We start from the raw sequence: 144,179 nt of genomic DNA, 5'->3' as shown, positions 1-144,179 counted from the left end.
TCTTGCGTATTTCGAACTGCTGTATCTCCTTACTAATTTGTGATAGCACAGCGAATATACATACAATTATAGTACTCATTTACCTTTACACTTATGCATAACTACAGCTTCCTATCTCAATTTTTGAAGGAGCTATAAGGTGACTAAATTTAAGACTTATGACATTTTCTTGCGTATTTTGAATTGCTGTATCTACTCACTAATTTGTGATAGCCCAGCCAATATACAAGCAATTATAGTACTCTTTTACCTTTACACTTATGCATAACTACACCTTCCTATCTCAATTTTTGAAGGAGCTATAAGGTGGCTAATTTTGAGACTTCTTACTTTTTCTTGCGTATTTTTAACTGCTGTATCTACTCACTAATTTGTGATAGCCCATCCTATATACATGCAATTATAGTACTCATTTACCTTTACACTTATGCATAACTACACCTTCCTATCTCAATTTTTGAAGGAGATATAAGGTGACTAATTTCGTGACTTATGCAAATGTCTTGCGTATTTCGAACGGCTGTATCTGCTTACTTATTTGTGATAGCCTAGCGAATATACATACAATTGTAGTACTCATTTACCTTTACACGTATACATAACTACAGCTTCCTATCTCAATTTTTGAAGGAGATATAAGGTGACTAATTTCGTGACTTATGCAAATGTCTTGCGTATTTTGAACGGCTGTATCTGCTTACTTATTTGTGATAGCTTAGCGAATATACATACAATTGTAGTACTCATTTACCTTTATACTTATGCATAACTACAGCTTCCTATCTCAATTTTTGAAGGAGATATAAGGTGACTAATTTTGAGACTTATGCAGTTTTCTTGCGTATTTCGAATTACTGTACCTCCTCACTAATTTGAGATAGCCCAGCCAAAATACATACAATTATAGTACTCTTTTACCTTTGCACTGATACATAACTACACCTTCCTATCACAATTTTTGAAGGAGATATAAGGTGACGAATTTTGGGACTTATGCAATTTTCTCGCGTATTTCGAACTGCTGTAACTACTTACTAATTTGTGATAGCACAGCGAATATATATACAATTATAGTACTCATTTCCCTTTACACTTATGCATAACTACACCTTCCTATCTCAATTTTTGAAGGAGCTATAAGGTGGCTAATTTTGAGACTTTGACATTTTCTTGCGTATTTTGAACTGCTGTATCTACTCACTAATATGTGATAGCCCAGCCTATATACATACAATTATAGTACTCATTTACCTTTACACTTATGCATAACTACAGCTTCCTATCTCAATTATTGAAGGAGCTATAAGGTGACTAAATTTAAGACTTATGACATTTTCTTGCGTATTTTGAATTGCTGTATCTACTCACTAATTTGTGATAGCCCAGCCAATATACATGCAATTATAGTACTCTTTTACCTTTATACTTATGCATAACTACACCTTCCTATCTCAATTTTTGAAGGAGCTATAAGGTGGCTAATTTTGAGACTTCTTACTTTTTCTTGCGTATTTTTAACTGCTGTATTTACTCACTAATTTGTGATAGCCCAGCCTATATACATGCAATTATAGTACTCTTTTACCTTTACACTTATGCATAACTACACCTTCCTATCTCAATTTTTGAAGGAGATATAAGGTGACTAATTTCGTGACTTATGCAAATGTCTTGCGTATTTCGAACGGCTGTATCTGCTTACTTATTTGTGATAGCTTAGCGAATATACATACAATTGTAGTACTCATTTACCTTTACACTTATACATAACTACAGCTTCCTATCTCAATTTTTGAAGGAGATATAAGGTGACTAATTTCGTGACTTATGCAAATGTCTTGCGTATTTCGAACGGCTGTATCTGCTTACTTATTTGAGATAGCTTAGCGAATATACATACAATTGTAGTACTCATTTACCTTTATACTTATGCATAACTACAGCTTCCTATCTCAATTTTAGAAGGAGATATAAGGTGACTAATTTTGAGACTTATGCAGTTTTCTTGCGTATTTCGAATTACTGTACCTCCTCACTAATTTGAGATAGCCCAGCCAAAATACATACAATTATAGTACTCTTTTACCTTTGCACTGATCCATAACTACACCTTCCTATCACAATTTTTGAAGGAGCTATAAGGTGACTAATTTTAAGACTTATGACATTTTCTTGCGTATTTTGAATTGCTGTATCTACTCACTAATTTGTGATAGCCCAGCCAATATACATGCAATTATAGTACTCTTTTACCTTTACACTTATGCATAACTACACCTTCCTATCTCAATTTTTGAAGGAGCTATAAGCTGGATAATTTTGAGACTTCTTACTTTTTCTTGCGTATTTTTAACTGCTGTATCTACTCACTAATATGTGATAGCCCAGCCAATATACATGCAATTTTAGTACTTATTTACCTTTACACTTATGCAAAACTACACCTTTTTATCTCAATTTTTGAAGGAGATATAAGGTGACGAATTTTGAGACTTATGCAATTTTCTTGCGTATTTCGAACTGCTGTATCTCCTTACTAATTTGTGATAGCACAGCGAATATACATACAATTATAGTACTCATTTACCTTTACACTTATGCATAACTACAGCTTCCTATCTCAATTTTTGAAGGAGCTATAAGGTGACTAAATTTAAGACTTATGACATATTCTTGCGTATTTTGAATTGCTGTATCTACTCATTAATTTGTGATAGCCCAGCCAATATACAAGCAATTATAGTACTCTTTTACCTTTACACTTATGCATAACTACACCTTCCTATCTCAATTTTTGAAGGAGCTATAAGGTGGCTAATTTTGAGACTTCTTATTTTTTCTTGCGTATTTTTAACTGCTGTATCTACTCACTAATTTGTGATAGCCCATCCTATATACATGCAATTATAGTACTCATTTACCTTTACACTTATGCATAACTACACCTTCCTATCTCAATTTTTGAAGGAGATATAAGGTGACTAATTTCGTGACTTATGCAAATGTCTTGCGTATTTCGAACGGCTGTATCTGCTTACTTATTTGTGATAGCTTAGCGAATATACATACAATTGTAGTACTCATTTACCTTTACACGTATACATAACTACAGCTTCCTATCTCAATTTTTGAAGGAGATATAAGGTGACTAATGTAGTGACTTATGCAAATGTCTTGCGTATTTTGAACGGCTGTATCTGCTTACTTATTTGTGATAGCACAGCGAATATATATACAATTATAGTACTCATTTCCCTTTACACTTATGCATAACTACACCTTCCTATCTCAATTTTTGAAGGAGCTATAAGGTGGCTAATTTTGAGACTTTGACATTTTCTTGCGTATTTTGAACTGCTGTATCTACTCACTAATATGTGATAGCCCAGCCTATATACATACAATTATAGTACTCATTTACCTTTACACTTATGCATAACTACAGCTTCCTATCTCAATTATTGAAGGAGCTATAAGGTGACTAAATTTAAGACTTGTGCAACTTTCTTTCGCATTTCGAATTGCTGTACTTCCTCACTAATTTGTGATAGCCCAGCAAAAATACATAAAGTTATAGTACACTTTTTTCTTTACACTTTCACATATCTACAGCTTCCTATCTCAATTTTTGAAGGAGCTATAAGGTGACTAAATTTGAGACTTATGACATTTTCTTGCGTATTTTGAACTGCTGTTTCTACTCACTAATTTGTGTTAGCCCAGCCAATATACATGCAATTATAGTACTCTTTTACCTTTACACTTATGCATAACTACACCTTCCTATCTCAATTCTTAAAGAAGTTATAAGGTGACTAATTTTGAGACTTATGCAGTTTTCTTGCGTATTTCGAATTGCTGTACCTCCTCACTAATTTGAGATAGCCCAGCAAAAATACATACAATTATAGTACTCTTTTACCTTTACACTTATACATAACTACAGCTTCCTATCTCAATTTTTGAAGGAGATATAAGGTGACTAATTTTGTGACTTCTGACATTTACTTGCGTATTTTGAACTGCTGTAACTACACACTAATTATGATAGCCCAGCTAATATACATGCAATTATAGTACTCTTTTACCGTTACACTTATGCATAACTACACCTTCCTATCTCAATTTTTAAAGAAGCTATAAGGTGACTAATTTTGAGACTTATGCAGTTCTCTTGCGTATTTCGAACTGCTGTATCTGCTTACTTATTTGTGATAGCTTAGCGAATATACATACAATTGTAGTACTCATTTACCTTTACACTTATGCATAACTACTGCTTCCTATCTCAATTTTTGAAGGAGATATAAGGTGACTAATTTTGTGACTTCTGACATTTACTTGCGTATTTTGAACTGCTGTAACTACACACTAATTATGATAGCCCAGCTAATATACATGCAATTATAGTACTCTTTTACCGTTACACTTATGCATAACTACACCTTCCTATCTCAATTTTTAAAGAAGCTATAAGGTGACTAATTTTGAGACTTATGCAGTTCTCTTGCGTATTTCGAACTGCTGTATCTGCTTACTTATTTGTGATAGCTTAGCGAATATACATACAATTGTAGTACTCATTTACCTTTACACTTATGCATAACTACTGCTTCCTATCTCAATTTTTGAAGGAGATATAAGGTGACTAATTTTGTGACTTCTGACATTTACTTGCGTATTTTGAACTGCTGTAACTACACACTAATTATGATAGCCCAGCTAATATACATGCAATTATAGTACTCTTTTACCGTTACACTTATGCATAACTACACCTTCCTATCTCAATTTTTAAAGAAGCTATAAGGTGACTAATTTTGAGACTTATGCAGTTCTCTTGCGTATTTCGAACTGCTGTATCTGCTTACTTATTTGTGATAGCTTAGCGAATATACATACAATTGTAGTACTCATTTACCTTTACACTTATGCATAACTACTGCTTCCTATCTCAATTTTTGAAGGAGCTATAAGGTGACTAAATTTGAGACTTATGACATTTTCTTGCGTATTTTGAACTGCTGTATCTACTCACTAATTTGTGATAGCTCAGCCAATATACATGCAATTATAGTACTCTTTTACCTTTACACTTATGCATAACTAAACCTTCCTATCTCAATTTTTAATGAAGCTATAAGGTGTCTAATTTTGAGACTTGTGCAACTTTCATTCGCATTTCGAATTGCTGTTCTTCCTCACTAATTTGTGATAGCCCAGCGAAAATACATAAAATTATAGTACACTTTTTTCTTTACACTTATACATATCTACAGCTTCCTATCTCAATTTTTGAAGGAGCTATAAGGTGACTAAATTTGAGACTTATGACATTTTCTTGCGTATTTTGAACTGCTGTATCTACTCACTAATTATGATAGCCCAGCCAATATACATGCAATTATAGTACTCTTTTACCGTTACACTTATGCATAACTACACCTTCCTATCTCAATTTTTAAAGAAGCTATAAGGTGACTAATTTTGAGATTTATGCAGTTTTCTTGCGTATTTCGAACTGCAGTATCTGCTTACTTATTTGTGATAGCTTAGCGAATATACATACAATTGTAGTACTCATTTACCTTTACACTTATGCATAACTACTGCTTCCTATCTCAATTTTTGAAGGAGCTATAAGGTGACTAAATTCAGACTTATGACATTTTCTTACGTATTTTGAACTGCTGTATCTACTCACTAATTTGTGATAGCTCAGCCAATATACATGCAATTATAGTACTCTTTTACTTTTACACTTATGCATAACTACACCTTCCTATCTCAATTTTTAAAGAAGCTATAAGGTGACTAATTTTGAGACTTATGCAGTTTTCTTGCGTATTTCGAATTGCTGTACCTCCTCACTAATTTGCAATAGCCCAGCGAAAATACATACAATTATAGTACTCTTTTACCTTTACACTTATACATAACTACAGCTTCCTATCTCAATTTTTAAAGGAGATATAAGGTGACTAATTTCGTGACTTATGCAAATGTCTTGCGTATTTCCAACGGCTGTATCTGCTTACTTATTTGTGATAGCTTAGCGAATATACATACAATTGTAGTACTCATTTACCTTTATACTTATGCATAACTACAGCTTCCTATCTCAATTTTAGAAGGAGATATAAGGTGACTAATTTTGAGACTTATGCAGTTTTCTTGCGTATTACGAATTACTGTACCTCCTCACTAATTTGAGATAACCCAGCCAAAATACATACAATTATAGTACTCTTTTACCTTTGCACTGATACATAACTACACCTTCCTATCACAATTTTTGAAGGATATATAAGGTGACGAATTTTGGGACTTATGCAATTTTCTCGCATATTTCGAACTGCTGTAACTACTTACTAATTTGTGATAGCACAGCGAATATATATACAATTATAGTACTCATTTCCCTTTACACTTATGCATAACTACACCTTCCTATCTCAATTTTTGAAGGAGCTATAAGGTGGCTAATTTTGAGACTTCTGACATTTTATTGCGTATTTTGAACTGCTGTATCTACTCACTAATTTGTGATAGCTCAGCCTATATACATGCAATTATAGTACTCTTTTACCTTGACACTTATGCATAACTACACCTTCCTATCTCAATTTTTGAAGGAGCTATAAGGTGACTAATTTTGAGACTTTGACATTTTCTTCCGTATTTTGTACTACTGTATCTACACACCAATTTGTGATAGCCCAGCCAATATACATGCAATTTTAGTACTTATTTACCTTTACACTTATGCAAAACTACACCTTTTTATCTCAATTTTTGAAGGAGATATAAGGTGACGAATTTTGAGACTTATGCAATTTTCTTGCGTATTTCGAACTGCTGTATCTCCTTACTAATTTGTGATAGCCCATCCTATATACATGCAATTATAGTACTCATTTACCTTTACACTTATGCATAACTACACCTTCCTATCTCAATTTTTGAAGGAGATATAAGGTGACTAATTTCGTGACTTATGCAAATGTCTTGTGTATTTCGAACGGCTGTATCTGCTTACTTATTTGTGATAGCTTAGCGAATATACATACAATTGTAGTACTCATTTACCTTTACACGTATACATAACTACAGCTTCCTATCTCAATTTTTGAAGGAGATATAAGGTGACTAATTTCGTGACTTATGCAAATGTCTTGCGTATTTTGAACGGCTGTATCTGCTTACTTATTTGTGATAGCTTAGCGAATATACATACAATTGTAGTACTCATTTACCTTTATACTTATGCATAACTACAGCTTCCTATCTCAATTTTTGAAGGAGATATAAGGTGACTAATTTTGAGACTTATGCAGTTTTCTTGCGTATTTCGAATTACTGTACCTCCTCACTAATTTGAGATAGCCCAGCCAAAATACATACAATTATAGTACTCTTTTACCTTTGCACTGATACATAACTACACCTTCCTATCACAATTTTTGAAGGAGATATAAGGTGACGAATTTTGGGACTTATGCAATTTTCTCGCGTATTTCGAACTGCTGTAACTACTTACTAATTTGTGATAGCACAGCGAATATATATACAATTATAGTACTCATTTCCCTTTACACTTATGCATAACTACACCTTCCTATCTCAATTTTTGAAGGAGCTATAAGGTGGCTAATTTTGAGACTTTGACATTTTCTTGCGTATTTTGAACTGCTGTATCTACTCACTAATATGTGATAGCTCAGCCTATATACATGCAATTATAGTACTCTTTTACCTTGACACTTATGCATAACTACACCTTCCTATCTCAATTTTTAAAGAAGCTATAAGGTGACTAATTTTGAGACTTTGACATTTTCTTCCGTATTTTGAACTACTGTATCTACACACCAATTTGTGATAGCCCAGCCAATATACATGCAATTTTAGTACTTATTTACCTTTACACTTATGCAAAACTACACCTTTTTATCTCAATTTTTGAAGGAGATATAAGGTGACGAATTTTGAGACTTATGCAATTTTCTTGCGTATTTCGAACTGCTGTATCTCCTTACTAATTTGTGATAGCACAGCGAATATACATACAATTATAGTACTCATTTACCTTTACACTTATGCATAACTACAGCTTCCCATCTCAATTTTTGAAGGAGCTATAAGGTGACTAAATTTAAGACTTATGACATTTTCTTGCGTATTTTGAATTGCTGTATCTACTCACTAATTTGTGTTAGCCCAGCCAATATACAAGCAATTATAGTACTCTTTTACCTTTACACTTATGCATAACTACACCTTCCTATCTCAATTTTTGAAGGAGCTATAAGGTGGCTAATTTTGAGACTTCTTACTTTTTCTTGCGTATTTTTAACTGCTGTATCTACTCACTAATTTGTAATAGCCCATCCTATATACATGCAATTATAGTACTCATTTACCTTTACACTTATGCATAACTACACCTTCCTATCTCAATTTTTGAAGGAGATATAAGGTGACTAATTTCGTGACTTATGCAAATGTCTTGCGTATTTCGAACGGCTGTATCTGCTTACTTATTTGTGATAGCTTAGCGAATATACATACAATTGTAGTACTCATTTATCTTTACACGTATACATAACTACAGCTTCCTATCTCAATTTTTGAAGGAGATATAAGGTGACTAATTTCGTGACTTATGCAAATGTCTTGCGTATTTTGAACGGCTGTATCTGCTTACTTATTTGTGATAGCTTAGCGAATATACATACAATTGTAGTACTCATTTACCTTTATACTTATGCATAACTACAGCTTCCTATCTCAATTTTTGTAGGAGATATAAGGTGACTAATTTTGAGACTTATGCAGTTTTCTTGCGTATTTCGAATTACTGTACCTCCTCACTAATTTGAGATAGCCCAGCCAAAATACATACAATTATAGTACTCTTTTACCTTTGCACTGATACATAACTACACCTTCCTATCACAATTTTTGAAGGAGATATAAGGTGACGAATTTTGGGACTTATGCAATTTTCTCGCGTATTTCGAACTGCTGTAACTACTTACTAATTTGTGATAGCACAGCGAATATATATACAATTATAGTACTCATTTCCCTTTACACTTATGCATAACTACACCTTCCTATCTCAATTTTTGAAGGAGCTATAAGGTGGCTAATTTTGAGACTTTGACATTTTCTTGCGTATTTTGAACTGCTGTATCTACTCACTAATATGTGATAGCCCAGCCTATATACATACAATTATAGTACTCATTTACCTTTACACTTATGCATAACTACAGCTTCCTATCTCAATTATTGAAGGAGCTATAAGGTGACTAATTTTAAGACTTATGACATTTTCTTGCGTATTTTGAATTGCTGTATCTACTCACTAATTTGTGATAGCCCAGCCAATATACATGCAATTATAGTACTCTTTTACCTTTATACTTATGCATAACTACACCTTCCTATCTCAATTTTGGAAGGAGCTATAAGGTGGCTAATTTTGATACTTCTTACTTTTTCTTGCGTATTTTTAACTGCTGTATTTACTCACTAATTTGTGATAGCCCAGCCTATATACATGCAATTATAGTACTCTTTTACCTTTACACTTATGCATAACTACACCTTCCTATCTCAATTTTTGAAGGAGATATAAGGTGACTAATTTCGTGACTTATGCAAATGTCTTGCGTATTTCGAACGGCTGTATCTGCTTACTTATTTGTGATAGCTTAGCGAATATACATACAATTGTAGTACTCATTTACCTTTACACTTATACATAACTACAGCTTCCTATCTCAATTTTTGAAGGAGATATAAGGTGACTAATTTCGTGACTTATGCAAATGTCTTGCGTATTTCGAACGGCTGTATCTGCTTACTTATTTGAGATAGCTTAGCGAATATACATACAATTGTAGTACTCATTTACCTTTATACTTATGCATAACTACAGCTTCCTATCTCAATTTTAGAAGGAGATATAAGGTGACTAATTTTGAGACTTATGCAGTTTTCTTGCGTATTTCGAATTACTGTACCTCCTCACTAATTTGTGATAGCCCAGCCAATATACATGCAATTATAGTACTCTTTTACCTTTACACTTATGCATAACTACACCTTCCTATCTCAATTTTTGAAGGAGCTATAAGCTGGATAATTTTGAGACTTCTTACTTTTTCTTGCGTATTTTTAACTGCTGTATCTACTCACTAATTTGTGATAGCCCAGCCTATATACATGCAATTATAGTACTCTTTTACCTTTACACTTATGCATAACTACACCTTCCTATCTCAATTTTTGAAGGAGCTATAAGGTGGCTAATTTTGAGACTTCTGACATTTTCTTGCGTATTTTGAACTACTGTATCTACTCACTAAATTGTGATAGCCCAGCCTTTATAGATGCAATTATAGTACTCTTTTACCTTTACACTTATGCATAACTACACCTTCCTATCTCAATTTTTAAAGAAGCTATAAGGTGACTAAATTTGAGACTTATGACATTTTCTTGCGTATTTAGAACTGCTGTATCTATTCACTAATTTGTGATAGCTCAGCCAATATACATGCAATTATAGTACTCTTTTACCTTTACACTTATGCATAACTACACCTTCCTATCTCAATTTTTAAAGAAGCTATAAGGTGACTACTTTTGAGACTTATGCAGTTTTCTTGCGTATTTCGAATTGCTGTACCTCCTCACTAATTTGCGATAGCCCAGCGAAAATACATACAATTATAGTACTCTTTTACGTTTACACTTATAAAAAACTACAGCTTTCTATCTCAATTTTTGAAGGAGCTATAAGGTGACTAATTTTGAGACTTATGACATTTTCTTGCGCATTTCGAATTGCTGTACTTCCTCACTAATTTGTGATAGCCCAGCGAAAATACATACAATTATAGTACACTTTTTCCATTACAATTATACATATCTACAGCTTCCTATCTCAATTTTTGAAGGAGGTATAAGGTGACTAATTTTGAGACTTATGCAGTTTTCTTGCGTATTTCGAATTACTGTACCTCCTCACTAATTTGAGATAGCCCAGCCAAAATACATACAATTATAGTACTCTTTTACCTTTGCACTGATACATAACTACATCTTCCTATCACAATTTTTGAAGGAGATATAAGGTGACGAATTTTGGGACCTATGCAATTTTCTTGCGTATTTTGAACTACTGTATCTACTCACCAATTTATGATATCCCAGCCAATATACATGCAATTATAGTACTCATTTACCTTTACACTTATACATAACTACAGCTTCCTATCTCAAATTTTGAAGGAGCTATAAGGTGACTAAATTTGAGACTTATGACATTTTCTTGCGTATTTTGAACTGCTGTATCTACTCACTAATTTGTGTTAGCCCAGCCAATATACATGCAATTATAGTACTCTTTTACCTTTACACTATGCATAACTACACCTTCCTATCTCAATTTTTAAAGAAGCTATAAGGTGACTAATTTTGAGACTCATGCAGTTTTCTTGTGTATTTCGAATTGCTGTACCTCCTCACTAATTTGCGATAGCCCAGCGAAAATACATACAATTATAGTACTCTTTTACCTTTACACTTATACATAACTACAACTTCCTATCTCAATTTTTGAAGGAGATATAAGGTGACTAATTTTGTGACTTATGCAAATGTCTTGCGTATTTCGAACTGCTGTATCTGCTTACTTATTTGTGGTAGCTTAGCGAATATACATACAATTGTAGTACTCATTTACCTTTACACTTATGCAGAGCTACAGCTTCCTATCTCAATTTTTAATGAAGGTATAAGGTGACTAATTTTGAGACTTGTGCATCTTTCTTTCGCATTTCGAATTGCTGTACTTCTTCACTAATTTGTGATAGCCCAGCGAAAATACATAAAATTATAGTACATTTTTTTCTTTACACTTATACATATCTACAGCTTCCTATCTCAATTTTTGAAGGAGATATAAGGTGACTAATTTTGAGACCTGACATTTTCTTGCGTATTTTGAATTGCTGTACCTCCTCACTAATTTGCGATAGCCCAGCGAAAATACATACAATTATAGTACTCTTTTACCTTTACACTTATACAAAACTACAGCTTCCTATCTCAATTTTTGAAGGAGCTATAAGGTGACTAAATTTGAGACTTATACAGTTTTCTTGCGTATTTCGAATTGCTGTACCTCCTCACTAATTTGCGATAGCCCAGCCAATATACATGCAATTATAGTACTCTTTTACCATTACACTTATGCATAACTACACCTTCCTATCTCAATTTTTAAAGAAGCTATAAGGTGACTAATTTTGAGACTTATGCAAATGTCTTGCGTATTTCGAACTGCTGTATCAGCTTACTTATTTGTGATAGCTTAGCGAATATACATACAATTGTAGTACTCATTTACCTTTACACTTATGCATAACTACAGCTTCCTATCTCAATTTTTGAAGGAGCTATAAGGTGACTAAATTTGAGACTTATGACATTTTCTTGCGTATTTTGAACTGCTGTATCTACTCACTAATTTGTGTTAGCCCAGCCAATATACATGCAATTATAGTACACTTTTACCTTTACACTTATGCATAACTACACCTTCCTATCTGAATTTTTAAAGAAGCTATAAGGTGACTACTTTTGAGACTTATGCAGTTTTCTTGCGTATTTCGAATTGCTGTACCTCCTCACTAATTTGCGATAGCCCAGCGAAAATACATACAATTATAGTACTCTTTTACCTTTACACTTATAAAAAACTACAGCTTCCTATCTCAATTTTTGAAGGAGCTATAAGGTGACTAATTTTGAGACTTATGACATTTTCTTGCGCATTTCGAATTGCTGTACTTTTTCACTAATTTGTGATAGCCCAGCGAAAATACATACAATTATAGTACACTTTTTCCATTACAATTATACATATCTACAGCTTCCTATCTCAATTTTTGAAGGAGGTATAAGGTGACTAATTTTGAGACTTATGCAGTTTTCTTGCGTATTTCGAATTACTGTACCTCCTCACTAATTTGAGATAGCCCAGCCAAAATACATACAATTATAGTACTCTTTTACCTTTGCACTGATACATAACTACACCTTCCTATCACAATTTTTGAAGGAGATATAAGGTGACGAATTTTGGGACTTATGCAATTTTCTCGCGTATTTCGAACTGCTGTAACTACTTACTAATTTGTGATAGCACAGCGAATATATATACAATTATAGTACTCATTTCCCTTTACACTTATGCATAACTACACCTTCCTATCTCAATTTTTGAAGGAGCTATAAGGTGGCTAATTTTGAGACTTTGACATTTTCTTGCGTATTTTGAACTGCTGTATCTACTCACTAATATGTGATAGCCCAGCCTATATACATACAATTATAGTACTCATTTACCTTTACACTTATGCATAACTACAGCATCCTATCTCAATTATTGAAGGAGCTATAAGGTGACTAAATTTAAGACTTATGACATTTTCTTGCGTATTTTGAATTGCTGTATCTACTCACTAATTTGTGATAGCCCAGCCAATATACATGCAATTATAGTACTCTTTTACCTTTATACTTATGCATAACTACACCTTCCTATCTTAATTTTTGAAGGAGCTATAAGGTGGCTAATTTTGAGACTTCTTACTTTTTCTTGCGTATTTTTAACTGCTGTATTTACTCACTAATTTGTGATAGCCCAGCCTATATACATGCAATTATAGTACTCTTTTACCTTTACACTTATGCATAACTACACCTTCCTATCTCAATTTTTGAAGGAGATATAAGGTGACTAATTTCGTGACTTATGCAAATGTCTTGCGTATTTCGAACGGCTGTATCTGCTTACTTATTTGTGATAGCTTAGCGAATATACATACAATTGTAGTACTCATTTACCTTTACACTTATACATAACTACAGCTTCCTATCTCAATTTTTGAAGGAGATATAAGGTGACTAATTTCGTGACTTATGCAAATGTCTTGCGTATTTCGAACGGCTGTATCTGCTTACTTATTTGAGATAGCTTAGCGAATATACATACAATTGTAGTACTCATTTACCTTCATACTTATGCATAACTACAGCTTCCTATCTCAATTTTAGAAGGAGATATAAGGTGATAAATTTTGAGACTTATGCAGTTTTCTTGCGTATTTCGAATTACTGTACCTCCTCACTAATTTGAGATAGCCCAGCCAAAATACATACAATTATAGTACTCTTTTACCTTTGCACTGATCCATAACTACACCTTCCTATCACAATTTTTGAAGGAGATATAAGGTGACGAATTTTGGGACTTATGCAATTTTCTCGCGTATTTCGAACTGCTGTATCTCCATACTAATTTGTGATAGCACAGCGAATATACATACAATTATAGTACTCATTTACCTTTACACTTATGCATAACTACAGCTTCCTATCTCAATTTTTGAAGGAGCTATAAGGTGACTAATTTTAAGACTTATGACATTTTCTTGCGTATTTTGAATTGCTGTATCTACTCACTAATTTGTGATAGCCCAGCCAACATACATGCAATTATAGTACTCTTTTACCTTCACACTTATGCATAACTACACCTTCCTATCTCAATTTTTGAAGGAGCTATAAGGTGGATAATTTTGAGACTTCTTACTTTTTCTTGCGTATTTTTAACTGCTGTATCTACTCACTAATTTGTGATAGCCCAGCCTATATACATGCAATTATAGTACTCTTTTACCTTTACACTTATGCATAACTACACCTTCCTATCTCAATTTTTGAAGGAGCTATAAGGTGGCTAATTTTGAGACTTCTGACATTTTCTTGCGTATTTTGAACTACTGTATCTACTCACTAATTTGTGATAGCCCAGCCTTTATAGATGCAATTATAGTACTCTTTTACCTTTACACTTATGCATAACTACACCTTCCTATCTCAATTTTTAAAGAAGCTATAAGGTGACTAAATTTAAGACTTATGACATTTTCTTGCGTATTTAGAACTGCTGTATCTATTCACTAATTTGTGATAGCTCAGCCAATATACATGCAATTATAGTACTCTTTTACCTTTACACTTATGCATAACTACACCTTCCTATCTCAAATTTTAATGAAGCTATAAGGTGTCTAATTTTGAGACTTATGACATTTTCTTGCGTATTTTGAACTGCTGTATCTACTCACTAATTTGTGTTAGCCCAGCCAATATACATGCAATTATAGTACACTTTTACCTTTACACTTATGCATAACTACACCTTCCTATCTCAATTTTTAAAGAAGCTATAAGGTGACTACTTTTGAGACTTATGCAGTTTTCTTGCGTATTTCGAATTGCTGTACCTCCTCACTAATTTGCGATAGCCCAGCGAAAATACATACAATTATAGTACTCTTTTACCTTTACACTTATAAAAAACTACAGCTTCCTATCTCAATTTTTGAAGGAGCTATAAGGTGACTAATTTTGAGACTTATGACATTTTCTTGCGCATTTCGAATTGCTGTACTTCCTCACTAATTTGTGATAGCCCAGCGAAAATACATACAATTATAGTACACTTTTTCCATTACAATTATACATATCTACAGCTTCCTATCTCAATTTTTGAAGGAGGTATAAGGTGACTAATTTTGAGACTTATGCAGTTTTCTTGCGTATTTCGAATTACTGTACCTCCTCACTAATTTGAGATAGCCCAGCCAAAATACATACAATTATAGTACTCTTTTACCTTTGCACTGATACATAACTACATCTTCCTATCACAATTTTTGAAGGAGATATAAGGTGACGAATTTTGGGACCTATGCAATTTTCTTGCGTATTTTGAACTACTGTATCTACTCACCAATTTATGATATCCCAGCCAATATACATGCAATTATAGTACTCATTTACCTTTACACTTATACATAACTACAGCTTCCTATCTCAATTTTTGAAGGAGCTATAAGGTGACTAATTTTGAGACTTATGACATTTTCTTGCGCATTTTGAACTACTGTATCTCCTCACTAATTTGTGATAGCCCAGCGAATATACATACAATTATAGTACACTTCTACCTTTACAGTTATGCAGAGCTACAGCTTCCTATCTCAATTTTTAATGAAGCTATATGGTGACTAATTTTGAGACTTGTGCAATTTTCTTTCGCATTTCGAATTGCTGTACTTCCTCACTAATTTGTGATAGCCCAGCGAAAATACATAAAATTATAGTACACTTTTTTCTTTACACTTATACATATCTACAGCTTCCTATCTCAATTTTTGAAGGAGCTATAAGGTGACTAATTTTGAGACTTATGACATTTTCTTGCGTATTTTGAACTACTGTATCTACTCACCAATTTGTGATAGCCCAGCCAATATACATGCAATTATAGTCCTCATTTACCTTTACACTTATGCATAACTACACCTTTCTATCTCAATTTTTGAAGGAGCTATAAGGTGACTAATTTTGAGACTTATGACTTTTTTTGCGTATTTTGAACTACTGTATCTCCTCACTAATTTGTGATAGCCCAGCCAATATACATGCAATTATAGTACTCTTTTACCTTTACACTTATGCATAACTACACCTTCCTATCTCAATTTTTGAAGGAGATATAAGGTCACTAATTTTGAGACTTATGCAGTTTTCTTGCGTGTTTCGAATTGCTGTACCTCCTCACTAATTTGCGATAGCCCAGCGAAAGTACATACAATTATAGTACATAACTGCATCTTCCTATCTCAATTTTTGTAGGAGATATAAGGTGACTAATTTTGAGACTTATACAGTTTTCTTGCGTATTTCGAGTTGCTGTACCTCCTCACTAATTTGAGATAGCCCAGCGAAAATACATACAATTATAGTACTCATTTACCTTTACACTTATGCTTAACTACAGCTTCCTATCTCAATTTTTGATGGAGCTATAAGGTGACTAATTTTGAGAGTTTAGGATTTCCTTGATATTTTGATCATTTTTATCTCTTCTGTTTTACGAGTGTTATGTCTGCGTATATATGTAGAATCTTTGTGCTTGTTTACCTCTATATTTCCGCATAATTGCACATTTTTATCAATATTTTTGTAGTAGATTTAAGATGATGAAATTTCGTAGTTTTTCGTTTCCTTCATATTTGGAATTGCTGTGCAGCCTTTCTTATTGGCAATCCTTTATCATCACTTACAATAAGAACGCCAAAACTTTTACATTTACAGGAGACCTTCTTAAATAATTTTTTTTCTTGGTTTTTTGAATTTCAATTTTTAGATATGTTATTATTTCTTCTGTTAAAAATAAATTCTATTAAGATCACATTTAATGTAGCTTATTGGATGGTCCGAAATGATCTTTTACGGTAAGGAGGCTGTGCTAAAATTTTTAGGATTAAGGATTTTGATAAAATTTCTCTTCTTCGTACTTGCTCTTACAGAAGTAAGGGTTCGTGTTCAACTTTCAGGAAGTGGCTGTTAGCTTCCCTGTATAATTGAGCACATAGAGCGCGCGCGCACACACAACTAACGACTTCCTTAAAAATTTAATTTGGGTCAAGCTTGTCACATTGGTTACAGAAAACAAACCTGGAGAGCTGGAGAGAAACTTACAGCACGTGCGTCTCAGTACGTGCTTCCAGTCTCTACTTGTCTGTCACTTTAGAATAGTGATCAACTTAAAGGAATATCCCTTCCAAATTTAATCCTTTGAATCCTCTCGAAGGAGTCCACTGTTTTCATATTGTCATAGTGTTCGTTTTTAAATTCTTATCCTGCAATAACAGGGCGTGTTAAAAGAAAAATGTTTCTTTTCTTTTAATTAAATTTTTATGGTTCCATTTGTTACCACCGGCAGAATGTGCATGTACGACGTTTTATCTAAAGCCTAATTACTTTTTAAGATGACATACTGTTTAAGACAATAAGTATAATGAAAAGTCATTTTCTAAAATTTGAAAAGGTTTAAAAAATCACCAGTCGTGTATATTTGTTATTCAATTCTTGTACGTAGCTATTTCTAAGTCAATGCGGCAGAATGCTTTACAATGTACGAGATAAAAGTCACCAATTCATTTGACAGAACTAGGCTCAATAGCTTTGTTTTTTGATGCTGCACAGCCTGGACCAAAGTATTCCCGCCAATCATTGTGAATGTTCATCTTTTGTACTTTGATTATGTCGAAACTGGTATAACTACTTTTGGCCTTAGGTTCCACGGTAGCCGAGCGTTTAAGAGACTAGTCCCGCAATGCTAAGATGTATTGTTGGTTTAGTGGGTTCGATTCCCCCGTTCTAGGCCTTGGATTTTATTTAATGGTTAATATGAGAAATTTACAGTAAAGTATGTTAGGCGGTTAAGGGACTAGACCCGCAATGCTAAGATGTATTGTTGGTTTAGTGGGTTCGATTCCCGGTGTCTAGGCCTTGGATTTTATTTAATGTTTAATATGAGAAATTTACAGTAAAGTATGTTAGGCGGTTAAGAGACTAGACCCGCAATGCTAAGATGTATTGTTGGTCTATAACAAGGATGAGCAACACACGGCCCGCCAAGCATTTCTAAAATTGAATTTATTTTATCGACTTTCTCCCATCAATATATTGTTATAAAATTAATTATAATAAAATGGTCGTACATACTAAACCTATATATTTTTTTATGGCGAGTTACTTGTCGACGACGTTTTTAAACATGCAATACGAACGTGCCGCGTCTGCGCGATTTTTTTGTGACGAGATGCACACTTGTCGGTGACTTGTTCAAACATGCAATACGGACGCGATGCGTTTCGTACGAAGTTTCGTAAATTATTAATAAGAGTTAATCTATGTGCGGCCCGCCAAAAAAAAAAATTAAATTTAAATTGGCCCATTGATTAAAAAGGTTGCTCACCCCTGGTTTAGTAGGTTCGATTCCCCCGGTCTAGGCCTTGGATTTTATTTAATGGTTAATATGAGAAATTTATAGTAAAGTATGTTAGGCGGTTAAGAGACTAGACCCGCAATACTAAGATGTATTGTTGGTTTAGTGGGTTCGATTCCCCCGGTCTAGGCCTTGGATTTTATTTAATGGTTAATATGAGAAATTTATAGTAAAGTATGTTAGACGGTTAAGAGACTAGACCCGCAATGCTAAGATGTATTGTTGGTTTAGTGGGTTCGATTCCCCCGGTCTAGGCCTTGGATTTTATTTAATGGTTAATATGAGAAATTTATAGTAAAGTATGTTTGCTAGTTGCCTCCGTTAACGACACCTAGTAGTTGGATGTAAAACTTGCCTGAACTTTACATTATTTGGCGTAGTTGCTTGAGCTTTAGTGGTCTCAGAAAAATGGACGGTAACCTTTCTTTAGGCTTTCATTTTATTCACAATTCTGCTAGTTTAACTTCACTTAAGAGGTTATCTACTCATTTAAAAATTTTCTCGGGTGTCGTTTCTATGTTTCCATATTCTTACAATAAATCTATATTTTTTGAATACAAGAATTTTCTGTTTTTTAAAACTTATATTGATAATTGGCGAAGATCTATTTGGTTTTGGCTGCCTTACCCCGAAAAAGAATTAGTCTAATATTGTTATGAGAAGATATTGATATTGATATTGTTCCCCAATGCAGTGCTACCTTGACTTTCTCCTCAGTTGTGAGACACTCCTTTATTTTCTGGACTTCAACCAGTGACTCTATACTCATTTTGACATAATTCAGTTGACACAGTGTCAAGTGATTGCACTACTTCAGGGGATGGGGGAATGTTCACGTTTTGTGCAATTCAGATTGACTAGGTAATCCTGAAGATATGTGAGAAGACCAGAATGTAGGAGCTTGGATGAGAGTTAGGGATTTCCATCGAGTAGGAGGAATTTGGCTATTTTAACTGAATACCAGGAGAAAATGATACTGTGAATAAGCCTGAATTCCTGATAAATGGGGCCTAGGTCCTACGCGTTATTTGAGAGAACATCCGTCTCAAATAATAAAGAAACGTTTAGACCCCCCGGTAAAAGAATTAATCATAAAATAAGCCTACAGTTTGGATCAAATATTTCTTGTTTCTTATAATCTCTAAAAAGAAATTAAATCTCCTGATATTTTTCTCTTCGCTTTAAGGTGGACTACTCAAGCTTAAATTTAACTGGATTCCACTGGCTGTCCTTTTTTTTTTGCAGGTTTTCTTTTCCCTTTTCCCTTGTCCTTATCCTTTTTTTTATGTCTTGTAACTTACTCTACTTGCTCGTTTATATCCATTTCTGAGGGAAATTCGATAGAAGTTGAAAAGAAGATGACGAAAAGTAATTTGAAAATGTCAAAGGGCCAATTTTACCACTGGCAGACTTAGTTTTCCATCTAAATGTTCCTTTTCACATTTCTTTGCTGAAACATGAAAAGAGAAAAAATATATCTTTCTTACTTTTTCTCCCTTAATCTTTTACATTTAACGTGTTTGGCTGCATTTTTACTTAAGTCACGTACATTTTATATTAATGGCAACTCTCATTATTAATAATGGACTGGGAATAAATAAAATATCCCATTCGTGCTCCTTGACGAAACCATTCTCAAAATCTCAATAGGAGGCATTTGGATGTAGGGGTGAATTGATTTACTGAGGGAATAGTTGTCATTAACATCGGGCTTCTCCACATGAAGGCTTAATGATCAAGATTACAGTCATTTTAGGAATTTCGCTACTTAGCTGAATACCAGGAGAAAATGGTATTACTGTGAATAGTTCTAAATTCCTGATATTAGAGTGCATCAAAATATGTAAAGGGATGAGGTCTCCTGTAGGATTGGGTCGGTAAAGTTTAGTCCCAAGGTTTACTCCGGAGTCGATGGGTAATTTTTCCATAATTTTATATTTTCACGTAATGGTAAGATGCGTTTAATCTAAAATACCGTAATCAAAGGGTACGGCTATTCTTTCCGAAAGTCAAGCCGCCATTAAATGGTTGAACCTCTGATGGTCATTAGCTTGAAAATTAGTTTTGGACGTATCTCAGACTCACTAAATAAATAGTTATTTATTTAACAAGTGTGGAAAGTAGTACTTTTTTTCACACGAGGCAGGGTTTGCACGCACGAGCGAGCGAAGCGATGCGAGTGCAAGTGCAAATTGCCGAGTGTGAGGAAAATACTTTACACTAGAGTTAAATATTATATTTTTTCTGCAACCATTTATTAACTAATAAAATTAAAAATTTCATTTTTACAGTCTACAAAAAGTAATTTATTTATTATAAACATTTATTGTTATATTACAATTATTTACATTACTTACGTATTTACATTACTTATTACATTTTCTGCTGTTTCTTTTATTGATGGAGGAGTGTTTTCTAAACAGGCATCACTAGAATCCATTTTAAATTTCTATAAGGTAACACTATAACCTTTTTAACTGTTATAATTAAAAATATCTAATTATTTATTAAAGTATTATTTTTATTTCTATATTCCTTTCAATTTTTATTTTATTTTTTAATATTCGTTTTTTAATTATTTAAATAAAATAAATTTAAATAAGCTTATTAGAGTTTTACAGAAAATATTTATGTTAATAACAAAACTTCTTATATCAAGGAAGCACAATAAAGTTTTTCCACTCACTTGTGCGGAAAGTGACACTAATGGGAATTTCCCCCCACTAGTGTGGGAAGTTGGGCATTACACAGCTGATTTTAATTGAGTAATGAGAACTTCCCTACATGGTTGCAGAAAAATCATATTTATTCTACCGGGGGGGAGGCGGATGATGGTCTATGGTTATAAGCGTGGCTTTATAAGTGAGAGATCCCCAGTTTTAATCCTCGTGTAGCTACTTTTTATTTGTAAGAAAATATTTCAGCATCGTGTGCCCCCCCCCACCACAGAGTGAGCTCTACACCTTTAGGACACTGTGACAGAGAAGAGGAAACGGTCTTTAATGGACTGAATGATAGCGTTGCTGGCGATTAGAGCAAGAAAAAAAGGGAGGAAACACGTTAGACCTCTAAGAAGAAGGTTTCTTATATCAGCAAGGAGTAGTTGGTACAGTAAGCCTCTTTTGGCTGCAGGATCTAAAAAAACAAGAACCTCTAATCTGAATCTAAGCCTAAGTCTTGAGACTATTTGACCCAAATACTTAACCCGACATATTTACCATAAAGCGTCAAACTCTTCTCTGTTCTTCCTCGCCCTCCAGCTCATACACTGTTGATGGACTTAACTTAATTCCCTCAAAAGTTTATGCATTTACCTGTTCCCATTATTATTAAGCTTTCCCCTCCTGGATAATACCCAATATATGTTGGCACGAAAGTCAAACATAAACTGCGGGGTCCAGGGTTATTTGTCACAGGTGGGCTGCAATGTAAGTGTATGTGTGTGTTAGCTCATAATAAATGAGCTCTGATTTGTGTTTTGTTGTTGTGTGAGATGATGTAGCTAAAATGAGCTACACTAGTGGGGGGGGGGGAACAACGCGTGGTAGTGCAGATAGATGCATAGATAGGAGGTAACATGGCGTCCAAATCTGTACTGTAAACATATTCTCTTGTACGTAAAGTATGCACAGAGATATGTAGATAAACATAATAAAGCAACTCTCAAATTTATATAAATTTTGTATGCGTATGTTTGCATTGCGATACACTAATGCAATAAAATTTCAAACTGTAATTCCAGCGATGACACACTGCAAGTTATTTACATAAATTGTTGAAATTCTAATTATGAGAAATTTCAATAATAAAACACAATGAACCTCGGAATCAATTGTTCCGGTTAGAGAAAAACAAAAATTATAGTTCTTTATACTTTATATTTGGGGCATTTGAAAACTCAGTTGGTTGGCAACAAGAAATTTTTATAAATACAAATTAAGTTTTAATTTAAAAAAAAAGAATGTTTTTAGCTAGTTTTTCAATTCAAAATTAATTTCAAATCAGGCTTCCCAGTCTAAATTCAGGACCTGCATGCAATGGTAATTATCTATCGTTATGAACAGGAAACAATTCCATCATTTTTAGAATATGAATTAATTCCCTAAATAAATTAAATTTCACACTCATATGATTTCATTGAACAAACGTATGGTAATAAATATGTATTTGTAAATACAAAGTTTACACATTCTATTACAAAAAAAAAAAAAAAAAAAACACAGAAACACTGTACACATAGTTTTAAATATAAATACAATATATACACATGTACATATTGAGACAAAAGTCTGGAATACAAAGATTTGAGGATTGATTTCTCCTCCACCAAGAAATCCAGATGTATATACAATCCAAGATGGGAACTTAAATTTGATTAATACTTTTTTGTGAGTTATTTAAAATTCGTGTGATTTTGTTTTAGTGTTATTAACTAATAGTAAAACTTTTTAACTAATAGTAGCGGTACTATTTAACTAATAGTAGCGGTACTATTTAACTAATAGAAGCTGTACTTTTTAACTAATAGTAGCGGAACCTTTAAACTAATAGTAGCGGTATTTTTTAACTAATAGTAGCAGTACTTTTTAACTAATAATAGCGGTACTTTTTAACTAATAGTAGCGGAACCTTTAAACTAATAGTAGCGGAACCTTTAAACTAATAGTAAAACTTTTAACTAATAGTAGCGGTACTATTTAACTAATAGAAGCTGTACTTTTTAACTAATAGTAGCGGAACCTTTGAACTAATAGTAGCGGAACCTTTAAACTAATAGTAGCGGAACCTTTAAACTAATAGTAAAACTTTTAACTAATAGTAGCGGTACTATTTAACTAATAGAAGCTGTACTTTTTAACTAATAGTAGCGGAACCTTTAAACTAATAGTAGCGGTATTTTTTAACTAATAGTAGCAGTACTTTTTAACTAATAGTAGCGGTACTTTTTAACTAATAGTAGCGGAACCTTTAAACTAATAGTAGCGGAACCTTTAAACTAATAGTAAAACTTTTAACTAATAGTAGCGGTACTATTTAACTAATAGAAGCTGTACTTTTTACCTAATAGTAGCGGAACCTTTAAACTAATAGTCAAACTTTTAACTAATAGTAGCGGTACTTTTTAACTAATAGTAGCGGTACTTTTTAACTAATAGTAGCGGAACCTTTAAACTAATAGTAGCGGAACCTTTAAACTAATAGTAAAACTTTTAACTAATAGTAGCGGTACTATTTAACTAATAGAAGCTGTACTTTTTAACTAATAGTAGCGGAACCTTTAAACTAATAGTAGCGGTATTTTTTAACTAATAGTAGCAGTACTTTTTAACTAATAGCGGTACTATTTAACTAATAGAAGCTGTACTTTTTAACTAATAGTAGCGGAACCTTTAAACTAATAGTAGCGGTATTTTTTAACTAATAGTAGCAGTACTTTTTAACTAATAGTAGCGGTACTTTTTAACTAATAGCGGAACCTTTAAACTAATAGTAGCGGAACCTTTAAACTAATAGTAGCGGTACTTTTCAACTAATTAATAGTAGCGGTATTTTTTAACTAATAGCAGCAGTACTTTTTAACTAATAGTAGCGGTACTTTTTAACTAATTTTAGCGGTACTATTTAACTAATAGTAGCGGTACTATTTAACTAATAGCAGCAGTACTTTTTAACTAATAGTAGCAGTACTTTTCAACTAATAGTAGCGGTTCTATTTAACTAATAGTAGCAGTACTTTTTAACTAATAGCAGCAGTACTTTTTAACTAATAGCAGCAGTACTTTTTAACTAATAGCAGCAGTACTTTTTAACTAATAGTAGCGGCTTCTATGCTTTCAATATGTTGGTGAAAAATAAACCAAAAACATCTTGATATTTTTTAAATGTCGTATCATGGACTTCGAAACCATATATTTATTTATTTTCTTCCATACATTAACATTAATTTCAATGTCTTTTTTATCCTTGTACATCCGTTAATGTTTGTACAAAGTTAATTCCCTGTGTAATTGTACGAATTCCAAAATGTTAATATGGACTAACAATAATTACACCTGGTCCACTACAATCTTCACAATACACTTCCAAAGTTAGCAACAAAAATTTTACTTTCACCTTACAAAATATAAACCATTCCTCAATTCTAGATTTGGTAAATGTAAAGAATAGTTACCCGGAGGTGTGGCCTAATTCGAAGTGATTCTGATTCGCTGTTACTATATAACCCGCCATATTCAAATATAAATATAAAACTATTTCTTTATTTTATATTTACATTTAAATCTGGCGGGTTATATGGTAACAGCGAATCAGAATCACTTCGATTTATTTATTTAAGATTGATAATTTTATTTAAACCTCCCTCTATGTGGGGGCTTTGCCCCCACACCCCTGATTTATTTATTTATTAATGGGGGGCTTCGCCCTCCACACCCCTCTCCTAACCTACCTAGTCACCCTCAATTTTTTAATTTGAGTCACACGATTCATTACAATAATTACAAAGAACAACACAAAAGAAACTTACCTTATTCTGTGGAGTCCTTTTCCTGAGGAGGGTATACTTGGCGGACTCCCTCCAGAAAATCCAAACCAACATCCATACAAAATTTTAAAACATTCATTACTCCATCCTCACTCACACTACATTCATGCTTTAATTTAAAAAAAAAAACTGCAAATTTAAAACGCTCATGCTCATAAAGTTACAAAAAAAAGGCACCTCAAGTCACAAACAGGGCACTCGCGGGAACTGATAATACATTAAAAAGGAAGCAGTTGCTATGCAGTAAGTGTACTGCGCATGCGCGCGAAACATAAGAGCTAAGAAATTCAAACAATTATATACAGTACATTGGCGGGAAGTAGTTTAAAAACTCAACGGTAAGTGTGCTGTACTGCGCATGCCCTAAAAATAATCAGGCCACACCTCCGGGTAACTATTCTTTACATTAGCCCTAGATTTTACCAAACAATGAAAACGAAGGGAAACTCTGTCAATTATACAGCAGGTCTACCACAACATATTGGAGAAAATTACCAATCATAATCATGTTTTAAATATTTGGAGAGAAATTAAAACTATTCAAATGTGCCCGGGGGGGCTCTCCCCTAGGTAGTTTAATCAGCTACTAATCTCTTAAACTACAAAAAAAATTTGTTTTAGTTGCATTTAATAACTACTCCAAATAGTGAAGAATTTAAACTGACCATAAATTGTATTATTTATTTCCAGCGTACCCTGAACGCTGGCAAAGATCATCTGTCGTCCCTGCAGCGAAACTTCCCCACTTCACTGGATCGTGTTCATTGAGAGGTGTGTACAACGAATAGTGGACGGTAAATATTATCAAGATTCATGAATTATTATAAGATATAATAATATAATAATTGCATTGTCATCGACTAATTTTGTATTTTTATTTTTTCTAATTATTTTACTTTGTTTTCAATTCTCTCTTGTTCTGCGGTAGTGAAAGAAGAAGAGATATTATAATCGTCGGGCAAATTTTTGATGACGTGTTTTTCTCTGGAAATATCTCACTTCCTGTTCCGCTTGAGCTCTGGTTCACGTCGTCCAGCTGTTGCATACCCAAACCTAGTGTTAGGCATATCTCGCCAGTCCCCTTCGGCTCTTTCCTGTCCTCTTCATTCTCTCCAACAGTCCTCTCAACCTTGCTCGCTTCAACATTCCTTCCAGATCTTATAAGTTCTTCAGCTGCTGATTGAATTAGGACACTGAGTTTGAGTGTGCTATCTTGGAAGGTTTGAACAATGTTGGACCCTTCTGTTGTGATATTTGATTAATTTGTTTTCAGCTATTTAATTGGTTTGTACCAAAATGGAAGGAATGGCTGGGGTGGACACTTGGCCATGTTTCTTGATGAATTCTTGCAGGCTGTGATCTGTACCATTCATTATTGTTTTTCAGATGAACTCAGCTTCTAAACGGATTTTATATAAGCTGCAATAATAACCTTTTTTTTTTTTTTTTGGAAGTTCTGATCTTCTGATCTCTATATCACGTTGTATGGGTGTTATAATAAATAGTAAATGAGGAGCTGGTTAAATTAGACCCTTTCTTTTGTTCCTGAACCTCCTATTAGTTTGCTTTTGAACTCATGAACGGCTTCCGCAGTATAAATTGTTATAATTGAAATTAGTGGATTGTCGGTAATCTAAAATGTTGGCCTGGAGTTCTAGACAGAGCTAAAAAAAAATGAGGTGAAGTTATGTTTTAAGAACTCTTTTTGTAAAACTTTAAGTTGGATTGTAAACAGAATAAATTTCAAGTTCTTGGGCCCAGGACAAGTATACAGCGGAAGAACTTAGATTGGTTTTCCGCTAAGATTATTATTTGAGTTGTTGTGATAAATTTAAATCTAAGATGGTTCAAGACAGGATCTCTATTTTATAGTCTTAGACTCGCCTTAAGTTGCTGTGAGTAGCGATCCTTCTTTGAGGACTAACAATAATAAGTGCCCTCGTTATTGGAAGTAACAAGCTGCTAGCAAGCAAGATTTCTCTTTGAGATTTTCATGATGAGCCTTCAGAGTTTATCCACAACTGTCCCAGTAAATGGAGATACTGTTTCGAGTCCAAAAATTTAATAAATTTGTTCGATGATCATGGGCTGTACACAGACCGGAAGCTTCATTTTGGCAACTCGCTAATGATAAATAACCTGAAATAAAATGGAACAGATTTTTTTTTTTTTTTTTTTCTTAGTGTGGTTCCGTAGCCAGAGAATGAACCAATTACATTTGTGAACTACACCTGGGGTACTTGTAAATGATATTTGTTTTTAGGTACTGTAAAAGTAATTAAGTGTTGAATTAGGAGGACAGATGTTTCATTTTCCTTATAGAGCTTTTATTGTTTCAATTAGCAAGATTACTTTCTTATTACGTTCATTGTTAACATTTCTTCGCCAAAACAGAGAAAATAACCATTCTAAGGGATTTCATTTTACGTTTTCACGTTTTTTTTTTATCGATCGGAAAAAAAACGCATAAAATGCCTCAATTAATTTTCATTAGCTTTTATTTTCCATCAGAGAGCCAGAAACGTTCAATGATAAAATAAATAAATCTTTATTATAAATATGTGCAATAAATACAGGACATGAAGTGCCAATGAACAATACATTATAACCTTCTTAACAATAGTTTGGGGAAAGCTTAAGATGTGAAGGATACAGAATGCAGGGAAAAAGAAAGGAAAAACCTCCAGATAGTGTAGAAAGTTAGAGAATAGTATAAGTATAATTATTATTGGTTCTTAGGGTACTACCCCTAAGTATGGAGTATTGGTACAAAACTATTACATAACATAAAATAGCTGAAAACTAAAAATGAAATTATTTCTTACATAAAAGATAAAAAACTAAAGACAAAATAAACAAAATAAAAGACAACTAAAAGAACTAAAATTTATAAAGAAAAATAACAAAATGCTCTTTAATTTTCAATATTAATAATCAATTCTCTAATATTTAATGCAGAGACCACAAAGTAATGAGACTGTCTATAACTAATAAATTAAGTAAATTTTCCTCTTTATCGTGGCTCAATTTTAATAAATTCAGATAAATATTCATTCCTGGCAGATCTAAATGATGGGCATACCAACCAGAAAATGATATAAAGTGTCTGAGGCACCTAAATTACAGCAGTACAGTGATTGTCCACATTGAATCTGAAAAGACTGACTTTAAACAGAAATTCAGAGAATTAGTTATTTTTTTTCATGCGGGGTTTAACGTCCAACTACCAATTAGTTGTCATGGAACGGGGCTGAAGCTCCTGTAATTTACTTGAAACAATTTTTTTTCCTACAAATAAAAAGTAGTCATACGCGGGATTCGAACTGGGGATCTTCCTCACACAAAGCCAATATCTTGACCACTAGACCAACAACACCCGGGCCTCTCTTCCCATCTAATTCTTTCTAGGTCTAACCCCTAGTATATTAATTGCTCTTCCTTTTGCTACAATAAGCAGAACACAGTACTGAAAGGAGGCTGTGGGGTACCAAAGACTAAAGATAGTTTGCACTAGAATTCATCTTTGTCTCCTAAGTACTGTTTTCTGCATTACAATGCCATCTAGCGGAATAATTTGTAACTAATAAGTAATAATCTACACCTATTTCTCTTAAAACTTATTAAAATAAAAATTTGTGCCCATTTAACGATTGTGCTCTCTCTCCATCTCTTTTTCTCTCTCACTCACTCACACAAAATCGCAGGAAAATTATAGAAGTATAAGAAAAATTATGAATAAAATTGAATCCAGTACTACTGCATCTAATTCCACTCCAGCTTTTAGATATAAACAATCATATTTTAAGAATAATAATTTAAAAGAAAATAATTTTGATGGTGAAAATTCTCATAACAAGAGAAAAAGTCTGTGATTGATTCACATCAGGATTATTGTATTAAAAAAAAAAAAAACACTCGTAAGGCAGACAGCACTTAGATGCATTAGGAATGGATTACATTCAAGAGTAAACAACCAAAAGATTCACATTATTCTTAGGGCAACCCTTCTGCTGCTGTTACAAGCTGTTCCGTGATGAGTTAGGAAAACCCATTCCCTAATACAAACAAGCAAATTCCTTCTTACTTAGAATGGGTTAATTACTTCTACAGAAAATAAATTTACCCTAAGCTTTTTCATTTAGTAAGACAATAGATTTCCAAAATAAAAGAAAGGCTGGGTACAGGAAAACAGAATGAAAGCTCCCTCATGAAAAACTCTACAAGCTCTTCATCCCCTCTAACATCCGTAGTAAACCAATCAGCAAAGGGAGGGGGAAAGAATTATAACTTCAGAAGGGTAACCCCAATTCTAGTTCTCTGCAGTGTTCTTTTAGCAATTAGAGGATATAACCCCAAACTGCGTAAACTAAAAAATATGCTCCCAAAAGATTTTTGTTTTTTTTGGGGGGGGCATTATGGACTGTGCCCCGGGATATTTGCCTGTATTAGTTTGTACGAAAAAGCCTACTCGCCCCTATTTATTGCTCGCCGTAACTTTTATAACAAAAGTCGTCGATGCTTAAATCTTGAAACTTTTCCAAATATTTTATTTTCTAAAATTCAAAAAGTGCCCCACTTTTAATATTTTTTAGCCTTGTACAAGAGAAAGTAGATATCCCAGAAAAACTGGAAGAATTTCCCAAGTGCATTTAACACATGCACTCCACAATGATAAGTACACTAAATGTCAGCTGGCTGAAAAGTTGCACTGGTAAAAGTAGGTTTAATGTATACAGTTAGATGCAGTTAACAATTTTACAATTAGTTTTACCTCATTGGTCAACGATACTTAACACTACAACGGTACCCTAATAGATCTTTCATGTTGTAGCCAATCCTTTCTAAGTCAACAATTACTCTTTTTTTGCTGCAAATTTCAATTAAACAAAACGATATTGATACAGTGTAACTCTTTGAAGGTAGTAGGCACAATCAGCCTATTTTGGGTGCTTTGCCTAGAATTTGGACCCCGCCTTTTGCTCAAATGCAACTCCTAACTTCTTCTAAACCCAAGATTATTTAAGTTTTTTTTGCAGCTCAATAAAGTAGTGTATTATTTCAAACTAAATACATATTTTTTTTTCTGGAGGCGCCACGGTAGCCGAGCGGTTAAAAGACTAGACCCGCAATGCTAAGATGTATTGTTGGTTTAGTAGGTTCGATTCCCCAGGTCTAGGCTTTGCATTTTATTTAATGGTTAATAAAAGAAATTTATAGTAAAGTATGTTAGGCGGTTAAGAGACTAGACCCGCAATGCTAAGATGTATTGTTGGTTTAGTAGGTTCGATTCCTCTGGTCTAGGCTTTGCATTTTATTTAATGGTTAATAAAAGAAAATAGTAAAGTATGTTTGGCGGTTAAGAGACTAGACCCGCAATACTAAGATGTATTGTTGGTTTAGTAGGTTCGATTCCCCAGGTCTAGGCTTTGCATTTTATTTAATGGTTAATAAAAGAAATTTATAGTAAAGTATGTTAGGCGGTTAAGAGACTAGACCCGCAATGCTAAGATGTATTGTTGGTTTAGTAGGTTCGATTCCTCTGGTCTAGGCTTTGCATTTTATTTAATGGTTAATAAAAGAAAATAGTAAAGTATGTTTGGCGGTTAAGAGACTAGACCCGCAATGCTAAGATGTATTGTTGGTTTAGTAGGTTCGATTCCCCAGGTCTAGGCTTTGCATTTTATTTAATGGTTAATAAAAGAAATTTATAGTAAAGTATGTTAGGCGGTTAAGAGACTAGACCCGCAATGCTAAGATGTATTGTTGGTTTAGTAGGTTCGATTCCCCAGGTCTAGGCTTTGCATTTTATTTAATGGTTAATAAAAGAAATTTATAGTAAAGTATGTTAGGCGGTTAAGAGACTAGACCCGCAATGCTAAGATGTATTGTTGGTTTAGTAGGTTCGATTCCTCTGGTCTAGGCTTTGCATTTTATTTAATGGTTAATAAAAGAAAATAGTAAAGTATGTTTGGCGGTTAAGAGACTAGACCCGCAATGCTAAGATGTATTGTTGGTTTAGTAGGTTCGATTCCCCAGGTCTAGGCTTTGCATTTTATTTAATGGTTAATAAAAGAAATTTATAGTAAAGTATGTTAGGCGGTTAAGAGACTAGACCCGCAATGCTAAGATGTATTGTTGGTTTAGTAGGTTCGATTCCTCTGGTCTAGGCTTTGCATTTTATTTAATGGTTAATAAAAGAAAATAGTAAAGTATGTTTGGCGGTTAAGAGACTAGACCCGCAATGCTAAGATGTATTGTTGGTTTAGTAGGTTCGATTCCCCAGGTCTAGGCTTTGCATTTTATTTAATGGTTAATAAAAGAAAATATTAAAGTATGTTTGGCGGTTAAGAGACTAGACCCGCAATGCTAAGATGTATTGTTGGTTTAGTAGGTTCGATTCCCCCTGTACTAAGCCTTGGATTTTATTTAATGGTTAATAAAAGAAATTTATAGTAAAGTATGTTAGGCGGTTAAGAGATTAGACCCGCAATGCTAAGATGTATTGTTGGTTTAGTGGGTTCGATTCCCCCTGTACTAAGCCTTGGATTTTATTTAATGGTTAATAAAAGAAATTTATAGTAAAGTATGTTAGGCGGTTAAGAGATTAGACCCGCAATGCTAAGATGTATTGTTGGTTTAGTGGGTTCGATTCCCCCTGTACTAAGCCTTGGATTTTATTTAATGGTTAATAAAAGAAATTTACAGAAATTTCTGCCAGAGGAGATAATAAAAAATAAAATTTACAGGCAAAAAATAAAATAAATAATACATATTTTTCTAAAAGTTATTGATTTTTACAGTGCGAATTCAACCTTGACCGATAACAGTTGCATTTCATTCCTTAATAACTTTTACTGGCATCTTTTCTTGAATATTCACGCAAACCAATGTCACCGTTGAAGTTTTTTCTAATTCTATTTTCGTGTTTTAATTAAATAATGTTTAATTTTGGCGTTTAAATAGGTTGATCATAAAATGTAATAAGTTTTTATTTAATAAGGATCATTTACTAAGATTTAAGACTTAATTTTTGGCAACGTCTCGATGGAGTTTTTGGCCTGCAGTATTGTATCAGAATGTTTGTAATTTGTATACTTAGGGCTGAATGATCTAGCCAAACTTAAAGGTGTTTTATATTCCTAATCTATAACTTCTACTGCACTGTTGACTGGAGCCCATCACGAGTCAAGGCTAGATGCACTAACTGTAATGGTAAGAAAAGAGTGCAGGCAACTCTGTCCAAAAGTTGGTAAAAAAAAAACAAAAGTTTAATTACTGTCCAATCGTTCCTCATTAAACTAAAAGTAATTTATCTTTTATTATCTGAACAGACTTTAAACCAGTGAACAATGTCAAAACAAGGACGCCCTAAGGGACTAGCTGTTGGCATAGACCTTGGAACCACATACTCTTGTGTCGGAGTGTTCCAACAAGGAAGGGTAGAAATTATTGCAAACGATCAGGGCAATCGGGTAACACCAAGTTATGTGGCGTTCACTGAGACTGAAAGATTGGTTGGCGATGCTGCCAAAAATCAGACAGCAATGAACCCGGCTAATACTGTGTACGGTGAGTGAGTCGTCAGAATGTATTATAAACTTACACTGTTTGTGTCATGTTATATTATATATTATAATATATTATATATACCAAAAATTTAAATAATTAAATTTTGTTTTATTTTATTTTTTTTTTTAAGATGCAAAGAGATTGATTGGAAGAAGATTCGATGAACCGTCTGTGCAAGCCGACAGGAGATTGTGGCAGTTTACTGTGGCGGATAAAGATTCAAAACCTGTTATTGTTGTCACGTATAAAGGAGAAACAAAAGAATTCTTTCCTGAAGAGATATCTTCAATGGTAAGGAGAAACAAAAAAACAAAATAATTATTCCATTTACTGGGTATTGGCCTAGGAATTTGGTCTTATCAAATAGATTTTCTCTCGTAGTCTTATCACTTCAGCGTTTATGTAGATCAGATTAGATTAGATAATAGATGGGACGGGACCTACGCCCCACGGCACCGCAGTCACAAAAGACTTATTGTGCCTTCCCCTTTTTTTGGATCTTGTTCACGAAACCTTCCCTACTAAAGAGGTTGAGGACTTTCCCTACTAGTTCTTTTTTGCGCTACTATCTCCTTCGGCCTCAGCGTTCCAAAGGTTTCATAGCGCAAACGTTTCCTCCTCTTCCTGACATAATCTGCACAACCCACCTTGCGCAGATGCTTCTTGAACCTACCGTGCCTCTGTGAATAGGCCTGTAACCAGAGTAATCTGATTTCTACCCAAGCACAGGGTCTCTTTGGTTCTTTGCTTACACAGCCAAGGCATCATAGTCTTGCTGTGTTTAACCCCAGGACACATCACCCAGTTCTTTTCGTACTCCCTCCAGATCCCAGATCTCTGGAGAGCCGCACGAACTGAACCCCTGGTGATACCCAGGACAGGCTCCGGACCGATGAAAGGAGTGTTAGATCCATTCCTGGCCAGATGATCAGCTCTCTCATTCCCTTCAATACCCACATGACCCGGCACCCATTCTAGTCGAACTTTGTTGCATCGAGCCAGTAGTTCTAGGGCCTTCCTGCATTCCCAAACCAGGGAAGAGGTCAAGAGGCCTTCAGTGCAGCCTGGCTTGTTCGAAAAGATACGAATCTCCCTATTTCTAGGTTCCATCCGCAGGTTTTCCTCAGCACATATTGTAATAGCAAAAACCTCGGCCTGGAAGACTGTGGCATATCTCCCAAGAGATCTCTCAATGAGTACCTCGGGTTTAATCCCATACACCAAATGCCTCCCCTCCGGTACTGGTCCATCCAGTTCCCCCTCCATTCAGTCCTCGGTTTAATACATAGCGTTTATGTAAATCGCATTTCTCTTCTTAGGCTGGAAACATAGTGGAGCGGCGGGCAAAGCGGCGATGATAGCGAAGAGCAAAGCGGCAAAAACAAAAACTAGAAATAGATAGAGTTGCTCTATCTTCGCTTTGCTCGCCACTATGCGCGGTCACATATGTTTACTTGTGTTTGATTTCGCTGCTTTGCTCCTCGCTATCATCGCCGCTTTGCTCGCCGCTCCACTATGTTTCCAGCCTTAAGGGCCAGAACTCCATTTGCTACGCGTCTTTCCATCTTTAACATTTTTTTTTATGAAATGGCATTCCAAATGAACAGTTTGGATTTTCCTTATTTTCCTCTATTACTAAGAAACAAAAGAATCTAGATAAAAATTATTTCTCGTTTTCCACATATATTTTAGATTACCTGGATATTACCCGTACATAAGAAAAAGGAAAATGTACAATTGTAAAAAAAAAAAAAAATGATATCTCAAATAATCAATATTTTAATAATAGGTGCTAAGCAAAATGAGAGAAACAGCTGAAGCATTTCTAGGCAAAAAAGTGAACAATGCTGTGATCACAGTCCCTGCTTATTTTAATGATTCCCAAAGACAAGCCACCAAAGATGCTGGAGCTATTGCTGGCTTAAATGTGCTTAGAATTATCAACGAACCAACAGCAGCTGCGGTTGCTTATGGTCTGGATAAAATGGTAACAGATTGATTATAGTTTTTGGTTTTCTGTACTTTAAATATTCCAAAGTGCAGACTTTGATTTTTTTCTTGTCATTAAAAATAAAAATATTTATAGAAAGCTGGTGAATTAAATGTTTTGATATTTGATCTCGGCGGTGGAACGTTTGATGTATCGATTCTGACCATCGCTGATGGTGTGTTTGAAGTAAAATCTACTGCAGGAGATACTCATCTGGGTGGAGAAGATTTCGATAATAGAATGGTAAATGCATTTCTTCTTGAACTATAACTTAGTTAGAAACAGTGGTGTAAGATTTGCTTTGTAAATTTTCTTCTAATTATTTATTTATTAAATAGGTACTATTCTTTATTGATGAATTCAAACGGAAAAATAAAAAAGATATTACAACTAATAAAAGAGCTATGAGGCGTTTGCAAAATGCTTGCGAAAGAGCGAAGCGAACTTTATCTTCGGCTACCTCTGCGAATATTGAAATTGATTCTTTGGTTGATGGTAATCAAATCTTTTATTAAGTTAATCTCTTTAGAGAATTACTTTTATCAGACAGTGGATATTGATAGTGTTAAAAATAGAAAAATCTGGTTAAAAATGCAAAACCCAGTATTGATGTAAAATTAATCTTAGGATAGCTCCTACATGTTAACTTAAAACGAGGATCCAATAATTTTGATCAATTATATCGTTTCATGTTTATTTTCGTTCATATGGTTTGTTACAAGACGTTAATCAATTCTTTGAATGAAATTTAAATTAAAATAAAAACTGCACAATATGATACAATGAGTAGATCAGCTGAAGTATTGCACTGGGGTGCATTTTCTTGAGGAGATGGTAATACTCTCGCTGGATATCAGACCTGTGATTAGTCTGGGCCGACAGCGGCTTAGTCGATGAGAAGTTGTACGAGATGGAAATAAGAGAGTTGTGGAATTTTTAAGATTTGATCTCTTTTTTTTTTTGCATTAGCTGTTAAGCCATAGCCACTTATTATTCCTACCCGACCAAAAGTTGCCACCCCTGGCCGGTATTGGTCCCCCCCTCGCACTCAATCGTACCAATTATGCACACTAAGGAGTCTAATTCTAAATCTACACTATTACTATACAGCCACTGCAATAAATACTTTCATTCAAATAAATACAGTCATACCGGTAATAAATAATATATGTACATGCAAATTATATAATACACTCATACAAAACCGTATATGCTTTATAACACTCACACACATATACATACGCACACATAAGAATACTTTATAAGGGTGGAGTACTCGATATTCCTCCAACCCATTAGACTTAAACCTACAAGGAGACTGTGACTAGATATAAACGGACATCGACAATAAATTAATCATTCTTATATTTATAAACACCTAAAAAAGTTATTAGTTCTTGTAGAACTACTAAATTATCTGAAAATATAATACTTTCGTAATTGAAAGGACACTAAATATTTTAATATTTTATTGAAAAAGATGTTTCTATCCCGTGAATACTTATTACATGTCATGGTAATGTGTCTAAAATCTTCATTCTGTTGACATTGTTCACATAGAGGGGAAGGACACAGCCCCAATCTATTCATGTAGGCCTTACAGACTGCATGATTGGCTCTTAGACGACTTACCATCGTGACCACCTTTTTATCCACACTTAAGCCCTTAAACCACAATGTTTTTTTAAGAAATGGGTGCATAGATTTATAAAAATTGCCTTTAATACCGCTACTATACTTCTCTTGCCATTTTTGCACTACCAACTACCCTAAAATTCTTTTTAAATCTTCTATTGGCAAGGAAATGTAGTCTATTCTCTCACCGTTAACTGTTGCATCTTTTGCAATTGAGTCCACAATTTCATTGTTCTTCAAACCACAGTGTCCCCTTTACCCAACCAAAATTTACTATAATCCCATTTTCCTGTAACAAACTTACCGCGTCTAAAATGTCATTAATTATAAAATTATTTTCAAAATAGTTTCTCACGTTAGTTATTTTTATAAGGGCACTTTGGCTATCACTGATTATAGCAAAGCAGAAAAGAATCGCAGTCAATACAGCAGTATAGACCGATGCATATCCATGCAGGTTGGCCATTTGAAACAAATTTTTCTGTGGATCATAAAAGGCACATCCCACTTTTCCATTCAGTTTAGACCCATCTCTCTTCTTTCTTATCTTAGCATTTTAAAGTTCTTTAATTTACAAGTCACTTTTTCTTGTTTTTTTTTCTTTGTAGGTATTGACTTTTATTCAAATTTGAGCCGTGCTAAATTCGAAGAAATAAACAGTGATCTGTTTAGAAGTTCATTGGATCCAGTTGAAAAAGCTTTAAGAGATTCAAAAATACCAAAAAATAAAATTGACGAAGTAGTACTAGTTGGTGGATCTACTAGAATTCCAAAGATACAGACATTATTGACGGAATTTTTCAATGGCAAAGAGTTAAATAAATCTATAAACCCAGATGAAGCTGTAGCTTATGGAGCCGCTGTACAGGCAGCCATTATTTCGGTAATTTTCTGCACATTGATTGGATGCTATTTTTTTTTTTTAAATTATTTGTTAAGTTACACCAGCACTAGATACGAGGGTCGTTTGAAAAGTCCGTGCAAAAATAAAAACTACTTAATTTTTTGGGGTAAACCTTTTTTATTTTTCAACATAGTCTCCTTTTAGGCTTATACACTTCGTCCAACGCTGCTCTAGTTTGTTGATCCCTTCCGAATAATAGGATTTGTCCAAGTCTGAAAAATAGCCATTCGTTTCTGCAATCACCTCCTCGTTTGAATAAAATCTTTTTCCCGCCAGCCATTTCTTCATATTGGGGAACAAATAGTAGTCCGAGGGAGCCAAGTCTAGAGAATAGGGGGGGATGTGAAACGAGTTGGAACCCTATTTCCATTAATTTTGCGACCACAACTACTGAGGTGTGAGCTGGTGCGTTGTCGTGATGGAAAAGGACTTTTTTGTGGGCCAATCGTGGGCGTTTTTCTTGCAGCTCGGTTTTTCAAACGGTCCAATAACGATGAATAATATGCACCTGTAATAGTTTTACCCTTTTCCAGATAGTCGATGAGGATTATTCCTTGCGAATCCCAAAAGACAGTCGCCATAATCTTTCCGGCCGAAGGAACGGTCTTCGCCCTTTTTTTGGCGCAGATTCCCCCCTTGGTAACCCATTGTTTAGATTGTTCTTTGGTCTCAGGAGTGTAGTGATGTATCCATGTTTCATCCACAGTGACGAAACGACGCTTAAAGTCCTGCGGATTCTTCTGGAACAGCTGTAAACCGTCCTTGGAACACTTCACACGATTTCGTTTTTTTGGTCAAGCGTGAGCAATCGCGGCACCCATCTTGCGGATAGCTTTGTCATGGTCCAAATGTTGATGCAAAATATTATGTACCCGTTCATTCGAGATGCCCACAGCACTAGCAATCTCACGCACCTTCACTCTTCTGTCATCCATCACCATATCATGGATTTTATCAATGATTTCTGGAGTAGTAACCTCAACAGGGCGTCCAGAACGTTCAGCGTCACTTGTGCCCATATGGCCACTCCGAAAATTTTGAAACCACTTATAAACTGTTCTAATCGAAGGTGCAGAGTCACCATAATGTTTATCAAGCTTCTCTTTAGTCTCCTGAGGCGTTTTGCCTTTCATAAAGTAGTGTTTAATCAACACACGAAAAGTCTTTTTCGTCCATTTTTTGAAAATCACTCGACTTCCTCGATTCAAACGAATGCCAAACACAAAGAAATAGACCGATCTGGCTGAAACTTGGTGTGTTTTCTTCCAAGAGATGCTACTAACTAAACATAACCTCGATACGCGCCAGTAGTGCTATCTCTCTGACTTTGCACGGACTTTTCAAACGACCCTCGTACACTATTAGTAACAATGGCAATAACTGACACCACTACAAACTCACTAATTGATGGGGGAGGAGCTACCCTGTGATAACACTCTTCTAAGTCGACTCTCCAGGATAACCTACTCTCCTCAGAAGAGAGAAGAGTGGCCTCGCGAGGCCACTGGCTCGTTTTAATCGCCTAGGTGGAGGATCTGGATGGTGATGAGATGATAAATGGCGGCGGACAAGAGGGTTGGAATGAGAGTGCATGTTCTGGATGAAAACTTTTATAGCGAGTTCGAGGCGATCTGACCTACAAACGGAATTTCCAAGTCTGCGGTGGATAGTTAGATTTGAAACATAAAATGAAGCCATTTAACGATAGTGCGGAGAATTTTAGACTGAAGAGATTGAATTTGTTGAACCAATGATGATAGTAATTTAATTCTTCAAGCAACCCTTCCCTCTATTGGGGGGAAGGAACCAAACCTTCGGACAGAAAACTAATGAAGAATAATAACCACTTGCTGGGTCTTGAATTAAACTCAAGATTTGTACGATCTGAGATTTACAGCATTCCTAACAAATCGGAGAATAATCTTAAATGGAAACATTCTATGTTCTTCCATTTGCTGCTCCTTATCATGTTTTTTGATCTTGTCCCGATCATAAGCAGTTAACATAATTCATCTTCTATTAATTAAACTCTTTTGCCTCTTTAAAAAAAAACAAACACAAATTTTCCTTAAATTGCTTGTTTTTACTTTCTCTTACTAGATAAAATCCGCAGGAAGCTGGCTGCAACTTAGCGACCAAAATTCTTCCACAAAAAGTACCACTTTTTCTGAGATTTGTCTGAGATTTTGGAACTTTTTTTTTTGGTAAGATTTCGATTAACAATCAAAATCTATTCGTTCGAACACTCGGAACATTTTAAATGACTGATTTGCTAATGAGGCCAAAAAAAGGGGGTGGTAAAAGAAAATGATTTTCTCAAAAATAGTACCATGGATTTTCTTTTTCTTCAACTTCAACTTCTATTTAATACATTTTCCCTGGAAAATTCGAAGGACACTTCTAGGGGTGGATAGGGATTAGGTTTTCCTTTAAAGAATCATTTGAAAGTAATTTAAGGTTTTGTAATCTATATATTCGTATTTCTCGAAATCTATTTGATCTATGTTGTTGCAAAAAAAAAAAATACAGTTATCAAGGAGGATTTTCCTTATATTTTAAAGAAAATTTGGGAATTTTATCTTTTATAGAAAAAGAGAAAAAAATTGTCAAAGTTGGACGTTTTTCAACGTTACAACTTTTTCTGTGCACTTTTTTGACGATCAACCCTTATTCAAACTGTCCTACCGCGGCAGTTTTAAAAAGTAATATTAAGCGAGTTGAATTCTATTCATCATCTTTACTGAATGCATTATTTCCTTTTGTTACGATTTTATTAAAAAAAATATCTCTTAGTCCAACTGCCCATCTTTATTTCTGTCTTATTAGGACGTATATTTGAAAAACAAATGTTTGATATGAACTTAATAGATTGGTTCTTATCGTTTTCTTTGAACTTCCAACTAAGACTGTACAAAATCCAATTTTTTCCACTGAATAGTGATGGAAACTTATGGAGAAGCAGACATCGTTGCATACATTAAAAAAGGAAGATTAAGTTTGTTAGGACATGTGGAGAGGATGGTGGACAACCGCATCTCTAAACGCCTTCTATTATGGAAGGTCCGGAGGCGTCAGAATAAAAGGTAGGCCAAGAATGCGATGGCTTGATGACGTCGAGGGAGATTTGAGAAAGGCGGGTGTGCGAAGGTGGAGACTGAAGGCTCTTGATAGACCTCAGTGGAGAGCCTTGGTTGAGGAGGCTCTGGTCCTTTTAGGACTGTAGCGCCGAAGAGGAAGGAAGTGATGTAAACTCTTAATCCAAGTTAGTTTTTACTCCGAATAATCGAATTCGATAGAATTCATATCCATCTTTAGCTTTAGCTGCATTTAATACAATATTTTTAAGCGATTACCGTCAAGCATTACTTTCAATTCAGTCTAGAGAAGAGGTGAACAATATTGATCGATATCAAATTGACTGAAAGATTTTTCGATCTAATGTTTCCTCATCACTTGTATTTTTTATGAAACAGAACTCTTTAAGATCTAAGAATAAGAATAGAGATGTAGAGATTCTAGATTAGATGTAAGAGATCCCTTCTCTTCAAGGATCTCTTGCATCTAACTACTAAATACAGAAATAATTAGAAAAAAAACTTAAAAACAATAATGAATTTCCCTGAACAGGGTGATACTTCTGATGAAGTGAAAGATGTACTACTTCTGGATGTAACACCATTATCTTTGGGTATTGAAACGGCTGGTGGTGTGATGACCAATTTAATTTCAAGAAATACAACAATACCAACTAAACAATCACAGATATTTAGCACATATTCAGATAATCAACCTGGTGTATTGATTCAGGTGTTTGAAGGCGAACGAGCCATGACAAAAGATAATAATCTTTTGGGAACTTTTGAACTTTCAGGTGATTGGACGGTTCTGTTTTTATTATTTTTTTTTGTGGTAGTAAGAAAAATCGCAGTTTTTATCGATTGTGAATTTTCATTGGAAATAGTCGATTTGAGATCTAAGAAAAAATGGTTTTTATCAATTGATCTTTTTTGTAATTTAAAGAAATTCGTAAATGGATAACCTTTTAAGTAATAAAAAGAGAGTGTGGTCTTCTAAGAGTTTATTAAGAGAGTTCCGAGTAAAATACGATTTCAGTGTAATAAATAACAGTTGTAAAAACTGTACAGGTTTTCTCTCCATTAAAAAGTTATCCAATCTCTGATTTCTAAAAGTTTCATTTAAAAAAAAGTAAATATAAAGAAAGCGTAAATGCACTTTCTTACTGCATTTCTCAACTTCCACTTTATCAAGTAGTTTTTCCAACTTCTATTGAATCATATAGTTGTAAAACTTTTCTTAGTGCATTGGAAATATTTACTTCCTTGAAAAGATAAAATTCAGTGGCAGAAATAGAGAATTTCCAATTCATTTCTTTCAATTGAATACAGTTTTCTTGTTTAGGTTTCCCACCAGCACCCAGAGGTATCCCCCAGATTGAGGTTACATTCGACGTCGATGCAAATTGTATATTGAATGTGACAGCTGTTGAAAAATCCACGGGAAGAGCAAATACTATTACTATAACAAATGATAAAGGAAGATTATCCAAAGCAGATATAGAAAGGATGGTTAGAGATGCTGAAACATATAAGGATGATGATAATAAAGCTAGAGACTCGATCAATGCTAGAAACGCATTGGAATCATATTGTTATACTATGAAAAATGGAATTGAACAAGTAAGATTTAATTGGAAGTTTAATAAATTTCTTTTTAATGCTGAGATTAGTGTTCTGGTGTTAAGCTGGTGAGTTTGAGTTTCGTATTGGGAATGTATTCGAGGTCGATCTTTTGAATACAGAGAGTTCTTACTCATTCCTGAGCGCTACATCCTCAATTATTCCTTGCTGATAGTAACATTTCGAACCCAATGGCACGCTTCTTCTCCAATTATCTGCCAGTAACCTGGTACTAAAGTTCGAATCCAGTTTGCTACAGAAACTTAATGTAGGAGGTAATTATTTTACAAAAACAAAAGTCCTAAATACAGTCTTAGATTATTATTATTATTTTTTTTAAATCATTTATTTTAGTTACAATCAACGTATTTTGCGTTATAAGCAGCAATGATAATAATAAATAGCATTCACACATATCAGCGTGGAGAAGTTACCCAGAGCGGTAACACTCCAATATACATTCTAAATTCTACTGACTCTCTTCATCAGAGAGGAGATCGCGAGGCCACTGTCTTTTAAGACTGTCCTAGAACTGTTGTGTCTGGAAATGTTCTTGAAGATAGATGTTGGTACCAGTGGATTGTGATGTGTTTGAATGTTAAGATGGAATTCTCTGTATCGTGTTTTAGCCACTTGTGTTTGCACGAAAGTCTGTGTGAATGGTTAGATTGGTGACGTAGAAAAAAGCGTTTACTATAGAGCGAAGAACTGTAAAGACTGGATCCTTTGCAGATTTGAGCGTTTGGTTGAACCCCACAGTTCGATGCCATAAGCCCAGACTGGCTTTAATATACTTACATAAAGTATAAGTCATTTGTTGTCCAGAGTGAGTTTTGATCTGTTGTCGAGTAGTCTTTACAGTTGTCGGAAGCGACTGTTGAGTACTGTTCTCTTAAGTCGAGTATGAGAGAGTTCCATGTAAGTCTTCTGTCAAGGTAAAGCCCAAGGTAGCGGACTACTGGTTGACTGCTGGTAAAGGAATTAGATTGTAAAAGACAGGAGGAAGAGTGATGCGTCGAAGAGTGAAAGTAATGTTTTGAGATTTTGTTTCGTTCAGTTTGATAGCCCCATTTTTTGAACCAGTTTACTAAGGAGTCGAGGTGAGACTGAAGGTTTCTATGAGCTATTAATGGATCTTTGTCAGTAGATAAGATGGCAGTATCGTCAGCATAGGTGAGAAGAGTAGTTTGAGGATGAGTAGGTATGTCTGAGGAGTAGATTGTGTACAGAATGGAGCCTAGTATGCTGCCTTGCGGAACTCCAGCTTCAGCATGGCTGAATGGAGAAAGAATAGTTCCTACCTGTCAAGTATGATTTCAAAATGAGGAAATAGGTGGCTGGAAGGATGGTCTTGAGTTTCCAGAGAAGTCCCTTAGATTATTTATTTTCATATTTTTACTCCATGATACGTTTCAAACCTGAACAGAGCTCAGTCTAGCGTTCATTGTTTTAGAGGTTTAGAGTTTATTAAAGTTACGAAGCTTCGTTCACATCACATAGCCTAATTTGCTAGATATAAATTAACTATGAAACAAAAATATGAAATTCTTGAAGCCTAACTTTTTGAATCGGAAAAAAAAACCTGACGCTTAATTATCTGCTAGGTAAAGCGTCTCTCTCTCTCTCCATTATCTCTCAATTTAAAACGTAGTAAAACTTTTACAAATATATATTTAAAGTGTTTAAAAATTATTTTTTAAGGTTGCACTCAGAGGTAATGTTACATTAGATGAGAAAAATATAGTGACACGTAAATGCAATGAATCTTTGATGTGGCTAGAAGCGAATAAATCGGCCACAAAAGAGGATTATGAAAGAAAATTGAGAGAAACTGAAGCTGTATGCCAACCAGTGGCGACCAAATGTATGATGGATGGCGGGAGAAGCTCAGATACGGGAACTGCCGTCTCAAGTGGACCAATAATTGATGAAATTGAATAGATTAAAGAACAAGTGAACAAACCATCTGGATATCTTTAAATCAAATAAACATTATAGAACAATCTAGTTGAGAGTTTGTGCTTTAAATTGCAATTTAGTTAAGCACAAGGGGGCTTTCGTTTTTCATTAAATTGCTTTTTCAAGTCCCATAACATTAAAAAAAATTAATGAAAACAACAGCTTCTTATCAGCTTCTTTAAAATACATAGATAAATTTATTTCTGGCTGCAGTTTGAAATTTACATCTGTAATAATTGATTTTAGGAAGTAAATATGATAAGTGAGTAATCAGCTTGATTGTGTAATGGTTGAGGAGAGAGTTGGTTGTAGACGTTGATGGATAAATAACACTTTTAGTATCGGTATAAGACTTTATGTATTTATATGACTGACTGCCAAGGATTGTATACTTTACACTACAAGAACAGAACAGACTGACTGACGTGGCTAAAACGATGTGTACCACTCAAGTGTAAGAATTTGAACAGAATCACAGAATCTTCGAATCACAGAATTTCAGAATAGAATCCCTTTTTGACTTTCCTCTCGTTCTTATATATATTCGCCGAGCCTCCCTTCTCTGCGTCCGAGGGGGCTGTCTCTTTCTCTCTGGCTAGAGTGGATGAGTGGTGGGGTTTCACTACCCCTACGCTAGAGTGGATGAGTGGTGGGGTTTCACTAGTATGGATGAAGTATCAAATATTTGGTCGATGAACGATCTAATCAACTAGAAAAATTCTAAATATAGGTAATATGTCTTATTAATTGAACTGGATTTTTTTAAAAAACTATATGAGAAACAATTTGTGATACAAAATATTTCAAAATATAACTGTAATGAACTTTTTGAAAAAAAAAAGACACTTTAAAAGCTTCAATTCTAAATAAAACGTCGCAAACAACAAGCATTCTGAAAAAATATAGTGTAGCACAACTAAGGGCAGGTTGACAAGGCTAAAATTGCTTCGTTTAACCAAAATAAAAATCAAAGGAAATATTTAATGGCTTTTGTTTCATTGTAATTATATTTTACCTCTTGAAAATGAAATATAACCTTCTCTACTCTATTTGATAACTTTCGCTGTTATTCTTTTGATTTCAATTTTGGTTTAAAGAATTTTATTTTATTTTGAAACCAATCTTCAGCAGCTTCCACTCATTTGGACCCAAACAATTAACTGATACTGTTGGTTAGTATCAATATTTCTGATGGTTTAATAAGCAAAGGAAATATGTGGTAAGAATATATATATAATATATTTTTTTCTTACTATAATTTTCAACGTTCTAATTTCATTTTATCAAAATAAGAATTTGGGAGCAAATTTATGAAATGTTCAGTTGGTTTTAGAAATTTAAGTAAGATTTGCGGTGTAAAGAAAAAATGTATTAGTTAGAATCATGAAATAGTGTTAGTGAAAGAAAGATAGCTAGCTGTACTTTCACACCACAGATAGGCAAATTTGTCTTTAAAAACATTTTATTTAAATTATTTTAAGTAAACATTTCAAGAAAGATGATTTTGGGGAATATCGAGGTGCGGTCTCATAAATAAAAAACAAAATTTAGTAATCTTACTCAATACTCAAAAGTGCGAACAGATAACTTTTACTCTGCGTCGTAATTCTTGTCCCACTTTAAATTTTAACTCAATTCCTCTTCCTTCTGCTAATTTAGTTCGCTACCTTGGGATGTACATCGACAAAAGACTAACGTGGAATCCGCACACTAAACTGAAAAGACTAGAACTCAACCGACGAAACAAATTACTGTTACGACTAATTGGCAGACAATCCAAACTACCACTGGAACATAAACGACTAATATACAACAGTGTACTTAAACCGATCTGTACTTACGGACTTGAGCTGTGGGGTTCAACCAAACATTCCAATTCACAAAGAATACAGTCCTTCCAATCAAAAATTCTCCGACATATTACAAATTCTCCATTTTATATGTCTAACTCTACTCTCCATAACGATCTCAAAATCTCATACATAACTGACGAATCTAAATCTTAGTATAGAAAATTCTTTGACTCTCTTCCATTCTGTACCAATCCTCTTGTTCTAAATCTCGCCTCCACAACGATTCCAGATCGTCCTCCACGACGACTGAAACGCTGTTGGCCTCGTGACAATCTCCAGTAATGTAAGAAACTCCAGCGAGAGTGTTGCCGGTGGGCAGCTTCTCTCCTCAAGTTGATCCAGTCAGGAAGACTTCTTTTATCGTATTCACTTATTACGAATTCTATTCTTTGTAGATCGTGAATAGCAAAAAAAAAGTAATCTTACTACCTTCTTCAGAGTAATTGTAAAAAAAATGAGCAGTTTGTATGTTGAGCTAAATCATCAAAACTGTTGTCAGCACCCCGCACTCCGCACCACGATATTCCCCAAAATCATCCATCAACAACGGTCCAAAAAAAAAAGAAAACCCAAAGCCATCATTCCAAGAAATTTATTTCAACCAAATATCAGCTTTGACATAATTCATTTCAATGTGCTTATTTGATCTGTTTTGTTTTAAACGTTCTTTTTACTTCTGTTTGATGTCTACAATTAATTTTGTTTCTCTCTCTCTGTCTCTTCTTCTTATTTTCTTTTTTCATTCCTCTGTTTTTCTTATTTATTTATTTAGTTATTTATTTGTTTCTTTTGGTTTGGAAATTGAGTCATATATACCAAGTATTCTACCCAATTTTATTTATTTATTTATTTATTTTTTGTTCTGCTTTCTCAGTAATATAATATATATATTAAAGAAGTTTAATTGCAAGACAACTCTCAGATGGTCGTCCTGACCATGAGTAAGTCTGACGCCAGAAAATTTGTATTTTGTTTAAACTTTGTAGTACTTTAATAAAGACATTATTATTTTTTTTATTATGATTTAAGGCGCGTCAACAACAAAGGTTATTGGCGCCCGGAGCTTTTTTCAGTGCACTGCCGGTGATGGACCAGTGTTCTCTCATTTCAGACAACACTGGTCCATCACCGGACAGTGAACTGTAAGAAGCTCCTAGGAAGAGAAAATCTAAGGGTCAGCAGCTGGATTCGAACCCGGGACCTCCGCGTGGGAGTCCATTATTATTATTATTATTATTGGCTAATCTAAAGAATAGCTCCCCGGAGGTGTGGCCTGTTTATTTTTAGGGGGTGGGAAGTACAGCGCACCTACCGGTGAGATTTTAAACTACTTCCCGCCAATGAACTGTTTCGGATTGTGCGAATTTCGTTAACTCTTATGTTTCGCGCGCATGCGCAGTACACTTACTGCATAGTAACTGCTTCCTGTTTAATGTATTAATAGTTCCCGTGAGTGCCCTGTTTGTGACCTGAGGTGCCTTTTTTTTTTTGTAACTTTATGAGCATGAGCGTTTTAAATTTGCATTTTTTTTTTTTTTTTTAAATTAAAGCATGATTGTAGTGTGAGTGAGGATGGAGTAATGAATGTTATAAAATTTTGTTCGATTTTCTGGAGGGAGTTCGACAAGTATACCCTCCTCAGGCAAAGGACTCCACAGAATAAGGTAAGTTTCTTTTGTGTTGTTCTGTGTAATTATTGTAATGAATCTTGTGACACAAATTAAAAAATTGAGGGTGATTAGGTAGGTTAGGAGGGGGGTATGGGGGGCTTCGCCCCCATTAAGAAAAAAATCAGGGGGTGTGGGGGGCGGAACCCCCGTCATTAAGAAATAAATAAATCAGGGGGTGTTTAAATAGAAATATCAATCCTAAATAAATAATTCGAAGTGATTCTGATTCGCTGTTACCATATAACCCGCCAGATTTAAGTGTAAATATAAATTAAAGAAATAGTTTTATATTTATATTTGAATTTGGCGTGTTCTATAGTAACAGCGAATCAGAATCACTTCGAATTAGGCCACACCTCCGGGGAGCTATTCTTAAGATTTACCACAATTTGCAACTACAACTCAATAATTTGTGCCCATTCCCTCATTACTGTCTTCTTCCATACCATTTCATTTTTTCACAAACTGCATCATTTCTCTTAAACCTAGTAATTATTTCGCTAATTTTATTTGAAATAATCGTCCGAACGCTGGTTAACATAATTTTCTCTTTTTTTTTTTTATTAACCAGTTAATAAACCATTACCATTTTCTTAATGAAAATCCTGATATCTGGCGACCAGTTTTGAAGTAGGAGGTTATTCCTGGTCGACTGGTTCTGGTACCTGGTGTAAATTTTTAGAACTACTTACAATAATGCTAGTTTTACTCATGAATAATTTAACTTGCTACTCTTGTAGTTTGAATTATAGAAATGAAATACGTTTAATGTGTCATAAATAATTGTAAATGGGTTTCTTTAAGAATAATATTGCAAACCTTGAAATAACATACTTTCAGAAAGCTAGTATGTAGATAAACATAAACATTAAGAATCCTGAACATTAGTCGCTCAGCTTTATAGTTAGATAATTAGATATATTTTTTAAATTATTCAAATTAATTACTTATTTGAATATAATTCCTAATTCACTGAAACAAATAAAAGATTTTTCTTTATTTGCCAGATGTCTTTTGTTTTTTTTTAAATTACCACATCTGTTTTAGGATACATGTGAACTTTTATAAATTAGCCAGGAAATATTATGTCTGAACTTATTTTTTCGAAAACAAGGTCCTCCATCCTTTGTAAATAATTTACAGACGATACATGCGTTCATAATTTTTCTAAAAAAAAAAAACAGTTTAAATGGTTTTGTAAAATAAACAGGAACAAGAACTAAAAAAAATTGTGTTTATGGGCCATAATTCGTCTAAAAAGCATGATAGAGAATTATTTACTGAGTATGAATATACCAGATTGTCTCAGACCTTTCATATTAATCGATCTGATCTTTCATCAGTTAATGGCGATACATTCAGGGTAAGTTTTATTTTATTTTTTGTGATAATTGTTCTTTATTCTGTGGGCAAGGAATTGATTTTGTTTTTTTTAATTATCGATTATCTACAGCAGATAAATGAATTGGTAAGTTATTGAAGAGTATCTCCAATTCCAGTTGACCAATTCTAATATGTTTGCCCAATAAAAGGATCTTGTAGCTAAAGCAGAGATCGCAGCTTGTAAATCCATTGTAAAGCCGCCCTAGGAAGTCCCCTTCAACCAGTTTAATGAGTGCTAAAAATTCTCCCACTGGATATAGCGCCGGAATAGCATTAAACGCTACAAATCCATTTCTAGATGCCATAAAGACTATTTGTATAAATATGTACCCAGGCAGGACTTTAGTATCAAACTACAGAGAACTAACCGTAACAGTGACTGTTATTAAAGGAGGCAGTTAGAAAAATAGCTAGCAGATTACGATGCTCCAGGAGTATGAAGTACACATATACTAGCTAAACAACTTTTACTTCCAAGCAATGGGAACTTTAAAGTTAATTTGATTTTTTTACCCTTAACATCTGTTCCATCAATCTGATGTTATCAGTGGCGAATAGTGGTAACGCTTGTAGAAAGAATCGTTGATAACTGAGACACATACTGACAAATATGGATACTGGGAGGCAATTGCTGAAATCTGCTAATATCATTTGATGGCGCTTAAAGACGATGAAAGACAGATGTTCAGAGGCTATTATTGGATACCTAGTACATTTTTCTTGCATAAGGATTCTAGGGGATTAGGATGGGATTAGGCTGTGGCCTAAACATCAAATAAATGATACAAAACAAGTATTTTATCTTTGGAGCTGATTTTGTGACTTTTCCTTCTGAGTTATTATCCTTATTTTCCTTCCTAATTTGGCCTCTACATCACATCATCACTGCACTACATTTGTCTAGCTTTTCCTTGTGGGCTCGATTGTTAACTTTTCATTTACATTTTCTTTTATATTATTACATATTTTAGAATATTACTAATTATTATTATTATTGGATGATTGATTTATTGATTACTGTTACATTATCTTATAAGTCGCACTGGAGGAGCGAACAGACAATATAATTGTCCGGTAGGACAGTTGCATAAAGGTTGATCGTCAAAAAAGGTGCACCAAAAAGCGTAACGTTGAAAAGCACTCAACTTTGACAATTTTTTTCTCTTTTTCTATAAAAGTTAATATAGGAAAAACCCTCGTTAATAACTGTAATTTTTTCTTAATAACATAGATTAATTAGTTTCCCAGAAAAACGATGCCAAAAATGAGCAAAAATGGCATTTTCAAAAATTGTTCATGTTCTTGTTTTTACCTTCTTTTTTTTGTAAACTGTGTAGCGCCTAAACGCGTGAACCGATTTTCATGAATGAGGATGTAAAATCATGAAAATCTGTCCAAAACACTCGTAAAATTTGCAAACAAAATACTTAGATTAATGGCAATCTATCCTGAGCAGGAACTGGTATTAGAAGTATAGTATTCTGTTTAGAAATTTATGCTCCAATTGTTAACGATTAATATTCAGAATCACCTCTGATGCATTCTTGTGAAATTTGTATACTGTACTGACAATTTGAATCTTAAGATCTGCTAATAAGCTTGCATCATTGTTCTCAAAATATAAAATAATTTTTGACATCCATCATAGCTGGAGGTAATTGCTGAGATGTGGATTTTTTTTTTTCAAATGCAAATTGATGGTGACAAAAATTATATTGGCCGAAAGACCTGTATTATACAGTACACTTGCACACTTAATCAATTTTAACCTTGCAAAATATTTGTAGTTCATGTTAAAAAACAAAACCGACAAATCATGTAATAACGCCATAAGGTGATGCAATACTCTCATTTGTAACAAAGTGGATATACGAGGGTCGTTTGAAAAGTCCGTGCAAAAATAAAAACTACTTAATTTTTTGGGGTAAACCTTTTTTATTTTTCAACATAGTCTCCTTTTAGGCTTATACACTTCGTCCAACGCTGCTCTAGTTTGTTGATCCCTTCCAAATAATAGGATTTGTCCAAGTCTGAAAAATAGCCATTCGTTTCTGCAATCACCTCCTCGTTTGAATAAAATCTATTTCCCGCCAGCCATTTCTTCATATTGGGGAACAAATAGTAGTCCGAGGGAGCCAAGTCTAGAGAATAGGGGGGGGATGTGAAACGAGTTGGAACCCTATTTCCATTAATTTTGCGACCACAACTGCTGAGGTGTGAGCTGGTGCGTTGTCGTGATGGAAAAGGACTTTTTTGTGGGCCAATCGTGGGCGGTTTTCTTGCAGCTCGATTTTTCAAACGGTCCAATAACGATGAATAATATGCACCTGTAATAGTTTTACCCTTTTCCAGATAGTCAATGAGGATTATTCCTTGCGAATCCCAAAAGACAGTCGCCATAATCTTTCCGGCCGAAGGAACGGTCTTCGCCCTTTTTTTTGGCGCAGATTCCCCCCTTGGTAACCCATTTTTTAGATTGTTCTTTGGTATCAGGAGTGTAGTGATGTATCCATGTTTCATCCTTAGTGACGAAACGACGCTTAAAGTCCTGCGGATAAAGTAGTGTTTAATCAACACACGAAATTCTTTTTCGTCCATTTTTTGTAAATCACTCGACTTCCTCGATTCAAACGAATGCCAAACACAAAGAAATAGACCGATCTGGCTGAAACTTGGTGTGTGTTCTTCCAAGAGATGCTACTAACTAAACATAACCTCGCTACGCGCCAGTAGTGCTATCTCTCTGACTTTGCACGGACTTTTCAAACGACCCTCGTACATTGCTTTTACAGTTTTTCTTATTTATTATTTTCTAGGAAAGATGGTCTGATTATATGGTTGTACCGTTAATGGAAACATGGATACAATATTTTATCCGTAATGAATTTCATTATCAACTTAAACCAACATTTGATTTAGAAAGATTTGCACATTTGTACAAAGACCAGATCAGCCCGTTTATTGATGTTAAATCTAGAGGCATAATCAAGATTATTTTGGGTACAGATTTCTCTGACAGAATACTGGGAGTTAATCATGCAAGAGTGGTCGAAGTAATGCATTTGATTTATTTTATGTTATATTTTTTTTTACTAAGACTTAAAGCAATTCTCCTGGAAAATCTTCTAGATGTTGGCCGGTTGGCACAACAACCGTCACTTCCATTGGACAAAAGAAAGGTTTTCTTTTAAATTATATTGATTGAAAATGAGTAGAATTTCTTTAACTTTTCATAAATTGGATAAATTTTAAAATAGCTTTTCAGCTTCTCAGCTATAGATTTAATACCATTAATAAATAAAGGAAATTCGGTACAATTATATTTGTACTATAGCATCTGCATAAATTTCTGTAAAAAACAATGAAAAGTATACTGTTATTGGGTAGAAAGGAAAGCTTTACAGGTTTTCTTATATATTCTTTTCAAAGCCTTTCTTTTTGAATGAAATATTTATCTAATACATGGTATGTTTTTGTAGAATATGTTATAACGAATATTTGATTAGTCAGGGCACCACAATAGCCGAGCGGTTAGGAGGCTAGATCCGCAATGCTAAGATGTATTGTTGGTTTAGTGGATTCGATTCCCGGTGCCTTAGGCTTTCGATTTTATTTAATGGTTAATATGAGAAATTTATAGTAAAGTATGTTAGGCGGTTAAGAGACTAGACCCGCAATGCTAAGATGTATTGTTGGTTTAGTGGGTTCGATTCCCGGTGCCTTAGGCTTTGGATTTTATTTAATGGTTAATATGAGAAATTTATAGTAAAGTATGTTAGGCGGTTAAGAGACTAGACCCGCAATGCTAAGATGTATTGTTGATTTAGTGGATTCGATTCCCGGTGTCTTAGGCTTTGGATTTTATTTAATGGTTAATATGAGAAATTTATAGTAAAGTATGTTAGGCGGTTAAGAGACTAGACCCGCAATGCTAAGATGTATTGTTGGTTTAGTGGGTTCGATTCCCGGTGTCTTAGGCTTTGGATTTTATTTAATGGTTAATATGAGAAATTTATAGTAAAGTATGTTAGGCGGTTAAGAGACTAGACCCGCAATGCTAAGATGTATTGTTGGTTTAGTGGATTCGATTCGCGGTGTCTTAGGCTTTGGATTTTATTTAATGGTTAATATGAGAAATTTATAGTAAAGTATGTTAGGCGGTTAAGAGACTAGACCCGCAATGCTAAGATGTATTGTTGGTTTAGTGGGTTCGATTCCCGGTGTCTTAGGCTTTGGATTTTATTTAATGGTTAATATGAGAAATTTATAGTAAAGTATGTTAGGCGGTTAAGAGACTAGACCCGCAATGCTAAGATGTATTGTTGGTTTAGTGGATTCGATTCCCGGTGTCTTAGGCTTTGGATTTTATTTAATGGTTAATATGAGAAATTTATAGTAAAGTATGTTAGGCGGTTAAGAGAAACTAGACCCGCAATGCTAAGATGTATTGTTGGTTTAGTGGGTTCGATTCCCGGTGTCTTAGGCTTTGGATTTTATTTAATGGTTAATATGAGAAATTTATAGTACAGTATGTTAGGCGGTTAAGAGACTAGACCCGCAATGCTAAGATGTATTGTTGGTTTAGTGGATTCGATTCCCGGTGTCTTAGGCTTTGGATTTTATTTAATGGTTAATATGAGAAATTTATAGTACAGTATGTTAGGCGGTTAAGAGACTAGACCCGCAATGCTAAGATGTATTGTTGGTTTAGTGGATTCGATTCCCGGTGTCTTAGGCTTTGGATTTTATTTAATGGTTAATATGAGAAATTTATAGTAAAGTATGTTAGGCGGTTAAGAGACTAGACCTGCAATGCTAAGATGTATTGTTGGTTTAGTGGGTTCGATTCCCTCGGTCTTTAGGCCTTGGATTTTATTTAATGGTTAATATGAGAAATTTACAGTAAAGTATGTTTGCTAGTCGCCTCCGTCCACGACATCTAATTAGTAGTTGGACGTTAAGCCCCACCTAAAAAATTTGGCGATTACTTTATTTGATTAGTCGCTAGTGTAAACTCATTGCAACCGAAAAAAAATCGTTCCCTGCTACTATTTTAAAAGTTTGCTTTAACACGGACAAAACGACAATGAAACCACTGAAACGTTTTCAATTCATATGACTTTGGTTTGCATGAAAATGTTGTCGAATCTGCAAATGTGAAGAAATAGTTGTGGAAACAAAAAAAACAACATTAAAATTATCTTGAAAGTGGATCGCCTAGAAGAAAACAATGATTTTTAAAAAATTTGTTATCCTTATATAAACGTTCTATTTACAAAGACAATGATAAATAGTGCATTTTTTGCTTTTACATAAATAATTTCAAGTACTTTGGTTTGAGTGATGACTGTCGTTTATACATACTTTTCTTGGGCCATGCAGTGCAGGTCATTCAGCCGGTTCAAGCAATCGCAATCTTTTTTTAGATAGCAGATCTTATTGTCCGTCGTAGAGGATGACTGGCAATCTGAATAGATAACGATTCTGTGGAGATATTCCATTCAGTGTAGATAAATATTGTTCCATTTTTGGAAATTGATGCCTGTTTTTTTTTTTTATTTTTTAGATGTGAATAAATAAGAAAGTTTATTATTTAATATAAAATTCAAGTAGAAAGTTTAAAAATTTTGTTTTAAACAAAAACTAGGCATGGATGAATCGACTATCGGAGCTTGGTCATTAATAAAAAGTAAAACTCTTCAAGTAGATCAAGTTAATAACAAATAATCAAGTAAAATATAAAAATGATCAAACTATTCAAGTTGAACGAAAAAAAAAATAAGAAAATAAGTAATTAAATAATGTTTGTAAAGTAATTTCTTACAATCTTTTATTTATACGTAGATTAAAAAAGCGAAAATAAAGAATAGGTGAACCATTAAGAAGTAATAAGTTGTAATTTAAGTACTTAATTTATTGAGGATCTGTAATCTATACTTACATGTTTGTTGTACATTCTTTTTGTTGACTGATTCATAGTTTCAATAGGATGAAAAACTAATTGCCATTTCAGTCGTGATACATTTATTATGCCGAGCTTTCGACCTAGGGACTAGGTCATCTTCAGGGCTAGTTTACAAAGTAATATTTTTACATTAGAGGGTTGGTGTTTCTTCTATCTTGTCAGCCCATGAACAGACAAGACAGAAGACACACTAACCAACCCTGTAATGTAAAAATATTACTTTGTAAACTAGCCCTGAAGATGACCAAGTCCCTAGGTCGAAAGCTCGGAAGAATAAATGCATCACGACTGAAATGGCAATTAGTTTTTCATCTTATAAGTTTGTATTACTTATTTAATTGAGTTGGGGCCAGTTTAGGCTATTCAATACTTTTGAAAGGTCATAAGAAATGAATCTTACAGCCTGAGAACTGACTGCCCGAAAAGAAGAAATAATTAGACATTCAGCGACCAAGTGAAAAGTATTCTTTTTGGCTCTGTAATTGCATATTCTTCTTGATTGCTAGGATCCATAAGACTTATATTTGGGATTCAGCAATTCTGCTCTTAGTTTCAGCGACCAGCGTGTAACCACGACGACATGATTTCTAGGTAAATCGGTGCATTTGACATTGTTGATGAAGCAGTTTATGGTGGTTGGCAGTGTAAAGATTCGGAGGCTTGTCTTCCATCTTTTATAACATCTATAAAATTTGCCCTTAATCTAGAGATGATGCTCTCTAATTCAAACTAGGAGTAACTCAACTCAACTGTGGCACTACGGCCCGTGTAGGACCTTGGTCTCCGCCAGTACCTGGCCCCAAGCCTCTCTATACAAAGCCTTCCTTCTCCCACTGTCTTACATTTAGTTCCCGGGGAGATCCTCTTCCACATCACACATCCAACGCAGCCTAGGTCCTCCCGCTCGGTCTACTGCCTCCAGGGTGACCCTCCAGCGCTCTTCATGGTGCTCTCTCACTCTCCATCCTCTGCTTATGTACGCACCCATCGCAATCTTCCCTGTTTTACGACGGACACTAAATCTACTTCCCTGTACAACTCTTCTTAACTCCGCGTTTTTTCGGCACCTCCAGACTAGGAGTATCTACTTCTAAATTCTCAAAAGGTTAAATAAACTCCTGTCTTTTTTTGTTTTGTTTTTTTGTCAGTCACTCTTCCAATCCGAGAAAATAAAATTCATTTTATGGCGATTTTTAATTTATTTTGTAAGAGGAGATGAATTTGAAATGTCCTCCAAACATTTCGTAGTTAGTTTTTTTGTTTACATCATCTACTAAGCTATAAAATCATTTTAGTATTTCAGAAATGTAATCATCTCTTACATGCGATGTGTGGAACATGAAAATTTCTATCAGTTCGTGAAATGGAAGGAGCTTGGTTGTTCTCAATTTGACCATCATCAAAAACAGTTGGTCTACCATTTCGTTAAGGATCTGAGCTCCACTCAAGGTAAGGTAAGGGTCAAAGAAATAAAAACAAAAATATCAAATATTTTGAGAAAGAAATCTTTCGTTCATCTTCTTTCCACTTCAAATTTAAAGAAGTCATTATTAGTTTTCATGATAATCGCGGAAAACCTAAAAGATAATTCTCATTCATAGTTTCAATGAAATTACTCGTATTTCGTTTAAATGCAAAACTTCAGAAACTCATTTTTCCTTCATTTTATTATTATATGTGTACATGTTTTAAATGAATTCATTACACTAAATTGTTTGCATATTACAGCCAACCTGAACTGTCCTAGTAAAAGTTTAAATCTACATATTAGATTAATTGCAAAACCATTAAAAATGCATTTGAATGAAATTTGTCAAAACTGGCATTCTTCCCCCATCATGTGGGGAAGATGCCAGTTGATGCGGGGGAAGATGCAACAATATCTTAAGATATAAATTGAGAAAGAAAAAATTACAAATTTAATGTTAGGTAAACAGCAAAATATTCTCATTAAACACTGAGGGGTAGGAACACCGAACAAAAGACATTTTTTGTTTAATTTTTAACATTTTTTGCAATGTAAATTGTCTTTGCTGCAAATTTCATGTAGCCATCTCTTGCATGTTATGCATTGAAGCCAATCGCATTTTGGACCCTTCCTATCATAAAAATATCCTTTACACTCAATACAAAAATCATCGTCGTCCTCTTCAGTGTCACTCTCACCACTGGTCATTGCCACATTATCGGGAGCGGAGGATGCTGAAGATGAACTGTCCTTCCTTTTCCTTTTTCTGCAGTACTTTTCCCCCTTTTTTTTTGTCGGCAGAGTAGCCTTTCTTCTCAATGCCTCCCGTTTCACCACCGTCGTAAGGACTTCAGCAGTTTCTTTCTTTCTTCGAGTTTGTTTGGGTTTCTGAAATCTGGGGATAGGACTAATTTCTTCAAAAGAAGTGATTGCACCGCTGCTGCTTGTTGAAGCTATTGCCAGAGGTGCGTTAACTTCTTGTGTGGCATTCAAATTTTCTTTCATATTGTCAGAAATGGTATAAGCATGTTCTGGAATTTTTTGCGGATCGTATGGATAAATTCCGCGTGCAGAAAATCCCACGCTGCCATTTCCAACAGTGGCTGCCCTATTCCACGCGGCGCTCAGCAAAGACCCAAATTGAAGTCTGGTGATTCTGCGTCCCGGGTTAGAATGGATCCAGTTGTTAAAGGCCTGCTGCCAAAAAGTTTTGTCTTTGATTTCTATTCCCTATAACATGATATTAGTTAGTTATTCATTTTTATTTAATAGTTTTTAATGCTGGGTCAATATGACCCGAGGTGACGGCTCAAGGGTTAATAATATTAATGTATTATACAAAAACTATATTTCTGTGTCAGTAATTGTTTTATATTGATTTTATATTATAAAATATATCATTATAATGTAATAATGAATGAGAATCAATATGAAATTGAAACACTTCAATAGGTGGCATCTTACCCCAAGCACCGGAGGAAGACGCTACATAGGTTTATTTTTGTACTAAGGCTTCAATCATGTTGTTTCAAGCTAACACGTACTCACCAAGATGTACACGACACAAATATCACGGAATTATTACGTTTAATCTAGTCAATCCGTCACCAAACCTTAAGTATCGACAACGAAATATTATAAACATGGGTACTCACCAAGTTCAAAGAGTTGAATTTTCAGTTTAACGACGATTAAACTAGATATAAATAGAAAAACTCACAAGCACGGTATTCACAGTTGTTTACTACACACTTTAACGTAGGAATTGCTGTCATCCAGTTGTAGATATGCAAAATCTGACGATACTTGCATCTTCCCCCAACTGGCATCTTCCCCCCACTTACCTTATATGTATGCAGTTACTCCATAAAGTTGAAAGAAAAATCATCGTGCCTATTTTTCCCAAAAAGTACGGTTTAAGATAATATTTATTTATATAAATATATATATATATATTTTTTATTTCCAGGTTAGCGAATTGGATTTGGAGAATTGGCTACGTGAACATACATTTGTGGATAAAGTTCTGGCATGTTTATTGGATGTTTGTTTTTCCTTCCAGGAGTATGATCAAAATTTTCATCCATTAATGCCGTCACCATTGTCTTCTGCGAAAACAATACTTGATTTATCGCATATACTATTTTTAACAGCCTATTTAACGCTAGAACATAAAAAATTTTGGACGTGAGTGTTTATTTTTTGAATGTAAAATATTGTTTATGTATATTTATGATAATTTTAATTTTAAGTTCTTAGTTTAAATTTGTCTTAAGTATTTGTTTCATTCATTTAGTAAATATTCCTTGTTTTATCTTAGTAAATCTAATACAGAAGTTCTCACAACTCTAGTAGGTCAGTTTTCTTGTTAAGTTCAGTTGGCTCTTAATAATATTTAGATAATTATTTTCCAGCGGGAACCCCAATGGAACAAAGGTTTTTAGAAAAACCCATAGAACATAAAAATGGTTTTGAGTATTCCTACTCATTTGTATAAATAATTAAAAATTAACTGATTTTTTGCCTGATTTGCTTTTTGTAAAGCAGCTTCTTATCTTGTATTTAAATAATTAGCACATTTTTAATTTGCTGCTTAAATAGGTTTCTTTTATAAGTTTCTGTCCCTTCAAATATTTATTTATGTACATCTTTAAAGAAATGTCCTTCTCTAATTAATTTTATGCCGCTGATTAAGAAAAGTTACATTTTAGAAAATAGAGAATTGCAATTAGGAAAACTTTTGTCTTTGTTTTGCGCAGAATTTTTGAATTAAATTTGGGGGGGAACCATTTGTTTATCTCACTCTTCGTCTCTCTTGGAATGATTCTTTTTCTTCTTTCTCAAGAGATTAATTCACTCTCAAAGATTAAAGGAAGAAAAAAGTTCCAAAACTGTTAATTTAGATGAAATAAATATTATATAGATTGATTAATAATAATTATATAGATTGATATTCTCTACCCGATATCATGGCTTTAATTTTACAAAGTTTTCAATGGCAGTTAAAGATGTTGGGCCAACCCTTTTTATCGTAAAAGAAAAAAAAGGGCATTTATTTGGATGGTTTGCTTCAGAATCATGGATAGCTTCACCACAATTCTATGGTGAGTACTTATAAAAAGTCTTATTTTTCTATTCGTTTTTTAAGGTTAAAAAATAAGTAAATAAACATGTAGTATGGACAATAATTGTTTTTATTTCTCAATAGTTACAAATTGTGTAAATTCAAGTGTATTGTAAGAAATATTCCAGATGTTTTTACATTTTGTTATATTATTTTTTAAATATTAATTAGAATCTTCCTCAAACACCACACTGACGGTCTTGGACCAAGTGTTTCGTCTTTATTTTGTACACATTAAGTTAACCTGTTCTTTTCGTGGAGATGCATGTAAATTTTAATGAATCTTTAAATTTCGAAAGATAGATAGAAAAAAGATTATGTTTTCTTTTTCTTTCTTTTTTTTATAATGTGAACGTTGTAAACTATTTCCATAATAAAGACTTCTTTTTCTTAAATAAATAAAGTAAAATAAATAACAATTTTAGAGTGAATAAAATATTTTATTAAGGAATAGGCTTATTCAAATTACATAAATCATGCCTCTACAGTGGTCACCGCTAGACCTTAAAAGCCCCAATCTCAACCAGTTTAAGCAATTAATCCGTCCATATTCCCCTAAATTAGGAGCCGGGAGCGATTCCTGGACTGTTAACACAGTCTGATTTCAAGCGCTTATCAGGGCGAGTTCTTGCGAATTCTTCCCCTAATTCCTCACGTTTAAAGTGCAAAATTTTTCTTAAATATTCCATACTGTTTGAAATTAAAACACAAAACTAGCCAAAATATATTTAATTAAGTAAGGAAGTCTTCTCCTCGCAGACGAATTGTAATAAAATCCAGGATATCTGCAGGGAGAAGCTGTAATTATACAACACTATACACAGTTTTAGTATAAGACAATATAAACAGTGTATTAGTTACGTGATAGCTGTCAGTTAATGTGGTGTACGAAAGAAATATAGTTGAAGGCAAGGTTGAAGGTGCATGAAACTTATAGGTGATAGTTTAAAATCCTAAACCTAAACCGTCAGAAATAATTGAATTAGGACTTTTAATTGCGATTTTCATTACTTTGGTAATAGTTTCTTTTGGCTTTGTAATAATTGAATTATAATTATCCCTCTTTTTTTGAACCTACAGGTGATAACAGATGCTTCATTTTCAAATTATCCCCAAATATGCAGGTTTATGAGGCAAGCGGATATAATAGTAATTACATGTATCATAATTACAATCAACAAACCATTCCTAATGGATTTGTATGTAATATTTAGAAGTAATTGTAATTATGTATTTACTTTTTCTTTAAATATAATATATATTATTTATTTATTTAATATTTTACAGGGAATGGGAGGCCAGATAGGTTTCTGGGGAGTATGGCTTGACGTGAACTTTGGAAAAGGTCGATGTGAAACATTTTGTAGTACATTTAAGAATTATCATTGTCCTTCGAAATTTTCTGATTTTACTTTTGAAATTCTTGAAGCTTGGGCTGTCGACGAAGTTGCAGTATCGAAGATTGTAAGTTTATTCCTGTAATATTATTTATTTTTTTGTTAAGTTTAAGGCCTGTCCTAAACATTGGACCAGTTGATTCATCTGGAGCCTAGAACTTTTTTTCAGTACGTACCCCAGTCTTCGGACAGTGTTCTCTCCTGCAGTCAACACTGTCTAATCACAGAACAATGAGCTATAAGAAGATCCTAGGTACAGATCTAAAAATAAATCTAAGGGCGGGCTACTAGATTTTCAAACCGGCATCTCTGTGTGGAGATCCCTTTGACTACCCATTTTAATTATTATTGAACCGTTAATTAGTCTGGAATTAAACAAAGACTAAGGTTCCCTTCAGGAAATTATTAATAACATGTACTGATGACCATCTGAATGTTATAATCTTGCAATTGTTTTTGAATTATAGATGTCTCTGGGTTCTTCGATCACGTTTTGCGCGTTTCCTTCGGTAATTTCACTTTAGTACACGTATCATATATACCATATTTTTTTCTAAATAATGAAGTGCCAAAAATCTGAATTTTGATGACGAGAAAAATCCTTATAATAATAAAAATGTAGAAACGAAGATGCAGATTGTATGGAATGATATTGACCTAAGCTTTTGACTTTGAACAGATTGCCTAAACTGTAAAAAAGATGTCAAAATTTAGAAAGATCTTCCAAGACCTTGGTTCGGTAGTAAAGGCATCCACAGGCAAGCAATCCTTGATCGCCCATTAATTGTACTAAGTTCATGTAGAAAACAGGGTCTTCCTAGGCCCTAATCCCTAACCTATTCGGATTTTTTTTTTTTTTTTTTTACTAATCCTACACCCTAATGGATACCCTAATGATTCTCAGTTATTCATTCAGTTTTAACAATTGTAAATCAGTATTGTTCCAGCAAACAACGCTTGGATAGTAAACTATAGAAAAGTTTTTCTGTTTTTTTATAGCTATTAAAATTAGCTCATCCAACAACATTTTAAGTCCAGAGGCGCACGTTTTATTATCATTTTTTCTTACACTCAAAAATTTAAGATAGAAAGATAGACAGCAATATGCACAAAATAAGACGTCATATTAGCTTGATGGTTAAAGGCCACGATTATAAAGATATGTTACTGGGTTTGATTTATAATAATTAGTTTTACAATTAATTTTTTTTGTTTGTTTCAGTTTAATAATATTTGATTTTCTTTAATTTTCAGGAATCTGTGGGTGTTGTAAGTATTCTTTTATAATTAATTCTAATTTATAATTTAGATATTTTTTTTATGTTTCTATAAACTCCTTGTAATTAATCTTTATTTATTCTTTAACAGGGAACCGGGACTATTCTCGAAAAAGATCCTGCTGCAAAAGCTTTGCTGGAAATGACAAAGATGAAAAACTAAATGATAATATAATAAATAAAATTGAGTCTTCTACAGAATTTAAATAAAATTTATTGGTTGGCAATTTTACATAATTTATTAGCTGATAATCAGATGATGTTTTTTGCACATCATTTTTTTGTTCTCTATAATTGTTGTTACAATAAGTTCTACTGCTATTTTTTACTTTATTTTCTTTTATTGCAAATTATTGTATCAAGAAAGTCTCTTAAATACATTTGATCACATATACAGGGTGTTCATTTTAAGACGGCTCAAATGCATTTCTTGCTTAAACGGTTGATCTGAGCGAAAAATGGTAGAGGAAAAATTTGTTGTCCGTCACCTCTAGTTTCAGAATATGTGACTTGATTTTAGATTCCTGCCCGCATACGCGGCTGACGCGCGACCAAAAGTAAGGGTTCGCAGTTGACCCCCATTTTCATATACACAGTTTTATAGAGTATAAAAAGTTGTGAAAGAAACCGGAAACCGCAATTCGATATCTTCAAAATTAAAGGTGCTAGGGCCATTTCAAAATCTGGTATTTATTAATCATATTTCAATTTTTTAACTTGTTATCAAAGAGAAAGAAGAGCACGCGATAGGTCATTTTTATGTATTTTTTCATCCCCTTTCTACTAAAAATATTGCCAAGGCAGTAAAGCTAGTATTTTTCTTAATATCGGGAAATAAGTCGTTTTCCGAGGGATTTTTCTAGGAAAAATCAAATGTTAAGAGCTTTAGATGTTCTCAAGCATACACCAAATGACTAAAAATTAATTTTACATCTGTTACAAATAAAAAGGTTTAATAATTATTTGGTAATTTTGGGAGAGTTGCGTTTAATTACCAAAACAATTGGAAACCTCCTGCCACATATTTAAGTGATCAATATCTTTCATGTAAAGGATCAAAATTATTCCTTAATTTATCAAATAATGGCACTTTACACAACTTGTGAAGCATGTTCTGGTGCCTTCAAAGGTGGCTCCTCAGATACAGAGAGAGCAGTTGATAACCTCCTGGCTAACCTGGCTTGCGAGCCAGAGGAGACACCTTTGAAGGCACTTACTTCCCGATATTAAGAAAAATACTAGCTTTACAGTCTTGGCAATATTTTTAGTAGAAAGAGGATGAAAAAAAATACATAAAAATGACCTAACGCGTGCTCTTCTATCTCTTTTATAACAAGTTAAAAAATTGAAATATGATTTAAAAAGTCAGATTTTGAAATGGCCTAGCACCTTTAATTTTGAAGATATCGTATTGCGGTTTCCGGTTTCTTTCATAACTTTTTATAATCTTTAAAAATGTGTATATGAAAATGGGGGTCAACTGCGAACCCTCACTTGGTCGCGCGTCAGCCGCGTATGCGGGCAGGAATCTAAAATCAATATTCTGCAACTAGAGGTGACGGACAACAAATTTTTCCTTTACCATTTTTTGCTCAGATCAACCGTTAAAGCATGAAATGCATTTGAGCCGTCTTAAAATGAACACCCTGTATATTTAAGATACCCTGGATAGAAGACTTTATAAACAAACAAAAAAAAAAAAAAAAAAAATGAGCTCTCAAAAAACGAGCTCAAGGACTTGAAAGTGCCAACAAATATTTTATGTGAACGTTATTTTCCAAATTAATATTTTAAAACCTCGTGGTTTTACAGCTGTTGGGAACTGTGTTGTGTGTTTCATTTGTTCCTTAGTCTGTAGTTTGGAACGTAGTGCCACAAATTAAAGAAAAATTTAAATTAAAAAGTTATTTACAAATTTAATTTTTTTTTTTTTTTTTGCTTATAAGAAATATATTTACATTTCTATAGCAAGAGTTTAGCCTCTGCTAATGATAACAATAAAAAGAAATAGCTACTTCCACTAAAAAGATAAATACAAAATAGAAGTATGAAATACAAAATTAAAATCACCCCTTGTTACAATTATTTCTTTAAAAAAAAAAAACAAAGAAAAAAAATAATTAAAACGGTATATTTACAAAAATTAATTCAAGTTTGATTCGGCGGCGGAATTTCTTTATAGCTGTTGAATATAAGTTTTACCAATCTGTACCTCTCATCTAGAGCACCAGAAATGAAATAAAACAGACTGTTTAATTTATCTTTGCTGTCGATATCGAGTAAATTAGTGTAAACGTCAGAGTTAATGGAGCTTATGTACCTATTTAATAATCTTTTTCTAAGTGAATTGTAGAAAGGACATTCCAGCATAAAGTGAATAGTATTGTCACTTTTTCTTTCAGCACAAGTAAAACAAACCCTTTCATGGACAAATACATGGTTTACTCCTTTATGACAGATCCTAGGATACTTAGTACTGGCTACCCTAATCTGAGCTATCAGTCTGATTTTTGAAATATTACACTTGAGCTTAACATATGACTTGCCATTGGCCAAAGGACATATCAATCTATAATTGGTATTAAATGTAGAATTGAGTACCTCACTAATGTCTTTAGATAAACAGTTATTATAAAATTTAGAGTTGAGATTTTTCAGGTTACAAAATAGAAATTCGGCACTCTGTAGCTCCCAGACATCCTCTGCCCCTATAGAGTAAAGCATATCTTTAATGAAAACCACCCAGTTATAAGGGATGCCTGGATTATCCGACAAGCTCATAAGTCTCCTGTAACATATCTTCAAAAGTGAACTGTTATCCATCTGTAAAAGCTTCAGCCAAAATTTTATAGTTTTGTTAAAGATCTTAGTTTTAATCTGTGGACATTCGGCTTCAAGGCGAACATAACTGTTGGGTTTATTGCGCGGTAAATGTAGCAATAATTTTAAAAATTTCAGTTGTACGCGCTCAACTAACGTAAAGTAGTTCAACGCCCAAAGTTCAGAAGCATACAGGAGAATGGCAGAAATAATACTGTAGTAAAGAGTCATTTTAGACTGCCAGGTGTCTGACTTGTAGAATGAGAGTATGTTTAAAACTCTTGGAATAGCTATAGAGGATTTTGAGACAAAGTGATCGCAGGCTATTTTAAATTTCCCAGAAGATGCGAGAGGTACCCCCAGATAAATGAAGTTATTTCTAACTTCTATAGGAGTGCCTCTAAATGTAAAGACATTGTGCTTTTTCACTCTACCAGTTCTGTTGAAGGGTACTATTACAGTTTTTGAGGTGTTGACTACCAATTTATTCATGTCACAATATTCTGCTAACAAGGAGAGTTTAAATTGCACGTCAGGCCATGAGTAAGCTAGTATCGCCAGGTCATCAGCATACAATACCATTAACAAATCCTTGACACCATCTAGGCAGATACCCGATGCCCCCCTGAGTCTGAAAAAGTCCAGAACATCATACACAAAAAGAGAGAAAAGCAAAGGACTTAACTTTTCTCCTTGGAGAACCCCTCTATTAACATTTATATCTTCAGATTGCGCATTCTGTTGACAGATAAAGACCTTTGCTACATCATATATTTTTTTTATAACTCTAATAAATTTTGGGCTTACACCACACCTGAGCAACTTAAGGTATAATAGCTGGTGGGAGACAGAGTCGAAAGCCTTCATGAAATCAACAAAAATCACCCAGACTTGACTGTTAGGCGCCCTCAGTTGGATATTAATAGCTGAATTCAAAAGGAAAACAGCGTCCACACAGCTTCTGCCGGCTCTAAAACCAAACTGTTCATCAGGGAGTATCCTGTTAGATTCAGCCCAAGTAGAAAGCCGGGTACACAGAATTTTGGTAAAGATCTTTGTGACACAGTTCACAAGCGCGATTCCCCTATAATTTGTTGGTAGCGTAGGGTCCCCCTTTTTGAAAATAGGTATCAGTTTGATGAGACCCCAGTTGATAGGAAAAGTTTCATGGGCCCAAACAGTGTTCAATAGGTTTAGTAAATAATTATACCAATTCGCAGGAAGGGCTTTAAAGCATTCAAATGGAATCATATCAGGACCTGGGGCCGACCCTCCTTTGCTAGAATGAATACTGTTCATGAGCTCCTCCGAGGAAATCTGGGCATCCAAGACCGGGTCAGCTACTCCAAAAAATTCGTCCTCACTGAAAGAAATATTGGCACAAAATAATTCCTTATAATATTCTTCCCATATTTACAAATTTAATTTGCAATAAACCTTAGTATTTTGAATTATAGAAGAAAGTATGTACGTACTTTGACTAGAACATTGCAATAACGAAATTTTGAACGAATAAATAGACTACATTTCAAACAATATAAATTAAAATAAAACTGCTCTATTTTGTGGAGGTGGTTTTTGTAAATATGTGATTTAATGCACCACCTGTTAGTGAATGTGAGGGAATTGCACATACCCAAAAAAAGTCATACTTGCTCTTGCAGAATTGATCCTATTTTAATCTTTTATGCAGTCTTTGCGATTTACTGCTTTTTCTTTCTTTCGAATGTGTCTTTTAATATGACGAAAGTTTTACGTCCAAATTGTTTCTCTCAACAACAACGAATTTTTCTCCAAAATCACTTCATTTTCTTTGAGGCAGCTGGACACGTTATTCCACCCGTGAACCTCATAGACATGCCCGGCACTTTTTATAAATAAAGTAAATTACTGTGTGGTTTCATTTTTTTTTTTACGGAACAAACTGAATCTTAATTCATGAAATGCGCATTGCGAGAAGTTGTTTAATGTTGGGAAATCTTCGTAGATTTTCATTGCCTCTTTGATAGCTGTCAGCTCTGCCTTAAATTACTCATTATACTCAAGCAATTCCTAAAACTTCCCGAAATCAGCCACGGAATCACAAAATGTGCAATCAACATTTTCAACAGCTTTAGCGATTGAAATAGTGAATTCCATTAGTTCTATTCGTATTTATATCTTACCAACTCTTAACTTTTCATTAAGTTCTGAAAGCAAATCACATCAATCAGTGAAACGCAGATGCGTGTTATTCTCAAAAGGGCGAAAGCACTGTGAAAGAGCAGAAAGATGAGTTCAAGTAGATTTCTACAAATTATCACCTATCGTATTTTGTCTTTGTTCCTGCCACGTTGACTTAAGGGTCACCGCATTGACCTATTAAGAGATTTTAGGGGTATTTCCTTTTGTCCTCTTTATGTTGGAAATAATGGACTAGACGAGACATTAAAATATCATTCAGTTCATTAAATTGAGGTACGCACATAAAGAATTAGATTGTAGTTAAAGGCTGTAGAACTTCTAAAATTCTTTTTTGTAAAATGTTTTAAGCAAAAAGTTCGTAAAAATTGAAAGAATATCTCAAATATTTGATTTTTTTTTGCGCTATTCTTGTTACTAAAAATAACGTGTTGATATTTTCTGTATAAATACATACTCTTTTATTCCGGGCCAGATAAGGTTTTAAAAAAGCGAAGATAAGTGATTGAAAGTGTAAGAAGAGATCAAATTGGGTACTAAAAAGCGATATCTAGAATGCGCACTATTATATTTAATCTTATCTACATAATTACTAGTTTTTTTTTGTCGTATATTAAAAAAGATAGTTGTGAGATTAGAAATTAAAAGAAATGATCAGTTTCAACAGGAATTTTTGGTGAATATGTTTCAATATCTGTGGGAATTAGCGTTTTCAGGTTTGATTTTATTTATCATTACGCTGATATTTGCTTACTTTTATGGTATAAGCACCTACAGTTTCTGGAAGCAATTAGGTATACCTTATATAAAACCAAAGTACCCTTTCTTGGGAACTTCATATGAAACCGCATTCAGTTTGAAACCAACTCACCAGAAACAATTAGAATATTATGAACATTTTAAAGATCAAAAATATGGTGGAATTTATTCATTTACAAATCCAGTTTTATTCATTAGAGATCCAGATCTTGCAGAATCTGTGCTGATAAAAGATTTCAAATCATTCTATAATCGAGGTACTAATAGTGATCCGAGTTTCGATCCATTATCAGCAAATCTTGTCTATCTGGAGGATAATGATTGGAAAATATTAAGACAAAAACTTTCACCAGTGTTCAGTTCTGGTAAATTAAAGGCCATGCTACCACAATTGTCTGAATGTGCCGACAAACTAAATAAATGTGTAGAGAAATTTGTAGAGGCTGATGAACCATTAGAAATTAAAAAAATTATGTCTAAATTCTCTTTAGACGTTGTAGCTTCTTGTGCGTTTGGTTTAAATATTAACACAATGGACAATCCAGATTCAATATTTGTTAAATTAGGTGAGAAAGTTTTCCAGCCAAGCTGGAAAAACAGATTGAAACAAACGCTTACTAGTCAGTATCCAGAAGTTCTACGATATTTAGGTTGGAAAAGTTTACCACAAAGATTAGAAACGTTTTTCATTGGATTGGTGAAAAACACTATGGCTCATCGAGAACAGAATAATATTGTTAGAAATGATTTTCTGCAATTACTAATGGAACTGAAAAAACAGGACATGGAAAATTTGAATAATGGGCAAGTTGGAGAAGAAAAATCAAGTAAGTATAATAAATTTTACTGTATTTTACTTTGATTAAATCAGCCTTGCTTACGGGGAAAAAAAGTTAGAGAAGTGAAGTATTAAGTTGAACTTATCCTCTACAATAGTTAAGTATTTTTAATACTATATTTGATTATTTATTTTTGCACATCGACTTCCAAGGCTATTCGCTTATTTCTCTTCACCATTGGGATTGACACTCACTTCTCGCAAATTCTTTACGACTCGAGAAATTTGTGGGGGTGCTCGAAGTTTTAATCTCCAAATTTCTCTTGACATTTTTGTTTTTATGTGATTCATATTGAACGTAAATAAAATAATTTATGATTTCTTATTTAGTGATTATGGACGACAAGTTAATAACTTCCAATGCGTTTGTCTTCTTTGTGGCTGGATTCGACACGGCGGCTTCCACTCTGAGTTATTGTATGTTCGAACTATCACGTAATCCAGACATACAAGAGGAAGCTTATCAACACATATTAGAAGTATTGGATAAACACGATGGACAGCTGACTTACGAAGCAATTAAAGATATGACTCTTATTAGTCATATATTTGCTGGTAAGTTGTTGATTATTTAATTTGTATTAAACAATTATTTATATTATTTTAATCTGCAAAGAGTACAATAAAAAAAGAATTCCTCAAAGTATATTATGAAGAACTGACTTGTACGTAAATGTACTGTGTCGGAAGGTTATTTTTTAGGTTCTTGGATAGGTTATCCCTCTTCCTCTGCCAGGAATCTCCTGGCCAATAAGTTTCAAACTTCGGGGAGATCCCAAGAATGACCAGGAGAGACTTTTGGTGGATGCAGGTATTGTTTTTGAATACTCTGTAGTGGAAATTTTCGGAAGTTGAATTAGGACTCTTAGAAATGGAATGCTTAGATCAGTGTTTAAAGACGTTGAACCACGTAAGATTCAGAGCTGAACAAACGAATCAAGCAGCAGTCCTTATTGGTAAACAGCCTGAACTCCTTCACCATCATCAACCTCATCAATGTCATTCTTTGTTCCTATTTGTTCCAGGACAAAGAACTGTATTCCAAAACTAGAAACAATATTTTGTGTTTTGTTTCAGTTTTCTACAATGTCAGGCAAAGAATATATTTCCTTCACACAGACACACCCACTTAGATACTGAGAGTAATTTTTATTGTTACAGAAACTTTGAGAATGTACCCTCCAGGTGTGGAAGTGAGACGAAAGGTGACCAGAAGTTGTTTGATTCCGGATACTGCAATAACAATCCCAAAAGGACTACGAGTAGCCATTCCTTTGTATTCCCTACAAAATGATCCAGATTATTTTCCAGAACCAGAAAAATTTAAGCCGGAAAGATTTAGTAAAGATAATCGAGATAGTATAAGGAAAGGTACATACATGCCATTTGGTGATGGACCCAGAATGTGCATTGGTAAGTTGCATTTCTAATCCTGTGAGTGTGGAAGTTAATTTATTTTGATGAATACAAAAATCTCTACTGGTAATTAAAATTCAGTTTTCAGTAACATATTTTTTGTCGTTTATTTTTCAGGTAAACGATTTGCTAAACTTGAAATGCGTGTAGCTTTGATTAAGCTTTTATTAAGTTATAAATTTACTTTGAGTGAGAAGACAATTACGCCACTGATTTTTGACAGTTCGTCTTTTATGTTGGTACCTGTTGGTGGTTTGTGGTTAAATGTCCAAAGAAGATCGTAACTTAAATGGACGTGAAACAAGTTATAATGCTTAATTTAATTTACTGCAATTTAATGAATCTATTGTAGAAGTGAAAAGAAATAGTGTTAACAGACTACTTGGACGCCGCTCTAAGTTGTCCATAGAACTCTTAACGTTGAATTTACAATACTATCCTCAAATCTATGTGGATTTACGGACTAGAACTGTGGGTTTCAGCCAAACATACGGACAGTTCAAACATTTCAGTCAAATACTACTCCAACAGAAAGCTGTCTACGTGACTAACCTTACACTTTACACCGACCTCAACATTCCCTTCGAACATCAACTTGCCAAGACTAAATATCAAAAGTTTTATTATTGCTCCTTCTACTTGCACTAAATCCTCTCGTACTGCCTTTCGCCTCCTCTCTGCCATCCCTAACAATCCTCCTCGCCGACTGAATCGCCAGTGGCCCTGCGACTTTCTTGCAAGTCTGAAGACCTAAATATTATCAATATCCTGTAGAGAGTGCTACAGCTGGGCGGTTTCTCTCCTCCTGCCTTTCACGCATTCGCTAACCATTATTTAAAGTAATCCATTTTTATTGTGTGAAAAACAAGTTGACATGAATCAAAATGAAAACTTTTCCCGATTTTAAGCTTTGAAATGTGTAAACAATGTTTGTGCGTAAGTTAATGCTAATCAGTACGCTATAAATATAAGTTTGTGCTATTTGGAATCGTTATGAAAGCTTTTATTTGTAGTTGAATGTATAACACATGTTTTAGTTTTGTATTTTTAGGAAATAAACGCATAAAACAAACGCATTAAACCTTAAAAGCTATACGTATACTTTTACTTACATTCCACAAAAAATCTTTTTAATTGCGAAAACTTCAATTGTATATATTGCATACCTTTGATTCAAAATTCATGCAACAAATATTACAGATTGTAATCTAGAGAAAGTGGTGATGGTAAAAATGAAGAAGTTATTTACCACTTGAGAATTAAAAGAGTAACAACCGAATTACATTGACCTTGGACAAGCATTATCTGTTCATAGTACCTTAAATGTAATCTGTCTGGAATAAATGAAACAGTAATGTTAACGGATTCAAACCGAAAAGTTCAAGTATTGGTTATAGTGCAATGAAAATTGTGTTCTAGTGTTCTAGTCCTCACTGTAAACGTCTAAACGTGTGTAAGTGTCTGTTATCGTCCTTCAAACTAATGAAGATTAAACCAATGATAACAAATTATTATTAAAAGCATGACGAGACAACATTTTTTGTAGATAAAATAACAGTATAATCTTATCAATTTTGAACGTTAAGTGCAATAAAAGTGAGCGTATCATTTTTCACAATTACAGTGGCAGTCTGAACTGCGTTATAAACAAATATGTGGTGGGTTCTGTCCCAATATTTTCTAACTCCCCTAAGTTTGTTAGGACTCGTGGCATTACTTATTTATTATTACGGAACTAATACATATAATTATTGGAAGAAAAAAGGTGTCCCTTATATCAAGCCAAAATTTCCATTTCTTGGTAACACATATGAAGTAGTGTTTAGTTTGAAGGCAGTAATAGATAAACAATTAGAATTCTACAACCACTTCGATGGACAAAGATTTGGTGGAATATTCAGTTTCAAAGCACCTATATTATTTATTAAAGACCCAGAGTTGGTTGAATCTGTTCTGATAAAAGATTTTACATCGTTTTATAATAGAGGAATGAAAGTAGACCTAAAACTAGATCCATTATCAGCACATCTAGTCAATTTGGAAGACAAGCAATGGAAAAGCTTAAGACAGAAACTTACTCCAACATTCAGTTCTGGAAAACTAAAAGGTATGCACCAACAACTTGTAGACTGTTCGGAGGCACTTGTAGAATACATTTGTAATCATGTGGAAAAATCTGAACCAATTGAAGCTAGAGAAGTTATGGCAAAATTTTCCACTGATGTTATTGGTTCGTGTGCTTTTGGTTTGAATACAAACGCTTTGAAAGATCCTGATTCAGAATTTAGGAAAATGGGAAAGAAAATATTCCAACCATCATTTAAAACAAGACTAAGATTTGCAATGAGAGTTCAATATCCTCAACTTGTGAGTTTGTTACGATGGAAAGGAATATCAGAAACATTGCAGAAATTCTTTACATCATTATTAAACACAACTATGGAATTCAGAGAGAAGAATAACGTGTTTAGAAACGATTTTGTACAACTTTTAATGGAACTCAAGAAACAGGAATCAGAAAAAAAAATAAACGGAGTTCCGGAAACTGATCATAGTAAGTATCTTCTTTTTTTCAGTGTTGGAGATGAAATGTTATTGAAATAACAGTTTATAATAGAAAGGTGATTGTTGCCTCTTGTAGCATTCTTAACATGTCAGTAAACTTTAAATCGGCCTTAAAATTTCATTACAGTTTTATGACATCTGTTGAAAGTCGCCATTTTTTCGACGTTCCAAATGTTGAAAATCTGGAAATATAGTTAATCACCTGTCATATTGTTTTTCGAGCATTGAATTTAGCTGTCTCATACAATCGCCATCTACCTAAGAAGTACGGTACAATTTTAGAGTTATACCTATGCCTGCAGAACTCCCCTTAAACTATTTAGTAAAGTAGCGTAATTGTCTATTATTCAGGCGGGTATAACACGAGAAAGACGAAAAATAACAGTGAAGAAAATAGTTCGTCTCAACACTCTCTATTAATTGAACACTAATAACTTTAGGGTTAAGGACAAAGAAAGACATTAGATGTGCTTCATGTGGTTAAAATCTCTCACAAATAACCGCAAACAGAAAAAAATATTTGAAATCAAACAGAATTGCATATCCAAATGAAATAAAGTAGGCACTGGTAACAGCCGCCATTAGAGTCAGCTGGTTGTAACCTCAACAAAGTGTAACCTACACAAGGGCTATCCTAGCAGTCGTCTTATTAATTACCATTAACATTTATTTGAACGTATACCCCAACAATGTTCTGATGCTTTTTACATGAAATTCAAGATTTTTGCTTCCTAGAGTACTCCACAAAATGAACTTTCCTGGAAAAATGATTCAAATGGTCTCAATCTCTAAATTCAAATTTAGCCTCAAATGGGCATTTAAAGTTTAGAGAAAATCTTGCCAGCCATTTCAACACAAGAAACAGAAAACTATTGAAGGAGACAGAGACATCGACTATTTTCCAGTTATATTCCTAACGCTTTGTAATGAGTAAATATATTTGATTTGATGCACCACAACATATCTAAGTCCAGAAAAAACTCAATTTTAAAAAGACGACATGATCCAATAATACTTATTCAATAAGTACAGGTAAACATAAACATTTCTATTGAATTATTTTTCTTTGTTCACAGTAATTATTGATGATTCCGTCATTGTGTCCAACGCATTTGTTTTCTTTGTGGCCGGTTTTGAAACCACAGCTTCAACACTTGGGTTCTGTTTGTATGAATTGTCACTTCATCAGGATGTGCAAGAACAAGCGTATCAACACATTCTATCAGTGCTAAAGAAACATGGAGGTGAAATTACTTATGATGCTGTAAAAGAAATGACATTTTTAAATCAAATATTTGCAGGTAAATTTGTTTGTTTTAGATTTTCGCTTATCATTCTCTTCATAAATTCTTTGAAAATGACAATGTGAGATACCTTCTTATTTTAGCGACATTATTCCTTTATACTATTTGTTTTTATTATTATTATTATTATTGCAAGTATTTTTACTGCTTACTCATTTACTTTTTACGTTTTGAGCTCCGGTTTGTTGGGTGTAAGTTTTCAAACTTCGCCTTAATTTAATTTCCAAACGTATCAGCACATATGTACCCTCATTAGTGACTGATATGTTACTATTGCGTGTTACTTGGAAAAAGTTTAAACGCAATAGGTGATGTTATACTTTGAGATTATTAATAATATGTTATTGATAACTCTAGTACATTCTTTATAATCAAATAAATGTTTTTTCCTCGAAGAAGCTTCAAGTTGTTGATTATTTTGTGTTCTGTTTAAATTATTTCCCCTTTTGTTCTGATATTAATTAAGTTAGGATCTTTGACAACGTTTAGCTACTCAAATGTATTTCCTTTGTTTTTTTTTTAATTTTTTTCCTCAGTAATCTGTTGGTTGTTTACGTTGGATAATGTGGCGTGGCGTGCTGAACTGTACTTCTTTTTCTGTATTTCATATTTCTCTCGTGTACTATTTTTTTCTTCCGAATGCTGTGAAGTCTGTCCAGTGAATATTGATGTGCAGTTGTTGCCGTTTTATATTATCTAAGTCTTGTGTTTTTGTTTGGGCGTGTACTTCCCAAATTGTATCACTCGTTAAAAGACAATTTAATGGCTCTTAAGAGAGAGAGAAATGCCCTAACCATTATGGGACAATGGTACAAGTAACAGTTATACATCTATGAGTATGTAAGCAAATAGCATATCAAATTAAAAGAACCATTCGATCACAAAGTGTAACTTTAATCTCTATTCTACATAGTTATCCCAAAGTATGTGGTTGAACGGCAACTATTCACCTAAAGCATTGAATATATATTTCGATTCTGTAGGTAACTATTCCTCAGCTTCAAGCCTAAATACGAATAGTTTAGGTGGTATTTGCCCTCCAGTATAAAGTTCTCCTTCTACCGAGACTGAATTCCGTGTTATGAAATAGCTTTACAGTCTTGTAATTATAGTGCTAAATTACTATACCAGAAGAATTCATTCTTTTTTGAATTATTTAGAAGACCAAATATCCAGAAGTAGTGTCCAAAACGCTTTGGCCCATCAATTTTATTTTTGATATGTGATTTGTCCCATTTGAACTGTTTGTTCTAACGTCCTTTTAGCGTCCGTTCCAACCCCGGTTTATGGTAATGTTTTAATTGTTCTAAAAAGGAAGGAAATGTTATCTCTCTAATTACTCTATTTACATATAATCTCTCTACTCAAAATACACATACAGAAGTAAAAGAAAGCGTTCACTCAGTTATCAAGAAATCACCGCAACCATAAAGCAGACAAACTTAAAATTTAGGTATATAGGTTCCATTTGGATTCTAAGTGCTCGCTTAGAAAGAGTTTTTGAAAACGATATGTCTAACTGCAAAAATAGCCACATTAATTTGTTACTGCAGAAATACCCTATCATGCTACTGATCATACCCTAAACATTTTTATGGCTTGTCGCAATACCTGTTGAGTCCAATTACTATGAATATTAATTTATTGGGACGCTTACCTTGAAAATCGCGATAAAAACTTGAAGCATGAATTGCCTGCCTCTTCTTGTCCCGTAACGATAGGGAGAACAATTTTTCTTAATTACCAACCATTATACGAGGGTCGTTTGAAAAGTCCGTGCAAAAATAAAAACTACTTAATTTTTGGGGGTAAACCTTTTTTATTTTTCAACATAGTCTCCTTTTAGGCTTATAAATTTCGTCCAACGCTGCTCTAGTTTGTTGATCCCTTCCGAATAATAGGATTTGTCCAAGTCTGAAAAATAGCCATTCGTTTCTGCAATCACCTCCTCGTTTGAATAAAATCTTTTTCCCGCCAGTTATTTCTTCATATTGGGGTACAAATAGTAGTCCGAGGGAACCAAGTCTGGAGAATAGGGGGGGATGTGAAACGAGTTGGAACTCTATTTCCATTAATTTTGCGACCACAACTTCTGAGGTGTGAGCTGGTGCGTTGTCGTGATGGAAAAGGACTTTTTTGTGGGCCAATCGTGGGCGTTTTTCTTGCAGCTCGGTTTTCAAACGGTCCAATAACGATGAATAATATGCACCTGTAATAGTTTTACCCTTTTCCAGATAGTCGATGAGGATTATTCCTTGCGAATCCCAAAATACAGTCGCCATAATCTTTCTGGCCGAAGGAACGGTCTTCGCCTTTTTTGGCGCAGATTCCCCCTTGGTAACCCATTGTTTAGATTGTTCTTTGGTCTCAGGAGTGTAGTGATGTATCCATGTTTCATCCACAGTGACGAAACGACGCTTAAAGTCCTGCGGATTCTTCTGGAACAGCTGCAAACCGTCCTTGCAACACTTCACACGATTTCGTTTTTGGTCAAGCGTGAGCAATCGCGGCACCCATCTTGCGGATAGCTTTGTCATGTCCGAATGTTGATGCAAAATATTATGTTCCCGTTCATTCGAGATGCCCACAGCACTAGCAATCTTACGCACCTTCACTCTTCTGTCATCCATCACCATATCATGGATTTTATCAATGATTTCTGGAGTAGTAACCTCAACAGGGCGTCCAGAACGTTCAGCGTCACTTGTGCCCATATGGCCACTCCGAAAATTTTGAAACCACTTATAAACTGTTCTAATCGAAGGTGCAGAGTCACCATAATGTTTATCAAGCTTCTCTTTAGTCTCCTGAGGCGTTTTGCCTTTCATAAAGTAGTGTTTAATCAACACACGAAATTCTTTTTCGTCCATTTTTTGAAAATCACTCGACTTCCTCGATTCAAACGAATGCCAAACACAAAGAAATAGACCGATCTGGCTGAAACTTGGTGTGTGATCTTCCAAGAGATGCTACTAACTAAACATAACCTCGATACGCGCCAGTAGTGCTATCTCTCTGACTTTGCACGGACTTTTCAAACGACCCTCGTATTCATTCTTTTAAGATTTAATTTATTTTTATGATTTTTTTTTTTTCAGAAACCCTACGAATGCATCCACCAGCTAGTGAACTTAGACGAATTGTAACTAAGGACTATCTTATACCTGGGACCAAATTAATGTTGCCAAAAGATTCTAGAATTCTTATTCCAGTGCATAGTCTGCAAAATGATCCAAAATATTTTCCAGAACCGGAAAAATTCAAACCAGAAAGATTTAGCGCAGATATTAGGAAAGGAACGTATTTACCATTTGGTGATGGTCCAAGGATTTGTATAGGTTAGTTTAATATTTTCATCAAGCAATACACCGAATGAAGCAACCTGTCCTGCTTTAACCTTCTTTCCCACTCACCCAAAACTATTCGGAAAAACTTAAACTTAACTAACTAAAAGCACATAATTCATACTCTGTAGCAACATAACACATACACACACTCGACAATGACTATAAAATATTACACAAACCGACACAAGCAAACTTAAATCTTTTTGGCGGTGAAGTCTTTGATGTTCTATTTATCCAAACTTTATTAGTCCAATAAGAGTATTAACCAAATCTGAACTTGAAGAAAATAAGATAGGCAATAAACGGAGGAAAACAGAAATAAAGCTGGTTTTGCAGCATCTCTTATATCCTGACATTAATACTTAATATTTACTTTAGTAATTTACTTTTCAATCATTTTGTACAGCGTCTTCTTCTAAATTAATTTTATAACTAAACGACGTAGACTATGTCCTAATACATTCAAGAAACTTTTTTCTGTCCGCATCGAATTTTAGGCATTCTAAAATAATATGCTCTAGTCTGGACTGGTTTTCCGAAGTGAGTACAAAATAATCTCTGTTTATGGAGTAAGTTTTATTGGTCAGTGAATGAACTAATTTTAGATTTTTTTTACTCCTTAGTATTTTCTACCAAAATTTAAGTTTATTTAAATGTTACTCCCACATTTTGACGTAAATTAAGTTGATTGATCAATTACATTCATTGTTTTTAGGTAGAAGATTTGCAAAAATGGAAATGCATGTGGCAATGGTAAAACTTTTATTAAATTATAAGTTTTCGCTAAATTCAAAAACAATATCGCCACTTATTTACAATCCAGCGGCATTTTTATTGGTACCAGTCGGTGGAATTTGGCTTGATGTTCAGAAAAGGATTTAAATGTAAATATTGTTGTGGTGACAATATTGATTTTTGATAAGAATCTACAATATTTAGTAAGAAATGAATTAAATTTTACTATAATATTTCTAAAATTTGTTATAATATTATTTTTATTAATTTTATTTCTTGCGTTTGCATTTTTTCTCTTTTTATAATAATAAAATGTATTTAACATCAAAAGTATTTCTACATTTAATTACTTGTTGCGCTTAATAGTACCATTCCTCTTGTTTGCTCCTAATTAAATGTTTCTTTAAGTCGTAGTGTATGATTAAAGGGAAAAAGACAAATTCATCTCTAATTTTACAGGGACAGATTCTTTTTCTTCTTTTGTAAGTGAATACTCTTGAGTTTGCTATTCTCATGGCATTAGCCAAAGTAAATGAAGGAAACTATTATCTTCAGATTGATTTTCGTAGACAAACAGGACTTCATATTTACGATCTCTAGCAGAGCATACACTGATCACATGGAGGTGAAGAAAATATTCACAATGACAGCATTCCGCGTAAAAAGGGAACCTCAGTAGTGTTTCAGTGCATTGCAAGCTGGCATTCTTGTCTGGAGAGCACACAAAGTAGCAATCCGATACATCTTACTTTGTTATTAAAGATGTGGCCAAATCCTCCTAAATCGGACAGGTAAAAAAATTACAACCTTATCCAGAGAATGGAGAAGAAATGGTGGTTGCTGTTGGAAAATCTCGTTTATAACATACATCCGTTAATCTAGACTGTTCACTCATGTTATCTGGATTCGAAAATATGGACATTTATAGTACTCATTTTCCTTTACAATTGTGCATAATTTCAGCTATAATAAGGTAAGTGGGAATAACTAGTACATAAAAAGTCCTCGTTTTAGCCTAACAAAACCTAGGTTCTTGGTCATCTTCAATATTATCGATGTAATAAAATCGATAAATTTTAATGTCTCAAGATAGTTATTACAAATTGTTTGAGTAATCGAAATAGTTGGCCAGTTGTTCACTATAAATTGGAAGCCAAGTAAAAGAATGTAAATATTTTTTTCTTCGGGTCATTGCCAAGGTTATTGAAGGTAGTTCATCAACTATAAATGGTATTCTATGAAAGGTCAGGGGCTCTTCTTTGTCACTTATTTGGAGCATTTCCCTGGAAATATGGATTTTTGGGGGAGAGGAACTCGGAGAACTTCAACTTTAAGCACTAGTTCTAGATTTGTTTTAATTACTAGTTTTAATTGGTTATTTTATTTATTGGTTCGTTTTTAATGGTATTCTCCATTCATCAACACGTAATGTTAATGATAATAGTTATTTATGCAAGGCGCAAAAGAAAGAAAGCGCAGAAGCTTGTCCTTACAATATTCTCAATAAATAATATTGGCATAATTTAACTTATCATTGTTTTTAAGGCGAATACAATCTAATAAGAATTCAGTTGTTTTTTAAAACTGAATAGTTAGTGCAGTTTGCATTATAAACGAAAATATGTGGTGGACTCTTCAGCATTTTTTGCTGTCTTCCTTTGCATTGCTATGTGGTCTATTAGGAGTACTTTATTATTTTGGAACCCTTACGTACGATTATTGGAACAAGAAAGGTGTACCCTACATCAAACCAAAATTTCCATTTCTTGGTACAATTGCGAAAGCTGTGTTTTGTTTAAAGACAGCAATGGACCAACAACAAGAAATTTACAATTATTTTAAGGGCCAAAGATATGGTGGAATATTCAGTTTCAAAACACCTGTATTATTTATTAAAGACCCAGAGTTGATTGAATCTGTTTTGATAAAAGATTTTACATCGTTTTATAATAGAGGAATAAAAGTAGACCTAAAACTAGATCCATTATCAGGACATCTCGTCAATTTGGTGGATATGCAGTGGAAAAGTTTAAGACAGAAAATTACTCCTGCATTTACTTCTGGAAAACTAAAAGGTATGCACCAACAACTTGTGCAATGTTCTCAGGAACTTGTAAAACATATTAACAATTTTGTTGAAAAATCTGAACCAATCGAAGCTAGAGAAGTTATGGCTAAATTTTCTACTGATGTTATTTGTGCTTGTGCTTTTGGTTTGAATTCAAACACTTTAAATGATCCTGATTCGGTATTTAGGAAAATGGGACGGAAAATATTCCAACCATCTTTTGCTTCGAGATTGAGATTAACAATTAGGAGGCAATGTCCAGCAATTTTAAATCTTTTACGTTGGAGAAGAAGATCTGAAACGATGCAACGTTTTTTCAAGTCGATGATAAATTCGACTATGGAATTCAGGGAGAACAATAACATGATACGAAATGATTTTCTACAAATATTAATGGAACTAAAGAAACAAAGAAATAGATTAGCAGAAAACGAAGAGCACAGTAAATATTAATTTTTATGTTTAAGTCTAGTCATTTCTCAATATATTTTTGGGTCAAATGTGTGTTATTAGTTTTGAGATGATCTATATGGTTATGAAACTGTTAATGGGACAATCATTCCTAGAATCCTCTTGATGAACTTGCTTCACTCCTCTTAGCCATGGCAAGTGAGGAGGAGTGAGTTATTACCAGGCAGTATTTATCTCTTATTGAAGGTATCTTCTTCTTTTCATTATTTCCTACAGAACCTGGGGGAGTTGTTTCATTCCAGGGAGTGCTACAGGATCTTACCTTCTTCTAATAGGGGGTACAATGGATTTAATTAAAAGTCGCAATGTAAAATACCCTGAACAAAATTTATAAGGGTATTTCAAAGTAAAATTGTACTTAAAATGTATTAATTTTTTTATACAAAGAATTTTAAAACGCATTCCATTTTTTTAAGTTCTATTGTTATGAAAAAAAAGTCCCGCAAGGGGTAACTGTTGCATGCAGTTACTTGGGGAGTAACGACTCCACGGGCACCCCAGTTCAGTACACCATGCACACTCCTTACAGCAGTTTACAATAAATCTACATTCATACAAAAAAACACAGCATTCACAGTTTAGGGTTACCTTCCCTATGTTTCAATTTTTCCTATTTTAGGGTGGAGTGGATGAATGGGTATCGCTCCTGTCATACAGCATCACACAGGCCAATTACCTGCTTGGCTGAGAGTTACCCATCATCTTAAGTCTATCTCACAGCTAGGTGGTAGACAAGGTCATGATTATGATAACAAAAATAAATAAATAAATAAATCTTTCATTCAAAGCAATACGGTTAAAAAAAAACTTATTTATTTCTTTCATAAATTCATTCTTTTATTTATTTATTTTTATACAGTGAAGATTGACGATAACATAATTATGTCCAACGCACTTATTTTTTTTGCGGCTGGTTTTGAAACTACTGCTTCTACGCTCAGCTATTCTTTGTACGAATTGTCACTTCATCAAGATATTCAGGAACAAACATATCAGCATATCGTATCAGTACTAAAGAATCATGGAGGCGAAATTACGTATAATGCTGTGAAAGAAATGACTTTTTTACAGCAAATATTTCAAGGTAAATTTTCTTATAAATTTATAAATTAACTTCTGGCTATCGTGTTGTGGCTTGAATAATTGGTTTCATGTTTTTCACCTTCACTTATTTCTCATAAGAAATCGTTGGACTAGTGTAATTTTTGAATTTTAAATTTACACCGACAAAATCCGAGCAATGTTCTTGCAATCTAGCACTTGCATCGAATAGTATCTTCAGATTCACTGATGTCAAGAGCTCCTCCAGTGACATTTAAGCTAGAGTCGAACGTAGATTTATTTTATGATTTCTCTTAGAGAATTCTCCATTTCAAATTTCCCTGCTGATTTAACTTTCTCTGACTTCATTATGAAGGAAACTGAAATCCATTCACTTCACTATTCACTGGGTTTGTTCTCTTTTGTTAAATTTTTATTTTTATTTAAATTTCTTTCGTCCTTCAAAACAAAAAAGTAAGATTTCCTTCATTGTATTACAGCTGCTATTTCATTTTACTTTTTTGTCTCTCTTTACATTATACAGAAACTTTAAGAATGTATCCTCCACTAGAAGAACTTAGACGAATTGTTACAAGTAATTATGTATTACCTGGGACGACATTGATGCTGCCAAAAGGTTCTTCAGTAATTATTCCAGTGTACAGTCTGCATTATGATCCAGAATACTTTCCAGAACCGGAAAAATTTAAACCAGAAAGATTTATTACAGAAAAAGGAAATATCAGGCATGGAACTTATTTGCCATTTGGCGATGGCCCAAGGATTTGTGTAGGTTAGACTAGTGGATATTCTTGAAACATTTTTAATGTTCATTACATCTAAATTCCAGAAAACTAAAAGAAAGTTATTCCAAAATTTTGAATATTAACTTTGATTTATAATTTTCTTATTTTTTAAGGTAAAAGGTTCGCAGAAAAGGAAATGCTAATTGCAATGATCAAACTTTTACTAAATTATAAATTTACTCTTAATTCGAAAACACAAGTACCATTTGTTTATAATCCAAGAGCTTTTTTTTTGACGCCATTTGGTGGAATTTGGCTTGATGTTCACAGAAGAATTTAAAATTTGTTAATTTAAATTTATACTCATGACAATTAAAGTTTTTTTTTTTTTTTTTAAAAAAAAAAAAGGGTTTTACTTCAAGGTAACCATCCAAATGTTAACGTACTGCTGATTGCTTCTACCTTATGGAATCATAGCGTCCTTATCCGCAATGTATACTTCGGGTTACGAAATCTCATTTAGGGGATCCTTACTTACTGCGGCATTACAGGGAATATAAAAGCTCGCCAGAGAAGGAAGAGATATAGTTCAGTCCTTTCAATGACCAAACGTGTAAAATGTTTGAGCAAAAAAGACTAATCTATGTGCATACAGAGAACTTACGCGGGACAAGCTTTTTAATTACTCTTACGCGGAACACTTTAATTGACAAAGTGAGCTACGTACCCAACACATTATCTAGAAGAGACTCCGAAGTACGATTCAGAGCTCTGACTGAGCAAGACTATCTGAACTCACATCTACACAAAATATTTAATCATAAAGAATATACATATATGATTAGAAACTCAATGATGTACTGGGATAACCAGAGGTTGAATGACTATCAAATCGCAAATTGAAACTTCAACTTCTGATTACGATAAGGAAAAGTTAAGGGAGCGTTTAGCAAAACTATCGGGCGGTGTTGCTGTGCTTAAAGTTGCTGGAGCAACTGAAGTAAGATTTGAGGTAAAGTAATACTTTTCGAATAATAATAAGACATATTATATTAAGTGACATTTAGTTTTTTTAAAAATGATCTGAAAGATATACAAATTTGAACAAATATAATAAAAAAGTATGTTTAAAATGCTAAGCCACTCTTAATTTATTCTAAAAATAATGCTTTTTCGGGAGAGAACGATGCCCTTAAATTCTCTTATACCTTTATATTATAGGTCTTAAAAATTCAATCATTTTTCTCATTAACATATTATGTCAGATTCAGTACAACTCATGTCATTTTAGAGGTTGTAAGTTAAAGTTTGAATAATGTCTGGGTAATATCTGCGCCATATTAGGCCCATTCATATTACCTGTAAAGAAAACTGTAATGTTAGGTGTTTAAAAACCTATTTATATTGTTTAAAATTTACATCGTTGAAATTTACAGAAGAAAACCAAGATATTGTTTCTTTATAAGCACTCATCACGTCTTTTCACCTTGGCAACTTTAATCTTCATTCTTCGGGTGATTCTTAATTTCAGCAAACAAGTTTAAGCTTCAAACATCTGTAAAGGAATTATGCACAGAGGAGTGACACATTGATGTAAATCTTTGAATATTGATTGATTCATTTATTCATTGAGTCTGGAAACACAAGAGCGTTGTGGTGAGAAGTTTGACTTATAAAATCTCTTATGAACACACTCTACTTTTTCTTAAGACAATTTTAACCTATCCATTTTCTTAACTGTTTCACAGTTACTGTTTCGGCATATTATATACAGAACCTTACATTACGTTGAAATGACACTAGATAGAATTATACCCCTATCTTTTCCCAAAACTGCTCCAGAAAGAATGCTCTTAGAAAAATTATACTGTAAAATAATATCTCATGGATTGAGTCGATTCTAGTGCGTCGTGAAGAGTCAGTCGTAAGTCAGAGAAACTTTTTCTGTGTTGTCTAGAGTTTTTCGATGTTACTACTAAAGATCAGACTGCAGCCAAAGCGATTTCGGTAAAGTGGTACTTGCTGTTTGAGAAGTCTTCACTCTTTAATTATAGTGTCCTTTGGTGTGACAAAATCAAAATACAAAGCTTTCTGCGTTTCGATTCATTGAGTCACAATGAATTTCAAAAATTTGACATTATCTGCAACTTTCTTTACATGTAGCAAGAGAAAGTAATAATTAATTAAAAAATATTTACTGTTAAGAAAAAAAACTTACCAAGGAAGAATGGATTACAATTCTTCATGAAAAACTTTTTGCTGAATACTTTTAGTAACAGTATCCATTAAATTTGTTTTAAAACCATTATCACTCAATAATTTCTTAAATTCATCCACATTTTGTAACCTAAAATTTTAAGATTATGAAAACAAAAAGAAGGGAAGAATGTTTACAAATTAAAGTAAATATAAGAACTAAAAAACGCTATTTTCTATTGAAAAAGAAAAAAGCTTAAAACTATAAGGAATCTTTTTGTTAGGTTTACAAAATAAAATATAAACAAAGATAATAGAAATTAATATTTTAAAAAAAGTCGAAGTTAAGGTGAAAGTAGGAACAGGGTGGTATTCGCTATTCACCAAAGAAATCATAGCCTTTCATTAAAGATAGAAATCAGGAATGGAAAATGTGGTACTAAGGCAAAATTGTAGGGAATACAACGAGGACAAGGTATGGAATCAGCACTAGCCTTAATGTTGTGATTATCCTTAAGGAAAACGAACTAAGATGATGGCACCGCCCTTACTTTGAAAGAATCCAGATTGCACACACGAATTTAGATTCTGAAATATTTTGTAATCTGATTTTTAACTTCTAATATCTCATTGCTACGATAGTCGATGCCAGAAGGAAACAAAAAAAACAGAGCGCCATTTGAGGAAGAGTTATGAAACGAATGTGGAAGGAATTAGTTCTCGAGAAAGACCAAGGATTACTTGGGAGAAAAGTTTCAGAGATGAACCAAAGTACCGTCTTCAACTCATCAAAATTCAAATTTGATTTCTAAACTCAGGCTCAGGTGTCTCCATCAAAACACTGATCATCATAATTCTTTTTCTTACAGCATACTAAACTCTTTAAATCAGTTATATTTACATTGCTTTCTTCCGATGCTTGGCTTTTGAGATACCTCTCAATTTTGGAGTATTATCTTGTGCTGACTGTTTTTCGCAGTTTTTTTTTGGAATATATTTAACCATGTCAACTGTTGGTAAAAGTTTATCAATGTCCGATATAGAAAATGGATCAGATCGTTTTCCTTTGCCATTTTTCTTGTCTCTGTTTAAGTTTGCATGAGAAAGTTGAATTTCTAAAACGAAAAAAAGGATTAAAACATCTATAAACTGGATCATACATCATAAAATCAGAGCTGTTGAGTTTTAAATCTAAGTCGATAATAAATATATAGACTACAAACATGGTAACGTTTTAATAAACTAAAATTGAAGTTAAATTCTTCTGATTAAAATGGAGTTATAAGTGAGGAACATTTGTCTGGCCTGCAGTGAGCTTATGGATTAACTGAGAAATTATTATTTGTATAGCACACGCCGATGTTGTCTTTGTTTTTTTATATTTAACTATTAATTTATTCATAAGGGGCTTTTAAATCACGGTCATTCACAGTAAAATAATGGTCGACAAACATCTCTACAGCTTTGATCTATTATAACTAGTGTAATAAAGGCAACTACTTACTTTTAAGAAATAAATTCCTTCGCAACGTCCTCTTATCAGCTTTTGTTAAATGAATATCTCCTAAGCTCTTTTTAAAAGATTTCACACTTTTGGATATTGACCGTACGGTTTTAATGCTCCTTGAATCTTCTTCATCAACAAGGTTTTGATTCACTTCATCAATGTTTATTTTTACATCTTTAAAGACATCATCAGGGATGTCAATGTTTAATCCAGACATTCCTTCTTCATTAATTAGCTGATTATTGTTTCTTTCTTCATCTTTTTTATTAGAACTAAAATGATATTGTGTACGTTTTCTTCTAACTTTTCCCATGTTTTGTACTATGATTGTCACTCAAGTCTGTTACTTTCGAAACGATATTCTTATACCACACAAATCATAAAAAAATATTTTATACACAAACTTACAACAGGTTACACTGTTACCTTCCTTGATTAATGGCGGCTGTTTTCAAAAGCACAGTCGTAGGATTGTCCTGAAAACCTTGCACATGCTTATTATTTCAATCAGTAGGGCTGCTCAAGTTAGATTAGTGAACAAATGAGGTAACAAATGTCTCTTTCCATAGACTAAGGGGAAGATGTATTGTAGAAGGAAACAAGGCGTGCGGTTTTGAGGGAAATTACCGGATTCTATTAAACTAGTCAAAGAATAAGATATTCATCATGAAATTCCGAGCGAAACTGGCAGAATGGATGAACATGAAGAATCTTGCTTGTAAGTAAATGTTGTTTAGATAGTCCAAACCGAAAAATTCACTTTTCTAGCTTGTCATTCTTATGTTTGTTTAGTTTTAGCAACAACTTTATCAAAATTGACAAAAACTTGTGTGTTGAAAATGACAAAAGCACAATTTACTTTGTTGATTTGCGAAGAGAATTCCTCGCCTAAACAAATCTTGCTGTGGTGTGTTATTGATGCCCCGCAGTTTTTCAATGAATATGATGTTGAAGGTGTGACACGGGATGATAAGATTTTTCTAGAGTTGCCCACAGGTATTTTACTTTTAAAAGTAATCAAAACGCAGTTATGGAAGTTATAAAGGTGACTGAATATGACATCCCTATTTCTCCCCTTGTTTTTCTAGAAATGTTGTCTTCATCTTTAAATACTTTGAAATCTGGAGGAAGTAACATTATCACTGTAAAGATCAAACTTACTGACAAAATGTCACCGTGTATTACTATCGAGATAGAATTGGTGAGTCTTAAAAATTTGTTGCATGAGATTACTCTTCAAGCGGAGAAATTAATGTCTCCGGTATTTATTGTAGAACGAATTGTACTTTGAGTAGAAATTTCTTAAAGATAGTAAACTAGTTGAGTACACAATTTCATTTACAAAGCAGAAATTTATTTATAAGAGCACTAATAATTACGCAAGTTGCCTAAAACAATAGATTTTGTTTTACCATATTCATTCCGGCGTTTTAGTCATCATAGAAATGGAACTAAGTGCTACTGCATTTTACGAATGTAATTTTCATGTTAGTGGTGTTATCTTCAGCTCCACTTTTCTAAAGGATAATCAAAACTTGTCCTAGAAATCTTTCTTTTCATTAAAAGCTCTCTAAGGTGGTGATTTCTTTTTTGGAATGTTACCATTCTAATGGTTTTAGGTGTTCACTTTTTCTGAGTAAAGCTCAATTTTAATCTAACGCAACTTACATTTAGAAAAGAAAAACTTCGTAGAATCAAATTGCTTTTTTCTAGAAATGTAGGCATAATTAATCGTAACAGTGTCGTTGAATAATTTCATGATTAATGCTAGCCAGTAAGCATGCAGAGTATCAATATTAAATAGTGAATTTTCTCCTTTTGCATTAGCGTAGCATTAAAAATCTTTTATTTATTTCACAACCATTTTTATTAAGTGACTTTCTTAGGTCATAATGCAATGTTGAAGTTGTAGAGCACAGAGTACGGAATGACAAGAAGCTGTGTTCATGATATACCAGTACGAATCATCCATATGGATTATTGGAAAGAATTTAAGGATCCTCCTGCCGTTGATTATGATGTAAGTTCTTGGATTAAAATTGAATTTCAGTATTTATTTCTTTCAAGTTAATCATAATGCTTCTTTTTCTCTGTTAAAATTAACAACTTACAGGCTACCGTTGAGATAATTAACTTAAAGAAAATAAGAAACGTAATTGAAAGGTTGAAGAGGCTTTGCCCTTTTATAAAAGTTGGTGTATCATCGGAACGTATGTTGTGTATATCAGCTGAATCGCAAGCAGTTTCATGTGTTACACTCTTCAAAAATTGTACATTGATTAGTCATAAAGGTATTGTCTCTAAATCTGTATAATTGTAACAAATATCGTAACTAATTTTACATAAAGCTGAAAAAAAAGAAGATATTCTTCTTAAAGATAGTTAAAGTTTATAATTATTTACACTAGACGGGTGAAATAATGATAAATTGAACCCATTCATGTTTCAGAAGGAGAAGAAGAACAATGTTTTCGGATTGATGCTAAACGTTTGTGCATGTTACTGACCTGCGAACAGTTGAATTCTCGTAGAACGCTTCTTCATTTTTACAACAATGTTATTCATTTTAATTTAAATTGTGATCATTTTTTCATCCATTTCCATGTGGCCACAACTGAAGAGTAATAATCTTGACTTTTTGTTCATATTGTGGATATATACTTTTTATCTTACAGTATATGGGAGGGAGTAGTTCATTACCTGTATCTTACACATTTTTTTTTCTTTAATGGATTGAATTTTCTAATACCCTTGAATGGAGTATTAATGTTGTACCTTTAGCGAAGCTATTCATTCTTTCCATAAACTGGTATATGTAATGTTCTAATCTAGAATAAAATAATATACTTGAAGATTTTGGAAATCACATGAACATTATCCAACCTGTCAAAAGAACCTCGTTTATTATTAATTCCTTTCATTAAGAAAGAAATGAATTTAATAAAATAGTTGGCAAGGGGTATTATTGATTTATAATTTTTTAATTTAAGGCACGCAATATGTAAGGCCATTAGCGGCAGGTGACTTATCAGTGCATTGTATTATGACATTAATTTTTACATTGAAACCGTTTAGAAGAAATAAAAAAGCAGTGAATATCCTTTATCTTTATCGAATATCTTTTGTTTACAATTTCTTGTTGCTGTATAAAGTTTGTCTTTAATCAACACAATTTGTTTTTTGTTGTTAGTGCAATAAGCATAAAGAGAGTATTGGTAATCCTGTCAAGTTTTCCATTACGATTGGAAAATTTCTTTTAGAGTTCCTCTGAGTCCCGAAAAAAAAAAGAAGTTTTTAGAAAATGGGATATGCGTACGAATGTGAACAAAATTTCTTAAAAACTGAAGAGTGCAGGATGCTGAAACTTTATATTTAAAATGGATCATATCAGGAGACCTGACTACAACTTGGCGATCAAAATTGCTCAACTGGATGCCATTTAACTGAATGGATTTATCCCATTTTTGGACATTTTCTTAACAATGGTTTCATTAATTGAGTTTCTTTAAACAATTACAATAATTGTCTGAAAATTTAATTTGAATAATTTTCCCAGAAATATACGATGAAGGGTACTTCTAGAGATGATAGGCACCCTTTTAAAGGACCATCTGAATACGGTTTTGTACCCTAGGAAAGTATGATGGGCCATTTTTCTCTTTTCTTAAGTAACATTTCAGTACAGTAAGCAATTTTTACATGTTTTATGTCTTTGATTATGTTCCAAGTTCTTAGAAAATTGAAAAACTACGCGAAGTATTGTTACACAATGAATTTTTCACATTTTTACTTGAATTAATTTTCTAGAAAAAGTTTCTTATTGGGCTTAAAATGTTCTTATAAGTCAACAAGAATTGAGCTAGAGAATGTCTGGTAAGAGTTAGCACCAGATTTTAAATTATAACTAAGCAAAATTAGAAAACATGATCAGAAATCATGGTTTTTTCAAAAATAATATTAAGCGAAGAGAGTTAAGAGAGAGAAAATAGTGAAGGGCATTCATTGACTTTGTTTTGAGTTTTCCTTGACCAGCTTTCTTATTTATCAAACGATAAGTTAACTTGCTTCACACCTATTATACAATTTACTTAATTTTTTTTTAAAGAATTAAATTGAATGCTACAACTGTATATAATATATATTTTAGTTATATATGTATAATATAACTTAATCATCTGATACATAATTTCATTATATTTTAGTCCAGTATTTTTAATTTAAGAAAATTTGACAATTTTTTTTTGTCTTCCTGAATAATCACTGCAGTTATATTCCTGTTGTTCCTAGTTAGCGAAATATTGTGATCGCATTAAACCTTTGAAAGTGAGTTTTGCTCCGGACATAATGGTTTTCAGTTTTCCTGATTTTTTTTAGATCAAAGTCTGCACTCTGTAAGAGCAAGATGGTGACAAGTTCATATCCTTGCACAGAGATGTTGCTATTAATGAAATTTTTGTTTTTGTTATGTATCGCGCAATAACGAAATTGTTTTGTCGAATATTTTGTCTTTTCTAGGTTCCTGGGCATCAAGTGAAAAAAGCTAATGAGTTAGAAAAGTTTTGGTTCTATAGAACAGCTAAGCGCCTGTGTTGTCCCAACAGCTATTAGGCTACTAAAATCAAAAAGGAAAAGAATTACAAGATATGAAAGTGGGATGGTGTAAATTTAATTCTTGTACTAGTTGAAGAGATTTATACAGAATGTTGAGCATATAGTTACCCTCGAAAAAATCAAATGGAATATGAAGCTTCTAAGGGATACAATATTACTAATTATTGGACTTACATCAGTGGTTGGTCAGTAATGTGGGACTGAAGAGTGAATAGAATCTGTTGCGACTTCCTTGGGAAATGAGAGTATTTGGAATGGAAGTAATTAAGAGGGACAATTTTATAAACCTGTCTGTGGCCACTTTGTGCCACGAGGTTGGCTGTTTAAAGGTAACCAATAAGAAAACTAGGTAAGAGGAGTTTGATTTTGAAAATTCATTTTTGGGGATTCGCAGGCATTATAGGCTATAAGCCTAAACTCTAAAGAAGTTCCACTTCATAATGAAGGATTTCATCTCTTATATTTAATCTTAAGGGGCTTAAAAAGCCCCCTTTAGATAAGGATAACTAAACATTATCCTTTAAAAGAACACTGTCTTGCTACTTAAAATTATTCGGAAACTAATAGTAGGCAATTTTTCAGTTAGAACTTTAAATAAAAGTAAAGTAAAATTATGCGACTATTTTATTAGGCGAACTTTGAGAGTCTATCCACCAAATTAGTCGTCATTGACGTAACATATCCCAAGGCTAACTTGGGAGACAGCATAATGTTTGGGGTCACTGAATTCAAACAATTTTTTTCGTTATTGTATTTTGCTGATACTAAGTCGAATAATATAGACTTGTTTTACGATGTTCTGTTCTCAGACCAGGATATATTTTAGTCATACAATTAGAGCTGTATTACGATCATTTTTCTTTAATTTTTTGTCAAGTTTTTCTTTCTTTGACATAACATAAAAAGGTGATACATCAATTTCATTATTCTATAAATAAATTAATCACCTAAAAAACTTGCAAAAAAAGTACCATTTTTATTCATAATCCAGTAATTCTTATAATTGTTACCAAATTAACCATTTTTTACTTTCTCTTAGTGTACTAAGTAAGAAGAGAAGATAGTGAGGGAATTTTGATTTGGAGTTTCTCCACGAAATATCCATCTTGATGTCCCCTGAGTCCACAAAAATCGTTTTTACAAATTAAACCTAAATTAAAATGAAACTTAAAATAGTTAATTTCAAAATTAATTTTTAAATATTAGTTTTTGTTTAGTTATTAGTATTATTCCTAGAGAGGATGCAATATAATTTCTCTAATAAAGTTTGGGAGAAAATAGGTCAATCGGAAGTTACACTTTTTCTAAATAGATTTTTCCGTTTTTTAAGATTTTCTGAAAAACGGCTCCTACAATTTTCTTTAAACTGCCTGTGCTAATGGCTTATATATGGAACTATAAATACCTTAAAACCTCGAAAAGAATATTGTGAATACTCAATTACAAAAATTTGGCATGATCGCAGTAAGAAAAAAAGGTATATTATCAACTACAAATAATAAATACACTAGAATTAGATTCATAAAGCAACAATAATAAATAAGATCTAAATTTTACGCTTGAAAACAAAGGAGAATTGTTACAGACTCCGTTAATTGAAAATAATGATTAAATGAAGCTTTACGAAAGCTATATTGAACTTGAAGTCCAGCAATTACTTAATTGGTTTTCTAAAGATATAAGCCTTTGATAAAATTCTATTTTTCTTACTCACTTTTGTTGTTGCTTTTTCACCAGAAATGGATTTGAAGCGCATCGAAAATTCTCTCTTGATATACACCAAGTGCATAATAAAAAGTGGTTAGTATAATAAATCAAAACTCTGGATGTATCTCTCATCCTGCAATTTTAATGATTAACTTCAATAAAGATTTATTATAATGAAGAGACTTTTGAAAGATGCAGTCACTTTCCTTAAAATTTAAATTAAATGTAAAATATTTGTATTCAAAAGCGAAGAAATGTTAAAAAGAAATCTTTTAAGAGATACACCTGAAGTTATTTTTGTTGTATTTCCGCCAAACACTGGAAGTAACAAGCTTACCTCACTTCACCGCTGTACCTGGAGGCTCTTTGATCTAGTTTATGAATAAAAACAGGAGCTTAAATTTGTTCCTTTGATTCAAATCATATTATCAGAGTAATACATTGCTAGCATTCAGGAGTACTTAGTTTATTTTATCTAATGTCTCTTTAAATAATATATTTCGTGTATTTTAAATTTTGTTTGCAATTTTAATTTATATAGTTTTCAACTTTTGATGATTGGAATACAAATTATATAAATAAAATTGAAATTAAAGTCATAGGGCTTCTTCATAAGAGTGTCCTACTCGATAATCATTGGAAAACTACAGAACAGTGTAAATGACATTAATAAGTTCTATTTTAATGGGATCCCTAATATTCGATGATGGATAAAGTGGATCGGCAAAGTTCAACTTTTCTTTGTTTAGAACATTTGTATAGATGTCTGCAAAAATGTTTGTTTTTCAATGTGAAATTTGGTAATGAAGAAACATAGTCTAGCTAATGTGTTTTTGAATATGTTATTCGTAAACTTTAAACTAGAAGTTAAAATTTATTGTTTGTTTAATCAAATTAATGCTTAGTCAAAGAGATATGACATTTTTAATTAAACAAAAAGGATTGAAATGTATTCACTCAGATACATTGTAAACAGCCGAGTATGGAAACTTATTGTGAGTAATATGCCAAGTAAAGATTGTGGACTAGCCACTTTTATTAGCATCTCTTTGTATCCCAGACTAGCAAGACGAAAAACGTTTACACTATCTCCCCCAAACACTCAATATAATGCGAGCCTGCAGAGGTAGTTGATGTGTGCAACTATTTGGGTTTAGCGTACCCACAGGCGAACTCGAGCTCATCACCATACACACACACACACACACATATATATTTATTTTCTACACGTACACACATCTTACAGATTTACAGACGCCCGAATTATAAGCACAGTCACTGACACTTTAGCGAACCAAAATAGGTCTTTTATTGGTGGTAGTAGATTTGGCTTATAGCCACTTTCTTTACGTCAATCAAATCTAATGAAGTTGAAGTCATCTGGACTTGTTCTACAAGGAACTAGGAATTAGGATCCCTTGAGTAGGTTTACCGCAAAGTTTTTCTATTTTTTTCATCTGTTTCGTAATACTAAAGTTGTTAAGAGTCAAAAGTGTGATTGGATTGCCATTCTCTTTCCTATTATTCTTGTATTTTCTTCAAAATAGTTCGATGTCTGCCGATATTCGTGGCATTGCAGTTTTTATTCTAAATTTAAATGTTTGAATGAGGTTCATGATTTTTATTACCTTTTATTGAGCATTTTCTACGGTAAAATTAGTCTTTTAGTTTCTAAAAAATTTTCCGACTGATTTCAAAAGATTTTTTTTGGAGTCGTCATGTTTTTAAGAAGGCTTGCGTCCAGTAAAACCAAGTTCTAAATAGGAAAATTAAAAAGTTCATCAAGCAAGTAACCCATATGGAAATTAATTATGTTTAAAATCAATATTACAGCCGAAATGAAGATTCAAGGACACTTTTACTATTCCTTAATTTTATTTTGATATTTAAAAATAATGGGGAAAAATATAGAGAGTACCAAAAAAAACCCTCTGAGGGGGAAAAAATGCTGCAATTTTCCAATTAAATGGGTAATAAGATTGAATACCCAATGTGAATGTAGAAATTTAATTATGCATTGCCTACGTCTGGGTTGGTCTGTACTTTATGAATGAAATTTGAAAGACTGGGAGACTTCACAAAGACCATTCCCCCCCACCACTCTACTCATGGCTAGAGAAGGAGGAATGGTTAAACAGAGCGCTCCTAGTGTACCACGAATCAACCATAAACATGTATTGATTCCTCCAGCTCTTTATTCACCGTGTTAGGATGGTATCTCAGCTCAAAATGTGTTGCGGCTCTTGTGAATAGCGCGGTACTTTACCCGCTTTTAGTTTTTTTCTATTAAAATTAAAGTATGTTCACTTTGTATTTGATACTTTTAGTTTTTTCACCTTCATTACTGGCCCAGCCAGGTAAGTTTTATAGTTAATCATATAATAATTATTTGTGTTCTACATTTGTTTTTTACAAATACGCATTTATAAAATTTATAAAAAAAAAATAATTCACCATTTTCTCAATATGTGCGCGTGTAGACGCAAGATAGCTGACCCGCTTTTCAGTAGGAAAACATACCTTTAACTTAGTGTTATAAATTGGTTTATTTTTAATAACATTTTATTTATTTTTATTTTATCTATTTATTTGCTACTGATAATACAATAGAAAATATCTATTGACGTACAGTATTGAAAATCTTGTTCTAATATTGAAGTATGAATGAACCATATGTCTCATATTCATAATAATCCTGTTGCATATATTCTATTATTCATCTTAAAATTTCGTATATTGCCTTTTTACGTAAATGTTTTAAAAAAAGAACTTTAATAACACCTGAATGTTTTTTTCTTTCCTCTTCAGTTTATAAATTTAGATATTTTTATTTATGTTCAAACCATATTTTTTAGAAGTTATCAAGCCTAGTCAACTGTACCGCTGTTTCCTTTTGCTGATAACATTTTTTTTTCTGAGATAGAAGTACGAAATAAAGCAAAACTATTTATTTATTTATTAAATTTAATAATTATAAAAAAAATTTTGGCAAAACTTTTCTTGACTAAATCTAGTCGCAATTTATGTAAATTTTCTTTTGAACTTATAATCTTACACATGTCCATTTTAATATAAATGATTAAAAAAAAAAAAAATTCCACGGCAGTAGCACTTGCGATCAAGCGTGTTTCTTTTCCAAATTTTAATTTTGTATTAAACTATACGTTTCCCCAGAACCGCCTTGAGAAATGGATTTACCTGAGAATATTAGAAGTAAAAGTCATTGACCTACAAACTACCGAATATCATTGGAACAATTTTTGGGAAAATTGGCTAAAAACCATAAAATTAGATCCGTGAAGTGGTATAAACGTTCAAATGTTTTGTTTTATTAATTTAGAATTTAATTGCATATTTACTATCAATATAATATAGGTAAATGGGCCGCTAACAGTATACTTAAATGATATTTTATAAGGACACTTAATCCCAAGAACTGTCTTAACAACACTTTTATATTACTTTTGAGAGTTACCCTTTTGAGTAACTTCTCTAGCGTATTTACGAGCTACTTAGGTGACCCGAAGTTAAAAAAAAAAAAACGAGGATTTTGACCGAATGACCTTATAGGCCAAGCGATAAGCAGTTTATGACCTATCCACCTGTAAGCGTGATGCTTATTTAATCACGGTAGCTGAGCGGTTAGAGGCGAGGCCCCCCGCAATGCTGGTGTATATTATATATTATGTGCTGTTAGGTTTGATTCCTGAACTAGATCATGGATTTTAAATTGTTCAATATGAGAAATATATAGTAAAGTATGTTTGCTAGCCGCCTCCGTCTCCACGACATCTTATTTGGTAAGTTGTATGTATGTAAAGCGAGCTTCAAAAAATGGATATTACTTTGCTTTAACTAATTTTTATTTTTTCACTCAGTTACTTGGTTTCATAGTGTGATGGGTTACCAGCATTGTTTGGGTACCAGATTTGATGTTGCATCTAGAGTAACTTCTAACATATCTTGAAGTTTTTCATGTAGAAAAGTCTCTTGGGTCACAATTTAGTCTATTTTCCAGTAAAAGAGTATTTAAGTGGGTTCCCACTGAAGGGACTGTTGCACGGAATGTGGATTATACAAAACAATCAAAATAGTAATTGATACCATTTCGTGTAAAGTGTGAGCCTCAGAAGCCCATAGAATCCTAGCTGAAATTGTGGATCTACGGCAACCATTATGTAACACTCTGGTGCAAAAACAGTGTGGTCACTACTTAATCTTCTGGTTACAAGTCCCTGCTCCGCTAGACATTGTGAGGGAAGCATTTCTTCTCGGAAAAGAGTCCATCGTACAAAGTTTGGTGAATGGATGCAATTTTCTTGCTTAGTAATTATTATACTATTGTCAAAAAATTACGTTGATTAGATTTTCTTTATACTTCCAAGGTGATTATTGCGTTCATTACCTGTTTCTTAAAACACTCAAAAGTATGGCGGAATACTCAGTCGTAGGTTGACGTCTATTCCGGAAACTCCGTTGGTATCCTCTTGATTCATGTACAGCATTATCATTACTGAAATCATAAACCCAAATATCAGCACTGGATGTAAAACACGTCCTAAATTGAAGTCTTAACAACTCGCTGAAATTCTGATAGTAGTAAAAGAAACCATTTTAGGAAAAAATGGTTTAAAATTCAAGACAAATTTAAATAAAAACACTTGGTATTTTTCGAACGTTTTCAGCGGGCAGAAATTGAGTTTGAATGAAATGTTAGATACTTACTGATTTTTGTATCTTTTGTCGTTTTTTTTATCAACCCTTATACTTCACTGTTTAAGTTTTTTGTTAAGGTTGACACCAGACTTATTACTTCTTTCTTTAGAGTAAAAGAGAGAAAAGTAATGAATTTACCACTGTATAAATTTGTTACTTAAGTTTGAAAAGTTGATAAAAAAAGTTGTAAGGTTGAAAAAGGATTCAAATTGAAAACTCCCAAGAGAAGTATATAAAGGATGGTGCAGGGATTAGGGAAATGTGTTTTTAGGGATTAACGGCAGTACTGCCTCATGTACTCTGTTCCACTTAGTTTTCTCTTCTCAGTGCTATTTCTCTTTTTAAATCAAATCTTTCTCTGCTTAACATTTTGTCGAGAAGTGTAATACTTTTTACTTTATTTCAGCTTCCATTTTAACTTACACTCGGTGAATATTTAATTCTTTATCAAGTTTTAGTAGCGTAAGCGCCTTGTAATTTTAGCTGCAATAAGTGATACAATTAAGCATAATGATATCATTCTTGAAAGGCTAGGTTTAACTATAAATTGTTAGTAGCCGAGCGGTTAAGAGACTAGACCGGCAAAGCTAAGATGTATTTGTGGTAGTGGGTTCGATTCCCGGTCTAGACCATGGATTTTATTTAATGGTTAATATGAAAAATTTATAGTAAAGTTTATTTGTTACTAGCTTCCGTCCATGACACCAAATTTGGTTGTAAAAATGTTAGGCATTACTTTACTTTCTATTTATCTATCACCAAGTCTACGGCCAGAGAGCATTCAACGATGTGCGGGTAGTCCATGGCCCCGCATAGTCCAAAAAGTTGAGATAAATAATTTTATTGATAACGCATTATTCTAAACAAACTTTATCACATTTGGAGTGTTTTTATCTTTAAACTTATTTTTCGTATTATGATGTGTGCTTATTTTCCTTTCTATGTTTATGCTAGTAGTCTGCTCCATTCAGCTTACAAGCTGTAAGATCCAGTAATCTCATTACAATCTCTCTCCTCAAGGCTCTTCTGTTCGTTTCTTCAGTTAGTTCCTTCCGATCACTGTACTACAACGTATTCTTCCATGTATCGTATGTTCTCTCTTAGCGTCCACCTGGTGTCGTCCATTTATTCAACGTACCTAAACTATTTTAACTTTTTGCGGATAATGAGATCATTCAAACTGCTTTGAATATCTTCTCCTTTTTTTATTTCCTTATAAAGACATATCTTAAGTTATGTGCCCTGTTTTTTTTCTGGTTTTCCGCAAGCAAAATTTCAGAAATCCAACTCAGAGAGCATTTATGGATCTTAATTTATGTCCTCAGAGTATACTGAAAGGGATCTCTATTTGTGTATCCATTCAATAGAGTTGCTTTGGTCCCAAATGGAGAGCGCTTTTATGGCTTTTTTACTTTTAAAATTTTTGAAAGTGTACTTAATTGCCTATTTTTTTTTTAAGGCGGGCTTTACGTCCAACTATCTAATTAGGTGTCTTGGACGCGGGCGACTAGCAAACATACTTTACTGTAAATTTCTTTTTATTAACCATTAAATAAAATCCAAGGCCTAGACACCGGGAATCGAACCCACTAAACCAACAATACATCTTAGCATTGCGGGTCTAGTCTCTTAACCGCTCGGCTACCGTGGTGCCTGACAGTGTAGTTTATTTCTGTTTTTACGTTGAGGCACACTCTTTCTCCAAAGCTTAAGAGTCCCTACCCACTTTTCCCCCTTTACTCTGCTCATCGTGCTTAAGTTGCGGCGGCACTGACTTACCATGTCAGAGGCCATTGGGTACTTGTGGTATTTAATAAGAACGCTCGTATAACCCACCGTGTCCACCCTCGCATACCCTTGTAATGCCGCCTCATCGAGCCAGGAACCTCTTATTTATATTCCTCGTGTAAGTACATAATAAAATATTCAATCGTGTCGTTGTAAACACATCAATTTTTTAATAAGTATTTTTCTCCCCCTTTACGTCAAATAATGCTAAAGATCATTTTGCTAACTTATGTACAGAAACATATTTGCTATTTGAACAAACTTTTATTATTATACACTTAGCATTGCCGCAAAAATATCATTCTAACTTCCAACAGTCACGTAGTTCTAGTTTGTGTGTCTTTTTCATGGGTAAGTCATAACCATTTACTCGAATAGGGGAGTAATTAATTTTGCCACGAATATTTTTAAAGAAATCATCTCGGCTAACACTCAAGCGAAATATTCAATTTTTAAATTCTTTGCAATCGTTTTTTTAGTTATGGTTAGATCTAAACCACCGATGTGTAGTAACATTCAAACGCAGTCCATTTTGTAAAATCCCATTTTTTGTTTTGGAACTCAGGGTACCTCAAAAGGATGTATTATCCGTTGAAAATTCAAATTAGAATACAGTTACAATCTTTTTTTTTACAAAGTGTAAGAGAAAGGAAAACACAAAAAAAAAATAGTGATTTATCCTTTTCATTATTAAGGTGAAAAGTTGTAAAATTCATTACAAAATGTCCTTGGACCAAGTTAGAAATAGTCTAGGGCATTAAAAAAATCGAATATGTCCACAGAATGGTGAAGCGGTGCTTTTGCCTAAATATTTTTCTAAATTTAATTAAATTTACCGCCCTATAAAAGTAGTTTATTTTCACTTTACCATCAAGATTAAGTTTAGTACTTTAACTGGTATAAAAATGTCCAATCCTAACAAAGTACCTAGTTTTTTTCCCCATGTTAATGGAACTTTTACTTTAAATTTATAGTTTTTTTTTGCATTAAGTTAACAAGCGACTGTCAAACCTGTCACCTACAGGATTTATTATTTTATTGAGTAGAGGATGTTTTTAGTTTACAATGAAAATTTATGTTAGATTTTTTTTTAAAAAGTTCTATCGGATAATCTATACTGTTCTTGTCATCATCAAATTCAACATCAGATGTTGAAGCGCTTTAATTTAAATAAAAATCATAATAAATTAATAATAATAATAAAGTGCCTTTATTAGAACTTTTACAGAATTACATATTTTGTATTATTAATTCGTAACAGACAAATACTCATGGTTGAAGAACCGTCTGAGGGTTGTCCCTACTTATTTTTACCCTTCTACATGATGAAAGCACAATGAATGAACAATTAAATAAATATAACAAAACAAAGAAAAACAGAAACAATAAAAGAAAATACAGAAAACAAAATATTCTTAAATACAGTACACGACATATAATAAATAATAATCAAAATTAAGGCCACTTAATATTTCACTTATTTACTGGATAGGGATTCAGACACATTTAGGTGGTAAAGATACACTTAATAAAAGATAAAACAGTTTAATAATTAAATTCTTTCACCAGTTCGTATCTACCAGCTCGTATATGCCCATGCCGCTTTACAATAGTTTACCAAGCTTTTCCAACACTTGCCATTTAAATAGTCCATAAACTCCAGCTCATTTAAACAATCTTTCTTAAAATATATGGACCTAAACTCTCTTAATATTGGGCATACCGCTATAAAGTGAAATACGCTTACTTCTCTGTTTTCTAAATTACACAGAGAACATAACTTGTTTTCCTTGTTGAATACGTATTTATTGAGATATAGCGATTCTCCCCTAACTTTAATTATCCACCCAATGGAGCGAGCATCCAAGTTATTGCAATGTACTAAATTGGGTTATGGGTCCAACGTTTTATAAAGTATGTGATGCTGACTTTTTATGGCTAAAAGCTTGTATTTATTAAGTAGGCCATTCTTGATACTTATGTTAAAGTTGATGAAATCAGTGAACGAGATATTATAGGTATCACAGAGTTTTTACCCAATCCTTATACAGAAACAATTTTCTCGCAATGAACACTTTCATCAAAATATTTGGGTATCGATGTGCCGGTAGGGTAAGACATCTCTTTACATATTTAACATGCAATTTTACTGTATATAGGAATGTGGGCAGTACATTGGTTTCGAGATATAGCACAAAGTCAGGTGTATTATGCGGTAGGTTAAACGTTTTTTTGACAAAAGAACTTAAGAAGAATCTCCACTTGATTATAAATCATAATAAATTACTGGAGACTTAAGGTTTTAGTATCATAAAAAAAAATGAAGCTATTGCAATTGCCAGTAAATAAACAGTTTAGTTTCAATTATATTTTAGTAAATATGAACTTTGTTGTTTTACTTGCATAACCTCAAAAAACGTGTGAAAATGAATTGGAACGTAAAGGAAATCAATTCAAGCATCTAAAAGCTATTGATATACGAAATGGTGAGGCAAGTTTACAATTTATCGTAGTAAAATCGGGAAAAAGTATAAATGAAGAATAATCAAATTGTAAGAGAAGAAAATGAAAATTAAGTAGCACTTACAAATGAACTTTGAGAGTATAAGGGCAAAACAACTTTAAAACTTTTGGTCTTACTAGATTTGATGAACTGAAGTGGAAATTGGCTAATGGATTACATGAATATTGTAGGATAAGAGAGGTTACATTACTGAAGAATGAAAACAGTAAAGATACAGCCCGAGATTGATTGGTACCCAACGGACTCAGAAGGTAATTACAAACTTGTTGAGGCTCCTCTGAACACGAGGATAATGAATGTTCTCAGCGTAACGAATAGTTATACAGGCTACAGTTTTGCCTTTTGTAAACTAAGTAGGTTGTAACTTCAACTAACTCTAAAAGCACTGCGTGAATGTTTAACGTGTTGTGGGGGGTCAGTGTGTAGATTAGATTTTATGGACTCCTATATAAGCCAGCACGACCTATGGAGTCCATTGTGGGTGCTTTAATTACAACACCCACACTATGGACTTTCTGTCTAATTAGTCTTTAAAAGGTAAAGCAGGATAGGAGGCTTCTGGGTGGCTTTGAAGGAACCGTTCTCTTCGTAGAGTCAACAACAAAATCCTGTTGCTCTAACTCCTAATTGTGAAACACGAAGTTATTATGGATATTTATGAATGTTTTACAACTAGTCTACGAAGGGATCGAAGTTAGCACCAAATTCACTGTATAATAATAAAAAAAAAATCGATTAGAATCTTTTGCACGCAACTGAGTCTGCATTCTAAAACGATCTTTAATTACCACACGTAAAATACATTGGTTCTTGTCCGCCATATTGGTTGGCCATTTACAGTGGTGACATAAAAATTCTGCCCAAGTTTAATCCAAGAACGGAGCCAGTTATTATTTCCGTGGCAGTTATGAACAGTAATCAAAGTTCAGAGTACTCCATTATTTTTAAGCAACAACTGAAACGGAAGCACCCAGAAGTAAGCAAAACACAGCATGTTCAATGTGGAATGTACGAAGGAAGGCAGGATAATTTATTTTAGAAAATAATGCTGAATGATATTCAACATGGTCAAAACAGCTGTTCCGCCCAAAATTTGTAAATTAATTAAATTGGTCTAGGTTGAATTTAAGCCTAAGGCTGAAACTCACTCCTGAAAAAAAAAAGCATTTGGATATCAGAATTACACCCAGATTCGTGTGTGTCTTTCTAGCGTGAATTCGGCGATGCACAAATTGCGCCGTAGTTTTCAACATGCAAACATACGGCACGTAAAATATTAATTATCATGAGCAATTATTAATTTAGACCAGGTTTAACTTTGTATTCTTTTTTTATTAATTTAAAAACCCTTGATTACTCTTCTTCTTCTTTATTTACTTAGTATCCAGTCCATAATAACATTAAATAAATACTTTACAAAATAGAATGTACATAAGTAATAAACAGTATGGTCAGAATGGTGGAGCTTGATCTTATAGCATAGAAGTAAGTAATAAATTAATACAAATAATTGATATTTAATACAAGAAAACTGTAGTTTCGTTTCACAATAAAAAAATAAATAGTAAATAAAACAAATATCTTCGAAGAACTACTAAAAATTAAGTCAAAAGCTTTATTAAAAATTTGATTAATTCTAAATTAAAAAGATAGCTTGATTTAAAATAACGTAATGAACGAAAAAACAAGAATAAAGCTCTGAAGAAGAAGTATCCTAAATCTAGAAGTACCGATGAGGAAATACTTTTGAAACTTTGATAACATTGCGGTGCTTTTTTGTACTAGAATAGAAATAAGTAAAAAAGAAAAGGGTCCCCCCGCGCAAAAAAAAAGTTATTGAAGTGAAATTATGACCTAGGCCAGGGGTCGGCAACCTATTTTAGGAAGAGAGCCGTTTCTCCTAAAATAATTTTAATAAATCTTACCAAGAACCGCAAGGATGATAATGTAAACAACTCTGTAGACCATTTGTACTCACAAATTATTATTTTATGATATTCAATACCATTTAAACGTTTTATATATTTATTTTCACATATTGCAAAGTAAATAAACAAATAAATAATAACTAAACCTGTGTTTGAATGAAAATGGCGGCAGTCCTATATACTCGTATGTGTATGTACATACATAACTTTGAGAAGATAAGTCGCTTCTAACTCTTTTACTTGAAACAACAAACTATACGTCACAGCCAAAACACTGGTGAAGACGCCAAATTGTCTTGCGTCGAAAGCGAATTAAAACGTACATAGAAACATCCGACGACGGCGCCAATCGAGAGCTTCCGACGGACTGACTACAGTAACGACGCGTGTCACAGGGGAGGGGTGCGGTGATAAGCGAGTACAAGTGGCTGAGAGATAGAATCGGTGCCTAATCCTCGTTAATCGATTCAGAACGATTTTTAAATGTTTTTCTTTTTTTTATATATAAAATAAATAATATTTGCGTATGGAACTAAAGAGCCGCATGTGGCTCGCGAGCCGTAGGTTGCCGACACCTGACCTAGGAGAAAACAAAGGAAAAACTTAATTTAATTTTCATACAGTTCACAATATTACAGGCAAGAACTTTTTAATTAAAAGGCATACACCTAAAACGGCTTCGAAATTAAGGCCTAAAAAAGCTATATTCCTACGGTGCAGGTAATAATGAACCATCACCAAACTTTTCCCCTAGGATTTTTTTTTTGTATCAAATCTCTATTTTCCTATTTTCTGCTCCAGGTGTAAACAAAGGTTTTGTTAAAAAAAAAAAAAAAAAAAAAGTTAGCATTGTAGATTCATTTTTATGAAAACATTTGGATGAATTCTAAAAACTGAAATGCTGTAAAACTTCTATCTCTGGAATAGCGGACACATCAAAGAATCATTTGTCATTGTTCAGGCAAAAATATAAATGGAAAACTTTTTTGGGAAGGGAAATGATGAGTAATTTCTCATCAAGAAAGTTATGATGATAAGGAATTGTGGAAAATGGAAAATTATCAACAGTGTGTCAGGTAATGTTGGCGTCAGATGCTTTCAATGAGCGCTATCTATCGGAGCAGATCTCTTGCTCGCTTCTCTTTACCCAGAGTTTAAAATGATTTCAAGTTTTTTTCCTTTAAAAAGTGAAACGTGATGTTAAAATTAGCTAATATTGCAATGACAGACCGATAGCAAACAAAACTAAGTTTTTAAATAACAAAAATAGAAGCTTATTGACTAGACGAAGTTTACTGAATAAACTTTTGAATTAGTTTGCAGTGCCTCCTTGATAATTGCTTGTATAGCACTACCTTTTTTTTTAGTTGACTTCTTCTTTCTTCCGAGTTTGAAGGTGGCTTCCTCAATTGTGATCTTCTAACTTCTTGAAATTTTGTAGAAACAGACTTTTCTTCTATAGAACTTCAAGATTAGCTGTAGTACTCAAGCTGGGGCAAACTATATCCATTTCTCACAGGTGGCTGCTATTATTTATTTTATTTGTTTACATTCTTGCGAGGCCTGGGTTGTACTTGTTCTCAAGAAGGTTAACTGGGGAATTGTAAACTAGTTTAAGTTTTAGAAATTTATTTGCAGGAAGCTTTTATTTATTCTGCCTTGAATTAGTTTGCTTTCTTTTTAATGGAAAATAGTGGTTCAGTTGTAGTAGTTGTCACCAATCTCCTCAGTCACCCTAAGTGAGCTTAAGTCTGACCTCAATTCAGGCAATGATTCACAGCAAAGTTTTCCAAATAAGTGAGCTTGAAAATCAAAATTGATTAAAAGTTAACTAATGATACTTTTGGTCACAAATTAATGCAAAGGTAAATTACTAGATTTGTATAAATCTTTGTATTTTTTAGTTATACAGTAATGAAGCTTACAACGTAGCTAATAATGGTCATTATATTCTGCATCTAATAGCCAAGTTTAGAGCTTTTGTGAAAAAAAATAATTACAGCAGGTTAACCGCTATTAAATAGAGTATTTTCTGCATTATAATTTAGAGAACACGTAACAGTAAACAATAAATGGCCCTAGAGCTATTTTGAAAATATTTATTATTTTTGTTTTTTAATATTTAAGGCTAATTGTTGGATTTTATCGCAAAGAAATACGAGCCTACAGCGCCTAGTAATAGGCAGAAAAAGTGTAAAGTCAAGATAACCTACTAACTAACTTTAAGCAGAATTTTTCAAAATAGAAGAAAAATAACTTGTAAAAAAAGCAGAGCTTATTTAATAAGCTTCCCAAGCTTAATTTTACTCGTCGCCTTCTTATTCTACTCCAGATAACTCCGCCTTTTTTAAGCAAATATTATGGCTAAATCAGGTGAACTGATCTGCTCTGCTGAAATTCTTTTTCTACTTAATATTTTGCAAAGTATTCATTTATTTTTTATGCCTTTCATTTCATTTTCTTTTCACTGCCTGTTTTTCCAGCCTTTACTTGCATTTTCTTGAAACTCGATTTTCATAATAACTTGGAAATTTATAGAGAACCATAATGGAAAATATTTCTTTTCAGCTGAATAGGCCAGCAAATTTTCAAAGAAGGGGCAGTCATCTGAATATTTTTATAAAGGAATCAGACTGAGTGATTGTCCCAGCATCATCACAAATAATTTTGTTTGAAGTCTAGATAGAATGAATTAGTTCAAGTGAAAAATCAAATGTCAAATTCTCTTCGGGCGAATGTTGCTTTTTTGGACTCTACAATTTTCTAAAATGAAGCCGCATCTTCAAAGAGTTTCTCTGACGGTCACCACTGGAAAACATCCATTTCACTGAAGTTATTGAAGCCTAATAAAGGAAATTCCTAATACCTTTTTTTTGTTTTTGTTTTCAGGCGATTGGAACAAACATATTTGATCGTACCGAACGCTTTTCTTTATTTTCTTAATTTTCTTTAGCTACCCAAGAGTATTCACAAACTTGATGAATTTTTCTTGTGTATAAGAGACTTCATGAAGATCTATTTTGGATCCTTTGAAGATCAGTTGTGACAAAGAAAAAAAAATTTGCTCCTGGCCTAATAACAGCCTATTTTAGTCGACCTATAACACTCAGCCAACTTACAAAGAGCAGAGAGCAAAGAGAAAAGAAAAAAAAAAAAATGGTTTTTCAACGTATTTAGCTAGATTTAGCTGGGCTCATAAAAAAAAAAAAGTCCAGCTTCATTCATTGATCTTGCTGAAGAGAACTTTATTTACAAACTTTTAGAGTTTTTCAACTTCGCCAAAACAAGTTTCCAGACTTTTAAAGAAAAGTGACTTTTTTTTTTTGTTGTTGTGATTATGTTTACCTTACCAAGTTGCGTTCTAAATACATACCTTTCTCATCAATATCTGTGTTACATTGAAGGCTAACCGCTTGTTTAGGTTATTTGCTGCAGATTCTTTATTACCGCTCGTTTGAAATTATTTTGTTCTTTTACATTATATTTATATTTTGAATTAATATTTGAAATAGTCTATGCTTGGTTTTGCCTTGGAGTATTCCTTTGCCTTGGAACTTAGATTATTAGAAAGATTATTTTAAGAAGAGAGCTTATCTGAAAATGAAGCAAGATTGTTTACAGAAGTACACTTGAAAGCTGCTCCAGGCTTAGATAACATTTCTACAAGGTGTAAAAAAAAAATCTTGGCGTTTAGTATGGAACAGTCCTTTAGTCAAGTTTTGACTGTATTTGTTGATTTAAAAAATAATAAATAATTACTTAACTCATTCTTTAATTCAATGTGATGCACTCTATGGCCTTTTAGCTTAACTAAAAGATGAAAAATCAATAGCTACCAAGATAAAGTCAAACCATTTTTTTAAAATGTAGTTTGTCTATTTAAATATTCGTAATAAATATTGTCTATTACAATGAAACATTTCTTTTTTCTTGAATGAATATGAATATCAAAGAAAAGTTTAGTTTTTCTACTTTTATGGTTGTAACCTAGAGAGGAAAATTCTTATAAATTATTCCTATGTAGGCGTTGTTATATTTATTTATTAAACATGGTGGAAAAAGGTTTAAAGAGTATATAAATTTGAAATGTGTAAACAAATGTTGCTTTATAAGGCCTTTTCCCATTTATAAAATGGTTAAAAATAACGATGACCTGTCAGACTAATAAATCCATACTATTTTAGAATCTTAGATTAGTTCTAATTGCTCAAAGGTTACCTTCTTGCTTCAACATGAATAAGAAATTAAAAAACCCTCACTGAAGTGGCACTTCATAAGAATGATAAGTCTAAAGCATTTTTTTCCCCGAAAACTTACAAACAAAAGTTACATTCTGCTTTACAAGTGTTAGAATTTAAATTCAAAGAAACCTGACAAGAGAGCTTTCCGAGTAAATGAAAGGGGTCACTTCCAATCAGCAAGTTTCTTTAGTCAAAATTTCAGCTATTTATTCAGCTATTTTTTTTGTATTATGTAAGTGCTAAATCTATAGAATGCCCTAAAAACAAAGTCTCAGAGCATTTAGAATGGCACAACTCCGACAGTTGTCATCGAAAATACTGAAAAAATAGATTTGATGGATTGTTTTTGAGCAAAACCTTGTTGTACCATTGGTCAAGCACTTTGATAAGACCCCTACAAACTACAATCAACATTTAATTGGGAAACATTTCAAACTAATACTGATAATAAGACTTATCTCCAACTATAGTTTGAACTAAGCCTTCCCAATGCTTACCGCTTCCAATTATACTAATCTAAAATCCCCCGACTGTACTAGATAAAGGAAATTCTATTCCAGCCATTTCACCCATGCCGCAACCCACTGATCATCTATCGCTACTGCTGAAAATATAAGGCGTGGCCAAAAGCGAAACTTCTATTAGAGACCATCTACTTCAATAATGCAGATATGTAGTCAAAAAAGGCTGTCTAATGAGTGTGTACTTCGTACAAGTGTCACTTGAGTGTGCTTGTTGGATCTTTGCGACTAGTTTTATTTGTAGTATTGTTTTGAATAAATATGCATAAGGTGGGAGGAAGACCAGGAGATGGATAAAAGAGGAATGTGGATGTAAGAAAAGAGTTTAGGCGTACACAAATCAATGATGTAGAGCAGCGGTTCCCGATCTTTTTTTCATTTGTGTACCCCTTTACCTGAGTGTGTATATAAATAAATAATCGTATTCTTGATTTTACGTATTGTAACTATAAATTAACAGCAAAACTATCTGTATATTATGTGTCTTGTTCCTATTAAAAAAATCATCTATGAATAGGTAACCATTTCAAACCAATAACTATTGCAGGGGTCGTAAATTGAAAGAGCAAAGCGTCAATAAAGGAGAAGTAAATTATATGCGGGCCATGTGTAATATTAGTCAAAACTAAAGCGACATTTTTTCGAATTTTTATATCTTACGCCATAATAACTTCTTTTTTTTTTTGCGTACCCCTAAACAATCTTTCACGTACCCCAGGTTGGGAACCGCTGATGTAGAGTATTAAAGAGAACAAACTATCAACAGAGGTTGTATTAATGCCTCTGAAAATGAGGAGAACATAAAGGAAAAGAGCTTTGATTTCTGAGAGAATCAGGAAAAGAGGTACGCTAAGAGCTAAGTGATGAGAGGAGGAAATAAATGCAGAAAAGAGGGCTAGATCGTGAATACATTAGAAAACATTATGAACTGCGAGAAAAAGAGTAAATGCTTGTATACTTCATGCTTATAAATGTGTATTGGCTTTTTTTTTTCCATGTCTCACAAAATTTTATGAAAGGTGCAAGATTCTATTAGATTTTGTGATTATATTTTGAACTTTTATTACTTTTCTATAGATATAAAACTCTTTTCACAAAACAAAGTTCTTTTTTTTTGAAAAAGAAGTAGAATGATAAAGAAAAAAGGGAAATAAAAGAAAGAAGAGAGAAAAAAAAATGAGAAAAAAAGAGTTATGGATGAAATTGTGGCTGTAGTGGTTTTGAATGTGTGCTACATCCCCCCATTGGGAGGGGGAAAAAACCCCCCTCTTGTAGCCCGTAAAGTGGCCCTGAGTCCTAATATCATTTCCCAGGTGTGTGTGTGTGTGTGTGTGTGGCTGCTATCCAACTTCATTTCACCTCCGTAACTATCATTATTATATTTCCCCACTAACTCTGGACACGGGATACCCGCCTATAAAACTGTGGACTTTTATTATCGCTACGTTAATAATCACATCACATTGCGTCGCATATATGTGAAAGGTCACATGCTGTCCAATCTTTTAGGTTATTATAGTAGTTACTCATTTATTATGGTACTTTGAATTTTTTTTTTTTTTAATTGGTTCAATTCAATGAAAATAAAATTTTAATTTAAGTGAAATAATCATGATCAAGTTTGTTTCTAAAATTTGCCGGACTTGGGGGGGGGGATAAAAAAACGAGGGCCTCTGAAATTTATCAACTTGTGAATGTTGTGAATCTTTAATTAATTGGATTGAATTGAGAAAAAAAAATATATCTTGGACACACTGGAGGCTGTGCTGCATTTAAAGCCAAAAAATAGTGTCAGAAAATCAACATCAGAATCTATATGAATTGTGTGTAACTTACTGAGTGCTATTTGTATGTGGTTAGACTGGGATACCCTGTAGGTACGCAAAGTTGGCTGAAGAAGTGGCTAATTCTAGTTCTCCCTCCTAAAGGGATACAACGAGTATAATACAAAGTTTTTAGCAAATACCATCTGACGTTTAAAATTACTAAAATCCATTTTCAGTTTCGTTTAACTGGAACAGTTATCATATTCAGTTCAATATTAATTAATAGCATAAAATGTGTAATTAATTCGAAAGAGAGAAAGAAAGAAAAGAAAGAAAGAAACTTTTATTTTGTCCTGGGACAATATCCCTTAAGGACAACAAACAAAATTTAAATTACAAAATTAATTACAATAAGTTCTCTATAAGTAAAAGCAATATAAAAGTAAAATTATTATAACAAAAATTACATTGAAATGCACTTAATTTATAGATATAAAACTAAATAATAAATTCTCTAATGAGATGCGTCTTCTATGAAGGACCGCATTAAGAAATCATACAATGCATTTTTAAATGAAGCTATTGTACTTTTATGAATTAATGTAAGAGGTAAAGAATTCCAGAAAAGAGAAGATTGCACAAGAAATGAATTTTTATAGGTAACTGTTCGATATGGAGAAATATAAAATTTGAAATTAGCAGTTCTGGTATTTTTTAAATCTAATTGGGCCTTCCTAATAAACAGATTAAATAAATATTCAGGACGTTTATTTTTTAGAAGCATAAACAGAAACCTTCCCAATAAATACTTCCTTCTATACTTGACATTCAGCCAATTAAGAAAAATAAAATGAGGAGTAATATGCTCATCTCTTCTTACATTTAGAATAAAACGAACACAGGAATTTATTGACCTTTGTAATTTTATGTTCAATTCAGCTGTTAAATCATTGTACACTAGCGAACAGTAATCTAAATGCGGAAATATAAGTGTAGTAATCAGCTGTTTTCTTAGCGAAATAGGCAGAATATTCCTATTGTATTTAAGCTGGCACAAAGTTTTAGAAATTTTGTTAGATATGTCACCAACATGATTATTCCATGATAGAGTACTAGTAATAGTGACACCCAAACATTTGGCAGAATCAACATAAGGAATAGAAGCCTGATCTATTGTTATTTTTGAAATAGAACTCATATCAATATCGTTGACATATCTGGCACTTCCAACAATCATGGCTTTGGTTTTAGATACATTAAACTCAATACAATTTTGTTTCACCCATTCATTAATTGAATAAACATCGGAATTGACTTGGGCTATACCCTGTTCTAATTCAGAGAGAGAGAGAGAGAAATGGATACATTTTAGATGGATCAAATTTCAGTTTAGTTCAGTTGATCATTGAATGTTCATATTTTTAGGGAAAATGAAAATCTGATTGGTTCAGAAGACAGTGTATCTCAATTGTTTAAACTTTTAAATAATTATTTTGAGCAAAAAAGTTGTGCTTTGCATTAGTAAGTTAAATTTTTTTGCGACAGTTAGGGTTTTCTTGTTCCTTATTGTATTATTAATATTTAAATTCCAAAAATCTGTTGATGTTTGATTTTTGATAAGTTTTAGACTATTTTCCTTACTTTTGGCACTTCAGTTTGTGCTTTGGGGATTATACTTGCACTTTGGTTTTCTTGTATCATACATGTTTTCAGCATGATGTGAGATCATAACTAATATTCTAAATTAAAGGCCCCTCCCAAAAAAGAAGATTTCTTTTTTCTTTAAAAATAATTAAAATTCATTTCATTATTTTTTTTTTTAATCATTTTTATTCTTATGATTTTTAGTTAGTTACAAGTTAAAACTTTGTACTAAATTAACATGTATTTAGTTTAATTTACTAATGTTTGATCTTGGATAACATTTTAGGTTATAAGTGTGATGAGATCACATCACCTTCGTGTTGTTTAAAAAAATACAAATAAAACGTTGGACCCATTTTCGTGAAAATCGCAAAAAAAAGAAAAGAAATAGTGAAAAACTGTTCAGTAAAGCGGCATTTTCATTTAATTGATTTTATTTTAAAGGTGATTGTCCCCCATGGTGATATCTAAATTCAATACTGTACTTACAGTTGTTTGTAATTTTTCGTTTTGAGTTTAATGTCACTCATTACCCATCTCACTTTGTAAATAGCAATTTTTTTTTATTCAAAACATTTCTTGCTTCACTCCCTCTTACAAGATGTAAGAAAGATTAAAAACAAGTTCAATGTGAGCAAAAAGTAATAGTAACAAGCTTAGAGTTCTGTTTAAAGTTAAAATAATTAGGAGATTTAACACGATTTTTAGAACTTTCTCTGAAAAAATACTTCAGAGAAAGTAAAACAATTTATTACGGATAAGAGAAAGTGAACAAAAAAGAAAAAAATAGCGTAAATTAATGTGACCTACTTTATCACAGAATGGAAGGCAAAAAGCGACGTGATTTTAATATTTATAAGCAATGGGTTTTTAAAATCACATTCATGTGATGTATCACGAAGTATTTATTCTCTTCACATGTCAAATCATCAGAATAAATCACTTGACGATTCTTGATTACAATGAACAAAGCAAACACATAAATGGTCGATTTAAATATGTTTTATGGAACAGCTATTCTAAGTTTTAGATGGGAATTGTCTATAAACAAGGAAGTTATATGTTTCAGTCTTCCAAGTAGAAGTAGGGAAACCTTTATCTATATGGTACTTTTGGAGGGAACGAGGTGGTTCCTTAACTTGCAGAACTAAGTACCAATCAGCACACATAGTTAATGTACTTCACGGCACGAGCTTCCACTCAAGTTTCTGATAAGTATTAGGATTCTATTTGAAATAAGTAAAGATAGATTTAAATTCAATTTTAGAACACAATTTGTCACTTTCAATCTCTTAATTACTGTAAGGGAAGTCATGTAATCGTTTCTCATCAAAACATTTAGTTCTTAAAATTTATTTTTTTGCAAACCTAATATTAAGCCAAAACTTAATAACGGTATAAACACAATCAACCCGCATCATTAGTGTGGGAACACCTGGATTTTTTTGCACTTGTCTCTGGAAGTCAATTATAAATTAGCAAGATAATGAAGTTATTGCCCTTTGGGGGTTTTTAAAACTGAGTTTATGCATTAAACGCGTTTATCAGAACGTTATACGAGGGGGTACCCAAAAAAAAACCGGAATTATTTTTTAAAAGCTATTTATTTACAAATTTTTTACAGAACAACCTTATCCCCTTCAAAATACTCTCCATTACAACTAATACATTTGTCCCACCGGTGCTTCCACTGTTCGAAACATTTTTTGTAGTCATCTTTAGAAATGGCTGACAGCTCCTTCTTCGTTTTTTTCTTGACCTCTTCAATGTTGTCAAATCGGTGACCTTTCATGCCCTTTTTCATTCGTGGAAATAAGAAAAAGTCGCACGGAGCCAGGTCAGGCGAGTAAGGTGCGTGGGGCAGCGGAACCATGCCATTTTTAGCCAAAAACTGTGTAACAGAGATGGCTGTGTGTGCAGGTGCATTGTCGTGGTGGAAGAACCAGTCTCCTGTTTGCCACAAATCGGGTCTTTTTTGGCGAACACTATTGCGCAATCTTTTCAAAACTTCCAAATACAAGGTTTGATTGACGGTCTGACCTGGGGGGGGGGGACAAACTCTGAATGGACTACGCCTTTGGCATCAAAAAAGCAAATCAGCATTGTTTGATGTTTGACTTGACTTGACGACATTTTTTTGGTCGGGGTGAAGATGACGTCTTCCATTGGCTCGACTGTTGCTTTGTTTCTGGGTCATAACCATAGCACCATGACTCATCACCAGTAATGACCTTTGACAGAAAGTCTGGATCAGTTTCAAGCTGTTGTTTCAAAGCACGACATGTTTCAACTCGATGTTCTTTTTGATTGTCAGTCAGAACTCGAGGAACAAACTTGGCAGCAACCCTGTTCATCCCCAAATCTTCCGTTAAAATTCGCTGAACCGAGCTCCAAGATAACCCACTACTCTCTGACAGTTGATCAATTGTCTGTCGACGGTCTGTGAACACCAGCTCTCGAATTTTTTCAACATTTTCGTCGATTCGGGCAGTTGATGGACGTCCAGAACGAGGTTTGTCATCAATCGACATGTCGCCATTTTTAAACCGAGTAAACCACTCGTATACTTGAGTTTTTCCCATAGCGTCATCTTTGTAAGCTGTTTTCAACATTAAAACACTTTCAGCAGCATTTTTGCCGAGTAGAAAACAAAATTTCAGAGCTGCACGTTGTTCACTTAAACTTGCCATCATAAAAAACGAAAAAAGAACAAAACAGCGCTGGTAAAAACAATCACTGCAGATGAACAGAACAAGCCAGGCAGACAACACAGGCAGGACGGAACTGGCAAGGAATTGCGCTATACACGTCTAGCGGCAGAAATGCGTACTACGTAAGCTCCATGCGCGGCAACGCAATTCCGGTTATTTTTGGGTACCCCCTCGTAGTTTAATTCAGTCGCAGGAACTTCAACTTGATATTTGGTACCATGTTCGGATACCACCTTTCTAATTATAATTGACCCAGTTGTTAGATTATGAGTTCTTAACCTCAAATTGTTTTTCAAAGAGAAACTAATCAAAATTCAAATTCAAAATTATCTAAAGCGTTTCTTATCCGTTGTTCTCTTAATGCCCTGAAGTTCTTTCTGGTACCTAGGGCATCTATAAGATCATTCCAGGATTTGTCAAGAATCTCCCGCAACTGACCTTCTGCAGGAGCCTTTCTGCTTTCGACTCTTTCTGGTTCTCCGTGGGTTTCAATCTACGCGTCCTCCCCTCGGTTACTGCGTCCGGCTTTCTTTCCTCAAGGAGTGCTATAGTTTATCCATCTTCTTTATTAATTGTTTCCTATAAAACTATAAGAAGAGTGCAAGAAACATTCTACCAGGTCCTTGTTCAGCTCACACCTCTTTCTCCGAACTCATTCCTCCTTATTTTATAATGTACCGCCAGAAAGAATTTGTAAGCCAGTCACTTTGTCTTCTCCTTTAAGAATCGCGTAGTTTATAGATCGCATGTCGTTCAGCCGTTGCCAAAGAAGACAAATTTCGTTTTGCATGGTACAAATTAATCTTGATAGTTTCCGATCACTATCAGAAATAATTCTGGTTTGAATAGTTTTCATAGTTCCTTTAAAGATTCAAATAGGAAAAGTGGTTGCCACAGAAAGATAAACGTCCTTCCAAAAAAAAAAAAAAAAAGGCAAATCTACTGCGACAAGAAAGATCTCTTGCGACTCACTGGGGGTGCCAATGGTTTGTTATGTACAAGAGTGTAGAACGACCGTTGGGATGAACCCTTGCTAACATCAACTAACTCAGCAGGCAAAGTGCATTAGAGTTGTTTAAGACTATTTCCGATATTACGACACAATCCTGTTCGCAATATTTCTAGAGTAGATTCATTTAATTGAAAATATTTTTCAGTTTTTAGTGATTTTGCAAACTTTTTCATTGATTTTCTTTACAATTTTGAATACTTATTACATGCCTAAACAACTATTTTTAGACTAGTTGTAAGTTGTTGGGGGTTCTAAGAGAATGGTGAATTTAAACTCTATCCCTAATCTATGCCATTTCTGAGTTCGGTTCTAATTTCTATAATGTAATTATTGTTTAAACCAAAATACTAATAGAGGTTCAACATGCCACCCAGAGAATGCGCTGCTTAATGTTAGGTCACATGTGAAGTTTTAGCACTGTAATTCTTTTATAAAGCCAGGAATTATAACTTACGACTTTAGACTAATATTTTGTTTGATTTTTTCGAAAGTTGATTCTATTAATTCATTAGGAATAATTATAATTCAAAGCATTAGATCACAACGGCGACGTTTTGTCCTGAAGCACAAAAACAATACACATTTTTATTTATTTTTTTTAAATATTTCTTATTAAAGATTATTTTAATATTCTTATTAATATTATCCTGATTGTAATAGAAAATGCTTAGATTTTTTTGATGGATATTTGACCAACATGTTTTTTGAGAATTTCATTTACAGAATGGATACGCCAAGTCTTACTAAGTTTTTTATCGCGATCTACTCTTGTACTTTTATAATTACTTAAATTATTCATTGGGAAAATAATTGATTCGCATAAATTTGGAATTAAGTAGAGGTGTTTTAAATACATTGTTATTGGGAAAATTCTACAAGAAAATATTTTAGTTACAATCCCTTGTCATCTTTAATTTAGTTTAATTAATACTTTTCTCTTTATATTTCTTTTCTCCCACATTGATTAATTTTTCTTTAAATGCTCTGCTTTTGACCATGGAATTATGCATATTTTTCTAAGTTTTCTTGCACAATTTTAGGACTAAAAACTGGTCCCTGCTTTATCTTCGTGACCTTTACCATTGCTACTAGATTAAGTGTCATTTGGTGAGCATAGTGCGTGTTGTGGCAATGATTAGTTTCTGTTCATAATTTCTGTTATCTGATTCCTAATAAAATACATTTAATATTTCAGCTTAGAAATTTCTCTTCATGTCAAAATATCAAAGTCTAAAAGTACTCTCAGTTAAATCTTACAAGAATATTTCCTCATATTAATGGAATTCCTAGTTATGAAGTTGTGTTGAGCTTGTTCTATTTAAAAAAAAAAATGTCTAGGTAAAGTTCAATATTTTTTTTTTTTTTAATTTTGCGTGGGCAGCATATCGTTAGTAACAAAGTTGCTGCAGTTATCGTGACATAAATTGAGCTTAGCTACACTGTGGTATTGTATTTTTTTTTTTTTTTTTTTTTTTTTTTTTTTTTTTTTTTTGGCGCATCAACAGCTGAGGTCATTAGCGCCCGGAGCTTTTTCCAGTGCACTGCCGGCCTCCGGACAGTGTTCTCTCGTTACAGACAACACTGTCCATCACCGGACAGTGAGCTGTAAGAAGCTCCTAGGAAGAGAAAATCTAAGGGTCAGCTGCTGGATTCGAACCCGGGACCTCCGCGTGGGAGTCCAGTATGCTAACCTCATAGCTAATCCCTTCCCTGGGTATTGTATTGTTGATTTTTTTTGTTTTGTTTTGCATGTCCAGAGAACTTTAATGTTTTTAACTCTTCTTGAAGAGGGGGAAAAATATGGTTTTCTTCAAAATCAATTACACCCAATACTATACCCCCTTTTCTATAGGAGACACAAGAGATAGATTTATTTTTAGGAGTGGCACTTTAGAGGACATCTACCTATCCTCTTTCTCAGAAGTGACCTTAGCCCGTTATTTTCCGTGAAAAATGTTGCAAATAAAAGCGATAGATCCTTGTGTCCACAATTAGAGAGCTCCAAGTTTAACGAAAAATCGTAGGCACCATTTTCTGGTCAAAATCTCAAATTATTGAAAAACCTTTTCATTAAGTAGCACTTCCAATCGATTACCTTGGGTACAACCCATTAAGGAAAGCCTAACAATCTTCCTCTCGCATTAATGTCTTTAATTTTCCTGGTGTTTATAAATTAAAAGTTACAGATCCAAATATTTCTGGAAGTTAGAAATAATTCATCCAAAACATAACCAAGAACATCATTAACCAAATCTTGGAAAATAGTGCTCCTATATCCAAGATGAATCACCTTGAAAGATTTGGTATCAATTATTTTAAATTCATTTTAGATTAAATCGTGACTTTCACAAAGCTATTAAAAAACTGAAAATAACTTTTCTATTCAAAAATATTTTACTCATTTAAAGTTTTTAATGAGATATAAACTTTTTTTAATAACTTATTAAAAACAAAATTTAATTAAAGTTTAGATTGTTAATTATTGTTTAGTAACTAAAACAATTCACCCACAGCAAAATGAATTACATTTGTGAAAAACTAAAAACGTTATCCATTACTTTGTGCAAGTGACATAATTAATTGTTTTTACTGAAGTTTAATCTAATTGTTATTTTAAAACTCCTTAACAAAAACTTACAGTTTAAAATGTAAAGTATAAGGGTTGATTAAACGCCAAAAGGTACACAAATCAGCAAGTACCCAACATATCATTAGTACTTCGTTGATATAATTTAAGTAATTTTACTCCATTAATTTTCATTAACATTTTTTAGAATTATTAGATGTCACAGACTCTTATGCTGGCCACTTCATTTATAATATTTTTTTGTTATAATTGTTATAAAATGTATATTATATCTTCGTTATTAAATAGGTACTTTATTTTAACTCTATTCCAAATTATTCTTATGATTTCTCTTTAATGTGCCCTTTATTCTGACACATATTCATGCTTGTTAAAGTAGAAAAAGACAAAGTTAGAGTCGGCTACTGTTTAAAAAATTTGAATCACGGAGGATCTAAAACAATATTTCAGTCTTGAATTCGTCTCACCGAAATATTCGTGAGCACAAATAACACACAGTTACTAACAAGTAGATTATTCAACAATAATTATTCATTTCCAATTTTAATTTAATTTAGTCCCCTTAATTTTACTTATAGTAAAATGCTGGAATAATTAGCTGTCCTAAAAAGTATGCAAATTTTATTAAAATGCATATATATAGATAAAAAGATATTACAGTCAATCAATTTAAGTTAAATGGTGTGCTACTTGAACAAATATATTGTAGACGAAAATGGCCAGCATAAGGGTCTGTGACATCTAATAATTCTAAAAAATGTTAATGAAAATTAATGCAGTAAAATTACTTAAATTATATTAATGAAGTATTAATGAAATGTTGGGTACTTGCTGATTTGTGTACCTTCTGGCGTTTAATCAACCCTTATACTTAACTTTTTAAACTGTAAGTTTTTGTTAAGGAGATTTTTGTACCTTTTGGATAGATTTTCCTTTTTGTCTATTTTGTATAGTTACATATCTGCTTTACAGATTTTTTTTAAAATTTGGAATAAGCTATTCTATCATTATAACCTGATAAGGTGTTAAGTCGGAACCGTAACTACCACTGAAGAGATCTTTTTAAAGAATGATTATAGTTGCGGTCCACAAACCATCCTCAATAACAATTTTTTTGAAAAAGCGTTTTGAATAAAATAGGAAGGTATTTGCACGTAAATAGAAAAATTAAACTGCGATTTCAGTACTTCCTTTTAAGAGGAGTAAGAAAAATAAACTGCGAATACAGACAAAGATTTTGAATCGAACGGCAATTCATTGATGTAAATCGGTTCACTTATTGATTATTTTAACGATTGCAGTACTTCCTCTTGGTAAGAGTAAGAGCATGATGGCACTTCACAGCCACGTAGAGGAGCTTTAACCGCTTCTTCGTGCTAAATTTTATCAAAATCGGACTAAGGGTTATAGAAATATTGGTAATAGTTTTAGAAAGGGGCTTATTTGGGTGAGGCAAACTCCTCTCCTTATAAGGCACAGCATCGAGACTTTCAAAGTGCAAATCTGTACAAAATTTCGATTCGAATGACACTTCATTCATGAAAATCGGTTCACGTGTCGATAATTTGAAATGATTGCTATACTTCCCCTTAATAAGTGTAAGAGCAGATCGCCGCTTTAATATTACGTAGGGGAGCCCTAACCCTATCATCCTACCAAATTTTATCAAAATCGGGCCGAGATTTACAGAGTAATTAGTAATAATAATTTTGCAGGGGGCCTTACATAAAGGGGGCTAACACCGCGCCCATTTGATGTACAGCGTCGAGACCCCCAAAAGGCACATCTACATAAAATTCCGAATCGAATGACACCTCATTCATGAAAATTGGTTCACGCGTTTAGGCGCTACGTTGTTTACAAAAAAAGGTAACAACAAGAACAAGAACATTTTTTGAAAAAGCGGTTTTTGCTTATTTTCGGCAACTTTTTTCTCGAAACCTATTAGATCTGGGTTGTTGCAAAAAAAAATACTGTTATAAAGGAGGGTTTGCCCAATATTTTAACGAAAATTTGGGAATTTTATCTTTTACAGAAAAAGAGAAAAAAATTGTCAAAGTTGGGTGTCTTTCAACATTACGCTTTTTCGTGCACTTTTTTACGATCAACCCTTATACAACTGTCCTACCGGACAGTTTTAATGTATTTCTCTTAATTTTATTTTTTGAGCTTTCATTTTCTTTATCGCTTTGTTTTTCTTGTGTGAGTGAAAATTGTTTGGCACTTTTCCGTATTCATTTTTTCTTCATAAACTACATTTTTGCTGATTGGTCCCAGACTGAAACTCAGGAACTGAGATGTCTAAAGGAAGTCTCCACTACTTACATGCATATGCATATACATCTACGTATATAGGTGTAAGGATTTCTCTAACTTTGAAGTACATACTAATTGCTTCTTTAAGAACCTATAACTTAATTTAGGTTCTGTTTTCCGCCAAAATTCAACTCAATCTTCATTTGGTTTTATTACTTTTATAATATTAATTAAAACTGTTAGCAAACATTTGCAAGATCGAAGAAAATCGCTTGATCTAAAGAATGTGGCTTTCCTGAAGTTCTTTAAGGCTCAAAAGATTTCCTTAAAAACTGCACAAGTGGGGTCCTTTTATTAGTAACTAATCATTTCTAGAATAATTTTCTGGCAAGTAATATTCCTTAATGAACCAGAAATTTACATACATTCGGTCAGAAGATAATAATTTTTAAACAGTTTTTTTCTTTAAACAAAAATAAATTAAAGAAAATTAATGTTTTAATTAAAAGCATTACTAACGCTCTCTGGTAGTTAGGGGAATTTTTAAGAAATTTCTTAAAAAAATTGCACCAGCTTAAATCTAAGGCCGAAAATTCATCCAGAAATAACATCAACATTGATGTTACTAAATTGGTGTAAATAGTAACAGTACAGTGACGTTCAATGAATTTGTAAATTTTTTGTTCTAAATTTTTTGATAAAATTTTATTCAACGACAAAAAAATGGTTTAGTTATTTCTAAAATTGCACTTTAATCACTTGAGAAAGTGGTCGTCTTCATTATTGGGTTATCGTTTTCATTATTACATTATAAGAAATTAGATAACTGTTCATGGCAATGTCCAATTAATCGCTGGTCCTTCCCGAATAGTCCGTTTACTTTAAAGAGTATATATTATTAATTATTCTATTAGCAATTTTATAATTACCTGGCGTGGGGGTTAACCGTGATCAGTAAGGCGGTTCCCTCAGGGCGAGGCCTTTCCATTGCACTTTAGGTTTGGTTGACCCCTGCGAATATCCCAAATGTGGATATCTCGGGCGCACAATTTTTGGCTTTGTGGGACTGCGTTCGCGCTATCCCATTACGGATGTTTGTTGATATTTTTTTTTTTTTTATCATTGCGGGTTTCGAAAACTTAGGAAAAAGAAAACATTTTAGAGAACTGGCTGGATGATTATTATTGTAATAAAGGAGTATAAATGCTAATATATGTAAAATACACGCTCAAGCTATTGATCGAGTTCAGTCATTTGGGCTTACTGTAGATGTCGCTCAAAGCAATCTTCTCAGTATCATTTGATTTGAAATTCCTCAGTATCTGACGTACGGTAGCCATAGACTCTCATAGCTATTAGCACAGCCGAAAAAGGTATGTACCCGCCATCACGAGAGGCTAGTAATTCCATATAGGACTATAGTTCTTACTTGACGGGGCGTTATTTCTGGATTCAGACATTACTTCCATTTATCCTATCCTTGAAGATGTACCTTAAGGGAACATACTAGGTCCTCTCCAGTACTCTGATTATTTTCTTATTGTGTACGTGTATATTGAGTAATGTGGATGCATCCAAATATTAAGACCCGAAAAAATACTTTTTGGAACTGATAGGACCTCAAAACGGATATTTATTGTGAAAATACAAAAAATCTGCATAATTGCAAGTTAGTAGGCTAAGAATAAGTAAAAAGAAGTCCAGTAAATAAAAGTGAATTATTGCATGAAAGAAATACATTAGATTTGAATTTTCGTGTCGGTTATTACTATTCAGAAATTTATTATTGTTTTAGAAACGAACATGAAGACAAACAGAATAACAAATGCACGATATTGGGGACATTGAAAAACGTTACAATGGCAGATTGTGTTTCTTCCTGTTATGTTGTAATTCTAGAATTCGCAGACAAATGCAAACTTTAAAAGAATATTAATGCAGACTATGAAATTCCTCAGTATCTGACGTACGGTAGCCATAGACTCTCATAGCTATTAGCACAGCCGAAAAAGGTATGTACCCGCCATCACGAGAGGCTAGTAATTCCATATAGGACTATTGAATGTCCTTGATGAATATGATAAACTTCCACAGTCTATGCGTAAAAAGAGAAACTGAGACGAATAGCTGCGCCACAAGATGGCAAATCTGCTGCCACTTTTGTGATTTCCCTCCATCCAATGGGAACATGGAAGCTCTAAGACAGCTTCAGCGGCGACATCCCTGAACATGAAAGCTTTAAGAGAGCTTCAGCGACACTGCTCTAAGTGAAGGTCTACCTTATGCTTACAAAAATAATAATTTTGTTAATCTTCTGTCAATTTCTGTCTGGTTGACTTGCAATATTTTCCCAATAAAACGTGACGTAGATGAACTCTACTTAGTAAGTAGGTGTTTCTGCGACCGATGTGCCATGTGCCAATGCTATGTGTGCCGCAACGTTTATGGAATGATATAGAAACTGGTCTACCCGCATGCCGCTGGTGATCCATCGTGTACACAATAAGTAAATAAGATCAACAAGTCCAATAATAGAATAATGGTTCCGTTGCCACTTTGAATCTTTCCGACAACCACATTGAACACAGTATAGTGTTTTTTCCCAACTGTTCCAATGTAAATAACGAATTAAAACACAGTTTTTAAGCATACCATTCACTGTCCCTTTTCAGTCTGTTTATTTGGACAGTTCTCTTGCCAGTTGTCAATGCTGGTTACCTTTTAGTGTGCCGCATAATTCGGGGAAGAATTTTTCTATGCTGGGTATAAGGAAAGGTTGTACTGTTACACTCGGACTTAGTGTTATTGTGCCTTTAACCTTTACCCTTTAGTCTGTTTGCCACTACTATTTCCCAATTTGAAAGATTTAACTTACTGTCCTCATTTCTAGTAATTCTACTTTTCTATTTTATTTTACAACCTTTTTTTGCTTATAACTTGTTATTCAGTTTTATCTGGTTTTACCCAGCATTCCTCTACTGTTATAAAAATGATCCTCATCCAATGATGGCCACAGAAAAAAATAGTTAATTTTGTGGATCAGTAGAAATGCTCAAAATTTACACAATAACTAACCCTACATAATTAATTACTAACATTTTTGTTAATATTGTCTACAGTTGTCAATTTTTTTTTATATTTAATTATTTATTTACAAATACAGGAAAAAGTCTAAAAAAAACTATGATTATTTTTGTTTTATGTAATTTTCTTTGTATATAATGAAATTCAGCGCTCTGAATAAAACTTAAATCCAACTCACTGTAGAAAACTTAAAAGAAAAATTACCTTATTTTTCTTTGCCACAAATTAGAGGAAAGAATATAAATCTTCTAGCTCAGAATGTTTTGGGGTAAAATGTGTTAAAAGTACACAACCCTTTCCAAGCTAGTAAATAACCATAGTTAAAAAGAATAGAATAGTGTTAAAGTGTTTCACAGTTTTGTAACAATACTTATACCAAGCTAAGTTTACACTAAGAGCTTGGCAGAGCTTACATTTTGGTCGATGAGCTAATGGAAGCACATTAGGGTATACTCAAGCTTGCCTCAGGGTAGGTAAGTGCTCTAATTGAGCGCAAGATTAATTATACTACTGGGAATATAGCAACGTCCAATAAGCTTGGCTATCCTGCTTAATTAGAATATGCTTCTTCTTTTTTTCTAAAGTTGCAAGAAGAAAAAAAAAAATTAACATATAAATTATAAAAGCTTATTCACCAACTCGCGCATTGATTAGAATTTTTGTGTGTGTTTTGTTTTCTCTATCCAAGATACTCTGCAGTGCGACCAAATTTATTGTGTCTCCCTTTGGTACGAGATAAGACTTCAGGCATGTCCACTCGCTAGTGCCAATTCAGCTTTCCTCTCCATTGCTTGCCAGGTTATACACTGAATCCCATCCAATACTTGGCATCTTCCCTGGATATACCAGGTGGAGAGAAAAGATTAAGTATAACCGCTCCCAAAACTAAACTTTTCTCGCTCTACGATTCCCTTAGTTAAAAAGTTGGAAGGGTTCTGTGCAGAGGGTATGCATATAATAGCCCTTCAACGTCAGATAAAAGCTCAGACTCCTTTGGAAAGCTCGTGGAAAAGAAAGAAAGGCCGGCAGTTTTGGATACCACTTCCTAAGGACTAGAACCATTTCTTAACAAGGCAAAAAGTACTTAATAGTGAAGCCAGCAGAAGGATGTATGATGCAAAATAAGTTCGAGCGGTAATGAGTGGAACAGTGAATTAAGTTCATTGTTACTACGCGCCCAAGTTTACTAGAGAATGGTACCAGCAAGACCCGGTGACCGGCAAAGCTTTGTTTCACTCAGAAAATCAACACACATCACTTGGATTTTTTAAAACACTGACAATGAAAAGCAAGTGACAAGTATTTTAAAAAGAATAGAGTCTAATCGACGTTCTTAAGTATAGAAACGCCACAATAAATCTCAGGAGTTTGCAATACCTTAGGCTAACTTCTCCTCCTCATGCAGATATCTAAACTGGAGTTACTCCGTAGGGAGGAAGTGGACTAGCCACTTCTTCAGGGATCTTGGCTTCCCTGCGGCTATCCCAGCCTAACAACACTGGACAACCTTTACATTGACACATTAAAACACATGCAGATAGGACCTGCAAAAGATATTTGATTGGTACAACTGCTTAAGTAGCAGCATAAGCCAACTTTGCAGACTTTACCTGATCACTGGCTCTTGAGAAGACGCAATAGGTCTTTCAGTTTGTAATTTAGCTATATTCTGTCCTTAAGAGTGGTATGTCCCTTAATTTACTCTATAAGTTACATCATCAGTGAGTATAAAATCATCTTGAATACAAAATAAATTCTGGACTTCTATTTTTAAAAAATCACAAAATATATATTTAAAGACATCGGAAAAGAGATTTGGCTAAAAAAAAAAAATACACTTGGACGGCGTTAGCATGAAGTGTCTCCTAAGTAGATGTTTTTGACTCTATCGCTTAATTCAGTTATCTACCCAGTAAGAGAGGGAACAGGGACTCAAGTTTAATTAAACTTTCTTGGATGTTTACACTTGGTTTGCTTATTCAACAGAGATATTTAATCTAATAGTCAGAATATGATTAATTTCTCGAATGGATATTAAACTCTAAAAGTGGGGGAATGAGTGTTTGCAAATATATTACAAAATGATTTAATGATATTGATTGATTGAGCAATCTTTTTTTTTTAAATCTTCTCTTATTATTTTTCTGGAAATACTCTTCTGAGTTTTTAAAAGTATCTACTCCTTGGCGTAACGGCACAACAAAGACCAGGGTCTGTCGACCACAGTACTATTCTAGTCCTTCCTACGTATGTCTTTTCTATCTTCAGACTCTCATTTTCATCAATATCTTCTCCACATTCTTTTTTTTATCCTCCAGCAACCAACCCCAAAGACCCAGAGCCTTCTACCGTTTCCTAAAAATTTACCATTCTCTGTTCATTATTTTTAGTGACTGATTCATAGTTTCAATACGATGAAAAAATAATTGCCATTTCGTCGTGATATATTTATTCTGCCGAGCTTTCGACCTAGGGACTAGGTTCCTAGAAAGGTCTCTAAAAGGCCTTGAAGATGACCTAGTCCCTAGGTTGTGAAAGCACGGCAGAATAAATGTATCACGACTGAAATGTCAATTATTTTTTCATCTTATTTACCATTCTCCCTATTTCTTTTAAGTGATAAGTGCTCAGATTTTATAGTAGTAAACCTCAAATCTTATGATGTTTATACATGAAGACGATCTTTATTTGTTTACCAAGACTCTGTGACTTTCAACGGTTTCTTTAAAGCGAAATACTTCCATGGCTTTCTGAAGCCACAAGTGGCCACAAATCTCAAGATAATTCATTTCTTTTTATTACGGAAGTTTCTAAATGTTTGAATTGGTTGCACGGTCTTGAATTCATTATTCCTAAATTTCATTACTTTCTTACAATCATCTGAAATTTTTAGTTGTTTTCTGTTGTCCTCTATAAGTCTTCTTATATCAATTTAAGAAGATAAATTCATTTTAAACTTTTGCATTTTTCAATGTATATTAGTAACAATCTCTTGCAAATAAAATAGCAAATTGTATAAAGTATTTTTCTCACAAAATCGATGTCAAAGCGTTGATTATAGTTATGCAAAACCATTTAAAAAAAACACACATTTTATTACTACGATAAGTTCTTTAAAGATTTATTTCAAACGCCATGATTTACATTTTCTCAAATAAAGCTACAACTTGGCAGCAATCTAGAGAGAGAGAGAGCCAGGAGCCAGCCAGCCAGTCCTAAGTTTTATTTACCTTCAGAGTTTAGAGTTGTTGAAAAGCACTTAAACAACCAAACCACTGCAGTATATGGAGATGGTCTGCAGTGGTTTTCCAAGGCAATAAACCCTACCAGCGTGACCTATAAAACTCTATAGCTTGGTCTGTATTGTTAGTCTGAGTGCAGCGTTTGTAATGGTCTGCAAAATAAACGATAAGAACGAGAGACAAACCCATATTAGGAATAAGAGCGTACTACCTAACTGCACTAGTTAGTCTTAACGGCAAAGATTTCGGTAGCTATGTTTAATAGACTAATTTATATGAAGTAGTAGTGTCTGTGATCTTGAAAAAATAATGTAGCCATTTAAAATAATTTAAACTTAAAACAAAAATCTCACATTAAAAGAAAAGAAAATTTTCTCCAACTGCAATTAAGTTGTTCTTTAAAAGACGTAATTTCTTCATCCTTCGAATTTATACTTGCAGCATTAACACCCAAAATGTTATAATAACTTTTCTGTTCTTGTCTAAAGGAACTTAAAACATGAATCTCTAGTATCCACCCTTTCGGGCAACAATACAATACTAGCCTCATTCTAACACAACCTAATAAATACTTGGTGAAACGATACACATATTGATAAAAAAAAACATTCAGAGAGTACCTAAATATAGTTTCAGTAGCCTAAGAATTCCATCAAAATCTATTTCCCCCGTAATCTAAGTAGTATAGAGAGAATCTTTGGAGGAATTTCAAAGTAAAGCTCGATAAAGTGAAAATCCGCAACATTAATCGCACCCGACAGAAAATTCTATCAGAAAGAACGACAATAAAGAGTAAACGAAACAACAAATTTTGGGAGAGTGCTCCAATTCATACACTAATTTATATAATTTATAAATAAATAGATAGATAAATTAGCACAGTAGTGTGCTCTGAATTCTCACTCAGAAATCACAGGTTTGAATCCAATTGCTTAGGCCTTTAGATGTTCTGTTTCTAGGACTTCTCTTTCGGCTCACTATCTGTTGATAGACAGTCTATGGGCTGAAAATGCTCTGAAGAAAAAGGCCCAGTTGCTGATGATCTTAAATAAAAGTAATAATAATCCAGATCTTCATATAATTAAAGATCACAATTTTGCCTAATTGATTCAATATTTATATTTTATTAAATATTAAAATTTAATAATAAAAAAAGAAGAAGAGCTTCGTTGTTCGTATAATATAATGCAAACAAAATTCAAGGACTTAGCAATATTAAAAAATTCCAGCTGTTTAAATAATAATGGGGGGATAAAGTTAAGAAAAATACTGTATGCTTTTCTCATTGTTTATTCCATTTTTTAAAAAAATATATTCCCTGTTTATTCTTTGTTTTCAATGTAAAAAATGAACATCATTTATATTGATATGCTCAATAAAATGTGTATCTTGAGTCTATCTAATTTCAGATATGATAATAAACCAACTTAGGGTTTGTTTATTCCAGCGTAGTTAGGTATTTTTATTTGGGTTTGCTAAGACGAAGTTACTCTTCCAATTAAATCATCTTAAAACTTCTAAGGAAAACCACTGATTAGCAGATTCATCAAAGTAAAATTTTTCAATTTACTAACCGAATTACAATGGAAAACTGTTTCTTAACAATGTCGTGTATATTTCCAATCAACAAACTTCAACAAATTCTTTAATGAGAGTTTAGTTTTACTTTTTATGTTTAATTTTCATTAATTCTTCTCAGTTTATTAAGTGAGTGAAGATTAATGGAGATTGTATTAAATATATCTTAAAAATTTTCGTTTCCACAAACTCTATATCCATAAAAAAATATGATAATTCAATAAGAATAACTTTCATTTCTTACTTGACTTGAACTCTTAAACATTGAACTATAATTTAAAACAAAGACCTACACTGTAAAAAAAGCTTCATTTAAAGCTTACTTCACATGCTATAAAAGTTTTAATAATTATTATTACTTTGTAAACGTAAAACAGTGCTAACATATTTTTATAAACAAATTGGAATGATAATTGTTGGCATATTATGTTAAAACACATTCAAAAAGGTAATAGAGAATGAGAAAATACAAAATTATCAAATAAAAGGACTCCACAAAGCAGAAAATTCTGAAGATTTTTAAAAGAAGTTCAATAAAAGAAAACAGAACTAATAGAACCAAAGCTAAATTCGGAAGAATAGCTTTCCCCATTTTCTGAACTCACTGTTGAAGGAAAATAAATTTTTTTAGATGTGGTAAAAATCTCCTAAAGAGGATGGAAAAGAAAAGATATAATAGCGAAAGCAGAATATTAGGTTACTACTTCTTGAGTAATGGAGATATAGCAGCATCTTCCAAAGATAAAGATAACTCAGTCTTGGATGGAAGTACTTCACCAGTAAGGAATTGGAGTACTACAGCAGGCGCACTAAAGTGAAACGTACAGGTAACTAGTTCACTCACGAAGAAACGTTGACAGTGTAGGGTTTTTTAAAAATAGAAAAACTTATGTGCGGGGGGGGCCATAATTCAGCGTTGGTTTGGGTAGCTCCTATTTCCTCCGGCAGGACGCTATTTGCTAGTTTTACCCTATCGTTAGATATGGTTATCACTTTTCTTTTCCTGTCTAAGATGATAACTCGTTTTGACAGAAGAGGCTACAGGTTTGAACTTGTACATCGCGCGCTGTTCCTATAAAACAACCACTGCACATCATAGACTAGAAACCTACACCAAAATCCCGGCTACCTATTTCTTGCACCAGTCCAGTGAAATGAAACAGAAACTTCGGCTTCTCACCAAATATGGAGTATAAAAATGTTTTAGGTTATTTACTTAAAATTAATCAAAACTTACCAAATTATAAATTGAATTGTAAGTGATTGTGAAAACATATCCGATTTATTTTCAGTAAGTACTGAATTAATGTGTTATTTGCATCAATTTAAGTGTACACAAGTGGTTATCAATCTTTTTAGAATTGCAGAACACATTTCACTTAATCAATTTCAAAAGTACTTAGTGTTGGAGTACTTGAACAAGTTGTAAGTAGCATAGTTATAGTTACATAAAATCTGTAGTATTATTTGATTACAATCATTATATACGGAGATTCATTTAAAACAAATTTAAAGTTTAACAATAAAATTAAAACGTATACTTCATTGTTTCTCACAAATTTCAAGAATATTTAGCCAAATGATGGGCAATGATACATTTCTTGTTCTGAAGTTTTAACGTTTCATTATTTAATCTTTCTTATGCAGACTATTCACCTTCTTCGACAGAAATCCTTAGAGAATAATTTTTGAAAGCTTAATTATAGTCCGTGATCCGAAGAATGCGATCTTAATTCTTCGTTTCGACAAGCAGCACTTTATTCAATTTTTACTCATTTCAAATATGTTAAGAAACAAATTTATAACCCATCTATTATTGTATTCAAAATGAAGTGAGCTAGGAATATTATTTGTGTATTTGCAGTCTTGATAGATAGTGATATTTACTCAAATTACACAAGGGATCATAAACCTGAAGTCAAATAGATGATCCGTTAGTCCTCTCAAACTACTTTGCAATTTTTTACTTTTCCTAACTTCGAATATTTGAACATTACAATTTTACTTCATTGGAAGTAAACTCTATTTTCTTTTATAGGTAACTTTTTTTGGAACCCACTTTGAGAACCTACACTACAACAGTTTTTTGTTTTTAAAAAGAAAGCACTAAACAGCACTTTCTTCTAATCAAAAAATCCTCTAAAAACAAACCTAAGTAAACAACAAACTTAATTAAGTTGATTTATAACACAAAATGAAGTTGTCTGCCCCCTTTTTTTTCAAATTATTCTTTATCAGTAAATTATTCTGTATTAAGACCCTTTTAAATTAAATTTTAAGTAAAGTGTAACCGCAAAATACTTGAGTAGATAAGTTTCCAAGATGTATAATTTCATTACTTAGCAGAATTTAAGTGAATGGATCAAAGAGAGAGAGAGAGAGATAGCGAGAATCCCATCGAATAATTAACAACATCATTCCGTTTAATTGGTAATTAATGTCAGAAATCGTGTTAAGTTGTGAATGGAATTTACAACATTAATTGGAAACTTCAGAAGTTATAGAGGCTAGAGGAGAGCCCTTTGCATTCATAATACATATCAATTTACTTATCCTTTTTTTTTCTTGTTATCCCTTTTATTCACTTTTTTTTGAGAATACTTTTTTACTTCTTTTATCCTTTAACATAATATTTTGATATGCTAAATTATATATATTTTATTTGTTCCAGATCTCCAACTCGACGATGATGCTTATGATTACAACTTGAAACAGAAAGGTAAGCCATATTCGTATTTTTCTTTTCCCTTCCTTCTTGTCTTGTTTTTCAGGAAATATAAGTTAAGGGATAAAAAAAAAATTATTGCATGTTCCGTAAAAAAAAAGTGACTAAAAACAGAAAATCACAGAAGCAATTTGTATTCTTACAAATATTATTATCACTTCAGATATTTTTGATGGATTTCATTTAAAATCTGGCAGCAAGATTCTTGTGGTTTCTTTATGTGGCTTTTTATAGTAAACTTGTATTTACTTTAAATTTGAATATCGTGGCCACCACTTAATTCTTTGTTTTTTGTAAAGTTTATTGCCAATTAAAATTTTACACATATTAGTGAATCTTTTTAAAAAAGTTAGATTCCTCATTTTCAACAGAGAAGAAATCTACGGCTGAATTTGAAACTAGAATATCTACTTCTTTTGAAGATGATCCGTTTGAACTGCATCATCTTAAATAATGCAGTAAAAAAAAAAAAAAAATTATGTATACATAAAATGTATGTGTACATTAAATAATAGCTAAAACTACCAGCAGATTAAATTTAGCTTCGTAGAAATAACGTATGTAACATTAAATAATATTTAAAACTGCCAGCTGATTTTACATTTCTTCTTAGTCTTGCGACTACCTTGCCAGCCATCAGCCAGCACTTAATTTCAAAATCCCAACCGAGGATTCCTTTCAATCTATTTCAAATTGAAACTAAGTTCTTATCATGTGAATTTTATAAACACAATTTGGTATAACTTATACGTACATATGGCATTTATCAGATACAACGTAGAAATAGAAATAGAAAAGAAATTTATTATTCTGGGACAATTGTCCCCTAAGAATAAATACAGGTACAAATAGAGGCCTTAACAGTTTGGCCTGTGATTATAGAGAAATTAAATAAATAAATAAATATTTACAAAAGTGAAAATATAATAAGTGAAAATGAAAGTAAAAATAAAATAATAAAACAGCAGAAATTAAGGAAATAAATTAAAACAATTAGAATTTCGGAGGAAGCTGAATAGAAAGGAGATAACTGAATAGACGGGATTTAAAGATGGATAGGGTAGGAGCATGGCGGACAGATGAAGGCAAGGAGTTCCATAGAGAGGTAGCACGTATGAGGAAGGACTTGTCAAAGGATGAGGTACGGTGAGAGGGAATATAAAGATCAGATGAGCGAGATCTAGTGTTACGGGAATGGATGGAGGATTTAAACTTAAGGAGTTGAAAAATATAGGAAGGCCTTTGAGACTGGATGACTTGAAAAAGGAAAGAAGCCAAAAAATATTGGCGGCGATAGACAGGAAAAAGCCACTTCAACTCATCGTAGCAGTGCGAAATGCGAGAGTCTCTGGAAATGCTGAAAATAAATCTTATGAAGCAGTTCATGAGGCGCTTAAGCTTAGCTTCAATATCACCAGATAGACCGCCATACACTAAACAACCATAGTCGAAATGGGGGAATATAAGAGAGGAAACTAGGAGTTGCCGGGTCTTAATTGGAAAAAGGTGACGGGAACTATTAAACTGCTTAAGGATATGGATGGAACGACGAGAGATTTGGGAAACATGGTTTTTCCAGGATAGGTTTTGATCGAAAGTGATACCAAGGTTTTTCACAGAGGAACAATATTTTATTAGGGTATTGTAAAGGAAAAGATTAGGAAGAGGAGCCAATGATTTAAGGAGTGGGTTGGAGCCAATAACTATAGCTTTGGTCTTTTCTACATTCAGGGTAAGCTTATTGTTCGTGGCCCATGCTGAGATGTTATTGAGGTCTTCTTGAAGTTTAAATACAGCTTCAAACAAATCCGACGGGGAAAAGGATATGTAAATCTGAAAATCATCAGCATAGAGGTGATACTGGGAATGAGAGATGGAAAGAGGAAGGTCATTGATGTAAATTGAGAAGAGGGTGGGAGATAGGGAAGAACCTTGAGGTACACCGCGTGACAAAGGAAGAAGTGAAGAAGGATTACTATCGGGAGTGACAACGAATTGGGAACGATTAGACAGGAAGGATTGGAACCAACGGAGGGTGCTATTGGAAAAAGAGAGGGATTGTAGTTTAGATAGCAGGATATGTTGGTCAACGGTATCAAAGGCTGTATTGACCGTACTGTATTTTCTTGGATTTATCCTTGTTGAAATGGAAAGAAATCAAAACTGGTAATCATATTCAAATGTAGGCTCGCATAATGCGCTGAAATTGTAGCAATTGCAGTGAGTGAAAGACGTGAGTTTCAAAATATAATTTTTTTGTTTATATAAATTTCTTGAATGTGTAATTTTAAAAATTTTATCTTTTTCTTCCTCAGAATACGAAACTTATCGACCCACGTGGAGATCTAGAAGAACAAGGGGTAAGTCTCAGAATTTATTGCATCCATAAACAATGTAATTCACTTAAAACATGTTGATATAAATCTTTTCTTAGAGAAAAGAAAAGAAGGAGTTTTTCTTTCCCATTTTTAGATAGTGTAGAGTGATATTTAAAAACTTTTAGTTGAATTGATGAATCTTATTTAATAGTATATTGTTTCTTGTATGAGGATAGTTGAACCAGAAAATTCAGCGAGTTGCACCAACTAATAAAAACTTTATTGTACCATTATCTTCAATACAAATGCATTACATTAACTTCACGTATTTGTAAAGTTGAATTTCCAATGCTGCAGTAATGCGTTCTAAATAGTTTTACGTTTAGTCGTTCTGTTCAAATGTGTATAAATGGGTACTTATAAAAAAACTAGCTTTCTTCCAATCTTTACTAGAGTAAAACAATTTTAAAGTATTTCTAAATTGAAAAATAAGTTTTTACTTGTCCATAATTTATAACTTTCAAAGTTGAATTTTGGCAAGAAATAGAATAGTTGAAACTTTTATTTTTTGCAATCAGTTGATTTTAAACAATACGATATTTTACAACTTCCCTTTCAAAAAGGAGCATCCTTCTTCCTTCATCAGAAAAAACAAAAAGTTGCATAAAATTTTTATCACCTTGTGTTTTTCTGTTGAGAAAAATCTCTTTCCTAAATTTAGTTTGTTTTTTTGGATATTTGGACCAAATTCAACAAAACTTGAGTGACTTATTTAGCTTTTAAAAAGGAACCGTCAAGGCGTGAGAATGCTACAAAGTTAGTTACGTTCAAGATGCTTTTTTAAGTGTTCACCAATCGGGGTAATCCCTCCTCATTTCCCATCCTTCTCATGGAGATTATCCAGCCATCTTGCATTTAGGTTCGCCACTGTTTTCAGTAGAGTTTGCTTTTCTTCAGCATTTTCGGGGCTTTTGCTTGCTCAATCTTTTCTGCACGATCACAACTGAATTCTGACTAGGTTGTCCATTGCTCTTTTAGTTCAATATGGTTTCTTATTCTGGGCTCATTGTTTACTTAAATGAGACTATCAATATTTCTTAACACTTATGTATTATTAGGATGTTAATTTTAACTTGTGAGAATTCAAGAATCATTGTCATTTGTTATAAAGACTAGAGAAGATTTGATGGATACATTCAAATCAGTCCAAGCAAAGAGTAAGCTAACTTCTTCCTCAAAAGTACAACATTATTCAAAAGGAGGTTGTAGCCTTGGATGCAATTCGAATGGATAAATATTTTCTTTAAGGTTTTTCTAGGTTCTAGGATCTTGTGGAGGAACCCTTATTTTGGAAGGGATGTTGTGGAGTGAGGTTTTTTTTTTTCCAGCGGTGAACCCAACAGTAGACTATTTAATACTTTCCTAAATGAATAATTGTATCTCCTATCAGGACGCTATTTTGACATTGTGGACTTCATTCGTTTAGAAAGCCTGAATAGACAATGTAGAAGCGATTCCATTAACTACTTTTAGCACTTTTTTTCATTAGCATTCTGTTGTTCAAATCTTAATTAGAAATTAGTGAATGTTGAAAGAGTTCCTGTTTAGTGTCGAAATTTCTAATTTAATTTATTTCCAGTCGAAGGATATCCGCAATATGAAGAGAGATGGATGCAAGATTACCTATCTCAGATGATGTCCGGCCGTCTACAGGCGGCCCAAGGAGCAGTGGGCTTAACAGGGGGCGACGGTGGCTCAGAAGACGAGTGGCTGCCGCCCCCGCCAAGGCATAGACCACAGTATAAACCAATTGCTCCAATGTTCACATACAACGCAGTAAATAGGCCTGTCGATCCAAGTGTACCACAATTTGCCGTACCACCTTCTGATGGGAGATTTTTCGAGACAGTAGAAACGGCTACTATACCACCTATAGAAGAGTTCAGCAGTAAGTAAATTTTATTTAGAACTATGAGAAAGAATTAAAAATTCAATCGCTCAACCAATTCCCAACTATTGCAGATGTTTTTTTGCTTGCATTCGCTTTTATCCTAGCACTTTTAAAAATGATGTAATTGTCTTCCATGAATGATAGATTTTACTTCTCTCGTCAAAGACAACCTTCATTAATATGAAATTGCCGTACTTCAACTCAATAAACTTTTCAGTCCTTTAGGCTTTAAAGCTATACAATCATTCATCATGTTCAATCGTTTGTTAAGCATGCAGTTTTCTCTAGTATCGTTATATTCTTCAGCGTCTTGAAAATATTTCCTTTTTCATAATCGTTTCTCTTGAAATTATCAATTGTTAACTGGTCTCCAAAATTTTACTCCTTTTTCTTGTAAATTTTATTAAATTTATGTATTATAATACACTCAGTATCTTTTGTCAATCATTCTTCAAAAGCTCTAGATGAAAGAAGCTAGCACCGTATTCAAGATTTTTTAAAAAAGCTTCCAGTAATTACCATAAAAAAACTATATTCTCTTTGAAAAAATGTTTAGTGAACATAGTGATTTAGGTTCACCTATTTAGTATATTTCTCGGAAGGGAAAAATAATTAATTTAAATTTAATATCATTAACTTAAAATTAGCTATAAGGCTGGAAACATAGTGGAGCGGCGAGCAAGGCGGCGATAATAGCTGCTTCAAATCAAAGAGAGCGACGAGCAGCGAGCAAAGAGTCGCATGCACATAGTGACGAGTTTAGTCGCGTTCTCCTTTTGACAAAACAAGATGGAGGAACTATTTTTATATGAAAATTCTTCGTTGAAACTTTGGTATTTGCAGCAGCTTAGTAGTAGGAGCTGCAGTGTGCATGACATAAATAAGTCTAGAAATGAACTTGGTGAATTTCATCACTTGTACCATCAACTTCGGGAGCATCCTGGCAAGTTTCATGCGTATTTTCGTATGTCTTATCAACATTTGATTATATACTAGCCCAGTGTAACCCCATTAATCAAAATCAAATTTTATTGTTTTTGAATAATACAACTCCCAACAAAAGTTAGGCACAATATGGAAAAATTAACTAAATACAAATCTGTGTAACCCCATTAATCCTAGCAGTTACTTTAAGGTTAGAATAGAATAAATAAAAACAAAATAGAAATATACGCAGATAAAAAGAAATTAGTCAATTAAAAAAAAAAACAATAATTTTATTAAATCACTTTATTATTACTAATAATTACTAAATCAGTCGTAAATTAATGTTGTTCATCTGAAAAACTGGAGTAGTACGACGCTACAGAAGAAGGATTGGAGAATTCGTTCTGATCAGAAGTAGTAGGACGTGAAAATTTAATTTAATTTTGCCTAGTATTTAGATGAAAGTTAGCATTAAGGGATTGAGAACCAAATTAAATGTAGCAAAAATTACCTGAATTCTCCATTAACTACTAATTGTTAATTAATTTTAACGATTAATTATTAATTGTTAAAAACTGTTGTAGCTTCGCAAATATTATGGTCCCACAGAGGTTTCTTTAAACAAACTAAACTAATAAATGTATCAATATCCATAACCTTTGAAAAATAACCTTTACAAATTGAGCGCGATGAGAGCGAAGAAATCAAACATGTCATAACGCTTTGCTCCACTCTTTATAGATAGCGTTGCTCTATCTTCGCTTTGCTCGCCACTATGCGCGGTCCCATTTGTTTACTTGTGTTTGATTTCGCCGCTTTGCTCTTCGCTATCATCGCCGCTCCACTATGTTTCCAGCCTAAGTGGAATAAATTATTAAAACTTAAATCGTTGCAGATTGAACCTTGCAGAATTTAAATGAACAAAACTTAAATTCCTTAATAATTTGGCACAATGATGCTAAGGCTGGAAACATAGTGGAGCGGCGAGCAAAGCGGCGCTGATAGCGAAGAGCGAAGCGGCGAAATCAAACACAAGTAAACATATGGGACCGCGCATAGTGGCGAACAAAGCGAAGATAGAGCAACTCTATCTATTTCTAGTTTTTGTTTTTGCCGCTTCGCTCTTCGCTATCAGCGCCACTTTGCTCGCCGTTCCACTATGTTTCCAGCCTAAGTAATTTTATTAGAATTTATGAAAGAAAGAACCATATATCTGCTTTTGAGTGATTTATTGACATTTCATTTATTACTTTAGTAAGTGTTGCAGAAAGGGTTAAGAAATGTTAATAGAAAGGAGTATGTAAGAACAAGAAAAGAAATTATACATAATCTGATACTGCTTGGTCTTAACCAACATCTACCTTCAAAATATCAACTATTGCCTTTCTAATTTTCCAAAACTGCTAATTAATTAAATTTAATTTCTAGGAAAAGAAAATCCATCTTTAGGTGAACATACAATGATGGTAAATAACGTACAACCTGAAGATACTTCTGAAGATGACAATATGGTATACAAAACACCACTTATTGATTTCGATTCAACTAAAGAAAATATTTTATTGATAGGTGAATTACATTTATTAGATTTCTAGTGTTTAATAATAGGTTTCTTCTATTTATCTATAAATAATTGTAAATTTAAACTTTCACAGCGTTGGTTGTTGGAAGCAGTGTGGTCGCAGTTTCCGGTATTGCGCTTCTTATCTACGGATTTGTCAGGTAGGAGTTTTAGTCATCAAAGTTTGCTACTTATAAACAAGGATTAATCCGCATTGTTTTTTGTACTATTTTAATGCTCTCATAGCGTATCCTTCATTCATTTGTATAATAAAATTTAATGAAATTGCTACTTTAAGATGAAGTTACAAATATTTATAGTGGTATCTAGAGAGAGACGATAAATTACTTAAGATCTAGTTTAGCTGTTAGAGATTCCCTGGAATTTCTTAAGAGATCTGAGATATTCGATTTCCTGGCTTGGTCGAAAAAGAGTCTTTTTTAGTTTAGTCATCAATAAATAAATACTAGGTTGGCTAAAATGTAGTTTGTTGCACCTTTTTTTGCTCCTGAACATCGTTGATTCCTCCAGCTAAAAAAGCCAACTATCTCTTGACTATAACACCACTTTATTACTATTATTTTGAAAAGAAATCCTGTTGCATCACCTCAAGAAAACCTTTTCTGGAAGATTTGTGTATGGTAGCTTTAGACGTGTTCTTGAGGTCTTGTTTCTTACTTTGTGTGCCTAAAGAATTCAGTGCAATGGTAGTCGCCTGTTAAAGTTCAATCGAAACAGATAACTATATTAGCTATTATTGTTTAGTGAGCAGTTTGAAGCTCTTAGGAAGAAAAAATCTAAAGGTATACAGATTGATTTGAATTCAGAATCTTCGTATGAGAATCTATTGCACTAAACCATTAAGCTTGTCTCTTCCCTAACTTGATGTTCTTTAAAAGAAAATTATCACCGCATTAAAGCAAAAAGTTATTTAGATTCATTTTATTAAGTACGAATAGAAATTTTGAAGAGACATTTAAATAAACATAGGCTTTATTTCAGGTTGCAGAGAAATGCAAAAGCTGCTGCGGATGTAGAATATCCAGCTTATGGCGTAACAGGGCCCAACAAGGAGGCCACACCAACTGGCGACAGAAGATTAGCGCATTCCGCACAGATGTACCATTATCAGCTGACCAAACAGCAAATAATTGCCATGGAAAGGTTGCTGTCACATAAAATAATAAAATTATCAGTTATAAGTTAGAACGATTTATACGCTATCTTGGACTTTGTGTAGATCTCAAACTAATCTGGAACCACTAAGCTCGACTTGAAAGATAATAGGCAGACTTTGGACAACAGATTTTGGCAGTTACAACGGTTAAATGGTGGAATGAAAACACAATAAAAACCACTACAACTTAAAACTGATCTACAGGGCAATAGTTCAACGCACTGGCTACCAAGTTTAGGTTCTCTCTAAACCTCCAACCTTTACAGAATAAAGATTTCAGACAAAATTTACCACGATTAACACAAATTTCACACCATTCTAAGTTTCCATCGAGATCTTCCTTATCTGATCTAAACTTTAGTGACTTACTCCATCAGAATCAATTAAGAGAACTTTCACCAGAGGACTGAAACGAAGTGATCCAGTATATTGGATTTTTGAGTTCCTATCCGAGAGTCTCGTCTCGTGAATTGCTTCTCCAAACATTCCGAACAAATCGACTGCACTCTACTAGTGCACAGTGGCAATTATTTGAAAATTACAGAGGTTAATTAATTCAATAAATGAATTATAAATACATATATATATATTTTTAATGTTTACAGTTCGCGAGGTGAACGTCGAGGTTCAATATCAGAAGCAGATTCTGATGATGAAAACGAAGAGGGAGATTATACAGTTTATGAATGTCCTGGTTTAGCACCAGTAAGTATACCATTGTTTTTACAAATATGTAGGTATCAATCAGTATCAATTTTTCAATTAGGTATGAAAAACTGCCATTATGAAGCATCATTACTAAGAAAACATTTCATGTTTTTCATTTAAAACATTTATAAATTCGCATTTGAAAAATAAAACATCTAGGTTCTTTAGTCTCGTCAGGTTCTTAAATAATTAAGATATTATTTTTCTTGTTCACCTTTCAAAACCATTAGGGCATTTCACTGGGCCAGAACTGATAATTCTTCAGTTTTCATTCAAAAAAAAAAAGATATCAATAATTACTCTGTGCTAGTATGTGGCAGAATCAACAATTCGTCGATTTGTACCTAACTAAGGGCGATTTTTATACAAGATCGTCTTACTACTCCTTCCACGAAAGGTGAAAAGTCATATCGTATGAGGGTTGGATAGTATCTTCAAGACTTTAGCTAACAACTTCGGTTTGGTGTGCCCGATTTTTCTATAAAGTAGTGACACTCTAGGAAATTATAATAGATCTTGTATATTGGACCAATATACACAGTACGATAATCTAGGGATATTCTCGCTACATCCTAGTAGCTAAATGCGAAGAATTTCAGGCGCACTAAATAAACTAAAGTACAAACTACTAAAATAAGAAGAAAGAAATTATCGTGGACTAAGTGAGTGCGGGCTTAGCGTTTTATGGACTCCATTATTCTCATCCTATTCTCCTAGCTGATAAAGAAGGCGATCCAAGTAATCTGCAGTCTTTCCCTTGATCTTGCTACAGTCCGCCTCTCTAACCAAACCAGACCACATCTCATCATATAATAACCCCCTTTGGAAACCCTCTTTAACGGCCTGTTTGACCACCTTAGTAGGCTTATTCCAGAACATAACCAAACCAGACCAATCTCCTTTTCTCTAACTCTTACCAACATCCACTATTCGTCGTAATTCTTTAATCAGCTCATGCTAGTTTTTTTTTTTTTATATATATATATATATATATACCTTCGATGGGGAATCTATTTTCTTAAAGACGTAAGGTTTACTTTGCTCCTAGATTCAACGCATACATTATTGTGATCATTTTCCTAGACAGGTGAAATGGAAGTGAAAAATCCACTTTTCCAAGATGATCCAACGCCTGCTACAACAGCTTTAAGTGAACCGAGTGCAGCAACATTACAGTCAGAACCGGACCTTACATCATCTAAAGAACAACAACAACAGCAACAGCCTTCAACCAACGATAACCAATAATTAATACAAATATTACTGAACAAAAGTTAGATAATTAAAAAAGAATGAACGCAACAGTATTTTTATCTTTAACAAAGAACAAAACTAAAAAAAAAAATATATATATAAAAAAGAAATTGATATATAATAAAAGATTGAGTTAAAATTTCTTTTAATTATGTTTAAAAGAAAACATAAAATAAATCCTATTTCATTCTCTCACACTTTGTTCTTTTTACAAACAAAAAGAAATCCTGAATCCTTTGAACTTCCAAAGAGAAATTTAAACAAAATAGTTTATCTTTAAAATCTTACTGCTTTATTCTTCTGGATTACAAGTACACCTATTATTAAAATCAAAAGAAACTTATATGTGTATAATATAAATATTAATAATTATAAATGAAACAAAAGGAAAAGGGAAATACAAAGCAGTGATATAACTGATATGTAATTTTCTTGCCAAATAATTTATCAGTTACCAAAAATTAAAATTTAAAATAATTTCAAGATTTTAAAATAAAGTAAAAGATTTTATATTATATATAATAATAAATATAAATTAAGTATATCATTAAATTCTCGTTGAATTCTTAAAAAAAGTATTTTATCAAAATGTTTTTTAGGCCTACATAAAAGAAAGCGCAATATGCAGGTCTAATTTTTATCGTTTTTTAGTTGTTTAAAAAAAGTTTAAATTTTTTATTTATTTAAAGTAAATTTTATAATCAATATTTCTACTCTTAAGTAAAGTAAGTAAATATAGATAAATGTATTTTTCTAATATTTTAAAAAATATGAGTTATTCACTTCCTTTCTTGTTGTTTTTCTAAATCAAAAAAGGTAAACACCGTCAATTTTACTTCTCAGTAATCGTAAAAAAAATGTTGAATAACACCATGGAAAATAATTATAAATACAGAAAACTTTCTGGTGAAAAATAATGGTAAAAGTTTTAGAAAAAAGTAATTGAAGATATTTTTTCATACTTAAAATAAAAATTGAAAACGAAATCAAAAGGTGAGAGCGGGGTCTATTAGATAGAACTTATCATTTTTAGAAGGTATAAGTAAAAAATAAAAAGAAAAAAAAGGATATTTAGAAGAAAAATGTATATTTTTCAGGGAATTTTTGCATTTAGACAAAATGTCTTGGAGCTTTTCTTTTCTCTCTCTCTCTCTCTCTAATAAAAAGAAATAGGGAGTTGCGGGTTGACCAGCTCAAAAGAAAATAAAATCAAAATTGATTTACAAACAAAAAAAGTTTTAATTGAATTAAAAGTTTAAAAAGACAAAATAAAAGTGGGAGAGGAAATGTACAAATTAGTCTTTTATGTACGATTACTAAATTTTAATTTTTCATTTTATAACTTCTTTTTTTTACAATTATTATTAACCCTGTTGTTGATTTTTTCATTAGTTATTTTATTATTCTCTACACTTGTTAATTTTTTTGTTTTTGTATTTTTCAATTATTTCCGGCCTTCAAGAAAACCAAAAAAAAAAAATATATATATACAGGGTGACCAGAGTTATATGCTCCACCCAATTTTTTTTTTTAACGGCGGGAAATTTCGAAAAAATAAAAAACACGTATTTAATCATCTTTAGTCTAGTTTATTTTCAGTGATTGACCCATTTTTTTTAAACCCCTGTATCTCGCAGCATCCAACTTTTGTTTTTTTCAAACGGAACGTTAATTTTTTTTTTTTTGCATATTTATTATAGTATTTGAGCTCCGAAAAAAAAAACAACAAAAAAATCGGTTAGGTTTTTCAAAAGTTATGGTAATTTAAAATATGGAAAAAAAAAATTCAGTTTATTATCAAAATTACGTTATTTTTTTTTTTAAAGAATCTGTTCAAACTGGGCACAATCAACGGACAGGCAAGCCAAAACTCTGGACTCCCACGCTTTGCTTGTAGCAGCACTTATGGTGGCGAAGTCAAGATCTAGGGCAGGCTAGAGTTATTCAACGTTTCAGATCATCGACTGAAGCCACGGGATTAAGGATACTTGACACTTTATTTTTTAGATATCCCCTCAAAAAATAGTCCATTTGGGTTAAGTCCGGAGATCGGGGTGGCCATTGGATGGGACAACGAGTCTCTAAGCACTTTTCATGGAAATTTCTGTCCAGGTAACCACGAATCACTCTCGCATTATGTGCCGGGCAACCATCTTGTTGAAAATAAATATCTAGCCGACGTTCTAAGAGGAACATCTTCTTGCAGAACTGGCAAAATGTCTATTTAAAAAAAAAAAGTTAGATACCTTGCACACCAGTTAAGTTCTCTCTGTAGAAGTATGGGCCGATTAGTTGATTTCCTAAAACTCCTCCACACCAAACGTTTGTAGAAAAAACAACCTGAAACGTCGACTAACTCTAGCCTGCCTAGATCTTGACTTCGCCACCATAAGTGCTGCTATAAGGAAAGCGTGGTACTCCACGAGTTTTGGCTTGCCTGTCCGTTGATTGTGCCCAGTTTGAACAGATTCTTTTTAAAAAAAATAACGAAATTTTGACAATAAACTGAAATTTGTTTTCCATATTTTAAATTACCATAACTTTTGAAAAACCTAACCGATTTTTTTGTTGTTTTTTTTCGGAGCTCAAATACTATAAAAATATGCAAAAAAAAAAATAATATAACGTTCCATTTGAAAAAACAAAAGTTAGATGCTGTATCTCGAGATACAAGGGTTTTAAAAAATGGGTCAATCACTGAAAATAAACTAGACTAAAAATGATTAAATACGTGTTTTTTATTTTTTCGAAATTTCCCGCCGTTTAAAAAAAAATTGGGTGGAGCATATAACTCTGGTCACCCTGTATATAAAATAAATTATATACATAAAAACAAATCATAAAAATTATGCTTAGGCTACATTATAAATTTAAACAAATATATTTGTTATATTTTTAGAATTAAAAAACAAATATGAAAATATCATTAATATTAGGATAAAATAATAATGAGAAAATTCTTTCACCAAGAAAAAGAAAAGTTGTTTTTGACAGCTATTTAAAAGAAAAAAGAATTGGATCTTTATAATTACAAAGCAAGTCTTTAATGCTTTCCAAAAAAAAAATTATGACTCTCGTAGAATTTGATCAAACAAAAGTCTTCATCAGTAATTCTGTTCATAGTTTATAGAAATTAAAAAAAAAATAAATAAAAATATATATGTTTCCATCTAAATTACCTATTTTAATGTAATGTACACCAAAAAAATAAAAAATATTTTAAAAATAATAGGTTCATTTTTTATTAAAAAATGAACTTGT

The 144,179-nt window shown here is 33.1% G+C and overlaps 7 protein-coding genes, 1 long non-coding RNA gene and 1 other non-coding gene across 19 annotated transcripts; 7 read left to right on the top strand and 2 right to left on the bottom strand.

Moving 5' to 3' along the window:
* Positions 1 to 22,869: 22,869 nt before the first annotated feature.
* On the top strand, positions 22,870 to 44,298 carry LOC141450042 (heat shock cognate 71 kDa protein-like). Of its 4 annotated transcripts, none has more exons than XM_074120052.1 (11): positions 22,870 to 22,992; positions 26,187 to 26,267; positions 32,828 to 33,065; positions 33,196 to 33,356; positions 34,855 to 35,052; positions 35,152 to 35,298; positions 35,394 to 35,550; positions 37,299 to 37,573; positions 41,222 to 41,465; positions 42,014 to 42,291; positions 43,993 to 44,298. In XM_074120052.1, the coding sequence occupies exons 3-11, from the start codon at positions 32,846 to 32,848 to the stop codon at positions 44,230 to 44,232; spliced, it is 1,920 nt and encodes a 639-aa protein (XP_073976153.1). In that variant the 5' UTR covers positions 22,870 to 22,992; positions 26,187 to 26,267; positions 32,828 to 32,845; the 3' UTR covers positions 44,233 to 44,298. The 4 variants fall into 4 exon arrangements, with proteins under 4 accessions (XP_073976153.1, XP_073976150.1, XP_073976152.1 ...); XM_074120049.1 differs by having other exon boundaries at positions 22,871 to 22,992; positions 26,187 to 26,290; XM_074120051.1 differs by lacking the exon at positions 22,870 to 22,992 and adding an exon at positions 23,118 to 23,340.
* Positions 44,299 to 48,796: 4,498 nt separating this feature from the next.
* LOC141450044 (MTOR-associated protein MEAK7-like) lies at positions 48,797 to 62,599 on the top strand. 4 transcript variants are annotated; one of them, XM_074120054.1, is made up of 9 exons: positions 48,800 to 49,136; positions 51,973 to 52,209; positions 56,417 to 56,575; positions 58,559 to 58,776; positions 59,536 to 59,693; positions 60,794 to 60,912; positions 61,001 to 61,177; positions 62,365 to 62,379; positions 62,479 to 62,599. In XM_074120054.1, the coding sequence occupies exons 1-9, from the start codon at positions 49,011 to 49,013 to the stop codon at positions 62,548 to 62,550; spliced, it is 1,281 nt and encodes a 426-aa protein (XP_073976155.1). In that variant the 5' UTR covers positions 48,800 to 49,010; the 3' UTR covers positions 62,551 to 62,599. The 4 variants fall into 4 exon arrangements, with proteins under 4 accessions (XP_073976158.1, XP_073976155.1, XP_073976156.1 ...); XM_074120057.1 differs by lacking the exon at positions 51,973 to 52,209 and having other exon boundaries at positions 48,797 to 49,136; XM_074120055.1 differs by lacking the exons at positions 62,365 to 62,379; positions 62,479 to 62,599 and adding an exon at positions 62,110 to 62,294.
* Positions 62,600 to 68,034: 5,435 nt separating this feature from the next.
* LOC141448496 (uncharacterized) lies at positions 68,035 to 78,685 on the top strand. Its single transcript, XM_074116874.1, has 8 exons — positions 68,035 to 68,974; positions 69,316 to 69,540; positions 70,147 to 70,398; positions 70,519 to 70,683; positions 72,050 to 72,955; positions 74,043 to 74,267; positions 77,369 to 77,608; positions 78,333 to 78,685. The coding sequence occupies exons 1-8, from the start codon at positions 68,071 to 68,073 to the stop codon at positions 78,497 to 78,499; spliced, it is 3,084 nt and encodes a 1,027-aa protein (XP_073972975.1). The 5' UTR covers positions 68,035 to 68,070; the 3' UTR covers positions 78,500 to 78,685.
* A 652-nt stretch (positions 78,686 to 79,337) lies between these two features.
* Positions 79,338 to 83,922, top strand: LOC141450043 (probable cytochrome P450 6a13). The gene is made up of 4 exons (XM_074120053.1): positions 79,338 to 80,862; positions 81,751 to 81,975; positions 82,477 to 82,725; positions 82,852 to 83,922. Exons 1-4 carry the CDS (start codon positions 79,974 to 79,976, stop codon positions 83,016 to 83,018), a joined length of 1,530 nt encoding a protein of 509 aa, XP_073976154.1. The 5' UTR covers positions 79,338 to 79,973; the 3' UTR covers positions 83,019 to 83,922.
* Positions 83,711 to 86,694, bottom strand: LOC141450049 (uncharacterized). 3 transcript variants are annotated; one of them, XM_074120066.1, is made up of 4 exons: positions 86,379 to 86,694; positions 85,776 to 85,989; positions 84,897 to 85,025; positions 83,711 to 84,312 (listed from the first exon to the last, which is right to left on the bottom strand). In XM_074120066.1, the coding sequence occupies exons 1-3, from the start codon at positions 86,692 to 86,694 to the stop codon at positions 84,911 to 84,913; spliced, it is 645 nt and encodes a 214-aa protein (XP_073976167.1). In that variant the 3' UTR covers positions 83,711 to 84,312; positions 84,897 to 84,910. The 3 variants fall into 3 exon arrangements, with proteins under 3 accessions (XP_073976167.1, XP_073976166.1, XP_073976168.1); XM_074120065.1 differs by having other exon boundaries at positions 84,165 to 84,233; XM_074120067.1 differs by lacking the exon at positions 83,711 to 84,312 and adding an exon at positions 84,319 to 84,819.
* Positions 86,695 to 86,958: 264 nt separating this feature from the next.
* Positions 86,959 to 89,486, top strand: Hus1-like (Hus1-like checkpoint clamp component). Its single transcript, XM_074120063.1, has 6 exons — positions 86,959 to 87,099; positions 87,174 to 87,377; positions 87,470 to 87,582; positions 88,294 to 88,401; positions 88,495 to 88,672; positions 88,831 to 89,486. Exons 1-6 carry the CDS (start codon positions 87,048 to 87,050, stop codon positions 89,004 to 89,006), a joined length of 831 nt encoding a protein of 276 aa, XP_073976164.1. The 5' UTR covers positions 86,959 to 87,047; the 3' UTR covers positions 89,007 to 89,486.
* Positions 89,487 to 90,393: 907 nt separating this feature from the next.
* On the bottom strand, positions 90,394 to 104,134 carry LOC141450050 (uncharacterized). Of its 2 annotated transcripts, none has more exons than XR_012455910.1 (4): positions 103,802 to 104,134; positions 97,105 to 97,212; positions 92,707 to 92,832; positions 90,394 to 90,770 (listed from the first exon to the last, which is right to left on the bottom strand). It is a non-coding gene; the product is annotated as an uncharacterized lncRNA (long non-coding RNA). The 2 variants fall into 2 exon arrangements; XR_012455911.1 differs by lacking the exon at positions 90,394 to 90,770 and adding an exon at positions 91,700 to 92,142.
* LOC141450045 (uncharacterized) lies at positions 94,866 to 142,068 on the top strand. 2 transcript variants are annotated; one of them, XM_074120058.1, is made up of 9 exons: positions 94,866 to 95,056; positions 130,969 to 131,016; positions 133,338 to 133,382; positions 134,980 to 135,288; positions 137,647 to 137,787; positions 137,874 to 137,940; positions 138,782 to 138,943; positions 139,562 to 139,661; positions 140,748 to 142,068. In XM_074120058.1, the coding sequence occupies exons 1-9, from the start codon at positions 94,999 to 95,001 to the stop codon at positions 140,910 to 140,912; spliced, it is 1,095 nt and encodes a 364-aa protein (XP_073976159.1). In that variant the 5' UTR covers positions 94,866 to 94,998; the 3' UTR covers positions 140,913 to 142,068. The 2 variants fall into 2 exon arrangements, with proteins under 2 accessions (XP_073976159.1, XP_073976160.1); XM_074120059.1 differs by lacking the exon at positions 94,866 to 95,056 and adding an exon at positions 129,420 to 129,722.
* Positions 121,315 to 121,480, top strand: LOC141450560 (U1 spliceosomal RNA). Its single transcript, XR_012456170.1, has one exon. It is a non-coding gene; the product is annotated as a U1 spliceosomal RNA (small nuclear RNA).
* Positions 142,069 to 144,179: the final 2,111 nt, after the last annotated feature.

This window comes from Rhodnius prolixus, unplaced genomic scaffold, assembly GCF_049639745.1.
Source record: "Rhodnius prolixus isolate KJV_2025 unplaced genomic scaffold, Rpr scaffold_2, whole genome shotgun sequence".
Taxonomy (NCBI): domain Eukaryota; kingdom Metazoa; phylum Arthropoda; class Insecta; order Hemiptera; family Reduviidae; genus Rhodnius; species Rhodnius prolixus.
The sequence above is the reverse complement of the archived record's forward strand: the minus strand, read 5'-3'. Positions and strand labels throughout refer to the sequence as shown.

Excerpts from the sequence above, each read along its gene's own strand:
- LOC141450044 (XM_074120054.1), top strand. The coding sequence starts at position 49,011 with ATGGGCCATAATTCGTCTAAAAAGCATGATAGAGAATTATTTACTGAG. Across the intron at positions 49,137-51,972 it reads TTAATGGCGATACATTCAGG|GAAAGATGGTCTGATTATAT; the intron begins GTAAGTTTTATT and ends ATTATTTTCTAG. Across the intron at positions 60,913-61,000 it reads AAACCATTCCTAATGGATTT|GGAATGGGAGGCCAGATAGG; the intron begins GTATGTAATATT and ends AATATTTTACAG.
- LOC141450042 (XM_074120052.1), top strand. The coding sequence starts at position 32,846 with ATGTCAAAACAAGGACGCCCTAAGGGACTAGCTGTTGGCATAGACCTT. Across the intron at positions 35,551-37,298 it reads AATTGATTCTTTGGTTGATG|GTATTGACTTTTATTCAAAT; the intron begins GTAATCAAATCT and ends TTTTCTTTGTAG. Across the intron at positions 42,292-43,992 it reads TGAAAAATGGAATTGAACAA|GTTGCACTCAGAGGTAATGT; the intron begins GTAAGATTTAAT and ends TTATTTTTTAAG.
- LOC141450043 (XM_074120053.1), top strand. The coding sequence starts at position 79,974 with ATGTGGTGGACTCTTCAGCATTTTTTGCTGTCTTCCTTTGCATTGCTA. Across the intron at positions 80,863-81,750 it reads AGCAGAAAACGAAGAGCACA|TGAAGATTGACGATAACATA; the intron begins GTAAATATTAAT and ends ATTTTTATACAG. Across the intron at positions 81,976-82,476 it reads TTTACAGCAAATATTTCAAG|AAACTTTAAGAATGTATCCT; the intron begins GTAAATTTTCTT and ends TACATTATACAG.
- LOC141448496 (XM_074116874.1), top strand. The coding sequence starts at position 68,071 with ATGTTTCAATATCTGTGGGAATTAGCGTTTTCAGGTTTGATTTTATTT. Across the intron at positions 70,399-70,518 it reads TGGACCCAGAATGTGCATTG|GTAAACGATTTGCTAAACTT; the intron begins GTAAGTTGCATT and ends TTTATTTTTCAG. Across the intron at positions 70,684-72,049 it reads AAATGTCCAAAGAAGATCGT|CAAATATGTGGTGGGTTCTG; the intron begins AACTTAAATGGA and ends CTGCGTTATAAA.
- LOC141450049 (XM_074120066.1), bottom strand. The coding sequence starts at position 86,694 with ATGGGAAAAGTTAGAAGAAAACGTACACAATATCATTTTAGTTCTAAT. Across the intron at positions 85,990-86,378 it reads AAGGAATTTATTTCTTAAAA|AAATTCAACTTTCTCATGCA; the intron begins GTAAGTAGTTGC and ends TTTTCGTTTTAG. Across the intron at positions 85,026-85,775 it reads AAGCATCGGAAGAAAGCAAT|GTTACAAAATGTGGATGAAT; the intron begins GTAAATATAACT and ends TTAAAATTTTAG.
- Hus1-like (XM_074120063.1), top strand. The coding sequence starts at position 87,048 with ATGAAATTCCGAGCGAAACTGGCAGAATGGATGAACATGAAGAATCTT. Across the intron at positions 87,100-87,173 it reads GAACATGAAGAATCTTGCTT|TTTTAGCAACAACTTTATCA; the intron begins GTAAGTAAATGT and ends ATGTTTGTTTAG. Across the intron at positions 88,402-88,494 it reads CTCCTGCCGTTGATTATGAT|GCTACCGTTGAGATAATTAA; the intron begins GTAAGTTCTTGG and ends AACAACTTACAG.
- LOC141450045 (XM_074120058.1), top strand. The coding sequence starts at position 94,999 with ATGTTCACTTTGTATTTGATACTTTTAGTTTTTTCACCTTCATTACTG. Across the intron at positions 137,941-138,781 it reads CTTATCTACGGATTTGTCAG|GTTGCAGAGAAATGCAAAAG; the intron begins GTAGGAGTTTTA and ends GCTTTATTTCAG. Across the intron at positions 139,662-140,747 it reads AATGTCCTGGTTTAGCACCA|ACAGGTGAAATGGAAGTGAA; the intron begins GTAAGTATACCA and ends TCATTTTCCTAG.